At 38.2% G+C, this 136,238-nt stretch overlaps 1 protein-coding gene across 13 annotated transcripts; it reads left to right on the forward strand.

The window, feature by feature from the left end:
• The first annotated feature begins 4,025 nt into the window (after nt 1-4,025).
• On the forward strand, nt 4,026-98,747 carry ADD3 (adducin 3). Of its 13 annotated transcripts, none has more exons than XM_087872872.1 (16): nt 4,062-4,199; nt 9,841-9,915; nt 76,672-76,880; nt 80,622-80,760; nt 81,484-81,635; nt 81,771-81,851; nt 82,091-82,240; nt 83,503-83,646; nt 83,737-83,835; nt 84,282-84,455; nt 86,234-86,491; nt 87,700-87,819; nt 89,726-89,812; nt 92,761-92,884; nt 95,336-95,431; nt 96,158-98,747. In XM_087872872.1, the coding sequence occupies exons 3-16, from the start codon at nt 76,686-76,688 to the stop codon at nt 96,451-96,453; spliced, it is 2,115 nt and encodes a 704-aa protein (XP_087728998.1). In that variant the 5' UTR covers nt 4,062-4,199; nt 9,841-9,915; nt 76,672-76,685; the 3' UTR covers nt 96,454-98,747. The 13 variants fall into 13 exon arrangements, with proteins under 13 accessions (XP_034295955.1, XP_087729001.1, XP_087728998.1 ...); XM_087872870.1 differs by lacking the exon at nt 9,841-9,915 and adding an exon at nt 5,719-6,519 and having other exon boundaries at nt 4,142-4,199; XM_034440064.3 differs by lacking the exon at nt 9,841-9,915 and having other exon boundaries at nt 4,026-4,199.
• Nucleotides 98,748-136,238: the final 37,491 nt, after the last annotated feature.

A 136,238-nucleotide genomic window follows, 5' to 3' on the forward strand; every position in this document is an offset into this window, starting at 1 on the left:
ACTCTACTGGTTGGCTGCTGTGTGGAATGGCCTCTCTTTTTTATTTAGGAATGGTTTCCTCCTTGTTTTCTCCATGATATTTCTTAGCTTTCCCACACATTTCAACATACAGTATATGTCCCTTCAAATTCCCTTCTCACATATTCTCCTTTGACACTGAACCTCGTCTTCCCTTTTCTCCTTACTGTAGCATTACTAGGCTGCTACCTAGAATCAATTCAACAATGGAACAAGCTGTTCTTTTAGTTCTAACCTTCCTCTCTTGGTCCATGGAAACTTTATAAAAAAAACTTTATAAAAAAGAACTGGTAGTTCAACTTTATAGGGAGAAATTAACAACCCCCCTATATGAAAGAAAGAGAAGACTTGGATTATTATAAAGTGTGGAATAGGTTTTATACATGGTTATAATGGTTGGAAAACAGAAGTGGAGAGGGAAGTTGTATAATAAAATTTTCACAAAATTCTTCAGATTCAAATGGAAGAATATCAGATTTATTCCAGTAACTGAATAATCTAATTTGGATCTTAACATGATTTAAGGAAGTTTATAGGAAAAAAGATTTTGCTTTCCTTCTTGCAAATACTGTACCTCAGATACCAAAGCTACCTCTTAAAGTCATTCCACTAGAAGGCCTTTCTAAGGAACATAACACAGGGTATAGGGAAGATTAGATAAAACATTTTCTAGAATCAACTTGAGTTAATTTAGGATGGTTGGGTTGTATGTTGCACTAGTCTATCATTTATTTAAATATAATGTTGATGAAATTAATCAGAACTGGTTGAGTTTTCTATAATATGCAATACCACAAGCCACGTCTCACAAATCACAATAGTTGGGACAAGCAACAAGCTAAGTTAAAATCAACTAAACCACATTATAGTTTACTGTGTTGAATAAGCCATCCCATTAGCTAAATTTATAGATTATGCTAGACTTTGGGTGCATGGACCTCTTGGTTCTGGAACTTTTAACATATTTAGTTCTGGATGGAGTTGCACTATCCTAAATGGACCTGGTACGTAATCTGGATGTTCTCTTGGACTCACAACTCCTGCTCAGTAAGCGTGGCAGTTGTGGCTAGGAATGCCATCTTGCGCACCAGTTATGTCCATTCCTGGATCAACAGTTCCTGCACTCAGATACTCAAGCCCTTGTCATCTCACTAGTGCAACATATTCTTGAAGAGTATCCAGAAGTTTCAGCTGGTGCAGAACTGCATGGGAAGTTCTTGGGGCCTCTAGAATGGCCATTGTTACACTGCTGTTCCGAGCTCTGCACTGGTTTCATTTGCTTCCAGGTCCAATTCAAGCTGTTGGTTATCATCTTTAAGGCCTTATGGGTCCAGGATATGAGAGAAACGAACTCATCCTCATAGGATTAGCCTTCCACCCATGCCAGCAGAAGAGGCATGGTGCAGACCCTGTCAGTCAAGGAATTTTGGCTGCTGAAGGCTAGAAGAGCCTTTTCTGCCATGGTACCAAACCCCTGGAACATCCTCCCCCACTCCAAGGTGAGATCCACATACACTTCTGGCCTTCCAACAGGGCTTGAAGGCCTGGCTCCATCTGCAAGCCTAATAAGGGAGTAGAATCTTGGTTAATGGATTAGACAAACCCCACTCCCCTTTACTCCCTTTCTCTCATCTTGGTTAATTAAATTTTAACTGAATTTTAAATGTATGGTTTTTATTTCTTGTTTTAAGGTTTTATGTCATATTTTAAATATACGATTGAAAGCCACCCAGAATCCCGTGTGCTGTGGGCGGATTAGTAATAAATAAATAAACAAATAATAAAACTACCAAACATACTATTTTACCACACCTGAGAAAATTTAATCATTTATTAATTGAAAGCATAACTTCAATAATATAAAGCTAATTTGTATATAGTATTATAAAAGGTAGTTTAGCAGCATTAGACAAACTCTACAAATTTAGCAATTTGTCTGTGCTGCTGAAGTCTATTCAAGTGGGAATATAAATATTTTAAATAGCATAACTTTTAGGAACATACCTTTTGTTTTAGCATTAAAATTAATTTGCAGACGTACTGTATATACTGTAGAGAATTATTATTTTTTTCTACATATACTTACACAAGGAATGGGCAGTATTGGTTGTTCTTGTGAATGAACTTGGATGGAGATATTATGCCCCTCATCCTTTTAGATCTTTCAGTGGCCTTTGAAATGATGTGACTGGTATTCTTTTGAACTGGGTTTGACAATTAAGGACACTGTTTTGTGGGTTATTCCAAGCAATGAAGGCACAAATGAGAGATCAGCAAGGCAGTGATTCCATTAAGCTATGCCACAGAATTTGGTGCATTTCTGCTGCTCTTTAACCTATTCTTGAAACTGCTGGGAAAGATCATCTGTTGGTTGCTGATGATACCCAGTTGCACACTTCCAGCTTCAATCAGATGGAAGATGCTGTCAATATCTAATGTCAGTGTCTGGAGCTGTCAGGATCTGGAAACAAATTGAGGTTGAATCCCTACAAGACAGAGTTTCTGTTTGTTTACTGGGGTTGTTTTAAGTGATCTGGTTTCATCTTTGATGGGGCAGCATCATGGACATCCTGGACTCATAGCTATTTCTGAGATGGAATGATGGATGCCTTTGCCAAATTCTAGTTCAGTGATGGTGAACCTTTTTGGCACCAAGTGCCCAAACCAGAACGTGCACACCAGAGCCCCAGAAACCTGAAGACCAGCTAGCTGGTGTGCATGCGTGCGTCATAAACCAGAAGAGCAGCTGGCAATGGTGCAATAGGGCTCTCCGTACCACCTCTGGCACACGTGCCATAGGTTTGCCATCATGGCTCTAGTTGGTCACCAGTTATCATCCTAATAGAACGAGAGGTTCTTGCAACAGTAACTCATGCCCCAATCATACTTACTTGGACCACTTAGAACAGGGATTTTTTTTTTTTTGCCATCATAATTCCATTTAGGGTAATTCTAATGTACATACCTCCACTAAAAATCCAAACATTAAAACAAACACATCACTTAGAACTGTATTTTGGGAAGATGGATTTATTGTAACAATGCACAACTAAAAGGCTCTTCACACAGCCCCTGGACTCTGCGTCTCTACAAGAGAAGTACATTTTACAGTTTGGGAAATTCTGACTTTGAAGTTTCAGATAATCAAGAACACAAAAGCCCGGACAATCTGGAGTTTGTCAACATGGGCAAATGGCATCTGTGCTCTGGCCTGTGCATTGGCTTCCTATTAGCTTCCGGGTTCAATTTAAAATGCTTTTAACCTTTAGGGCCCCACATAGTTTGACACCAAGGTACTTGAAGGTCCTCAATTAGGTAAAATTGACTCATCTCACCATATCCCAGGAGAAACCTGCTTTTGAGTCCCTGTCTCTACAAGATTAGGAGTTCAGTGATAGATTGTTATTAAGTAATGGAAATCTTGCAATGAGTGGGATGAAATAACTTCTGTTTATTATTATTCTTTCTTTCTATATACAGTAACTGATTTAGATCCCACTAGTCTTACACTATGTCCTATTCATGAATTATGTATTTGTATTATTATATAAAAATGTGTGAAAACTACTTATATGTATTGGATATGTTGTGTCTTGAATAACTTCTAAAATAATAAAGGTGAAATACAAATAAATAAATAAATATGCATTTGATATTACAGTATTCCCTATGTACTGGCACATTTGTTTAGATTAATGCACATTTAATTAGGATAACAATGACTCATGCAGACTTGAACGGTTTTTGAGGTACAGTTCTGGTAGAGTTCTAAACTATTAGAAAATAATTTTCCCTGAATGAAGTGAAACTTCAAGTATGAGTAGTCATGCATCAAATACAATATCCTTGATTCACAATCTAGTTAATCTTTCTTTTTTTAATTTTAATTTTATTATACCATTCTGCCCATATAGTATGTCTCATAAGCCTTCTTGGACTCTAGATGAAAGGAAACAGTGGGAATGACTCAATCAGTTTTAGCAAAAATGCCTTTTGCTTCTTCCAGCACATAGGGGCAATATAGAGCCTCTCTAGGAAGCAACATACTTTCCTGTCCTTTGGCTTTAGAACTGCTGCAGTCTCTCCCTCCCTCCTTCTCTCTCTCCACTCTCTGCAGCATTGTGAGATTTAACACTCCTACAAAAAGGAAAAGGCACCGTTCAGGAAATCTGGGAAAGCTGGTAAGGAATTTTTATCAGTTTCTAAAATGAGAATGGAAAAAAAAAGCAGGATTACTTCGACAGGAATCATTATTTGCTGTATGCTTTTATATAAAGGTTGCAGACTTGGATAATTACCTGATGGTAAGAGACACCTCCCCTTTCCCTGCCCTCAAGAGTACTTTTGTACAGTTAATTAATGCAAACTTTCAGGCAAGAAGGAAGTAATTATAACTGTGTATTCCCTTTTAATGATAGAGAAGTATGCAACCTCTTCCTTTCCAGGGAAATTCAATCACGGCAAATAACAGATGACTTACTGCCATAATGAAATTGGCAAAATCCCCACATTCTAAAACAGTAACACTAGTTCTGAATGTAAAAGCATATGAAGATGATAAATTAATGTGACAAGAGTTGAGGGAATGAGACTGCAACTGTAGAGATATTTTTCTAAAGGTTCACCTTAGTCATCAGGGAAAAAAACTTAGAATTATAAAAAAATATTTACATATTAGAGAAGGAAAATACATGTATAAGTAGACTGTACTTGAACGTGATGTGGGTGTGCCTGACTAGGTGAGTGGCAGCTTGAAAGAAATGGAAAGCATCTTAAGTGTATATGTACATGATGAAAAACCTGGGAAATAGAAACTGTGTTTCTTTAAAAAATAAGAGAAAAAAACTTACGATATATTGAGAAATGTGAAACTTTAAACACAAATTTACAATTATGTCACAAAACTATATTTACTTGTAAGTAATTCCCAATCAGGTTAAGCATAATTTACTATTAATGTTGTATATACTGGTTGCCAAAGTTGTATTGAAATAAGTGGAAATTACTGCTAAATAACATTATAATTAGGTTCTACAGCATAGATGTAGTTTTTAAAGGTTGCAGTTCTTTGCCCTGAATGCATAGGAGTAACCTTTATCACAGTAGGATTTACTTCTGAGTAAACACCTTTGGCGTGGCTTGAATAGATGAAGCAGGTGATTGCTGATATGAGGACTGGCTAATATGAAGGGAGCTTGATTTTGAAAGTAGGGACAAAAGTTAATATGAACTCAAACTGATTGATTTTTCAAGCCACATACTGAAGTTGTTCTTTTGAAGCCTATTTGTTTAAATTATTTAACGGATATTGAGATGGGTAGGATTATGTATAGTACTTCATAGAAAAATGATTTTAATCCACATTTGGATAGTTTACTATCAAAGGAACGCAAGTTATTGAACTAAATGGCACTGAGGCATGACTGCGGAAAGAAAAAGGGAATCGAACAGATGCGGAGAGCTGCGTTGTGAATATTAAAGAGTTCTTAAGATACTTACCGGGAGTAAACAGAAAAATCCCCATTTTATGGGTTCCTTTGCTTTGGAACGGGATTGTTTGCAGGCACGATGCTCGCCTGCTAGACTGGGGCAAGATGCAGGCTGGCAAATTTCGGAGTGCACGTTAGGCAGTGCAATGCCAAAAAAGAAAAAGACCCATGTATGTGTGAACCCGCCATTACTCTAGCCATTTTGTTATAGTCGTTATCGGAGCGGCGGAGCGAGAACATGGACCACGAGGGCCACGTGAGCTTGAACGATCGAAGGTATAACGGCTGTTTTTTTTTAACGCGCGTTCCACCTCTGGAGGGTTAACGTTCGGCGCAGAGATGCCCGACCTGCGACAACCACCCCGCCTTAAAGATGTGCGAACATATTTTCCCCGCCCCTGGTCGATGTAGCTGAAGCCCAGAGAGTATCTGGCGAAAGAGGGCGTGGAACTGGGCTCCACATCCTGGCGAAATGAGCGAATGAGGGACGCGGCGGGGAAAAGCAAGACGTTCTGCTGGCCGGCGCGCCCCAAGAGGACCACCCTCCGGTTCGCTGGTCTCGGAGTCTCCGCCTTCAGGCGTCGTCCGTGGCTGCGGGGAGATAAGAAGCCGCTTGGGGCCAGTTCCCTCCTCCGGCTGCGGAGCGGGAGAATGTATTGAAGCCCCAAACCTTTAATCTCTGTGGAGGGCCGCCTCCCTCCTCAGTTCGCCCCGCCTCGCCCCGCCCGCCGTCCCCTTGGAGAATAGAGCCGAGTTTGCAACGAGGACCCCAGGCCAGGAACCGGTGTGGGCGGAAGGGGCGCTGCCATTCAGTCCGGACCGCGAGCCCCTTCCTGCCAGCCATTGAGCGGGCCACTCCGCCCCCTCGTGGCTTTGACCAGGCCCGGCCCTCCCCTCTCTCCCTCCCTCCGTAGGAGGTGTTCCTCCCCGGCGAACCAGCCAGAGCGGCAAAGGCAGCAAGAGGGAAACACGAAGCAGCCTCTGCACCCCTTTCGGCCGAGGGAAGAGATAGGTGAGGCCTTCGGAGCAGGGGAGGGCGGCGGGGAGAGGCTGGGTTTGGGTTGGGTTCTGCTGCCGTGGTTCTCGCCAGTAACCCCGACTGAGTGTTTGAACGTGACGGTACTGTTGCTGCTTGTTTTTATTTTTGCACTGCGTTTTGTTTGTGGTTTTTGGAGGGAAAGGTATCTTAAAGGGTGGGACAGATTCTCGGAAGGCATCGGAAGGGCTTTGAACAAAAAAATAAGAGACAAGGAAGGATAACAGATAATGCAAAAGGCAGAGAGAGTCGGGAATGTGGGTATACGAAAACGAATGCTGGAGTTTCCATGGCAAAGAGTAGGAGCTGCTGGGAGGCTTATTTGCAAAGAGAAGGAGCCGAATATACGCGGGACTGGCCGAATATTCCTTCCTGAGATAAATTCGTGTTTTTAAAGGATGGGAGACGAAGGGGCCAGTTCATAAACCATTGGCAGAGTTAGAGCCAGTTGCTTAACTAACTATGAAGTCAGCTTCGCTTAGGTTTTGCTACGAAGTTTGTCACAGTTTTTAAGATGGTGTGACTAGTAGAGACTCTTCTGATTTATGATCATTCTTAATACTGTTTTGCAGAGCTTGGGAGAGTTCAATTTTAGGTCGTTTCTATTCAGTAATTATGTGAAAGACTATGCAGGGCTTTTAAGACTGGGGTTGCTATTTAGATTTGGGGATATTGCTACTGCTGCCTTGATCACTGTAATTTAGGCTTTATATGCTAATTACACTTGGAGTCACCTTCATAAAGTCTTTATTTTGTAACTGGGCTACAATGTTTCATTTAGTTGCTGCCAATGTAGCCAAAATAAATTAGTGTTGTGTCTTATAAATAAGTAGCATTGGATTATTCACTGTGGTCCATATGTCTTAAAGAACCCAGTGCCTTTATATTTACCTGTGAGGTGGATTTTTTTGCTTCCTTTCCTGTTGATATTCTTTTGTCCTGCTGCAGGAAACTGGAATACAGTGGTAATTGATGCTTTACTTCTTATTTGTACATAATGCACTGTTTACGTCCTTTTAGGTTCTGTCCTGCACTTTTGTTTCTGAAATGTACTGTTAAATAATGGAAGAGAGGATGCTAGATAATGTTCATACTTCATTTCTATGGAATATATAATTGGCCAACATACCTCTGCACATATATGGCTGAGGTGCTGAAGTCCTTTTTAGAAAAGCAAAGATAGATGCACTAATTGCCAAGTGAAAGCTAGCACATTTTTGTACCAATCATTTGTAGTGTTGTCCCCATCCTCTTTCCTTGAAAGTAGGCCCCGTTATATCTAATGGAGCATTCACATAAACATAGCATTCTGTACAACAGATCTATCAGTGCAACTTCATAGATTTTATGGTATGTATGATTACAAATTGTATTTGCACATCTACATTTTTTGTAGGTAATATAAGTTAAATGTTCTGTATTGGAACACAATAGTGTGAAAATGCTATATAAATATTTTCTCAGATTATTTTTTCTAGATCTCAGTGTTTGAATAATATACATTTCCCATTTAACATGTTGTACAGTACTGTACATTTGCTAACATATTACATTGGGTGAAATTTCATAAGAGACTGCCTTTTGTGACTTTTTCAAAAATATTCATCTTTTTATATATGCCAGAGCTTGTAAGGATTGTATTTAATGAAGTGTTTGTTTTTTGCAACAAAAGTGTTTTTTGCCTGATTTTCATTTATTTCCTTCTTGCCCCCTAAAATGGTATTTCTCAGTATTGGGGAAATAAGAGATAAGATAAAATAGATAAAATAATCTTTGTTTTTTTATTGTAAGCACACTGGCACACATTAAAAATGAAATTCTGTGGCCTGCTCTCAAAAGAAAGTTCTGGAATACAGTGTAATATTTCATATAGAGTTGAAAATAAATATAGGGACTTAATTTACATGATAAAAGAGCATTTTATTCTGCAAAACTAACACCAAATAAAGCTGATTTCTATGTTTTGTTGAAGATCGTAATTAAAAATCACTGTTTCAAAGTGATTTCAAAGAACCAAAACTCCTTAGTTTCTTTTCTGTATGTTATTTAATAGAGTTATCCAAGTTAAAGCTAAAGCCTTATGTAATACTTTTCATATACTTCATCTTGTGAAGTATTTGAAATATTACTTTTCTGCAATCTTAGGCAAAACCAAAAAGTTTAATCATTAAATTGATAATGATAAAGTATCAAATGGCCATATCATATTTCAAAGTTATAAAAACATTGTCAAGTAATGTAGCTTAGTTTACCAAATTAACATGAAAATATACAGAATGTTCATCCTGTACTTGGCTAATGCTTGTTTTAGGCCTCTATGGTTGTTTTAGGTCATAAGTTATTAAAGCCTGCAGTAGACTGATGTGCTGTACTTACAATATATATCTTAACTGTGCTTTATTCTGATAAACAATTTTCTGTTTGCAAATGCTGTCTTTTGGACCATGATATACATTATTGCTATTGTCTTTTAACAAGCAAGATATATTTAAACAGTAATTCAGAAATTACAATTGTCTTAGGCTAGGTCAAATATGTCTGTAGGTTGAAAGAAAGATTCTCTCTCTCTCTCTCCCTGCCCCCCTCCCTCTGGCTGTGGAAAATAAAGTTTTCTCCAGAAAAAGTGTTGTATGAACTACATTTTTTTGTTTTCTCTATTGTAGAGAAATGAATTAAGTATAAGACACATGGTTTTACAGCCTGAACTTTGCTTTTAAAAAATCAAACTTTTTCAGAAGCTAAGGCCTATAAATCACATTCTTTTATTGTCTTTATGTTCTACATTTTGATAACATTCTTTTAATTAAAAAAAATAAACACTACCTAGCTGAAAACATTTATTTAAATAAAAATTTAGGATGTTAAATATGATATGTTTAGCTTATATTTAATTCCATTGCATGCCCTACTTTTTGGATTCCTTCATAACAGTGTCTTCCCTATGTTTTAGCGGTTGGAAATATTAATAGAAATCTCCATCACATAAGGATAGTTTTGGGAATCCTTGGAATAAAAGTGAGAGTATCCTAAAAATACTCTATGTGTACTGGGTTACAATACATTTATTATCATGGTATGAAGAACTTGTTTCTAAAGAAAACATTCATATCTATCGTGCATTTGGGTTTTCCATCATGACATGGAATCTTGCCAGCAATAGCACATCTTCAAATAAGTATTTTTTACAGCTTAAACTGCTGTTTTAAACTGCTTTTAAAAAGAATCTGTGATTGTCATAGTTTCAAGCTGCCAATTTTTGTACTGTGGTGAATCCAGATTCTTTTATTTACGTTGCAGATGCAATCCTGCAGATGTTCAAACCCCATGACATTGGCTGCTGGCCAAAATATGGCATTCATCTTTTCTCTGCAGGTGTCCACTATTGTTTGATGGAAACTGGGAAGGAATGGCAAAGGATGAATCGTTCTGTGATTGTTCTGTTCCTGACAGGTTTCTCACTAGTATTTGTTACTTCACTAGCATAAGAAAAAAATAACAGTTAAGCAGCTGAGCAGGCATAAGTGGCAGGTTCTGTAATGTATATCTTTGAACTTTCGAAGATAGCTAAAGTTATATTTCATGGATTATGTATTTTTCATTATGCTGAGAATCTTATTTGTAATGTAATGTTTTTCAGCTTTACGGGTTGGGTAGTCTTTAGAAAATGCTATATTTTCAAATATAAAATGTAAAACTGAAACATCTTTAGACTTAAAGGTATACTACATGTTAGCATGGTACCAAATTCAAATGTCAAGGTCTTGATTTTTTTTATATATAGGCAAAACTGTGTCAGTTTTACTTGTTATTGTTGTTTGCAAGTGGATAGTCCCCTTAGCTTCTACTATGCTGCTGCACATGACTTCTTACAATTTGTATAAAAAATGTGTAATGGAGAAGTAATACATTGGCATACACCTTCTCACTGTATCTTGCCCTGCCATAGGCCAAACCATATTCCATACTCTCCCATCTTTTCCTAAGCATATCTCATAACACCAATGAACAGTTAATCAAACCAACAAAAAAAGCAGTGGTTCTTCTGGTAGAGTGCATGTTTTTTCCAGAGTTCATTCGTAAAGACAAATAAGACAAAAGAATTACATTGTACTAATATAACATGAAGTTTATCAGGGCCTAGATTACTTCAGTCAGGCTATATTTATCCAAGAAAGATGGAAAATGATGAACAATACTTCAAACTCAGCAGGTCATGATGTGCACTTTTTTTAATCTAAAAGGAGAAAGTGCTTTAGCTTCTGCGTGGGTGAGTGAATTTCTAATCAGTGGCTCTTAGACAACTGCATTTTTCCTGTGCTAACCCAGTAGCTACATGGTCCCTGGAAAATACGTTCCTCAGTTAAAGAAGTGTTGACAGCACTGCTAAGCTGTACACTTGCTTTGATTCAGTTATAGCCATATGCAGAACAGGTTATGTATCTGCTTCTCAGACTTCTAAACTGGACAGCCACAATGTCTCAATCTCACTAGATGGTATGCAATTGGTTTTGGTGTAGACAGCCAGTCTTTATCAAGAGTCCTTAAATAATGTATAGCATAGTGATGAAGGACTTCAAAGCAAGATCTCAAGGAGAGAAAGAAAACCTTTCACTGCTTCTTCACTAATAATTCACTCATAACTATCTTAAATAGTTTATTTATTGTTACAAAGGAGGAGAAAGATACATGAAAAGTACTATTTTTATATAATGTGCATGTTTAAGATTTGACACATTTTTACATTTTGAATTTGCTTTAAAAGTTATTTATGCCGTTTAAAACATAAAATAAATTGAAATGATATTTTTATCAGAACTCTCCATATCTGTTTAATTGGAGACAGAAAGTATAATTCTGTGATAACAGTGCCTATTTGTGAAGGAATCTCATTAAGTAAAATAAAATTCTGACTTTTTCCATCCTGCTTATGTATTTGCAGACAGAAACAAATGAATGGGAGATGTATCATCTCTATATATGTTCTCTGGGTGCCAGAACAAGAAAACAGAGCTAAACTTAGACATTGTACTTAATATAGTTTAACTTTGTTGAATAAGACATAATGGTTTATTTCACACAGTGCTAAGTTATAAATCATGGTTAATGAACCACATTGTCTGAGTTTACATTTCTTACTAAACTAAAAAATCTTAAGGTGATTTATTAATTCATTCTAGATCTTTAAGGAAAGTTATGGTCATAAAAGATTGTAGCAGACATTCATATTTTCAGCAATATAATATGCTAAAAAGGTGCCAAAGATACTTGCGGATTAAGATTGTGATATTCAGATTATACATCAATTATAAGTCCACCGTAATACCCTAAATCCATGATGGCAAACCTATGGCACGCGTACCGGAAGTGGTACACAGAGCCATCTCTCTGAGCCCGGCAGCCGTCGCCCATTGCTCTTTTGGGTTCTGGCGCACATGTGCACGCCAGCCAGCTGGTCTTCACACACACACGAGCGCTGGAAACCGGAAGAGCAGCTGCCTGGCGCGCGTGCCAGTTCTTCCGGTTTCCAGCGCTCTGTCACACACACGTGCACTCCTGTTTCGGCATTCAGTGCCGAAAAGGTTTGCCAACACTGCCCTAAGTGATAGTCATCTTTGAGATTTTAAATATAATTTGTGTATGTGTGAAGAAGAAAAATTATAAAACTTTTTATTGTTGTTTGCTATCTTGAATAAACATTTTTATTGTTGTTAGCTACCCTGAATAAACATTTAGATTATTAACATGTATGCACCAGTATTAGAATAAAGAATGATTGACTTCTGTAAAGTTAATATGCTAAACGCTTTTTTAAGCCCACATAGAGATAAAGGCAAAATAGTTCATTGAAGTAAAACTTTGCGTAGAATTCTAGCATTAAACATACAAGAACAGATAATCTTATTTTATACCCTTGTAATATAAATTATATGCTGCTTCCAGTGACTAGTATGCTGAAATATACCAGTACTGAATAAAATTATATATTGAATCCATGCTACTTGAGCTGAGATTTTACTAGAGAAAATAAATCCCTCTCTTATACAAGGCAACCTCTGAATATATTTTAGCTTCAGGTTTCACAAGAACCTGTTGTACAAAATATTGATTAACAATGTCACCTGCCTATAATAAAATAGTGGTTAATTGTAAGGGTATGTTTGAAGTACAAAATCAAATATGCTTCCCTTAGATATTAAAGTTGTATATGGAAATAATCTATCCTTTCAATGTTTTATACTTGTGCATTCTATTCATTCATAGTGTAGGTATCTGATATATACCTTTTACAAATACACATCAAGGGTGATACTGTAAGTGCACAATAAAAATAAATCCAGATATAATTTTCTTATTGTTTAATTTGAAGGAACGTATATCTTGCAGATAATTCTAAAATGAAAATTGTTGATGGTGGTAGAGAAAAACTAAATTGAAGCCAGAGGTCTAGTCAACTTTCCAAATAAATTCTAGGGAAAGTGTGAGTTCCTTGATAGCTGTCTGACAATTTCATGGTTAGCCGTGATCTTGAGGGAATATTTGGAAATCGTGACACTTGTTAGTATAGACAAACTTCTAAGATATACATATTCATATAAAGATACTTGCCTGTGAATAATTAAATATTGAATGATCTTAAAACAGATTTCTAATATAAAGATATTTTTCAAACTGAGTTCCAGTGTTTTCATGTTTCAGTTGATAGAGGAAAGTGTAGGCTTAAAAACAGGCACTCTTCTGTTTCTGGGATATTTGTAACTTCCATCATATCATAAGCTAAAATCAGAAGTGGGGAAAGGGTGGTATTTAATGTATATCAAACTGACTTATTCTCTTGAGCCACCTCATTCTCTTGAGCCAACTCACTCCCTCCCCAAGAAGAGAGAAAAGAGGCACATTTTGTACTTTACTTTAATTTTGACGTTAATATTAAAAGCAGAGAGGTAACAAGCCCATGATAACAGTATGTTAATAATCAGCCGAACAAATATTGAAGAAGAAACAATTTGTAAACTATGTTGTCTTTATAAAATTTATGTTCATTGATGTTTAATTTTTGCAAAATTAATAGTTTAATTTTTATAGTTTTTTTTTCCAAAATCAACTCTCTATAACAAATTTTTCTCTAGGAATCTCAATCTCTCTCTCTCTCTGAATAATTCTTAATTATTTGTGTGAATAATGGTTATTTTCTCAACTCAGTTTATTTCACTAGATGGAAATTATTCAACAAATATTTCCATTTGCAAATAAAATGTACTTATTATAGTATTTATCATGTTTGTACATTTCTTGAACAAATAAATTATTGGGGTTTTTTGTATTACTATAGGTTTGTATTTCCATTGTTATGTTAGAATCACACAATTAGAGTCATTTAGGCATTTGACTGCAATGACTTGGGTAAATTAATTATTACAATCATAATTAGGTTTTGGGGTAGTTCTTTGTCTTGTAGGGAATAGGAATTTCAATTGCAAAAAAATAAAACTTTCAGGAAGAAAAAATACTTTTTTGTGTGTGAATTTGTGCACATAGTCACAATAAGAAATTTTGCATTTTTCTGTTTGGGGCAACAAAAAATAAGTTTTATTGATGCCAGAATTTATGGCACTTCTACTAATGGAAAGTACTACTGTCCATTATTGTCTTGACTAACTGAAACTCTTGTGCAGAAAATACATCAAACTTTCAATTTATGTGGGATATGGCTGAGTCAGGGGTGGGTTCTACTTACCTTTACTACCGGTTCGCAATGGGAGCATGCATGTGCTTCTGTGCATGTGCAGAAGCTTCTGCGCATGCGCAGACCATCAATTATGACATCCGGGTGGGTGGGCAGAGCCTCCTGCCACTGTTACTACTGGTTCTAAAGAACCGGACAGAACCGGGAGCAACCCACCACTGGGCTGAGTCTGCTGAGTTTGGAAAATGTATTCAAGAAAATGGCCACCATCAATGAAAGAGCGAATGGAGGGATGATACTGGGAACAGTGGAGATGTGAAGCAGTAGGTAGGATATGCCTTGCTGGAATATTGATAGAAATGGCTGAAAAAAGAGAAAGAAGAAACGGTATAGGAAGTCAGGTAGTTCAAAAGTATGTTTACTATTAATAATTGACTTACATTTTGAATCTTCGGGGAAAAGATTACTAACCGTAATACTTTTACATGTCATAATGTTTATTTTTAACATTAACTTCCTTGTGTTTAAAATACTACTATGTATTTTTTTATATAGCCTCAACAGGTGGCAGCACCTTTTTGATTGGTGCTGTTGGAAGATAAGCAGGGTCGGACTTGATTGTAATTGTGTTGACCACTTAACAATTGCAGAACAGTGGGTTAGACTGAGAATTGTAAATAAACATCCTGGAAGCAAGCAGCAACAAATCCTGTATGTCTGTAGCACATCCAAGAAAACTGAACAATGTGGTTGCTAGGAATTGACTAGGAACTAATACCTTCTTTAACTTGGTAATCTTTTTATTATAGTAGTTACTGAACCTATTCACTGCTGCCTCTGGAGAGAAATTGCATCTCATTGTTTTATATATTTAATTCAAGTGTAGTGCAAATCAGAGTCAAAAAAACAGGTGAAGTTGTTTGAAACTGTTTATGTTTCAGTCTGGGACTTAGTGATTTTAAAAATGCTGCATTCTGTGCTTGCTCAGAAGATAATTGTCTTTAAACAAAAAACTTTGTTCATTGCCATACCAAAACATGAAAAGTAAAAATGTGATAATCAAACCTGCAGATACTGTAGGTGTATTGGAATGAATGTCCTTTGACATATTTAATGTGTAACTTACTATATGGTAACATGATACTGTATTATTGCTTGTTATAAAAGTAAAATAATGTCAAGCATGACTTGTGACTACATACATCAATATCTTTTTTTTTTTTTTTTGCAATAGAGAAGGAATGATTTGCTTTTAACTTAAAAACTACAAAGTCATTTTTTCTACTTGTCTGTCTTTTGGGATTTTGGAGAACCATTGCAGAAAGTCTTTTGGCATCATGGTGCTTAATGGTTCACGTAGTGCTCCAGAATACAACTTGAGTAAATTTTGAGTAGATAATTTTGATATGCTCTAAAAACTTTTCCAAACATCCAGACTTTTTCAACAGCTGAATGACCAACAGCTAAAAGGACATTAATTCATAATTATGTTCCTTAATAATAGAAAATTGGTAAGGTTAGAATTGAAATAGATTTTTTTCTGGAATTAATACAAATGCAAAGCAGAGTTAATTTGATTGTTTATGATGGAAAGTTAAAATAATTTTTGAAGAATAAGAAAAGGAGACAGGTTGAAAAAAATTAGACTGAAAGTAAAATTACTACAGAAAGAAAGGGATGGATCCTATATGAAAAAAGTATTAGGAGTTAAATGATTTTATGAAACAAACATGTAAACGGTAAAAAGGATTTTTGAAGCTCCTTGGAACAAAATGAGAAGACTTATGTTACTAGCTGCCCCAGCAGTACATGCAGTTATAATATAGGAATGTGATAGAGAATGCTTAATAGATAAAGATACATAGAAATTTCTATGTAAATTGAGGGACTCAAAATGAAGCAAATAAAAATATACTAAATACAAAGAATGTGTATACAGTAGTGGCCAAAATTGTGGAAACCTTTCGAGAAAAGTGTATTTTGGAGGTTTGATGGCTAATAACATCACTTTTTTTTACTTTTTTTTTCTTTTTTTTTTTGAGTTTTACTGCTGGAATGGCCTGGAATTAACCCAATTGAAAATGTATGGAGCCAACTAAAGAAACTTGTTAGTCAGAAGCAACCCAGCAATAAAACCCAGTTAATAGAAGCAATCATTCAATCTTGGTTTCACATTATAAGAGCTGCAGAACTAAAAGACTTGGTTCACTCCATGGGAAGATATTGTAAGGCTGTAATTTATGCTAAAGGTTACCCAACTAAGTATTAACTGACATGGTGATAATTTTTGTATATCTCATTTTTTCAATGGTAATAATTTTTGTAAATCGTTTTTTCTACATGTTTCACTTTTCTTCTTTATACTGTAACTGCTATTCCCTGTATGTTAGCTGATTAGCTTTTATAATTGATGATAAAATAATCTTCTGTTTTTCAAAATACACTGGAACTGAAAAAAATGGAATTTGTTGGCATTATTCTCATGATGAATGAAATGACATTTGATTACCCACCTTCTGTCAGCCTTACATATTTGTAAACAAGCTGTGGCTGTTTGAAGAATCTTTGAATTAATAAAATTTGGTTTTGTATTCAATAGACAAATATGAAAGCAATTGCTCATAAGTTCTTGGCATAATGAACAAGTAGTATGATGAACAACACATGTGCCCCTCCTAGGCTATATTTACTTGCACCAGGAATCCATTTTAAACACCAGGTTTCCTTTCTTTCTCCCTGTAATTTATTTGGAACTAAATTAGAATTAATTCTGTCTAGATCACGTGATATATATTGTGATATTAGTAGTTTTCTGATAACAAACAAGTATTTTTTGATTGAGAATGATCGGAGAATTGTTTAATAATTGCTACATTTCAATCAGAGGCCAATAGCATAGTGCAGTGGTTCTCAACTGTAGTCCGTGGACCCGGGGGAGGGGGAAGATGTCACGGGGTCCATTAATGATTTAAATCTTGAGTTACGTCTTGGGGATCCATTGTCATGGTCCGTTGCCACAAAAAGTATTTAAAAGGGGCCCATGGTGTAGAAAAGATTGAGAACCACTGGCATAGTGGAAACGTTCCTGCCATTGAAATCAGTAGGTTTTGTATGTTATTTTATGGCCATTGTATGAGTTGCTTCATGCATGTATGGATTATACTGCTGCAACTCATTCTAAATGTTAAGAATTTGATGTAATTGAAATTTTATATTAATATAGATAATAACATTGGTATAATTTCAAATTCAATTTGACAAAACGTGAAATGCATAAATGAAAACATGGACAATTGTATAGCAATTGTAGGAAAATAAATGGGGCGAAGTAATAAATAGAAAACTATTATTGCTTTATGTTTTCAATGTTACTTAAAATTTATCATCTGATTTTGCCTAATGCAAAAGAATGGAAAGGACTCCTTCCTCTTGTAAAGCTTTATCAAAACACAATAAGTGAAAGTTTTTAAAAAAAGATTAGAGGGAGAGACAAAGGAGGGCAAAAGCATGGCATTGATTACAGTGTTGCTTGACTTTGGTTATTTTGGTCCATGTAATTTCTATCCATCCATCCCCACTCCTTTCTCAAGGCTAAATAGAGTTTTTTTTAAAACTTCCATATGTAAAAGAAAGAAAAAGGGCAAGAAAACTGCTTCTCTCTACAAATAAAAGAGCAACTTCATTTCAGTTTCTAAGAGACCTTTTACCTTTTCAAGGACAATTTGATTTCAGTGAAGTGGAGCTATTGTTCTATAATATCTGATCTTCTACATCAGTAGTTTGTGACCTAGAGGTTGAAGGATTTTCCATTAAAGACTTGTTTATTAAGATACCTTGTACTATTCAAATTCTGGAGAAATTTCCTCCTATTTAAGAGAAAAAACCTATAGAAAAATCTGTGATCATCACTGTCTTATATATAAAATCAAACACAGGTAGTCTTCGACTTAAAACAGACTTACAATTTTTTTAGTAACTATTTGAAGTTGCAACAGCACTGACTTATGACCATTTTTCACACTTATCGTTGCAGCATCCTGATGGACAGTTGCAGTGTTCCAGGGTCAAGTGATCCCCTTTGACAAGCAAAGTCAATGGGAAGCTAAATTCAATTAACAGCTGTGTTACTAATTTAACAAGCAGTTCACTTGACAGTTGTGACATGGAAGATTGTAAAATGAGGCAAAACTCACTTAACAACTGTTGCTTAGCAATGGACTATCTGTACTAAAAGAATCCTCATCAATAGTTGCTCATCAAACAGAAGTGAGTAAAGCAAGGCTTTCTAACAATTAGATCAATTTAACAGTAAAACTCAAAGATGCTTTTTCAAGAGGCAACTGGACTTTCTGGTTTTTTTCTTTGAAGACGTTTCACTTCTCACCAAGAAGCTTCTTCAGCTTTAACTGGATGGTGGGGAATGGTAGGGTTTATACTTCTTGCAGGCAGCTGACCATTTGCATTCTTTTAGTCATTAAGGCCACCTGAAAGTTTATTTGTGTTGTCAGGGTCACCTGAGTAGTTCAAATGAATGTGGAGCCTTCTTGGAACTGTTGAAAAGACTGTGTTGTAGACTGGAGATAGATGATGTTGAGAGAGGGTTGTTCAATTTTAACATAGATGGCCTCTTTGATCCTCTTTCAAACCAGTGGTCATCTCTGTCCAATATGTGGATTTTGCTCTTCAAAAGAGTGGACTTTGTCTTTTAAATGCAGATGGACTACTATTCCTGAGGGGTTCGTTCTCCTATGTTGTGCCATGCGTTTATGTTTTGTTTTCCCAATGTACAAATCTGCACATGGCTCACTGCATTGTACTGCATATACCAGAGTTCCCCAATCTTTCTGGGTTGGTGGCCTGGGAGGGAGGGGCAGGTGCCTTTGCACATGCACAAACGGGGCAGCAAGCTGTGAGTTGGTGTGCTCTCACAGCAACGCTAGTGCCTGAGCGACATTCACAGCAATGCTGGCACCCATGCGATGTTAGCTCGAGTGGGGGAGTGTGCACTCGCGGTGACACTAACTGCTACATGATACTCGCAGCATTGCTAGCAACCTTGTGATGCCATGATGCTAGTGCGAGTTGGGAGGTATGTATGCGCGTGCACAGGACAACCATTCATATAACCCGGTTGCCAACAGGCCACAGCCCAGTACTGGGCCGCAGGCCACAGGTTGGGGACCCCGGCCACATACCATGTTGTTCAGCTTGTGTCTGGGTGTTTTATCCTTGGGGTAGAACCTGTGTTGTGATATGTAATTAAATGAAAATAATAATGAATCAGCAATTGATTGTTGACCAATGAGTGTAGCAAAATTTCACAAACTAATTATAAACAGTATCATAACTGAGTTGCTAGAATTATTTATTGGAAACTTCGCCAGAAGTTTAGTTCCAAACAGACAGGTACCTTGTTCATAACATCTGATATAATAACAATTATTGAAAAGAAGAAAATTCATTGATGTTGCTATTCCAGGTGATGCTAGGATTGAAGAAAAACAGTTGGAAAAAATGATGAAATATCAAGACTTGCAGATCAAAGTTGAAAACTTATGGAAAAAGAAATCTGTTACTACACTAATCATGATTGGAGCCCTTGTAGCAATAACCAAAGGACCATAAATCAACGTTAATCTGAAATACACACACACACACACACAAACACAGACAGAGACAATTTTGTATTGTTAATAAAGTGCTTGGTTTTAACTAATATAGTTATCTCATGTGATACTTTATTGATTTTTATGAAGGAGGTGCTTCTAAAAGCTATTACTAATGGGCTTGAAATGTAGATTAATCAAGTGTCTACCAATTGAGGATCTAATGCTGGCTTCCCCAGCCTGTGCCCTATGTGCAAATCTATATAGCTGCATCCAGCAAACCATTTGTTTCTAATCTGATACTGATGGGAATTATAATCACAACTAGGGAATCTGGGAGTTGAGAAATATGATACACTACTTCCTTCTACCAGTTAAAGAAGTTAAGTAAACATATATTCTGTATATATTTTCCCCTCCATTGCAAATTTTGTAAAGCTTCCTTAAATTATATGCAGTTGCAAAATAGAGTGGTTTTTATGCTAGTGTTTTAAAAAGAACTTTAGCTCTTAGTCCCATTGTGTTTTTACTTAAAACTGGACACTTTTTTGAAAGTCTGGATACTTTACTAAGATAGCAAGCCTTTGCTATGGTTACTCGATTGAAACCAGCCATGGGAATGTTTAGTAAGCCAAATTCTAGGGCGGATGTTGTATTTGCTCTGGAAAATAATTTAAAAAAACTTTATTGATGGGAGTGTGAAGTTGGCACACCTTTATATAATACCAAACTGTCTTGACAGAATATTTATGAGCAGTCAAGGAATAATTGATATTTGTAATAAAGTGTTTTAAGCTAGAAGCTGTTAAAATTGGCAGTTGATAAGATCAAGCCAAATAATGGACATTTATTCATATTTCTAAGGAATAGTAATCTTGAAATTCTGAATCCAGTTAAAATGGCTTCAGAAATTAGCAAGTGTTTTTAATTTTATTTTTTTAAACAGTCGCTTTAATTTATTTTCTAACTGAAGACCGAGTCCTTGTTTATACACAACTTACCTACCTCAGTCTTCATTAGACTTGGAATAGAGAGAAGAGCAAAGAATGATCCATGTAGTTGTTTTGCATTTATGTGATGAGTTAATTACTTAAGAACATTTTTGCTTGTATCAAGCTTAGTAGAGGACTAAACTTTTCTATGTCACACTGTGGATCATAGAATTTTAGAAGTGTAACAGGTGGACTTGGAAAGTTTTTTTGCAGTGTGGCAAAAGAAAACATTCTGGGCCAGGTGTTAAGCTTTATATTACTGAAGGTTCAGTTCTTTGCTGTATATGTATGTGTTTCCACTCCATATTTTTCTTTTCTTGTTTGTAGATTAATAGAGTTTGTAAACTTTCCTTTATTACCTTTCTTCTATTACCTTTCTTTATTACCTTTTTTACGTTTCTTTATTAGCTTTCTTATCTTCTTTTCTTACCTTTTTTACAGATTGAATGCTTACTAACCTTCATTCAGCTGAAATTTCCTTCCTAAAATCACAAAATCATTATACCTACAGTATTTAAGGGACTTGTCTTGAATGTTTGGTTCTTTGGAAACAGCAGCAAAATTAGAGGGGCATTTACTAACTGGATTGTGCATAACTGAAGTAGACAGTGGCACATTTGGCAATATAGGATTGTTTCAACAATTTATTTGTATGGGCCTTGTGATGAAATGTCATTTTAAATGTGATGCCCAAAGTTGAGGGCCAAGGGAGCTTTTGCATTTTCTTCCAGCTCTGTCTTGAAGTGTTGATAAGTGAGTCCGGAGAAGGAAACGTCGTGGGGGAAGAGCAGGGTGGCAAGTAGAAGTTGCACTTGACAGTTAACAGTGACAGTTGGGCAGGGAGTCTGGCTGGAAACAGTCATACAAAGAAGCTTTATATAACCCATGATAATTTAAAAAAAACAACAAAACAGACTGGTGTTTAGACTAGGAGATAGAAGGAAGATACCTATTTGAGCTTTACTAAGTAGATATAGCCATTGGGACTTAAGATGAAATCAAGCGTTTAGTGTCCTTTTTTTTTTTAAAAAAATATAAAATTATTAAAACAACTGTATACTATATACAGTACTACTATTACATAAGAAATACCAGAATCTTTAGAGCTACCTAAGATTGACCTAAGCTTGCAGAGCTGACCCAGGGGCTTTTCAGAGCAGGATCAACGCTCTGGCATATTCCGACTTGGTGAGAGCTTCGCGCTTGCAATTAGCCGAAGGACGACCAGGCTGTCAGGTAAGCCTTGGACTGTCATTCAGACAGCTGCCACCGCAGATCACAGCCTCAACTGGCTGAGCCTCTGCCAGATTGCTATATACTGTACTATATACAGTACTACTATTATATAAGAAATATCAGAATCTTTAGAGCTACCTAAGCCTGGGGTGCATGAATAATCTACTTGTTTACAAATAAATATTTGTTAAGTTTTGCCAAAATTATTGGCAAAAGTTAGTCTTTTGTGATTACAGAATCTCTATTACCTGCACTAACTATGGTGATAATTATGAGTTTTGACATTTTTGCCAGATACCTAAACAGATATTTCACAAACATAATTACAAAGTTTCCACTGTCATAACATTTCATTTTGTTATTGTTTCAATGCAATTTTCATTTTGAATTGAATTCATTTGAGAATGGAATGTTCTCCATTGTAGTGGGAACAGCATCCAGGAATGGGTAGTCCTCGTCTGCTAGCCAATAGGACTGAGTCTGTCAAAGCTGTGATGACACGCCTCCACCAACAGTCCCCAGCTTTTGATTCAGTTCTAGCTAAAGACAGACATGTTTTTGCTTAGGTCTACTATTCCTGGATATTGCTCCACAATCTGACAGCTTTGCTACCAACTTGACAGCTGTATCACCAACAATTCCAGCAAGAAGAACTTTCAGCTTGAGCCTGCTGAGGGCAGCACAGCGCCGTGTCAGATCACTGGGGGATGATTCTGACAGAGCAGATCAAGCTTGGCTTGCAGAGCTGACCCAGGAGCTTTTCGGAGCAGGATCGACGCTCTGGCATATTCCGACTTGGTGAGAGCTTTGTGTTCCGCAATTAGCCGAAGGACGGCCAGGCTGTCAGGTAAGCCTTGGACTATCATTCAGACAGCCGCTGCCACAGATCACAGCCTCAACTGTCTGAGCCTCTGCCAGATTGCGGGCATGCTCAGGAATCGCCGACAGCCGCTGCTTTCCGCAGCAGAGCCCTTTGAGGCGAGTCTGCTTGGCGGCAAATTCAAAATAGCGGACACAGCTGCCACCTTCAGTGGGGAAGCTGCTTCAGCGAGGGAAGCATCAGGTCGTGAAAAGAGAAGCAGCAACGCTGCAGCCTCAGGATCGAAGTCCACAAGTAGGAGGGCCACGGCTAAGATCTCCAAGAGAGCAAAGGCCTTTGCAAAAGCTTCAAAAACAGGAGAGCGGGATGCAGTGAGATGCCAGAAAGCAATTGACCAGGAGGTAGCCAAGGTGCTGAAGGGGAATCACAGAGGAGAGCTTCGGCCATTGGGGGAGGATTTGGAGGATTGTTCCTGCCATAGTGCAGAGTGGCAGTTGGCACTGCCTGAAGCCTCTGACAGCTGGCCTCCCCAATTCCTATCACAAGATGGCACTGCAGAGCAGCATTTAACAGATATCAATCTCCCCAGCAACAGACACAGTTTGGCTCCCTCCCAGATCCATTTTCTGCCCTAGATGCATGGCGACAGCTTGTCAGGCAAAGAGCCTTACTTGCAGAGTCAACCTTTACCACTTCTAGGGATCCGCTCTGGAAAGACAGGTCACCCATATCCCTGCTGGCATGGAAGCCTTGATCTCAGAGGCCATTAAGCAAGGCATAGCAGCTGGCTTGCAACAAAGCCAGAGAGCTGCTTCTATTAGATCAGACCATTCCTTGCCTCTGGATCTGTCTCCTATGGCCCAGGCTTCAGGGAACCTTTTGACCACACAGGGCCCTTATTCCCCTGTTTCCTCTAATCAATCTGCTTCAGAGGAAGAGATGCCCAGGGATTTAGATCTGTCAGAAGACGAGGGGTTGGCACCTGATCAGTCAGCCTTCGCTGGCCTTTTCTCCCCAGAATTGTTCAAATCCTTGTTATACAAGGCTAGGAATACTGCATGCCTAGCAGGCCATTTGCCAGCTCCAGACCCACCGCCAGGCACATTGGAACCCATGAGTTCGCTGTTTTCTGAACCAACGGCAGAGGCTGGTTCCTTCACTAGGATTATTTTTGGATGTTGTGCAGATATGGGCCCAGACTTGTCCAAGGCACTTCAAGTGCTTGTGGTGGATGACCCAGAGGCAGCATTGGCTGCCCCCTCTGTAATGGCGGATTCACCTGAGGATGCCCTCCGACCTGAAGATAGTTCGGCAGAGCAATCCCTAAAGAAGGCCCATCAGGCAACGCTTTGAGCTGTGAAGGCATCCACAGCAGCCTCATTTTTTAATAGGGCCTCATTGATGTGGCTATGACAATTGCAGGACAGGATCCCTGCGACAGATGTTTGGTCTCATCAAGATCTTAACAAACTGTCTGCCACTATGGAATTCTCCACAGACGCCACACTCAATACAGCACGGTTCACTTCTAAGGCCATCGCCTCTACAGTGGCTTCCAGATGACTCCTGTGGCTCCGCCAGTGGCAGGTGGATGCCAAACATAAGCGGCGACTGGCCTCCCAGTTCTCAGGGCAGCGGTTGTTTGGAGATTCCTTGGCTCCGATCCTGGTGGAATCACGTGACAAATGTAAGATCCTCCCATCTCTTTTTTGGCGGCTTGATTCCCACCTTCCGCCTTCTGCCATCAGTCCTTCAGGGGGTTAGATGGTGGATTTGGGCCGCAGCGCCCACAGCGCCCCTTTCAGCTGAGACAGGACCTGCAGCAGGATAGGGTGGGGAGGTATAAGCAATTTCCCCCTAAGCGGCCCTTTCAAGGGGGAGGAAGCCGTTCTTTCAGGCGCCAGAAGTAATTGCGACTCTCCCATTGGGGGACGCCTGGCCAAGTTTGCCAGGCAATGGGAGAGCATTACTACGGATGCATAGGTTCTGAAGACGGTCCAATCAGGCTTCTCCTTAGAGTTCTTCTCCACACCCCTGACATTTTTCATTCGCTGTCCTGTTTCTGGGAACAGGCTAAAACGAGGTCTCATAAACAACATCTGTTGGATAGCCAAGTGATCCAAACAGTTCCAGAGGACCAGCAGGGGATGGGATTCTATTCCATCCTCTTTGTGATTTCTAAACCCTAGGAGGTGGGGTACAGAGCAATTCTAGACCTGAAACATCTGAATCGCCTTATCATCTACAAGCAGTTCAAGATGCATTCCCTTCAGTCCATTTTGGATGGCGTCAGAGGGCAACTTCCTCACTTCTATCAATCTCACAGAGGCTTATCTCCATGTCCTAATTTTATTGGGACATAGGCAATATCTAGGGTTTTCATATGCAGGCCGGCATTATGAGTATGCAACATTGCCCTTCAGCCTATCATCAGCGCCCAGGGCATTTACTAAATTGTTGGCGGCCTTGGCTGCATATCTACGGGCTCTCCCCATGCAGGTCCAATGCTACCTGAACGATATTCTGATTCGTCTACCTCTGAACCCCAGGCGTGTGAGGCTCTCAGAATCACCATCCAGGTGCTTCAGGACCACGGGTTTTCAATAAACATCAAGAGCCATTTGACACTAACTAATAGGTTGCTGCACTTGGCGGAAATAGACACCATCGCATGCAAGGTACACGTCTCCCAGGAGCGCCAGATGAGTATAAAGAAATTGGTGGGCCAGATCAAGGGGGACAGTACGATATCTCTGGCCACACTCGCAATTCCTGGGCAAGATGGTGTCCTGCATTTCAATTGTGCCTTGGGCACATCTGCATTCCAGGTCTCTCCAGTGGTTCCGCCTCCCTACCAGAGAGCAGGCAGGAGCAATTCCCTGTCCAAAATTAGGGTGCCACCGGAGGTGATAGGTTCCCTGATATGGTGGGCTTCCCTGGCTATTACTAAGGGATATTTCTTCAAGGAGCCTGAGCACCTGACGATAACAACAGATCCCAGTCTCTCTGGCTGGGAAGCACAGCTACAAAATAGAATGGCCCAAGATCAGTGGTCTCAGGCAGACCTGGGACACAATATAAACTGGTTGGAACTCAGGGCAGTCCATCTGGCCTTTCGACAGTTCCAGGACATTGTGTTGGGCAGATTTGTCTTAATTGTGACCAACAATGTAGTCACTACCCAATCCAGGCTCCTTATGAGAGAGGCTGAAAGGCCATGTCTCTGGGCAGAGAGGCTGCATTTATCATTGAGAGCGGAGCACATTTCAGGAGTCAACAATATTCAGGCGGACTGGCTTAGCGAGGCCATAGTTGATCATGCAGAGTGGCGCCTGCATCCGATTTTATTTCAGGAGCTGATGGTGTGCTTCGGATGGCCAGCCATGGACCTCTTCGCAACCCCGGACAACGCCCAAGTGACAAGGTTTTTTGCAAGGTTTGCGGTTCCAGGTGCAGAAGGGGTCAATGCGCTTTGCAGCCCTTGGCCGACCAGACTCCTATATGCCTTCCCGTCATCCCGAGGGTGGTAAGGAAGATTTTGGTGGAACGGGTGGAGGTGGTCCTTCTGGCTCCCCACTGGCCCTGGCCCCCATGGTTTGCCAACCTAGTCACCCTGTTGGAGGCCAGCCCTTGGAAGATACCTCCGGACAGAGTCTCCCTCAGCCAGGGGGCCTTGGTGCACCTAGACCCACAGTGGCTCCAATTGACCGCCTGGCATTTGAGCGGAGGTCTCTGAGCAGGAAAATTACTTCTCCAAGGTGATAGACATCATTCAAGCCCCAAGGAGAGCTTCAACAAACAGAATCTATGACGCGACCTTGAAGGCCTTTTTCTCTTGGTACTCAAGGTCGTGCTTGGACCCAATTTCTGTATCCGTTCCGCAGATAATTTCATCAGGTGGGGCTTGACAAGGGTCTATCACCCAACACAATCAGTCGCCAGGTGGCTGCTCTGTCATCAGTCCTTTCTTGCGGGGGGGCTGGACTCCCTGGCTCAGCACCCGACGAACTTTCGGCTTCCAGTGGTTCACAGATACCCTACTTGGGACTTCACTAAGGTACTGCAGGCACTGACCAAGGCCCCATTCGGACCACTGAGATTGGCCACATTGCACTTTCTAACCTGCAAGGTGGCCTTCCTGGTAGCCATTACATCGGCTACACAGATATTGGAGTTGGCAGCACTCTCTATCAGGAGTGATCTTTATGTCTTCCACCCTAACAGGGTGGTATTGCGTCTGGACCCTTCCTTCATACCGAAGGTGAACTCATAGTTCCACAGGGCCCAGAAACTTATCTTGCCCAACTTCTGCCCCAATCCAGTGCATTCCCTGGAAAAGAAGTGACACACGCTAGACTTGAGGAGGGCACTCCGAATCTATGTCAGGAGAACTTCCTCCTTCAGGAGGATGGAGTAGCTCTTTGTGTCGTTCCAGCCAGCCTCCTTAGGAGCCAAGGTCACTCTATCGACCCTGGGCCACTGGATTCCTGTAAGTTGTGCTGCTTGTTGACTTGCCCCCTTTTCGGGAATATTCTTCCTTCTTCCTGGGAAACTGCTGATTCACTGTCTTCCATACCACCTCCTCCTCCTTGGGCACTGTCATTCATATCACCCTCTCCCCCTTCAGATTCTCAGGAGAACTGGGCAATAGAAGTAAAGATGAAAGTGCACCTGTGCTGTTCTCCTCCATATTTGACAACTCCTCTATATCAGGCAGCTCATCCTACAAGACAACTATAGGATTTTAAAAAACTACCTCCCTTTCCCTTAGAAACTGAATACCCAAAGTCAAGGGCCAAGAATCTCCAAGCCTTGTAGCTTCCCTGGCCCTGGGTCCACTCTGAGAAATTCACCCCCTTGCCCTCCATGGACGCCAACTCTCACACTAGGGAATGATCAGCTATAAAGGGTAGGAGCCTGCAGGTCAGTAATGGGAAAAGAAAGAAAGTTAGAAACAAGTTATCGGGCAGTAAAAAGAGCCAGTGGGAGATTTTGTACTTTCAGACTTATTAGATTTTGTTAATGTAGCCTTATATTAGTTCATCTTACGATGTTTCCTGCACGGTTTACTTGGGAGGCTGACACAAACTTAGTGCCTGAATTTACTGGATATGCAAAAAAAAAAAATTGGACAAAAATTTTGTAATGAAAGCTTAAACATGGTTATAGTATTTTAAGCAAGACAGAGACCAGTTGGAAAGTACATCATATTCATTCCTACATTCAAGGTGCCGGAATCACACTTGTTTATTTCTAGGGATCTTTAGAATAGAAATGGAAGCTTCATTATATCTATATAAATTTTAGGCTGTGCAAAGAATATGAAAGAGGTGTTTTGCCATACACTTGGCCTTGAATAAAATATCTCTTCATAATGTTAAAGAAACAGCATTCTTTACAAGGCTCCGAGTTGTTCAAAACCTTTCTCCAGTTGTAATTTGTATTTGGTTCAGTTGTGGCTGATTTCAAACATATTCCCACAGATATAGCAAGCTAAACATATTTAAACGTTAAAACTGGCACATTTTGAATTTTTTACTGTTTGTAAAATGGTGGAAAATTTGATCCTGAATTTCCATAAAATAATGGCGACTGAAACCTTTACCTGCATTCTAGTGCAGGGTGTAAGACACATCGACCATGGAGATCTTTATTTCCCTGGTGCTGGAAACAGATTTGTTGTATTCTGTTGCTTCTCCTGTTGTTTGCTTAGCAACAAACAAAAGTAACTATACAATAGGTATTTATAGTGTGAATGATTTCATTTATTCAGATTAAGAATTCTTAGCAATTATTTGCAAATTTACTATTTTATTTTTCTTAAGAGTTTTAAAAGTTTTTTTTATATGAATATATGATTGTTTAAACAATCCTTCAACTATACTGCTTATATTTATAAAGGTTTATTCTAGAATTAAAAATAATAGCAATCAATTTATTCAAAAGCCTTTTTTTTACTTCTAATGTTTGCAAGAAAATGCTTTCAGATACATTGGAGAGGGGAAGGTTGTCCTGTTATAAAGTTTATTTCAAAAATCAAAGGCTAAAACTATTTTGCTGTAGGAATATTACATTGATACATATTTCAATTTTAAACTAGCAATTTTTGAATCGGTATATATCAAGGCGTGTTATCTTCTGATGATGACTTCTGCTTTGGGCAAAGTTGAAGATTTACTCTGTGGGATTTGATTTGATAATTTTAGGTGTTAGCAGAGAAACACCTGGAGCCAACAGTAATATTCTCTTCCTTTGAAGACTAAGCCAGATTTTTACAGTTAAGGATGGGTAAAGCTATCTTTATTTGCTCTTCAGTCCAGAAACCCATCCAATTTCAATTCTTACTTCAGAAATCCTTTTCAATAATTTGAATTAAATTTAATAATAAATTTATTAATTTAATAATAAATTAAATAAATTATTTAATAATAATTTATTTTATTAATAAATGAGCCAGAGACCAAATTCTTTCCTATTAGTTTCTTTCTCCAATTATTTTCTTCATGGCATTTTTCTTAAAATACTAAAATGTTCATTTAAACATTTTTAGGAACATATCATTGAAATTCAAAAAGCATAAAAATAAAAGCAGTTTCCTTTTTTGTCATTTTCAATTGCATTTCCCAAAATGTTCCTTTGGTAAAAATGAAGAGAGAGCAACAGTGTGCTAATATGCATTTGCATAAATTTGTACTTGTCTTTTCGATATAACCTATTAGAATTCTAGGTCAGCCACAAATAAGGTAAAGAAGAAAAAAACTTTGAAAAATAAAGTAATCGGAGTAGAAATAAATAATAGTTGCAAATACCAAAACATAATATACAAGTATTTTTATCGCAGCAATTAGGATTGGGTTTGAGGATTGGAAAAAAGAAAAAGGGGGAGAATTTTAGAATGCTTTTTCATATTTTTCAGTAAATTGATATTGAGCCAATAGTTTATCCTTTTCCATCTAATCTATTTAATAGACATAATTCATCATAAACTATTTGGCCAATTAAGTACTTTTGTGTAGGAGTCATAACTCTTTTAAATATAATTGCAACTTGATCCAGCTGCAAAATCTGTACTACAGAACAGAGATATGGCTGGCCCTGGGAGAACTTTTTTTATATAGTTAGTATTACTAATGATTTAATGTATAACATATGAGTTTATAATTGAAAAATTAATTTAAATATTTGCTGCATGCTGAGACTTTTTGCAATATGCAGATAGGTTTTAAGTGTTACTGTTACCTTTGACTGCTTTTGGAATATCTTTTAGCATCGTGTTTGATTTTTGAACTTGTGCAAGGACATGAAGGTTTCCAATATCAAAAAAAAATTCTTAAATCAGTGTATATACAAATGGTGACCAACATTTTTTCATCCCTTGGGTTAAAAATCTGGCTTATGTAAACCAATCCTTACATTGTGCAAGAGCTGTCTATATTGACTTTTCAGTAAACTGGGGGAAAAAGCACTTTGGATCAGTCTCTGCAAGTCAAAGTAGTTTTAACATATTGCATGATTTAAATATGAAATTTTGATCTTTATTATCAGCACTGAGTAATTTAGTTTGTTATTCCACATGTCATACAACTATACTGAGAATCACAGTGTTCTAATGTTATGAAAGCATAACTTGATTCTGAATTGGCTCCTTTGGTGAATCAGGGCCAATTGAAAATATGATTTAAAATAATTGCCTTATTGTATATTCTGTTCAACACCAGGCCCCAAAACCAATTTATCGTTGTAATTTGGCAAATCATTAAGAAATATAGCTGTAGATTTTCTGGAAAATGTACTATATCATTGCCCTGTCTTTAGCTGCACAGTTAATAACAATATATTATTGTTTCTTCTAGACATGTATAAACAGGGTTTTTTAAAAATTTTGCCAATTATAAAAAGTGTTTTCTTAGAATGGATGTTATAAGAATGCCTTATATAGTTGATCTATCAGTTATGTCATAGCCTGTTTAGAACGTCAGGAAGTGTATCATTTTAGATAACCATTGAGATAACAACAGAACTTGCTACTGAAAACGTATTTTGACTTCTTGGTCAAAATGTTCAGGATGATTTTGAGAAACAAAATGAAATAAGCAAAATAAGATATTAATAGAGGAATTAGCAAGGAAACTTGTGAGGGCTGGGGGGAAGGAAAGGGTCCATATAATACAAGTATCCATAAACTTTCGTAGGTTATTATAACTGAATGTATTAAAATAATAGAAACCAATGTACATAGGCAGTATTGCCCTTGACTAGGTTTGAGCATTTGCAGATTCTTTTTAAGCAGTCTGAAATTGGATTAGAGACTCTTCGCCTTGCCTTGAATTGAGGAAGAGTGTAATCTTTATCCTGACCATTATCAGTTGAGCCTTTCTTATCCTGGAACAAACATACTTACTTATCAGAGAAAGCAGATGAAACATGGCATAGCAACACTGAAAGCAACAGTTACTGCTCTGCTGTTTAGCAGAATGGTTTATGTTCATGGTGATGGTGGTGAAAATAAATGTAAATGACTTCAGCTGTTATAGCTGAGAGGAAGTAAATTTAAGTATACTTTTTCTTTATTTTATTATTTTTAATATATATATTTAATATAATACACATTTTGTGGACAATGTATTGACTGGGTCAAATCTTTTTTAAACAATGCTAACAGTAATAATACAAACAATCCTGATTGTTCAACATTCTCTCTTTATGATTCTTTATCATTTTTTCATTAGTTCATTTAAACATAAATAATATTTCTTTGTGCCATGTATTTGTTATCCCCTACTAAATTACTAATGTTTAATATTTTGAAAATTACTTATTATTCCACCATAATTTCAATATCCCAAATGTCTAGGACGGGTGTCAGCAACTTGCAGCTCCAGAGCTGCATGTGGCTCTTGGGACCTCAGCTGTGGCTCCCTGTCAGGTGATCCCACCACTGGCTGGGACTGTCCTCACACTCCCCTCCCAGTCACTCCTCTCCTGGCCTGAGAAGGTAAGGGCGACAGTGGGGGATGGAGAAGCGGCAGAGACAGAGAGGCACAGAAAGAGGGAGAGAGACAGAGAGAGATACAGAGAAAGAGCGGGAGGGGAAGAGGGAGGGGGGGAGGGAGAGATGTCAAAAGGGTTTTGTGGGTCCCGATGTTTTTTAACAACTGGTTCTCTGCCCTAATGACCGGCTGGGTAGGCGTGGCTAGGGGGTCATGTGACTGGTGGAAGTGAGTGACCTCGAGTTGGCCATGCCCACCCAGGTTTTGTGGCTCCCGGTGTTTTCTTTTCTGTGAGAAATGGGTCCAAATGGCTCTTTGAGTGTTTAATTGCAGACCCCTGGTCTAGGGCTACTAATAATTTCAATATCCCAAATGTCTAGGACTACTAATATTAACAAAATTTAATCAATCCCGGGAATATACTTCAAAATCCCTACAATTTCTAATGCTTAAAAGTTTAAGTTCACTTATGAATGAATGTTAAATTCTAGCCATAGTGGAGTTAAGGTTTCAGGGGGGGATTTGGTAGTTTAAGAACAAGTTAGGTTAATTTAGCTTATGATTGTTAATTGAAATACCCTGTATTTTGCTCTGGGAAGTCTGGCGGGGAGGGAGGGAGGGATGGGAAGGGGTGTGGGGGTGGTGGGGAGGGAAAGAGGGTGGGGGGAATATTGGGGGGGGATTTTCTTTGTAAAACTTTTCAATAAAAAAAAGTTTACATTCATAGTATACTTTAACACACTATTAATATTAATAATACAATTATATTAACTCATCCTAAACTTCCACCTACTAAGCTTAGCTTATTTTTAATTCTAATAGATTCTATTATCTGTTAATAAGTATGCTACTATTTTCCTATTTGTATTTTCTATTTTTTCATTTTATTAATATATTTTATTATTATCCATCCTTAACCTTTTGGAGTTCCATCATTTATTGACTTTTTAATCCTTTTATTTCTCTCTCTTGGAGTCTTATAACTCTTTTTGATATTTTTATACCTACTGAACATTCCCTTTGGGTTGCCCTTTGTCTCTTTCTGCTGTATTATTTGAACACCCATCAGTAAGATTTCCTTTTAAAGAGATTTTTCTTTTTTTTCTCTAAACCTTTCTCTCTTTTTTTTGAAGAGATTTTTTTCCTCTGTTCTATTATAAGGTTTTAAGGAATTATCTGATTCCTACTTATTAATCCTTTCTCTTCATTATCTTTATCTTCTTGCATCTTGTTTTAATTTTTTCCTTCTACTGCTACTTCTACTTTCTCATCTATTTCCTGAATATCATGTTCATCTTTTTCCAATTGTTGAGTGGCTTCTACACTCATTTCTTTATCTTTAGACAATCCCCTTGTCTCCTTATTGTTCTTTATAGTTTCATGCATATTTTTAAGCATCAAAATTATTTCTTCATTTGGCTCTATTATCCCCTGTAAATTCATTTTGTAACAATTTAATAAAGATTACTCAGTATACCTCTTTTGTTCCAACATCTCAATTTTTAAAAATTCCAACTTAATAAAATTCAATCAATCCCATAATTATAACTCCAAATCCCCTAAATTTATAATCTTGAAAATTTTTTAGTAGTTTGCAGCCTTGTGATTTTCTAATTACATATCTTCCCAATTGTCCAAATTTTAACCTTATTTAGCTTCTCCGTAGTGGTGGAGATAGCATCCAGGAATGGGTTGTCCTCGTCTGTTCAGTTGATTGGACTCAATCTGTCAAAGTTGTAATGCCACGCCTTTGTTGCTAGGGCTTCCCAGCTTTTGACTCAGCCTGGACAGATGTGTCAACAGTTTCTCTTCTGACTAGGATTATTCCTGGATGCTTCTTCGCTACTGAATAGGATTTTTTCGTGAGCTTCTTCCAGTTCACATATCATCATGAGTTTAAACAGCAGACTCCCAATTGCTGGAAATTTCCCAGTGGCGAGGGCTTCAGTTCCAGCCATTGGAAGGGCTTCTCTGCTGTCAAGTTGGTGACAGTCTCCTGTCATTTAGGTAGCCTGCTATCAATTGAGCTTCAAGCGCTCTGGATGGGCCGTGGAGTCTAGCGTTCCCATTTACATCAGGGATAGCCGGACGGAGGAGCTCCGCACTCCCAGTTGTCAGCGGGGAAGCGAGTTTGGTGGAGTTGCGCTCCCAGATCAGGCAAATCAGGCGGCAATTTCTAAAATTGGAACATTGCCACGCTGCCCGACTCTTTAAATACTGGTGGAGTTCGACGCTCCCAATTTGCCAGCCTTTATCTCTGGCAGTCGCCCTCCACTCCCCCCACATTAGGCAACAGTGGCTGTCTTTGGGGTGGATTAAATGAGTAGTACACAGTTGTTAGTCTCAGTAGTTCCGTGCAAGATGCAATCAAAACTCAGCAAACACAGTTCAGCTCTTTGCAAATGCTGGTTTATTATTTTATGTCAATCAAAAATGTAGAAACTGGCTTTCACATTAATAGATTATTTTGTGATACTCTATTCTGAGCACTGTTTTAATAATGAAAATAATCCTGTATTCTTGAGTTTGTTTTCTTTATCTCTTGGAGCCTAGCATGGTCATATTCCTTGACCTGAGCCTTGGTGGCGGAATGGACTAAACTACTGCTGTTAAAGTAGTACTTAGCTGCCAGTTGCCTGCAATTACTGCAAGTTCAATTCTCACCAGGCTCAAGGTTGACTCAGCCTTCCATCCTTTTGAGGTAGGTAAAATGAGGACCCGGTTTGTGGGGGCAATAAGCTGACTTCGTATAAAATAGAACACCGCTTGTGGGGGCCAAAAAGCCCTACTATGCAGGTATATACAAAAGTATGAAGGCTATTGCTTAATGCATTGTAAGCCGCCCTTAGTCTCCGGAGAAAGGCGGCATATATAAATCGAACTAATAAATAAATAAATATTCTATTTCTCAACTCTAAAACTGGTCCATTTTTATAGCTTTTAAGATGTTGTTTCTTGTCATTTTTTCTTGCTATCTGATTCACATTTCTAAGGCCAGAGTGTGCTGGTTTTGTTTTAAATCACCTTGTTGCTATATTTATATATAGTGACACATTTTCCTTAGAACACTCAAAAGGAAATATTTTCTTAGCAAAATGTATCTATCATGTCTAAAGCTTGATTCACAATTCAAAATGATTCTGGAGCCCCTACCGTCATTGCTGGTGTTTTGCAAGAGAATGTACTTTACACATTGATCAGTTTTAGGCTTAATTTAATTTTTTTAGTAATTATGCTTCAAAGTTATCAAGCTAAAAGCAATCACTGAAACACTTATTTTTGTACCATTTTTTTTAGTCATTAGTTTATAAAGCTTCATTCAGTTTCTCCATTATTGTCAAAAGTTACTGTTGCGTTAAAATTGCCATTTACTTTGTTCTCAAAAGGCATAATACTCAAAATTGCACAAACACATTTTGGTCCCTTTTTGAATTAATAAGAACAAGTGACTAGTCCAGTCTTTTCAAACCTCATACCATTAATTAGACTGCTTCTCTCATTATTCTCAACCAATGGCCATTGTATTTAAATAAGATACTATTTATAGCTTAACGCATCTGGAAAGTACTGACTTAAAGAAGGCTAAAGGGTAGTTTGTGCCTATAATTACTTTTAACATTGTGTGACCAAGTTGGAAATGAGGACATGTTTAATATTTTATCTCTCTGGTGACTCACAGTCCTTCAGTTTTTCTGATGCACAACATCCATTGCTTTATTTCTATATAGTTGCTTTCTAGTTGTTTTTTAAAAATTTGTCATTGTAGTTCTGAGTCTAATATCTAACAAAGACATTGACTCAAACCCTGAGAAGCAGCTGCATCATCCAAGCTGCATTTGTATTTTGTGACATTTATCACAGAATAATAGAATGATAGTGTTGAAAGGGACCACAAGGATCTTCTAATCCAACCCTCTGCAGGATACAGGAAACCATTTAACCATCTATGAGAGGTTGCTATCCAGCTTCTTAGAAACTTCCAGAGGTGAAAAACCCGCAAACTTCATAGGTAGTACTATACAGCTTAGAACTATTCTTTCTGATCCTAGTTTCTGGGGCCACAAAAAATAGTTCTGATCATCTTCCTGTAACTTTCCTTATGTACTTGAACATGGTTATAAAATGTCCGATAAGTCATCTTCAGATGAACATACTAAGGTTTCATCAACTAATCCTCAAATTCTTGTATTATCTTCGTTTTCTCCTCTGAACTTTCTCCATCCATTCAATAATCTTTTGGAAATGGGGTCCCCAGAATTGTACACAATTTTACCTCAAAGAGGAGAGGAATAATAACTGCCTACGTCTTTGATAGTCTGTCATCTGATGCACACCTCAGCTATATTAACCATTCTAATAATTGCTTAACACTGCTGATGCATATTTTGATTGCATACCCAAATTTTCTCCAGTGCTTCAAAGTCTATTTTGTATGTATGCCCTGTATTTTTTATCCCTAAATATCTTTTGAACAGCCTCCCTCCTCAAATCTGAGGGATTCCCTATCCTTTTAGCCTTCTGGAGTCCTGGCTCTTCCCCCAAACACTGGGCTAGAATGGGGATTGAACTGCAAGGATAATTGCTCTACTACTCTTACTTTTGAAGGTTTTTTTAATTAATTGTTGTGAGCTGCCTAGAGTCTCATATGAGATAGGCAGTGATAATCCTGTAAATAAAAAAATAATTTTTACTTTTTGTGTCACCTGCAATTTTGAAAATCAAATCATCAATTCATCAGCCAGCTCATTATTAAAATAGTTTAAAATAGTGACCTAAAGACTGATCCATGCACATCACAGCTAATTATTGTCTAACTTCATTAGTTCTGATCCCCAAATGTGGTTAGCCAGCCAATTGTAATCACCTTACTATAGTGCTAGCCAAACCAAACTTTACCTTGTTAACGAGAATGTCATGTTAAATCTTATCAAATGTTTTACTGAAATCAAGTTATATTATTTGTACAAAACACTTGTATTAAAAAATAAAATATATCGTCGTTTATATTTTCTTTTTCATAAGTCTACAAAAACTATGTCCATCAACTCTTCAGTTTAAGAGCAATCATGACTAAATAAAGATGCTCAGACCTTTCTTTTTACTTGCTTACTTTAATATTCTTGCTCTCTATCCCTATAGAGACTAATCTATAAAATAAAGATATTTTTTTTTATGTTTAAGAGAGTGTTCGGACTCCCACTTAACATCAAAGAGTCTAGTTTGTAAGAGGTGGTCAATTATTAGCAATAACATATGAAAGAGAAAGTGTAATCCAGACAATGAGATGTGTGCTATAATGAATCAATTGTGCCTTTAACAGTGGTTTGATCTGTCCTTTAATTAGATAGTTAATGGATACATTCAATTTATATTTTTGTGCATTCCTAAAGAATGCTTTTAAGTTTTATTTCTGTGAAAATGCTGTATGGATACTACTGAGGCAGCTTGTAACAGTAATACATACACACACAGTAGGGAAGTTGGAATTCCATATCCTCCCATTGAAGTGTAACATTCAGATAACAAGATCTTCCTTTTTCTATCTTTTTAAGCTTCCAAAATATAAAATGGTATGAAAGAAATATGATATAGATCTGTCTATATTGATAGTATCTTGAATATTATATCAAAGTCACCCTTTATGAATTGTGCCAAGCTCTGCCAGTCTCTGGAATGATACAGGGGGCATTGAGAGCATGTTTTCAGATATTTTAAAGAAAGTGGAAGGATTACTGTATGTTCATATTCACAATGCCAAAAGTCCATAGTCCTGGATCCTAAATCAGTTCTGTATAGCTGTTTTTATTGTCTTAGCTATTCCTGCTTCACTGTAAAATTATGCAGTAGAGGCAGAATTTAACAAAATGGGTGTATTATTAAGAAATTAAAATAAGGTTGAACTGTGAACTGAGAATATCCCATTTTAAAAGCTTTATGATAAATCCACCAAATGCCCTTCAACAAGCCATTTTCTCAGCTCCAATTCTTCCTTAATTTTATTGTTGTATTGTAGAATCGTTACGCTTACTAGTGTTGCTGTAAGGAATATTATAAATATCCATAAAGCTACTTCCAAAGTGAAACAATACTAGTTTGTAGATATTAAAAACTATGAAGCTAAACCGTTACTCTTAAATGTGACAGAGCTTTTGCTATTTCTTGAACACCATGAATGTCTGAAAACAATAATAATAAAAGTTTGGATATGACAAATATTACAGTATATAACTATTAATTGTTTGCTGTCAACTCTCAGCGACTCTGGGCCGAACAAATAGCATTGATCCTACCATAGTCTGTAGTTGTATACAAATTTAGAATTGGGTTTAAAATGTAAGTAATATGAAGAGGGACGTGATAGCTCAGTGGCTAAGATGCTGAGCTTGTTGATCGAAAGTTCAGCAGTTCGAGTCCCTAGTGCCACGTAATGGGGTGAGCTCCCGTTACTTTTTTTTTTTTTAATTTGATTTATATGCCACCCTTCTCCGGAGACTCAGGGCGGCTTACAATGCGTTAAGCAATAGCCTTCATACTTTTGTATATTTATACAAAGTCAGCTTATTGCCCCCACAAACTGGGTCCTCATACTTGTCCCAGCTTCTGCCAACCCAGCAGTTCGAAAGCACGTAAAAAACGCAAGTAGAAAAAAAGGGACCACCTTTGGTGGGAAGGTAACAGAGTTCCTTGTGCCTTTGGTGTTTAGTCATGCCGGCCACATGACCACAGTGACATCTTTGGACTGGCTCTTCAGCTTTGAAACAGAGATGAGCACCGCCTCCTAGAGTTGGGAACGACTAGCATATATTTGCGAAGGGAACCGTTACCTTTAATATGAAGAAGAAATAATTATGTACATTATTTTCTTTAAAAACCCCTTCATATTTATATTAACATTTTTCTTTCAAGGTCAATCACAGATAATGTAGTTTTTCCATTGCGCTGCTAGGTCAATTCATTTACATATGGGATTTCCTCATCTTCCTGTAATGGACTGAGTGTGGTGTTTCTTTAAATCCTTAACCAGGCCCTCTCTGCTCTCTAGACCCTCAGTTATTTCGCTCAGTCTTACTGTAGGGACCTGTTTTCTTGCTCTGCTCGAGTGGTTAGCTTAGGTTTTAGTGAGATTATAGGTTTTGTTATTTTTGTCTTGCTTCCTTGCATACAATTAGTGGAGCCGAAGTTTCAAATCGGAACAGCCTGTGGCTGCGGCTGTTCATATTCACAAGCGCTGGGTGAGTGACTCTGGGGCTCCAGACCACCACCCCCGCCGCTTTAAAAATTATACTGATTGGAGCCTGACCCGGCTGGGCAGCTCCAACATCGGTTTAAAACGTTGTTTTGGCCGCCGGCGAACGCGTTGGTTACCGGGTGAGCCTGGTTAACCGCGGCCGCCATTTTAGGGCTCCATTTAGTGTAGGGCGGCTCCGGAGTCCCTGTTCGGCTCGATTCAAACTCCAATGTTTGTTGCCTCACTGTCATCGCTAAGGAGAAAGTTCCCTTTTGAGTGACCAGGAGGAGTGACTTCGCTGAACATCGTGAGGTAGCAGAGGGGCGCCAGGACCCCATTAAGGTTTTCACAGCCTTTTCCTTGACAGTTTGAGGCGTTAGCGGCGTGAGGGGATTATTTAATCTCGGCCGCCTGTTCTTTTCCTGCTGCAGAGGGAGACTGGGAGCAAAGCTTGCTTGACAGACCTCCTTTTGTCTGAGGTACCTTTTGGGTGACGGTTGGTGCTGGCGGCCATTTTGAAACGTTAGTTTTGGCGCCAAAATATGTTTCCCTTTATCTAGGGCCTACTGCTGTTCTAATGTCAATTGCCATGGATGACCAGGAGTTTTCATCTGACACTGAGCATTCACAGACCCCTCCTCGGTCAAAGAAGTCTAAGAATAAGTCCTCTGCAGCCTCAGCTGGGCAGGATACCGAGGCTGTCTCTACCAAGCCTCCCCCTCCTGCAACAATGGACAGGGATGCCATTAGAAGGCACAATGCCTTAGAAAAACAATGTGAGAGGGCACAAAAGGAAGCTCAAGCCTCTTTAGCTCAACCTTCTCCTCAGTCAGAAGAAGAAGGTGACCTGACTCAAATAGACCCCGTTAGACCTTCCTCTTCCTCACAGGGAGCTCAGCACAGGGGCCTAGGGGCTGTTCAGAATCCTGTCATGGGAGTACAGGCTATGGATTTGTCACAACCTGTGAATTTTCAAACGATCCTTACTAACGCCTTGGCCCAGGCATTAGCTTCAGGTTTTAGTCAACAGATGCAGCTCTCCGCTGTTTCTGCTAGCTGCCAGATGCATGCCAGCCAGTCTTCGGCTAGACCTGTAATGGTGGATCATCAAGACCCACTGGACAGTGAGGATTCAGGACAGATGGAAGGGGAGACTGAGGAACCTGAATTCTCAGCGGACGAGGGTGTAGAACCTGATAGGCCTGCATATACTACCCTTTTTAGACCAGCCGTCTTTAAAACGTTATTATGTAAGGCCAAACTAGCTACTAACATGGGTTCTCTTTCCAGTCCTCGGGGCCAGGAGGCAGATGCTCAATCACACCACAATGAGTTATTCCCTGTTCCTTCTCCGGAGCAGGACTTCATTCCCTGCCCGGAGTTATTTTCGGGAGTCATTAAAAAGCAATGGGAACACCCAGGGGCACTCTCTGCTCCCTCGGGGCTTGATAAAGAGATTTATTGTGTAGACCCTTCCTTGGAGAATTTGTGGTCTCTCCCGGCAATGGACCCCCCAGTGGTTAATTTGTCTTCTTCTACTATTTTCTCCTCAGATGTTATTGAGGTTCTGCGATCTGAGGATAGGAAGGCAGAGGTCGCCTTTAGAAAAACCCATCAGGCGGCCGCCTGGGTGGTGAAGGCTGCCACGTTGGCGTCCTTCTTTAATCGGGCCAATCTGGTCTGGCTCAAACAGCTCAGGGACTGCCTTCCCGCTGATGACTTGCGTCTTCAACAAGACATTAATAAGATGGTGGCGGCAGCCGAATATTCGGCTGACTCTTCTCTAGACGCCGCAAAATTTGCAGCTAGAGCAATGGCCTCGTCAGCAACGTCACGGCGGCTCCTCTGGTTACGCCCCAGGCACGCAGATTTGAAAGCAAAGTGGAAATTAGCATCAACGCCCTATCAGGGTACTGACTTGTTTGGAGCAGCATTAGACCCCATTCTCATTGAGGGGAAGGATAAAAAGAAAGTGTTGCCTGTCTCATATAGAAGGTCAGAGCGCCGCTTTACTCCATACCCTCAAAGGCAGCCCTTTCGCCAGGACCCAGTGGGTCCTATACTGGTAGATCATACTCTCAGGGATTCAACAGGGCTTCTGACAAGCATTAATTTAGAGACAGAGGCAGGTTTCAGTTCTCCTCCAGGAGACCATATAGAGGTACAGGGTCGAGGCCCACGAATTGAGGTAAGTGACTCGCTTCCTCTGCCTCCCAGAGGCGGACGACTCAGCCACTTTGTTCGTCAATGGGAGGCTTCCACGTCCGAGGATTGGATCCTTCGGACAGTGAGATTGGGACTCTCCTTAGAATTCAGTATGAAGCCCCCCAATTGTTTCATCTCCTGTCCCATTCCTTGACAGCTAGAAAAGGGTCAGCAGTTGGAGAAGGAGATTCAGCACTTGTTAGCTATAGGGGCAATAGAACCTGTACTTGTGGGGCAGGAAAGGTTGGGGGGGTGTTCCATACTGTTTCTAGTTCCAAAGGCATCAGGAGGCTGGAGAGGCATCCTAAATCTCAAATTTGTCAACAAGTTTCTTCAGTTCAGAAAATTCAAAATGCAGTCCCTCAGGACGATTTTAGACTGTGTGCGAAGGGGCGATGTTATGACGTCGCTAGATCTTCAAGAGGCTTACCTGCATGTGCCCATTCACCCGGCCCATCGCAGATTTCTGAGATTTGCTAATGCCGGAGAACATTTCTAGTACCGGGCTATGCCCTTCAGCCTCTTCTCAGCCCCACGCACTTTCACCAAACTGTTGGCGGTAGTGGCAGCCACAATTCGGCTCGTGCCGATAAGGATACTTTGTTATCTGGACGATATATTACTCCTTTCTCAGTCTTCTCAACAGGCTCTCCAGGATCTAGAGACGGTGACCAACATCACCAGTCACGGGTTCTCCATAAATCATTGAAAGAGCCATCTTCAACTGATGATCTGCATAGCTCACCTGGGAGTTCTCATCGATTCCGATAAGGGGATGTTTTTTCTATCACCCAAGAGGCAGGAGGATATCAGGACTCTAGTATGCCGGGTTTTATCACAACAGCAGGTAACATTCTTAACATTATCACAGCTGCTCGGCAAATTTATTTCTTGTATCTCGATAGTTCCCTGGGCTCGCAGACATGCTCGCCAGCTCCAGTGGTATCTCCTACCGGCACAGAAATCGGGCCGCAGCACGTCGAACTCTGCGGTGAGGCTTCCTCCCAAGGTACGGGCCTCTCTAGGATGGTGGAACTGTGGGGCCACAAGCAAGGGTTGTGTTTTTCAGGATCCCAGCAGGATTGTCGTAACCTCAGATGCGAATCTGGTGGGCTGGGAAGCCCATCTGGGGGCACAAGTGGTTCAGGGTCTGTGGTCCCCTGTAGAAGCCAAGAACAGTATCAATTGGCTAGAGCTCCGGGCCGTCCGCCTCGCTCTAAGACATTTCCAGGACATGGTTCTTCATCAACATGTCCTGGTTCTGACGGACAATACGGCCACAAAGGCCCATATAAATCGTGAAGGGGGCACTCACTCCCTTCCGTTGATGGCAGAAACCGACAAGCTGATGAGTTGGGCAGAGTCTCATGTTCTGTCCCTGAAGGCACAACATATCTCGGGGGCCTCCAATGTTCGAGCCGACTGGCTAAGTCGGACTCAATTAGACCCCTCCGAGTGGAAACTCCACCCAAACCTGTTTCAGTCCATCGTAGACAAGTTCGGACTTCCAGTAGTGGATCTGTTCGCCACCAAGGAAAATGCCCAGCTCCCTCAGTTCATTTCCAGATTCCAGAGTCAGGGGGCAATCGATCACAAAACTCTGCGTTGTCCTTGGCCTCAGGGACTGCTATATGCCTTTCCCCCTCTGCCACTCATCCCGAGGGTGATAAGGAAGATGACGGTGGAACGAGTGGAGGTCCTGTTGGTGGCTCCTCATTGGCCGAGACGCTCGTGGTTTGCCGACCTGGTGGCCCTGTCGGTGTTACCTCCCTGGGAAATACCTCGGGATCGGATCTCTCTCAGCCAGGGGGCAGTGCAACATCCAGAGCCCGGTTGGCTACACTTAACCGTGTGGCACTTGAGAGGGTCCTCCTGAGGAAGTCCAATGCTCCAGGGAAGGTGATTCGCACCATTCAGGCGGCCAGGCGGCCTTCTACGAGGATCTATGAGGTGTCTTGGAGGACATTTTGTAGTTGGTGCCATCTACACCATGTGGACCCTACTTCTGCCGGTATTTCAGATATCTTGGTCTTTCTGCAGAATGGGTTTGATAAGGGGTTGGCACCTTCCACCTTGAAAAGACAGTTTGCAGCATTGTCGACTGTTCTGTCTAGAGAGACGTCTCACCCACTAACTCAAGACCACAGGATTAGGGGGTTTTTACGGGAAGCTTCGAATATTAAACCATCTGTTGTGCATAGGTACCCCACTTGGGACTTGTCGTTGTTCTACAGGCCCTCACCCATTCGAACCTATAGCGTCCACCAGTCTCAAATTTCTGTCCTTTAAAGTGGCCTTCGTCCTGGCCATTACCTCTGCCAGGAGGGTGTCTGAACTGGCCGCTCTTTCGATTAGGCAGGATTTGTGCATATTTAAATCTAACACGGTGGTCCTTAGGCTAGACCCGGCCTTCTTGCCGAAGGTTAACTCCAGTTTCCATAGATCCCAGGAAATTATTTTGCTGGACTTTTGCTCTTCTCCCAAGCATAGGCTAGAACTTCAATGGCATACACTTGACGTAAGACGAGCTCTGCGGAGATACATTACCAGAACAGCATCTTTTCGTAAGTCGGAGGCGCTTCTGGTTTCTTTCCATCCTTCTTCCTTGGGCAAGAAGATTTCCTCCAGGATGATGGCCTGTTGGATAAAGGCATGTATCTCCCTCGCTTATTCCTCAAAGGGCAAGTCGGTTCCAGGTAAAGCGTGGGCAAACTCCACGAGAAGCGCTGCGACATCAGCTGCATGGTCCACCCAGGCTTCGGTGTTAGACATTTGCAGGGTGGCCACCTGGACCTCCCTAACGCCATTTGTTAGACATTATAGACTTGACAGTTTTGCTTCTGCGGAGGCGTCATTTGGACATCGAGTGCTGCAAAGGGTACATTCGGACTCCAGTGGAGGGACCAGTCAGCCTCCCTCCCTCTAAATTCTGGGGCTTGGGTATATCCCATATGTAAATGAATTGACCTAGCAGCACAATGGAAAATGGACGTTGCTTACCTGAACGTCCCTTTTCGTTGCGCTGCAGGTCAATTCATCCCTCGCTGTGGGCTTCCTGGTATAGGGCAGGAGAAGTTGTCTGTGCTTTCTTCTCAGGTGACCTTGATAGCCGACGACTTCGCAAAACAGCTGAGGGTCTAGAGAGCAGAGAGGGCGTGGTTAAGGATTTAAAGATACACCACGCTCAGTCCATTACAGGAAGATGGGAAATCCCATATGTAAATGAATTGACCTGCAGCGCAACGAAAAAGGACGTTCAGGTAAGCAATGTCCATTTTCAATGTACGAAAGGATGTATTTGGAATTTGTATTATAAAAAATAATTATTGGACAGCACACAAACTCTTATGTTGATATGAAAATTATTCTGAGATAGAGAAAAAATAGCCTAGAGTACAGATCTGATTTTATTAAAGAAGCATATTTTAACATGGTATTAAGGGCATTGTTTTTCTTTTTTTTAATATGTGTAATTTTTATTAAATTTTTAAACAATATAAAAACTAACACAAATTAAGAAAAATAAGGAAGAAAAAAGAAATCAAGAAAGTAAAAACAAAATGTGTAAGAAAAGAAAAAAGTTGAAGAAAAATAGAAAACAAAGGAAAAATATAGTGTTGTTGTCCTATATGGGAAGTGTGTTGATTAGCTAATTCGTGGCTTTCAAATTAACCTTTGATCAATGCATTATGCAGAAAAGTGTTCTAATCAAGTACATGGAACTCTTGACACTACCTTCATTGATTTAAAAATGGTCAACTCAATATCTAGAGAGGTGATGGTCAGGAACTTTCAGAAGTAAATATAGATAAATTATGAAAGCAATTATATGTGTGTAAGATGTACCATATTTAGAGGTCTTTCTGCTTCTTTAAAAACAGTTTTAAAAATGTGTATCTTTTCTTAACATCTAATTCTGTGTTTTGGGGGCTTGTGTGAAATTTATGTTCCAACAAATAAATTCTTATCCATCCTCTTTGTTGAATCACTTTACTTGGACAGATAAAAGTAAAGCTTTACTTATTTACTGCATTTGGATAGTGCTGTTATCCACACTATTCTTTTGTTTTTGTTGTGCTTATTTTGTATTTCCTTTTTATTGATAATGCTACATTCATATTTTGGGACCTTGTATGGTCATGATGGTAAACCTATGGCACGTGCCAGAGGTGGCACACAGAACCCTCTGTGGGCACGCGTGCCGTTGCTAACTGCTTTTCTGGGTTCCATCACACGCCAGCCAGCTGGTCCGGCACACATTCGCGCCAGAAGCTGCTCTCTTCTGGGTTCCGGCACTGTGGTGCATGCGCATGCTCCAGTTCGTCATTCAGTGCCAAAAAAGTTAACCATCACTGTTATATGGCATTCCCATTACTTCTTCCATTGAAATAAACTTTTGATGTAGCAAAAGACTCCAGTATTCAGACTTAGTTCCCTGCAATCTCAGATATCTAGGAAAGTCATCAAAGGGGGTCAAGATGACACTTTTCCACTGTGCTGGGGAGAGAGAATCTAGGAATGGTGTTACTCTTCTTTTCTGCCTGGAGACTGAGCCTGTCATCTTTTTTGGTGACTCTTCTTTTCTGCCTGGAGACTGAGCCTGTCATCTTTTTTGGTGTCTGGCTGCCTCCCAGTTCGACTCAGTCTTCAGCAGAAGAGATGTTCAAAACAAAATGGCTTCAACAGCTACATTGATTCCTGGATTCTCTTCAAAACCGTGAAACAAAAGGGAAAATAAATTCTTCGCGATTGCTGGACAGTAATCAGGTCAGCTAAGCAGTCCACTGGTTAGCCACCTTTCCAGCTATTTAAGAGCCGAGGTCCCTGCCATTTCCGCAACACAGCAGAGGGACTTAATTCAGAGCCGGCTCCAATCTAACGAGCCGAGGCCCCTGGCATTACCCGCACAGACAGCGGAGGGGACTCAGTCCCTGCCCAGCTTCCTCTGGGCACACTGATAATGGCTGGCGCGATTGGCACGAATCCAAGCCACAGCAGCAGTCCATTGCAGACCAGTTCTGCCTCACGATGCGGTGGAAAATGGCGATTCCACAGTCTTCCACCAGCCACCAACCTCAGGAAGGGAACAATAGGGCTTTCCCTATAGCCTCCCCAAGCTTTAGACAGGGCTCCTCCAACCAAAGAACAGCTGTCAAAGGAGCAACGGATCAGAGTCATAAGACAGCCTCTGCAAGCAGCAGAGGCTCCAAGGCAGCCGAAAAGGACCCCAAATGGCACCAAAAGGCCATTGAAAAAGAACTGACCAAAGCCAAAAAGGCTGAAAAAAGTCAGGGCCTGGGAAGCCCTCCCAGGGGAGGAGCTGTCATTTCCCGCTCTCCAGAGGAACAACCGTTGGAAACTTGTAACGAACCAAGCCTCTTGCAGCCAATATACTATCGTACCTGTCACCAGATGGCGCTAGGGAGCTGCTTTCTCTAATTTAAATGGAGACACTTGACAGAACTGAGGCAGCTTCCAGCCTGTCTGCAGCAGGAACAGAGGGCCAAATTCCTCTTTCAAGGCCAATACTTGGTCAACCACCCCAAAGCTTTCCTCAATTGCCATCCATGGCACAGGGCACCTGGATGGAACCTGAAAGCCTTCCCTCTCAAGCCCCTTCCATTCGGAGCAAACACTCCTCTGGAGAGGAGGGTGAGCTTATGGCTCTTTCGGAGGATGAGGGGACAACCCCTGAACCATCGCCCTTCACAGGCCTCTTTCGACCTGACTTATTCAAGTCCTTGTTGCACAAGGCCAAAAACATAACCAATCTGGGACCTGCCCCTGTCTCTGAGACAGTTCTAAGTACAATGGATTCCGGTCATATGCTCTTTTCAGAGCTGACCATTGAGAACAAGGTAATTCCATTGCCCAAGCTCTTCCTGGATGTAGTCCAGAGGCAATGGGCCAATCCAGGGGCGGGACCTTCCCCGACTGAAACTGAAAAGAAACTCTATAATGTAGCCACAGACCTTTCTGAGGCCCTGCAAACACCAACTGTAGATAGCCCGGTGGCAGCCTTGACTTCAGCTGCACTCCTGCCCACTGATGCCATTGATTGCCTCAAAGCAGACAATGAGAAGCCAGAATTGGCTCTCTGCAGAACTAACCAGGCAGTGGCCTGGGCGATAAAGGCCGCTACTTCTGCCTCATTTTTTAATTGGGCCTCCTTGCTCTGGCTTCACCAGATGCAAGCGAGGGTTCCTCCTGAGGATGTCAGGTTTCACCAAGACATCAATAAATTGGTGGCTGCCGCTGAGTTCTCAGCTGATGCCATCTTGAATGTGGCAAAATTTGCATCAAGATCTATAGCTTCCTCTGTAACAGTCGGTTGCCTGCTATGGCTTCGGCATTGGCAAGCTGACAACAAGAATAAGTGGACGCTGGCATCTGCTTCCTTTATGGGCAGCAAGCTGTTTAGGGAGGCCCTGGACCTCATCCTTGTCGACACCAAGGACAGGGGCAAGGCTGTACCTTCCCTGTACCGGCAGGGCAACCGATGTCCATTGCCCTGTTTTCGGAGGCAACCCTTTCGGGTTCCAGACACGGGACTTGATTACAATCAGTCCCAGAGGCTGTACCCTGGCAGACAAGACAGCCAGACAAGTCTGGCCCATTCCACCAGAAGCGTAGTCACGACAGCAGCATGGGCGACATAGGCCAATATAGAGGAGGTTTGTTGAGCAGTCACATGGTCCTCTCCATCTGCCTTCAGACACTACAAGTTGGCCGCCTTAGCTTCGTCTGAAGCGGCCTTTGGCAAGCAAGTCTTCCAGAGGTTCCACACTGATGAGGGGACTGGGGACCAGACTGCTTCCCACCTGAAGAACAGACCGGCTTTGGTAAGTCCCATTCCTCGATTCTCTCTCCCCAGCGCAGTGGGAAGGAGCGTTGGTTCCACCTGACACGCTCCTTTTCATGGCGCTGGGAGAGAGAATCCAGCCCCACTCTGACAATTGTCTGATCCATAGTCCAGGAGGGGCTAATGTTTTCACAGGTCACAAGCCTCATCATCGCTATGCCTTCGCCGAACTAGGAGGCAATCAGACAAGGGAGGTGTCACCAAAAAATATGAAAGCTCAGTCTCAGGCAGAAGAGAAGAGCAACACCATTCCTGGATTCTCTCTCAGCGCCATGAGAAGAAGCATGTCAGGTAGGACCAACACCCCCTTCTATTTACATTGTATGAAATGTACTATTGCAACATTAATTGTAACATTTTGAAGACTCTTTCTCTAAAGCTAAAAGTCTGTAGAGATTCTCAGTCATCCAGGTCATTGTTGTCCCAAAGGTGCTTTTTCAGGAGGCAACTGGACTTTCTTGTTTTTTCTTTTGAAGACATTTCACTTCTCATCCAAGAAGCTTCTTCAGCTCTGACAGGATTCATCCATTCCACACTAGCTGTATTATTTACAAAATTTGTATTAGCACTGCAGTTATCTTTTGCTATGCTATTCGTTCTGCTTAATGTTTCATTTTTACCGTTGGATATAAAACATGGAACGCTTGTTTAAAGAAAAGGTTTGGTGAACCGAATATTAACTGATGTCATTTCAGTCTCTAATCTAAAGCCTGTGCTATCCATCAAATTTGTACAATATATTTTGTGGCCAAGAGTGTAGCTAGTTCTTAAAACACAAATACTTAGTATAATTATTTTTTTTTCTAAAGAATCTTTGAGACATACATATTCAGCCCTGAACTTCATCCAGTCTTAGCTGTAGCTAAACTGTCAATTGGGCCTTTTGTTCAGCTACACTTTTTTTTGCTATAGCATATACTGAATTATTGTGTGTGTGGTCTTCAGTGGCACAAGATTTCCTTGTTTGATTGCAGATGTCTCTCTGGAGGTTTTGCCTTCTCATTCACATATATTTTGAAAAGAGTTTTCTTAATAAAATGTTTCCTTAAGAAGAACATTAGAATAATAAAACTATTTTAATCAAATTTTCATTGTGTGGACACCTATTAAATAAGTTTTATTTATTTCTGATCTTAATGCTATTGTATGCATTAATTTTTATTATATCTGAATAGAGAACATTTCCTATGTGTTTTATAAAATAATCTTTTAAGATAAATCTTAAACATTTAAAACCTGTCAAAATAGCTGTTATTTTTACAATCATTTGTTTGTATAGTATAAAAATACATAAGTACATTATGATAATGCACTTATCTTAAAACTGTCTTTTTTCTCCCAGCACTTGCATCAGACAATTTTCTGACAATAGATAAATTTTTATATCACTTTTTGTCAGATTCCTGGGCCATGAGCTTAAAACAATTTAATACAGTACAAAAAAAGAGATGGATAAGGTTAATGTAAACTTTCAGATTATACTCTTGGGTAAGAAAAACATAGCTATTACTTAAAAAAATATGTAGAAGTGAGTACTGGTGTAATTTAAACGTGGAAGGGGTGAAAAGGTTATTGGTTTCTGAAACACGTTTTCAGTTGAATTCTTTTTCATTTTTCTTCAAGGAAACAAGCTCAGATTGTGTTTTCTTTGCTTATTTATTTACAGAAATGCTGTGTTTTTTTAAAAAAAATTAAAAGTAATTCCCAGTAACAACGACATTGAGGTTTTGAGATGTAAGTTTTTTGAACGTCTTCAAAAGACAGTGATATTTGCAATGCAAAAGCTGGCTTGGGGAAAATAAATTATTTGTTTTCTACTAATATTAACACTGTTCAAAATTAGGAAACTTTATGTGTAATTTGAGGGGGGAAATATGAGACGTATTACGTTTTGTTTGTATTTCTTCTTGAGTTTAAAATAATCAACAAAATCTTCTTAAAATTTGTTATGGCTTATGCTCAATGTATATATGTTACAGGTAGTCCTAACTGAAAGTTACTTAAGACCATTTTCACACTTATGAGATTGTAGCATCACCATGGTCATGTGATTTACATTAGCATGCTTGACAAACTGGTTTATATTTATGACAGTTGCAGTGTCTCAGGATAATATGATCCCCTTTTGCAACCTGACAAGCAAAGTCAATATGGAAGCCAGATTCACTTAACAACCATGTTGCTAATTTAACAACTGCAGTGATTCACTTAATAAATATGGCAAGAAAATTGTAAAATGGAACAAAACTCACTTAACAAATTTCTCACTTAGCAACATAAATTTTGGGCTCAATTGTGGTCGTACAGGTAGTCATCTTTTTACCTGCCTTTAAAAAGAACATAGTGTTCGTTAGGGAAGAGTTTCATAAAAACTTGATGAATTATTATATAAGTAGGTAACTGTGGCAAACAAGTAGTACAGAGACAAATATAGTTTCTTATTCTTTGCCTCATTAAACTGTGGAAGCTGCTGTCAAAATCTGTCATTGATTTAGCAATCTCATTACACCCTTTTTGTTAACATTAAGATGTTTTAGGTGCAAAAGCATTTTAAAAACAATAAAAGTAAAAGAAATAATTTATTAACACATTTCTTAGCATTAATTTGTATTACTTAGCATATTATGTCACCAGAACTGTTGTAATTTTTGTAATTATTGTTTAATAGCTTAACTTCTGGCTATCTTTTACAGTTCCTAAATCCCCTCTCCCCCCTCCCGGAAATTACCATTCTTGGTTACCTGTTAGCTTTTTATTATAATACATTCTTGTACATTCTTTATTTTATTTGCCAAAATTTATAGTTTATTTCATTGTCAAAAGTCTGGGTGGCTTACATAAAGAAAAAGTCAGAAAATGACATAAATCCTATAAACAACATGAAAAACAGACACAGAAGACTATTAAACATTATATCATTAGGGAAAAACATACTGAAATGATAAGAAAGGTATGTCATCAGTTTAACTTAAAAATAAAATTTATGGAAATCAGATCACTCACATATGGGGAAAATTAGTTAATTTGCCTCACGGTTACATATAAGTATGATTCACTGAGCAGAAATCCTTAGCTGATTAGTATTTTAGGATTTATTTGTACTAAGAGAATAAAAAGTCCTCTTATGTTTACGGTAGACATAGGCAATTTGATATTTTCACTGATTGAAGAGAAAAATTTACATGCAGTAGAAGAGTGCAGATAGTTTTTTGGTAATTGCAGCCCACAATTTTTTAAATACTTTTTTTAATTTGTCCACTTTATTTAAATGTTTATTATTTGGCAAATTTATTTAAATGTTTACTGTTTTTAAATTACCCACTAAAAGGACATTTTTGTAGAAGTGTTGAGTTCGTAACATAATCATGCATCCTGAAGACAAATCCAATAATAAAAGTAAAACAAATTATTTAAGATATTAATTTTTTAAAAATACTTCTCTATATGTAGATTACTTGAAAAAGTAAGCCTTTCTAGAGGCCAGTGTAAATGGCAGTCCCTGTATACTTCTGGGAAATGAGTTTCACATTTGTGCAATGTAACTGAAAAGCCCTATCCCAAACTACAGAAGGGTACATAGACTACCACTAAGAATGGATGGATGTTTATAATAATAATAATAATAAATAAATAAATAATAATAAATAATAATAATATTATATGAGATGATAGACTGGAAAGTTTGGCTTCCTTTTTGTGAATCTATAGATGGTTGGGATTAATAAAAGAGACTGTTAAACCTACCAAAGCCTACCACTCCTATTTTACTATCATGTTGATGCACACAAAAATATACTCCTGTGATTCAGTGGTATGATATTGGCAGGTGGATAAAAGATTTAAGGAATTAAAAAACTACACATAACTTATGAATTACAAGTTTATGAGCCACAGGTTCCCTATTCTCCATATATAAATATAATACTATACTTGGGTGTTGTATTTTGGGTTTTCATGATATTGCAATTTTAAACTAAGATTGGGCTTTAGTCATATTTTTAAAATTCCACAGCATGACTACATTATGACTTTACATAATATAGCTGCTCAATCTATCAATCCAAAGTAATTCACTCCAGAACTGTCTTTCACTTTCAGATCTCTAGTGTAGACAGATCCACTGTTCCACTTAATGGAACTTCCAATCACAGTTTGCATGTATTTTGAAGGCAGATTAAAGTAGTCTTGTTTCATCATGCCTTCGGGTTGAACTGATTTGGGGGTGTCATCATTAGAAATTAAAGGAAATTAGTTGCAATTAATATTGTTGCTTATAGTTTGTTGTGAGATTTTTTTTTTTTAGCTTTTTCTCCATCTAGATCTGTTAAGATTGGGTTGGGATACAAATGTTAAATAAACGAATAAAATAAGTTTAACAGTTTTATCATGTTGTGTTTCCTAACTGGGAGTTACACCAAATATTTGGATGAACATTATTTCATATTTTTTATATCTTGAAACATACTGGTTTATTATTTTATTAAGCCATCTGCTTATGAGTCCAAGTTCTCTTTAGTCCACTCTTGGTTCATTGTTAGTTTGCATGGGATTATTGAATCAACAGAATGTAATGCATGTCTCACATGCATTATTTTTTTATTTTTTAAAAAACCTTTTTACATATCTGAGTCATAGTTTTCACATTATTAAAATTAACCTCAAAATTTGAACAACATTTATTTCAGTTAGGTGCATTTTCCATAGGAAATGCTTATCTGTTCAATTTTTGTCTTAATTCAAAGTCAGATTAGTGCAGCAGAGCATGTTTGTTCATTTATCTGTCCCATTTATATATAAAACAGGAGGTTGGGATTGAATTTAATTTTTATAGCACAATTATGTTTATTTGGTATGTTTATGTAGTGCCAAATCTAAATGACTCACAGCAGTTTGCAATGTAATACTCATAAAGTACAAAATCACAAGTAAAAACAGTCCCAATTAAAAATCTTAAATCAAAATCAGTAAGACATTATTGGTGCCAACCCCATCTAACCCAGTAACAATAACAGCCAGAGGCTCCATGAAAAAAATCTGTTTTGGCAGCCTTGCAGAACAAACTTGTGACGGTTATTATGGAAGAAAATCTAAGAGCTTCTTCCCCACTCACATTTTGTATATGAAAACCAGAAAATATCCTTATCTGGGACAACAGAAGGCAGAACAGTTCTACCTTGAAGAAACATTCCTTAAGATACCAAAGTGTTTTAAATCAGTACTTTGAATCATCCAAGGAAATTTTTTGGCAACCAATGCAGCACACAGAATATAGGTGTTACATAGGTAAAGCAAATCTTAACAGCATCTGAAGTACTGCATTTTGTGCCAACTGTAATCCCATAAAATGAGATGGGTACACGCAAATCTAATAAATAAATAATAAAGTTCATTGAAGTTTCATCAAGTAGCAATGGGAGAGCCAGTGTTTTCTTTTATTCAACTGTAGGTGCTTTTTTAAAAGGCAACTGGACTTTCTTTGTTCTTCTTGAAGATGTTTTGCTTCTCATCCAAGAAATTTCTTCAGTTCTTCAGAACCTAAGAAGCTTCTTGGATGAGAAGCAAAATGTCCTCAAGCAAAAACAAAGCCCAACCACCTTTTGAAAAAGCAACATCTTTGGGACAACCATCTCTTAGATGTCTGAGAAACTCCATAGACATTCAGCTGTAGGGTTTTTTTTTTTTTTTAATTCAGTTCAGTTGTATTATCAGAATCAGGATTTGAAAAAAGAAAAGAAACAGACCACAGAAAGAGAGAATGGACATAGCTTCCCAACTTTGGAGAATATCAGCCACCTATATTTAAAAGCATACCTTTCAGTGCATTTGGGGGAAGGGGGTTTTTAGAGGAAGGGGAGTGTCTGTTTGAGAGAGTGAATCATGTGACTGCAGGAAGGAAAGTTCTCCAGCTCTCCTCATGAATGAGTCTGCTTGTTTCTAGGGAGAGGGGAGAGTGGCTTTCTGAATAAGTGTAAGTGGGAAGTCTTGTTAGCTGTGTGAGTGGGAAAAACCGGTTAGATGGTGTCTGCTAGCCTTGGAACGCAACTTATGTAGGAGAAGGAAAACTCTGATCTCAAATCTCCTCTGCCTTGTGGCTATACCCATCTATGGGAAAGTCTTCAGGAGTCAACCTCGAGGCAAAACCTGGAGCAGGAGTCCTGGAGTGAGGAGGAGTGCTAGAGGAGTAATACCTCTCTAAAAAAAAAAAAAAACCTTGGTCCAGCTGGCCCCTATCCAGGGTTACAGGATCAACTGTTTTGAAGGCAAAAGAGGTCTTTATGCCCCAACGGCAGATAAAACAGCAGAACCATCTCTAGGAGAAGGGAAACACTGATTACAAACCTCCACTGCCTAATCTCTCTAGATTGAGAGCAAAGTCTAAAGTCCAGCTGAAATGCTTACAGGATTTCCTCTTCACTGATGATGCTGCCATCACTGCTCACTCTGCTGAAGACCGTCAACAACTTATGGACAGTTTTAGCAAGGCCTGCCAATACTTTGGACTAACAATCAGTCTGAAAAAAACACAAGTCATGGTCAGGATGTGGATTCACCTCCCTGTATTTCAATCTCTGCACAAGAACTGGTGGTTGTCCATGACTTTGTGTACCTCGGCTCAACTATCTCTGACACTTTCTCTTTAGATACTGAGCTGAATAAACGTATTGGTAAAGTGGCCACCACATTTTCCAGACTTACAAAGAGAGTATGGCTTAATAAGAAGCTGACAGAACATACAAGGATCCAGGTCTATAGAGCCTGCATCCTGAGCACACTTTTGTACTGCAGTGAGTCTTGGACCCTCTACGCACGGCAGGAGAGAAAGTTGAACACCTTTCATATGTGCTGTCTCCGATGAATTCTTGGCATCACCTGCAGGACAAAGTTCCAAATAGCACAGTCTTGGAAAGTGCTGGAATTTCTAGCATGTATACACTATTGAAACAGCAACATCTATGCTGGCTGGGACATGTCGTGAGAATGGCTGATGGTCGGATTCCGAAAGATCTCCTTGGAGAATTACAGCAGGGAAAAAAGCGCCTTAGTGGGAGACCACAACTGTGATATAAGAATATCTGCAAGAGGGACCTAAAGGCCCTGGGCTCCGACCGTTCATCTTGGAGGCTAAAGATGCAGCATGGCCTTCTCCAATTCGAAGAGACACTTGTTCGGCAGGCTGAGGCAAAGATGCAGTCCCGGAACCAGTGAAATCTGGGGGCTGGGCAGGGGACAGAATGTATCTGCCCTCAGTGTGCAAGGGATTGCCACTCTCGAATTGCCTTTTTAATCACACTAGATGCTGTTTTAGGACCTCTTTCCAGAGCACGATACCATAGTCTCTTGAGACTGAAGGATGCCAATGACAGAGCATTAAATCCACAGATAATAAAAGTGAACAACATTATGATATTCTGTTGCTTTATAAGTCCATATTTTTAGGAGCAGCTAATGTATACAAGCAATAGTTGAAAGAAAATAACTTGAATTTTGGCAAATTTTCAGTAATTGTAATTTAGACATCTCAAATTGGGAATTATTGTGTCCTAGGTTTCCTTCATACTTTATGAGGCAGATATTTTTCTAGGTATGTATATTTTGGCTGCTTTGAAAATCCAAATGCTTAAATGATAGGCTCAAGCTGAGATGAACAACCACGATTTATCTGTAGAATAAAATAGTATTCATATTTTTACTGAAGTCTAGTTCTTTAAATTTTTAATTCCAATTATCAATTGGTTTGTATTCCAAAATAGGTTTGTTTTTTAATATTTCAGCTGCTAATCACTTTTCTCATGAATACATCAAAACAAGAAGCTGCATTCCATAACTTTTATTAAATGTCAACCTTCTAGTAATTTATAAGAGAACTGACTATTTTGATTGGGTAACTGGGATGGAGAGATTGTTTATTTTATTTTAAGGTGACCAGATTTTAACATTGGTAAAGAGGGACACCATTGTGGGCATGGCTTATTTTGTGGGCGTGGCTTGGAGGTCATGTGACTGGGTGGGTGTGGCTAGCTGGTCATGTGACCGGGTGGCCATGGCTATATGTATAGGGACTATTCAGAGGGCTGAAAAAAGTCATTTCTGACAGGTCCTCGCACTTTTGACTGGTCCTCACACTTACGTCCATCTTCACATTTATGCCCGTGCAGCATTCTTAACAACCATGTCACTCATTTCACAACTGCTTCTCTTCACCATGGTGACAAGATAGGGCAAAAAAGTAAAATGTGAGGACAGTTGTAAGTTCGAGGACTGGTCAAAAGTGCAAGGGCCAGTCAAAAATAACTTTTTCAGCCCTCCGAGTAGTCCATATGCACAAAAGGACTAACCAGAGGGCTGAAAAGAGTCATTTCTGACAGGTCCTCGCACTTTTGACTGGTCCTCACACTTATGACCATCCTCACATTTATGCCCGTGCAGCATTCTTAACAACCATGTCACTCATTTCACAACTGCTTCTCTTCACCATGGTCCATATGCATAAAAGGATACAGCAATAGAGAGGGATGAAGGAAGGGAAGGGAAATTAGAGTAGGAGTGAGGGGAAGAGAGGGAGGAAGAGAGGAGGAGAAGGAGAAAGGAAGAGGAAATAGGGAGGAGAAGAAGAGGGTGGGGGGAAGAGAAAGTAAGAAGGAAAGAAAAGAGAGAGGTGGTAGGTTTGAGGAGAAAGATTGCTGTACAATAAAAAAGATGAAAAGAAAGAAAGCCAATCCCAAACAAATATAAAGATATTAAGATAAAGAATGAATTGTTAAACTTTAAAGAACAAAAGAGAACAAATATGAATAAATAGCAATAATTAGAAACACACATACAAACATGCAATGTATTTTCTTTGAACAGAATATTTGGCTGGTTCACAAATTTAAACAGTGTTTAGTCATTTCAATTAAATTTACAATTTCTATATTTCCTTTTTGCCATATTTATTCCTCATCTATTTTTTTAAAAAAACAATATTACCCTTCATCCTCATCTCTAATCTTAATCAAATTCATTTTTTCCCTTCTATTCTATATTATACCCCTTCGCATTGTCATCTATTTTTATATCCATCCTCACATTGGTTAATTATGTAATTATGTAATACAGTTGTTTAATACAAATTCAGCATTTTAATATAAATCAATTAGTTATATAACTATCTTTTTTGTATATTAATCAATATGAACATGAATATTCCAATTATTTCCATGCAATCCAATTTCTTACAAATCAATTAATTATATTTACCAATAATAATAAACCAAATAATTTCCCCCATATATTCCTCCAAACCACAACTTAACCATTTCTGCTTTCAACACAGTATACAATAGTATCTCAATTATTACAATTCCCTAGTTAAAAAGAGCTTTTTTTTCTTTTGTGTTTTAAAATCTTGAACTCTCCTCTTTTGCCCTAAATTTCCCATTGTCTGTACCTACCTTTTTTGGTGAGGAAAAAGAAAAGAATTCTGCTGCCTAATTTTCCAACGTTGCACCGAACAAGCCAACAGCCTGTTTCACTTTCAGTTTCCTTTTGAGCTTGGTTTGCACAAGGAGAAAAAAAAATCTGCTGGAGCAATTTAGCAAGCAGCAAGAGCCCTCCGCAAAACAGCTGAGAGGGGGAAGCCGAGCTAATCAACGTAGGGCGGCCCTTTGAAGCCCCGCGGCAAGAGTTTAAACAGTTTTTTTCCCTCTAGCCATCAGCTGGGACTCAGGAGGCAGAATGAAAAATCGGGACTTTTTTAAAACGCCGCGGGACGCGGGACAAATTGCTCAAAAGCGGTTCTGTCCCGCCAAAAGCGGGACGTCTGGTCACCTTATTTTATTTGCATGTTTATTTGAAACAACTATTAAAATTAAAAGGGGGTGGGATTAAAACAAACAAAACATAGAATATGGGTAAAAAATTTTAAAGTTCAGGAATATTTATCAGAGTAAGATGAGGAACCTGACAATCAATTCCACTCATAGCTTGACTATGTAATTAAGTTAGCATGGTCTGACAAATATGTTCCTATCCCATTGGGATGATTGAAAAATTGATTTATCAGTATTAAAAAATAGAAGAGGGAAATCAGCTGAATGAAATAATTCAGCTTTTCTTTGAAATCGTCTATATCAGAAACCCCAATACCAGGCCACAGCCCACTACCAGGTCTTGGCCTATTGAGAACTGGGCTGTGCAAGAGGCGGGCCAGCACGCATATGCATGCAGCTTTGCTTGCACAAGCGGTGGGCTGGTGCACACACACATTTGCCGCCCAGTTCCCCTCTCCTCTGCACAAGCGGCGGGCTGGTGCACACACACATTTGCCACCCAGTTCCCCTCTCCTCTCCTCTCCTCTCCTCTCCTCTCCTCTCCTTTGCGGCCACCAGGCTGCAAAGGTTGGAGAGCACTGGTCTATATGCTTTTGTTCAAATTATATATAACAAAAGTATATAGCCAATTTATTGTCCATAATATATGACCATTTCAGGTTTTAATATCTAGAAATAAAGGTTTTTCTTCATATTGCAGTTATAGATATTGCAGACTTGTTACTGACAGCATCTTTTTTAGGGAGTATGGGGCTGTCCAAATAGAAAACACACTGTGGAAAATAATTTACACTCTCAAAAAATATAGACTCTACTGACATATAACTACAGAAAGCTGGTGATAGATAATTGTAAATCTCTTTAATTGTATTAATAATAGCATTATTGGCATAATGTGCTGTTTTCCTGTTAGCTACTCCAGGCTGCCAACCTTAAACTAGAGGAAAGCTTTGTTTCACCTGCACCAAATTAAGCTAAGGGGCTGTCCTATTTCAAACAAATGTTCATCTTAAATTTCTTAGTATACATTCTCTGTCACAAGTCAAGTCACATCATATTTGATGTTTGAATTAAATATTTAATAATATAAATAATTAAATTTAGCTTAAGATATGCTTTTTAAAAAGGGTAAATCAAAGGAAATAATTGTATGTATGTTTGCTGATTATGTAATAGTTTAGATTCTGCATCTATAAACTTGTCAAAAAGAACAAATATTTTAGAAGTTGTAAATACAATAACTGGTGTTTGTTATTTTTTCTCAGCCTAGATGTTTTGCCTTTGAACCATTTTTTAAAATTTTGTCACATTGCTTGATGTTAAAAGATGCTTAATGTGTTAAATATCACACATACTAATATAATGTAACATAAACTCAGAAATCTTAGCTGAAACAATTTCTGTGAACTTTGGCAGTTTGAAATATAAACTCAAGGAAGATGTTCTGGCCAAACTCTATTACGAATCATCATTAATAGGTAAGTGCAGTGCTATCCTCCAATGTTGGCTCCCTTTACATCTACTGTTTCCAGAAACAAAGTTAGCAATATATAAATAGATTATCATATATAGTGATCTCAGTGAGGTAATTGAAATTCTTTTTTTTTAAATAGCCAGCATTATTCTACATCTGATTCTTCATTGGAAAGTTCTGACATTTTTTATGTGACCAAATTGTTACTGTTTTACATGTAGTTTCCATTTATTCCTAAGTAAATGTTTATACAGCTAAGGACATGCTAATATTTGCTAATGAAAAATAATTAAATCTTGTTAATTAATTCCGTGATTTTGAAGTGACAGTACCGTACTGTATCATCAGAATACTAATGTTCTACTAAACCTGTCAGTTAAGTGTTAGGTATATTCTTAAATATTGTATAATTATACTGAAACATTGATAGTAGTTTTTCAAATGTAAATATACCTAACATGTATCTTAGCTCAGTTACTCACTGATAAAATAATAACCCTGAATAGTTCTTGATTCTGAAAATGATTTTTATCGCAAACTGGCATAAACTATACATGGGAACTACATGTTCTAAAAGCATTTCTTTAAGTTATATAGATTTTATTCATATTATTCGGTGGCAATTTATGCTAATCTTAGCTGATCTTGAAAGAATTGAGCAGGGCCAAGTTAGAACTTGAATATCAAACACATCAGAAGATCCCAGGCTGTGCACTAGACAGGAAATAAGGAAAGTATCACAGAAGAAGACAGAATAAATATATCATGGACATGTTCATGTGGAAGCTGTACACTGGGCCTATACTTTTACCTTTTAAAAATACAGGTCTGAATTAGTCATTTTTTATTCAAAATAGACCCTCTTCAGTTAAGGACTGAAAGGCCACTCAACACTCAAGTAGCAACTGCTGCAATGTATTCGACTTCTGCCATACACATTTCTGTGAACTATTTGTTTATACCTGCTGGTTCTGTTAAATTTTCACATGAATACTTAAATATATCACCAATAGTCCAGAGGACAAGAATAGATGTAGGTAATAAATATATAAGATGGAAAAAAAGCATTTTATGTTGTGAACTACTTTTATACTATGCAAACTATATTTGCATCAATAAATTGTAATATAATTTGATTAGATTTAGGATCTATTTCTCTAAATAGATACTAAAATTGCCTCTTTTAACATAAATTATTTATGTCAATATTACTAAGTGTTGTATTTAAGAAAAATTGCTAACAATTTTAAATATATAACAGTTCTATTCAAAAGAAATATTGACGCTTCTCAAATGTATTGATGTCATACTTTTTGTAATGCATTAAATATGTCTGGCTCATGATGTTAGGAAAATCTTTCCAGTATCTAATTCAATACTATAGACGATTCTTTTCGTAAAGTTTGTGGAAGGTAAGAAAATCAACTGTGGTTCTGTAATAGGGAGGTAAAAAAGTAAAGGAGTCCCTGTGGATTTTACTCCACTAGTTGTTGCCAGCTCTAAGGTGCAGTGCTCATCTCTGTTTCAAAGCCATTGAGCTAGTGCTGTCCAAAGACATTTCCACAATCATGTGGCCAGCATGATGTCATAGAGCGCTGTTATCTTCCCACCAAAGTTATACCTATTTATCTACTCATATTTGCATGCTTTTGAATTGGTAGGTTGGCAGGAGCTGGGGCAAGGATGGGAGCTCATCCCATCATGTGGCCTTTGGGTCTTGAACCTGGGCTGCTGGCTTTCCCACGAACAAGTCCAGTGTCTTAACCATTGAACCTCCCTTCTGTAACAGGAAAAGGTCTGTGGAAAGTGTTTGGCATGCCAATTCTGTATTAGCAGCCATGTTAGGTTGAAAATATTCCTAAATTAAAATTTACCTGGTTTTATTACATTTATGAATGCTGTAATGCTCAAAGTTCCTTCAAGAAACCAGGATTTTGTGCTACATTAATACCTTATTTTAGAATGTCATATCTTTCATTGGTCAGTAAAACACCTTTCTACTTTCTAGATTCACAGTCTGATTTTTTTTTTTTTAATTTGATTTATATGCCGCCCTTCTCCGAAGACTTAGGGCGGCTTACAATGTGCTCAGCAATAGCCTTCATCCTTTTGTATATTTATACAAAGTCAGCTTATTGCCCCCACAACTGGGTCCTCAATTTACCTACCTTAGAAAGGATGGAAGGCTGAGTCAACCTTGAGCCTTGGCGAGATTCGAACCCTGCAGTAATTGCAGGCAGCTGGTCTTAATAACCAGCTTAATAACAGGGTGCCTTAAACCCCTGTACTACCAAGGCTCTTTTGACCTGGGAGTTGACCTGGGAGTTACTCATTTTTATCAAGGGAATGGTGAACAGGGAATAAACTTAATCTCTTAATTAAGATATGTAGCCCAAAAATTACAAAGACAGATCTGGATTTGATTTCTTCATCTGCATGTGACCAGTTCACATTCCTAACATGTTACAAGCAGCTTTTGCCTCTGAAAACACAAGATCAGTTTTCAGTTGCAACTGCTGCTAAAGGAATTAAACTGATTCTTCTATGTGCAATCATTTGGTCCATTATAAATGGAATTAATTGCTGATCTGTGCTAGCCTATGTTGTTCTCTTGCTATTTCCTTTGCAGCTGTGGAAGGCAAGCTTTAAAATTTAAAACAGGATGAATATATCCAGCTGTAGTAATTCAAATATTGATTCACTCATATTTAAATGTAAATGACTCGTGAGTAATCTACAACATACAGCAGACAGAAGACTTTAAAAGAACATCTATGTACACCAATCAGCAGTCAGAAGACACAATAAAAATCCTTTAATCTCATAACATATAGATAAAACGAACCATAGTTTCAACTGAGAAATTGTGAGCATCCTAAACTAAGCCAAATCCAAAAATGCCAGAGAATTCCAGGAAGCTGGGCATTCGGAGAAATCAGCCATCAATAGACACATAGAAATAAACCATATTTACATACCACTCAAAAGAGATAGAATAAGAAACAGGATAAGCAGGAATTAAGACCACGCAAATAAACAGAAAACAATACCCTAATCAAGGAACTACTAAAGAGAAAACCACACCCCCACCAGCATTGGCAGGACAAGCTATTGTAATAACTCACATTCACTCACACTATTAATGTTACCTAGTTGTGTAATAAAACATCCCCAAGCAAACAATCAAGAACTCTACAGTTTAACTGTGTGCTACATATGTTCTTTCTGTTAACTCTTACTTAGTGGTAAAGTTTATAAAAAGCAAATATCGGAGAAAAATAAATGTGGAACAAGAAACAAGTGACTGTCTCAAAAATGAAACTCATATTTCAGAAATTATGCAGAAATAAAAAAACTTATTGTTTTCCTTGATGAAAATTTTATAGCTTTAAGCAGTATAAATAATTAGTATATTTGTTCCTTGACCAATCCTATTTTCCAGCGCGCTGCTCCTACAATCCATAGCTGGGTTGTTTCCTCATTGCTTGACTTTGACTGGGTGATTTTTTTTTTTATAAAATCTCTTCGTGCTGTGGCCACGCCCCTCCTTCCCATAATGCAGCAGTCTTTTCACTCAGTCGCTGACAAGACTGGTGTGGATTTCTCTTCGTTGCGATTTCTGTTCTGTTTAGGTTTAATGCGCTTAGGCTTTTCTTTATTTTTTATTAGACATTTTTACTTTCGGTGAGAGCCTTCTATTCTGCTTGCTGCGGGGCGTGCGAGACATGTCTGGGGCTCCAGACAGTCCCTCACCCATTCTTCTGACAGCTGTCAGACCGCAGCTTGGGGATTCTGACCCTCCGGGGTGGCGCCCTGCCTGATTTACTAGCCGCTGGTATGAGCGTGGGGTCTACGGTTCGCCATAACACCCTCCCACACCCCTGCCTCATTTTATCGCCTTTGTTACTACTTGCTTTGTTACTAATGAAATGATGTTATTGTCAGTGGTAGGAGCAAGAAAATGGCAAAGGTCAGTAGGAAGTGATGGAATGCAGGGCAGACAGTGCAGGGTCACATGGCTGGCACAAAGGCAGTAGAGCTCAGGACGGCCAAAAGGGCAGAAATGAGGGATACATCTAAAAAAATACATTTTGAGGGGGGGAACTAATTCATGTATCATCATAGCATAATAATAGTACATATTACATAGCTTGATTAAGTTAGGTAGTATTTAATAATTAATAAATCATTGAATAGAATTATTTCTATTTAACAACAGAACAGAATAAATTATTGATTACAGACTAGATATTGCCTGGCAATTAAATATTCAGACTGTCTGCCAGGTCCTTGTAGTTAGGAAAAAAGGATAATTTGATTTTAAAAAATGAAGCGACTGTTGTGCTAGCATTGATCATACTTTGCTTAATAAATTTAATTAAATGTAAATGTTCTTTTAGTAATATAGTGCCATAGCATCTCTTGGAAAAAACTTGCTTGAATTTGTTCCCAAATAGATGTAAGCCTTGGTGCAGTTCTTGTGGAGATGCCTGGGACACAGTCTTGTTATGTTATCTCAGAATGTTTGAACCTGGACTTAGGTCCTTAGGACTATGAGTTTGCCCCCCTACTTTTTAGACCCCTGTTTTTCTTGATTGGCCAAGGCTGCCCATGTAGTGATTATAGAGGTAGTAAATTCATCCTTGAGGTTAACCGTTTGTCTCTTAAGGAGGCCTCTCTTCAAAAAAACATCATTGGGTCCCACCATACTCGACAACTTTTCTGCAGTGTCCAATCTCCTTTGTTTAGGAAGGTTGTGAAGAGGTAGTCACGTAGCAGCTTGTGAGCTGCATTGGTCAACTAGTTTTTTTCTGGGCACAATTCAAAAGGTCATTTTGACCTTTTTAAGCCCTACATGTCAAGGGACCAGATTATCTGAGAGACTACCCATCTAATCAGGTCCAGAAGGAGAAGAGTATGGCTGTTCATCATATTTTCATATGCATCAGGCCTTAGGATAACCAGGCAGCAGAAAACACGCACATTGATTATATACATATAACATCTTAATTAACCCTTCTTGAAATCTTGTTTTTACTCATGTTAATTATTTGCTTTTACTGTTTCTTTATATTCTGTTTTAATTGTTGATTTTATTGTACTCCACACAGTGACTTTGTGTGAGATACAAATTTGATTGATTGATTAATAAATACATATAATTTATGCTGAAATAAAAATAAAGTTTACTAATATGTGGTAGTCTCAAATATAGATAAGTCTGTGCCTGAATTTCTTTTAATCCAAAATATATATTATAGCTTTATTTTATATATATATATATATATATATATATATATATATATATATATATATATACTATAATAATAAATATTCTCACCATAGAATTACACTCAAGAGTACTTTCTGCTCTTTGTTTCCCCTCCTATTTCGCAGCATCAAATGGCCAAATACTGTGGGACAGTCTCAGTCTCTCTCCCTCCCTCCCTCCCTCCCCTCTCTCTCTCTCTCTCTCTCTCTCGTTCACACACACACACAGAGAGAGAGAGTATTTGGCCATTCTGTACAAAGAAATCCTGATGAAACCAGCTCATATCATGAGATAATGAGAAAAAACACTTCTAAATAGGAGGTATTTATAGCAATAACTTTAATCTTCTTTTTTGGGTGCCAGACTTTGCACTGAAGTGCAATTCCTTCTCTGGAAAAATGCTTTTTGAAGAAAGCCTGTGATAAACTGGAATTTACTTCCTATCAGGAAATGCTTTTTTCAGTGTTTTATCTAGTTGAGGCAACTGTGGCTGAACAATAAGATATTTAAATAAGCATTCTAACTAAATCAACATTTAGTTAGAATACTGTCCTAAAGTGTTCAATGTCTTTGTTAATGTGATTAGTAATTTGCAATTGAATTTTTATTTAGGAAGTTTAAATATCTAACTCCTATTTAGCTAAAAATAGCACTGCATTTTTCCTGTCCCATTTCCTGTAATATAAGAGACAAAAATAAATTTAATACTTTCCAAAATAGTTTCATAGTAAAGATCCTAAAATAATTTGAATTGAAAACTTGTATATGAGTAGCAAGCATGATTCTGGATAAATTCTAGTTCCAGGAAAAATAATACTATTTTTGTAGTAAGCTCCCTTATTCTCCAGCGTGCTGCTTGGAGAATCCAAAGCGTGGGTAATGTTCACGGTGAGTTTGTCAGAGACTGAGTGTGTATCACTTTAAATTTCTTGCCTCGGTTCCGCCTCCTCTGTTCGACTGATGTCAGTTTAGTTCACTCAGTCGAGTGGAAGAGACTGAACTTCGGCTTGCTCTGGCAATTCTCATCGATCCGTTTCACCCACGCTTTGGATTTTTTCTCTCCTTTCTTCATTTTCAATACCCCTTTACTTCTGGACTGTTTGCCTGGCTTGAAATTGGACTGCTTAACGTTTACGAGGGGTGGTGAGTCCTGGGGTTTGACTCCCAGTCAGCAAACCATCTGACGATCACCAATTACTTACAGCTCTGTCTAATTGGATTGGCAGCCTCTGAGTCCCTGCTACCGGCTGGAGCAAACTCAGCAGCTGAAATTTCTGACCGCTTAGCTTGAAGCTCTGATGCCTTGCTAGCGCGTCCTGGGGCTTATCTCTTCCGATTCGAGCCTCCTGAGCAGAATCGCTTGCACAACCGCTGGCTTGCGCCCCTGTTACAGGGTCTCGGCGGCTGATCGACCCGCAGCGGCATCGCCCCAATAGACTTCCCTGACCGCTCACCCCGTTATTGCCACCACGAAGCTGAGGTGGGCTTTTGCCTTTTCCCGCCCGCTGCCATTTTGGACTTTTGCTTCCAGTGAGCGGCGGTTGATCATCACCCTTTCTTCCTCACCGCGCCGCTTTTAAATGGCAGATTGATTCCCTGCTAATTTGTCCGTCGCTGGAACTGCGCCTGCTGAGGATCTCCTCAAACAACGGACGCGACGGCTTCGCGGTTCACTGCTTCCCCATTGCTGTTCCTGTCTCATTGTCAGCGCAGGCGCCTCTCGATCTGCCTCACACCATTTTAAGTTCCCTGGATTGTTAGTTTTGGGCCTGCGAACTGTCAGCCCTGGACAGCTAAGCTTTGTCAGGATTCTTTGAGAGCGGAGTGGTTGCCTTTCTTTTGGCTGTGGAGAGCTTCCGTTGGTGTCTCCCTTTGATTTAGCGGCTCTAGCTATTAACTGTTTTTTGCTTTTAAAAAAAAGCCACTTAGTGACCGCTATACCCTTACCATGTCGGACCCAGAGCTGTCATCCGACCTCGACCTTTCTGACGGGCAGTCGGTCATTGATCCAGTCCCAGCCGCAAAATCTGCTAAGTCACAGTCCTGTGCCTTGCGGATGGCCTCCACACACCCCCCCGGCTTCCTCCGCTCAGACCACCTCCAGCAGTCCTTCTAAGAGTAAAGATGAGCAACGGAAGTATTGCGCCTTGGAGCGCCAATTTCATCTGGCCCAGCAAAAGGCTTTGGCTGCTGAACCCAAACTGTTGCCCGCAGTCTTCGGTCCTGCGCCTGTCGCTCAGCCTCTATTGGAATCGGGTCCTCAACCCACTTCGGAAAGGACCGTTTCTCCTTCTGAGTCGGCCGGGATTGCCCCTGTGACCGCTCAACCTGTAGCGGGGCCCGCACCTCAACAGTCCTCTGGACGCGTCACTTCTTCGGCAAACTATACCCCCACAGCTGCTAGTCTCTGACAAGGGGAGGCTTCCCGTCCTGATCTACCTTTGGACATCCAATCCATTGTGGCGGCCACCATCTCTAATCTCATGGCTTCAGGCGCCTGGTCTCCAGCTACCGCTCCGAGTTCTCAACCACCTCCTCAGCTTCCAGCTGCGAACACTTCTGGCTGCTACCGTGACTACGAGTGCTACCAGGATTCTGTTCATAGTGAGGACTCTAACTGGGAGGATGAGGACCATAGGGAGTCAGATTTTTCAGAGGATGAAGGCCTTCTGCCAGACAGACCTCCGCTCACCCGGCTTTTCCGTCCGGCCTTGTTTAAATCTCTGCTCCTCAAGGCCAAAGTTTCCACTAATTTGGCGGATCCCTCCGACCAACAAGCCGTGCCCGTGTCCTCCCTCCCTTCCGACGGCCTCTTCAATGTTCAGGCTGCGGCTCAGGACTTTATTCCCTGCCCCCAGCTTTTCTCGGAGGTCATTCAAAGGCCTTGGGGCCTACCAGCTTCCTTGCCAGCACCTAACGGCCTGGATAGGAAGTTGTACTGTTATCGCCTAACCTCCCGGAGATGCTGCAGCTACCATCTGTAGAAGCTTCCGTGGCTCAGTTGACGGCGTTCTCGGTTCTGACTAGTGACGTCGCAGACGAGTTGCGAACTGAGGACAAGAGGGTGGAAGTTCTTATGCGCAAGAACCATCAAGCGGCTGCCTGGGCAATTAGGGCAGCAACATCGGCGTCCTTTATTCAACCGCGCCTCCCTTATCTGGCTTCGCCAGTTACAGGACCACCTTCCTCCGGACAACAAGCGATTACACCAAGACATCAACAAATTGGTGCTGAATATTCCACCGACGCGTCTCTTGACATGGCTAAGTTCGTCTCCCACTCCGTCTCCACTACCGCCGCTTCCCGCCGTCTCCTGTGGCTTCAACAATGGCGAGCGGACAATAAGTCTAAATGGCAGCTGCCTCCATCCCATTCAAGGGGGCAAATCTGTTTGGTGAAGCGCTTGATCCCATCCTGGTCGAGGATAAAGACAAGCGGAAAGTAATGCCGATGTCTTATAGACGGGAACATCATTATTCGTCATACCCGCAGCGGCCGCCCTTTCAAGCAGATCCCGGACCCTATCAGTACCGTCCACAAAATCAAGGTTTTTACAGACCACCCGACAGATCCAGCTTTCTGGACGGGGCCGTCGCCAGTCATCCTTCAAGAGACCTTCCCGGGGCTCGGGCAACCGACCCTTCCGGAGGGGGAAATGACTCCCTCCAATCGGCTCCCATTGGTGGACAGTTACATCTTTTCAGGACCCAATGGGAGCAAACCACTATGGACGCGTGGGTCCAGCAGACTATATCTCTCGGACTCACGCTGGAATTCAGTTCCCTCCCTCCTCCCAGATTCATCCTATGTCCCGTTCCATCCAACCCAGAGAAGCGGACCTTAATGGAGATGGAGATACAACATCTCCTGGACATCCAGGCCATAGAACCGGTCCCCCTACAACACCAAGGGACCGGCTTCTACTCCGTCTTTTTCCTGGTGCCCAAAAGTTCTGGGGGATGGAGAGGAATTTTGGATTTGAAGGCACTCAACAAATTCATAAAGTACCATCAATTCAAAATGCAAACGCTGCATATTGGACTGTATTCATCCGGGAGACCTAATGACTTCCATCGACCTGAAGGAAGCCTACCTGCACATCCCCATCTGTGCAGCGCATCGCCGCTTCCTCCGGTTCACCTATGACAATCGGCATTTCCAGTACCGGACCATGCCGTTTGGTCTCTCGTCGCCCCCCCCGGGTCTTTACAAAGATGTTGGCCGCCATGGCCGCTTCGCTCCGGCTGCTGCGCCGTACGACTTTACTGCTACCTGGACGACATTCTAATCCTGTCGTCGTCGCCCGCCCAGGCGATAATGGATCTTGAGGCGGTGACATCTTCTCTTCGGTCGCACGGCTTTACGCTGAACACCAAGAAGAGTCATCTCCATCCGACCACCCGGATTCTTCACCTAGGGGTGATCCTGGACTCTCAGCTGGGCATGGTGTTTCTGTCGGAAGACCGTCGTCTCAGTATTCGCCCCTTGGTATCCCAGATCTTGTCGCTTCCACAGGTTCCATTGCTGCTTCTATCGACTCTATTGGGGAAGATGATACTTTGCATATCCATCGTTCCTTCGGCCAGGTTTCATTCCAGGCCTTTGTAAAGGTACCTCTTGCCGTTTCAGAAGACACGACGCAGCAACTCCAGATCCCGAGTCCAGTTGCCTCCGGGAGTAGGTGATTCCCTACTCTAGTGGACCTCACCGTCCGTGCTCTCCAGGTGTTTGTTTCAAGTCCCGCCCCGAGTGACGGTCACTACGGACGCGAGCCTGCTGGGCTGGGGCACCCACCTCCGGACCCACGTCATGCAAGGCTGCTGGTCTCCGGTAGAAGCGGTCAACGACATCAATTGGTTGGAGCTTCGTGCGATCAGACTCTCCCTGCTGCACTTCCAACCTCTCGTGGAGGGCCAACACGTCCGGATCCTCACGGACAATGTGACTGCGAAGGCACACGTAAATCGCGAGGGGGGGACTCGCTCTGCGCCATTGATGACAGAGGCGAGCAGACTTCTGGCTTGGGCAGAGCTGCACACTCGGTCCTTGACGGCGGACCATATCTCCGGGACCAACAACCGTCAAGTGGATTGGCTCAGCTGGCAGCAGATTGACCACACGGAGTGGCGCCTCCATCCGTCCCTCTTCCGTGAGCTGTCCGCCAGGTTCAGCCATCCTATTCTCGATCTGTTCGCGCATCTGACCAACGCTCAACTGCCAAGGTTCTTTTCAAGGTTCCAGGGTCCCACGGCAGAAGGTGTCGAGGCCCTCCTCTGTACCTGGCCCCGGGGCCTGCTCTATGCCTTCCCCCCCCCACTCCTGCCGAGGGTGATCCAGAAGATTCTCCTGGAACAAGCGGACGTCCTCCTAGTCGCCCCTCACTGGCCGCGCAGATCGTGGTTCGCCGACCTGAGGAGCCTCTTGGTTGCACCTCCATGGCGGATCCTGGACCACAAGATCTCTCTCAGCCAGGGGGTCATACTGCATCCAGTATGTCTCCCCTAGTCCTTCTTTTCGTTAAACTAGACATACCCAGTTCCTGCAACTGTTCTTCATATATTTTTGCCTCCAGTCCCCTAATCATCTTTGTTGTTCTTCTCTGCACTCTTTCTAGAGTGTTGCATATTAACTGGTCTGTTTTAAGGCTCAATCCATCTATTGGATCTATTAAATGATAAAATTTTTGACTTGTTCAATTTCTGATTCATATTCAGTAGTAATGAATATTCAGTAGTAAATACTTCTGAATTTTATGCTGTAAGTTTATGCTATCAGTTTTTTCAAATTCTGTCAGTCCTATTGTTTCATCAGAGTACTTCGACCTTGATAATTCATAAAATCCATCTGGTTATAGGCAAACAAGGCAAAAGGAAAGAACATCATTCAGTGGCTTTTCAGGATGTTTGTGTTTTATTCTTGTCATTTTACACTATGTGTGAGATGGACAATCTTTTCTTTGGGTTTACTTTCAGGAGAAATGAATTAGGTCAGCTGTTACAAGGAACTGGAGGTATGACAAATGGGCAGTGGATTCTCAGGCATGCCCACTTTCCCAGATGTATTGCATCATTTTTAAAAGTAAATAAATAGAGTCGTTCTAGTTAGCAACCACATTTTTATTATTTAGTTGTTGGTGGACTCTGTCTTACTGCATGTTATCTCATACAATCACATATGGTATATGACTGAATGAAACTTACGATTTCTAGGTTTTAGAAAACAGACTTAATAACTTTTGACCGCCTTACTCATAAAATATATTTGTGATATACTTTGGTTTGTTTGATAATAAATACCTCTATAATCAGTTACATATAAAACCAAAGACATTGATTTATTTAGCACCCACCTCTCCATTCAGAAACTCAGAGAAATGTAGATAATGCCACCTCTCCTGTGATTTAGGGTGGGTTAGTGAACTTTTCTAGCTAAGGTTGGATTAGAACAAGATCTTTTTGGTGTCAATCTAATATCCAGATTTGTAATTTTTGTAAATAGAGGAAGAGAACCTGTCCAAAAAGGTGCTGGTAGGCCTATTTACATGTTGACGCATTTTAACAGGTTTCAAGAAATGAGTACTTGTGCTGGGTTAGATTATGTATTTATGCCGTACTACTAGTGTTCCAATCTTATTACAGTGTACTATTGTAATAGAGAATGGACTCATTTCTTTTTACAGTGCATTGTACAATTAATGTAATGGGCAAACTTCTGCTGTAAATTTGGGGTCCAGTCTTTACAGACCTTGAATAAATCACATATTTATGAAGCACCAGACTCTGAGTGAATCACTTTAATAGAACTACCCATATTTAGTGAAATTGTTTATACTAAAAATATTTGGTATAGTTGTTTGAACACTTTTAATTTAAGGAGAAAAAAAGGAGCCAAGACGGAGGGAAAACCCAGACTGGCGCAAAGAAATAATATTCTCAGTATCCTTATTACAACATTTTGACCTTGAATATGGAAGGTCTTTCCTAAAAGAATTGAAAATTTGCCTTGTGTTCACAGCAGTCCTGTCTGAAGCTTTGGATAGTCTTTTTTCTGCTACTAGTAATTCCAGCTGTGTTGACAGTTGGTTCTACTGGTCTTCAACATGAGATGCTGTCAAATGAACTCTAGGTGGCAGTATTTTGGTGGAACTTTTGTTTTGATAATACTGTTAACATAGATGACCTGAGTTAAACATGTGAAGTGGATAAAGACAAAGAACTCCAAGGGCTTGCACTATAAAAAGAATTGTGTAAATAGTATAGCAATGTCATTTGAGATCATTGTTCGTGTAAACGTTTGTAAAACCTGCCAGTTGTGTCTGTCACTTCAGTTATTTATCTTAAATATTGAACTTAGGCTCTGAATAGTTGTTTATGCTCTTACATTTTTAAGGAAGAATAAACTTACCATAAAATCAGTGAAGTTTTCAAAAATTATATTAATTCAGTATGTAATTTTACATTTTTGGAAATAATGGGAAAAGTTGGAGAATTTTTTTAATATTATATAAGGTGGCAGAAAAAAAATATATAATTCTTAATGAATCCCATATACTCAAACAGTAAATTTACACCTAATGCATCGTTTGTGTTTCTTAACTCCAAATGAAAACTTTTCCTTTTGCTCCAAAAGGAAGCTTTGTAGAGAATGAAGCAATCTAATCTTGATTGTGTAAAAGAGGCTAGGAACTAAAAGGAAATATTTATACATTGCCAAACTCTTGGCCTCCAAAACTGTCTAACTAAGACCAAATGTATTGTGCATTTTTGAAAATATTGTGTCATAGTTATCTCAGTGGAACCATAGAAACAGGCTATTGCTCACAAGAAAAGATTTTTAAAGAGTTCCATGAATACAAATTTATATAAAAATGAACACAAGCAATTACAATAGCCAGCTAAAAGCAAATACAGAGAATAACTGCACATTTTCCTCCCTCGCTGCTCAGATATTCCACCGATTGGGATAATATCCACTGCCACTGGACTGACTGGGTGCCATTCAAACTTCCTCTACAGCCTGGTCACGCCCCTTTCTTCTGCGCATGTCTAGTCTTTTCACTCAGTCACAGGTGATTAGACTGGTGTGCCTTTCGTTCTAGGATACAATTTGTCAATTTGTTGCAAACGTTAGGGTTTTTTAGCTAAATTTCTGTTCGGAGAGTTGTGGATTTAAAGAGAAACAATGAATCAGCGCTGAGCAGCTTCGGCGTTTCCCGGCTGGTAATCAGATATTTCAGAATACTACCAAGTTAAAACAAAACATAAATGTTTTTAAATGCTCAATAAAGCAGTGCAGCATATAATGCAATAGGAGATTAAATTAGTTTATTGGATTTAAATTAAATTAATGGATTTAATGCGGAATGTTAAGATCAAAGCCCCAGCTGGTTCCTTCCGACTTCAGACATCTTTTCTCTATCCATCTGCTGATGTTTACTTATAAACAAGCCAAGTTAGGAACAGTGAGCATAAACTAGGTCATCAAAACCAAAACACTGCAACCAGCAGTTTCAGTGCAGCAGCACAGGGCAGTTTACGCTGCCAGCATTGCAGCAGAATCTTCCTATCCAAGGAGAGGAAAATGCCATCTCTGAAAGTTTTTCAGTTCTTTAATTTATAAGTATTTTAAAGTACAATCTGAATCTTCAGACATCTTGTATATCTGCCACATCATATAATTGATAGCTATGTTGTATGCATAAATTTAAGTATTCATATAAAATACCTACAATAGTAGATAGTTGGAGGACATGTTTCATGTAAAGAGCTGCACAAAAATGATCTCAATGCAAGGCATTTTGTTGTCTAAAATAAAACTAAATTGATGTGTCCCATTGACTTTCTTCAAGTAATAGATGAAGAAGAATTATTGTAGAATGCTACTTCAGCATTGAATCTTAAATTCTGACTGTGATCTCTCATATAACATTCGTTTCTGAAACAGGGAAGCTACTTTACTAAAATGAAACTTTATTAAATCTCATGTAACTTTTAATAGAACTTAAACAATTCAGTTTTCTTGCTGCACTCTCCAGTCCAATTTAGATAATATAAAGTCCAGATTTAATGGCTATTATCCAATCCCAGGTATTCTCTTCCTGAAATTTCTTGTAAAGATACAGGACATGTTCCTTAAGTACCAGATGTTTGAGTATCTCTCCTGCAAATTTTTAAAAAAAACATAGAACAACTATATTGCTATACTGAGCTTCTATTTTATTTATTTATTTATTTATTTATTTATTTATTTATTTATTTATTTATTTATTTATTTATTTAATCAGATTTCTATACCGCCCTTCTCCTTTCGGACTCAGGGCGGTGAACAGCCAAAGTAAAACATTTGTACACAAAAGTTAAAATAGTTTTAAAATAATTAAATAAGTTTGGCCCATAATTTAAAACATTTCAATTTAAAACCAATTCCAAATTTTAAAAACCCACCATAAAATCAGGACAGCCTGGCTAACTGAAAGAAATAGGTTTTAAGGGCCCGACGAAAAGTCCGGAGGTCTGGGATCACTCATATCTCTGGGGGTAGATTGTTCCAGAGGGTAGGTGCCACCACAGAGACTCCCCCTGGGAGTCGCCAGCGGATGTGTGTAAAAAATGACTTGACCAGTCCTCACACTTATGTCCTTTGTGGTATAGCCATGTATATCTAGTCAAAATTTGGACACTTTGCAACCGGTATGTATTTATGATAGTTGCAGTGTCCTGGAATTATGTGATTGTCATTTGCTACGTTACCAACTACCTTCTGACAAGCCCAGTCAAGGGGTGAAGCCAGATTCACTTAACAACCATGTAATTTACTTAAAAATTGCAGTGTTTCGCTTAACAACTATGGCAAAAAAGGCAAAGTCGGGCAAAGTTCACTTAACAACTGAAATTCAGGTTCCAATTGTGGTCCTAAGTCAAAGACTATTGGTAAGTCTATTGGTTTAGCTGAGATTAGTTGAAATTGACATAATTAGCAAGACAAGTTCTATTATGTAGGAAATCAAAAATTTTTTTACTGTTGTACCAAGTGTAGGTAGGGAAAATAGATGTTACCAAAGAATGCAACAGTCTGCTGGCAAATGCTTTTTTGCTTAACTTTTTTAAGTGAGTGGTTTCATGAAGTAGTTGGGAACAGAAAGTACTTCTATGATTGATGTTGAAACAGACTTTTTGAAAGACGTGTTGCCTGATTAATGAATTTTTGTAACAGGTGCTAGAGTCACAGTTCTAAGATTTGTGCCCTTCCCTTTGTTTGTTTAGCATACACTAAAATATAAAGGAAAGTGATTTAGAAGCAAACTTGATAAAGTAAGAAATCTGTACAGGAGTAGAGAGAAGTACAGAGAGGACTTTTACATTTCAGTGTAAATGTTTTTATTAAAGTGCTCTTATTAGTTATGGTCTATTTTTACTTTATATTTATTTTGTACAGTAATTACAAGTTCTCGATTAAGAATATTTACCCCATATTTTATTTTATTTTAAAAACAATGAAAACAATTTCTTCCTTTGGGCAGAATTTGGAATCACAAGTATGGGCAAGCTTTCTTGCCTATTAACCCAGCTGAAAATCACTGTTAAAAAAAAACCCAGCAAAGGTTTAGTAGGAGGGAATCTTCACAGTGATTCTCGGGCTTCTAAGTTCCAGATAGAAGGAGTGAATTGGAGTTGCTGAAGAAGAACAAGATCCCTTTGTTCCTGTCAATATTACTTCAAACATTTGAACCAGTATAATAATCTTGGTTAAAATTCCTGCAAGAGGGAGGCTTTATCTTTTTCTTTCTCATTGATCCCAAGTGAAGAAAGTATGGAATGGATTACATGATTTTGTGATCATATAACATATTTCATATTATGCACATGCTCAGAACTGTTCTGATCTGCTATTAGATAACCTGCATAAACTCAAAAAATAGTTAGCATTGGGTGTTTGTATAAATGGTCAGCAAATTAGGAAAATATAAAATGTTTCCTACTTAAAAGTGATAGATTTTGAATGCATTTGAGCAATTTGCATTTATAGAGTATTACTACTTCTGAGATATAACATAGAACTATAAAAACATGTGAATCTGTTTTGATTTGGCATACAGATCATTTTAGAAAAGAAATGGAAATTGTATTATTGAATGAAAGAAATTATACAAAGTAGATATTAAATTATACATTTAATAGATAATGTGTTTCCTTAGTAATGGGAAATTTATTCAAACCCAAATTCTACCAGTAAAAATATAAACAAGTTCACGGAATTTTGAGACCAATATTGTAAGTGATCTCATCAAGCCGCCTATGGGCCTAGCCGGACATAAAAAAACCCTTTTAATTTTGGGACTGCTCCTTTCTACTCTACACTACACTACACTACTGTACTGTACTGTACTGTACTGTACTGTACTTTCCATAAATCCCCAGCCAGGGTGTCACCCTAAGGGTAACTATAATATTTGACCTACCATAAATGTTTGTTGAAATAGCAGAAAACAAGAGAAAGAAACAAGTAAATTAGACAGGACTGAAATTACAACATCATTTTATAGGCCCTCTTCCTTATAGTGTCCTGGGGAGTAGCTTTTGAGTGTCAGCTGACAAGGACCCTATCTGGTTTTATAATAGGATAGAGTTTCTGGCTTTGCTTGGTCCGTTAGAGCTAATCTGATCCACCTTTTCTCCATACATAGGAATGATGATGTCATTACTATTGCTAATATCTAGTCCCTTTCTTTGGGAGTTTGAACTGTTTCTACCTGTTGTGAGTAATTTCAAACATAAATTGCTGTTGATGTTGCTAAATTTAGGCAATGTTAGCAATTCTATTTTTAAAGAATATTCTAATGTTACTTTCTGCTCCAGGGATTACGGTATATTTATTCATGCATGTAAAATCAATTAGATTACTTGTTCTTATGTACTATAAAATTTCTCATGGCTTTTTAATATTCTAGGTGAAGATTAAAGCATGAGTACTGAGATCAGCCAGGGAGTAATCACAACCCCTCCGCCCTCCAGCATGCCTCACAAAGAGAGATATTTTGACCGCATCAATGAAAATGACCCTGACTACATCCGTGAAAGAAATATGTCTCCTGACCTCAGGCAAGACTTCAACATGATGGAACAAAGAAAGAGAGTCACCCAAATACTGCAGAGCCCTGTGAGTAGCATTCACAGTAGAGGAAAGTCCCCCCCCCCCCAAACCTGCATGTTTAAGTGTTCATGAAAAAAATATATAAAAAGCAAAAGTGGACTGAACAAAGGAGGGAAGACCTCATTGACTATAGGAGAATCTATGTCACGATTGTAACTTTTCACAAGTGGATTGTTTGTTCAGTATTTGCATAGTTTTCATCTGCAAACAAACAGTCCTTTATCCAGGGTTTGCTCCCTCCCTCCTCTTAAGCAATGCTTCATTAACACTGCACAAAAGTAGCTTTCCAGCTACGTTTCGATTGATTGCTGCTTAGTCACAAGGAAGAGAAGGAAATCTTTAGACAAATACAAACTGTTGGGACATTTTCTTGCAGAATGGCATTCCACTCATTTGACTTCTATATTCAAAAACTGCCTAAAATGCTGTTACATACTTTTGCTGGTTGGAAGAAAGTAAAATAACAATTAGATAAATAATCCATTTTAATGTGAAGTCTAGATTACACAGATTTTATAAGGGAATATAATTAGCAAACAAATAAATTTTACTGCTTACTTTTAATGTTGGTACCCTGAAATTTAACAAAAATTCTAACTGTAAATTGTTTAGAGTAATTAGCAGCTTAGTGTCAACTCAAGAAGCTTTCCTGACCTGCTCCCAAGTTGCCATAGGCAGGGGGATGGGAATCTTGACACTTAGCACTCTTATTATAATATATAAATATTTTTCATTTGGATTTTGCATAAAGCAGTTTTTAATAGTTAGCTGATTGTATATTGCTAGTGAGATCTCATTTAGTAACTAATAATAATTTAAATAATTAAGGGTTTCAGGTATAATTCTGCTGCCATATAATAGTATATGGAGATTCTCAGGCATCCAGGTCATGGTTGCCCCAAAAGTGCTTTTTCAAGAGGCAACTGGACTTTCTGGTTTTTCTTTGAAGACGTTTTGTTTCTCATCCAAGAAGCGAAACGTCTTGGATGAGAAGTGAAACATCTTCAAAGAAAAACCAGGAAGTCCAGTTGCCTCTTGAAAAAGCACCTTTGGGACATATAATAATAGTTTTGCAGAGTATTCACTGGAAATTTCTCCAAAAGTTCTTATCCTCTCCTTTTTTCCAAATTTTGAATAAAGTAACGTTTTAGTAAACTGTGTATTGATAACTATTATCTTAAACTATTTTGTTCAGCATTTCCATTCATTACTCCATTATTTGGGTCTTTTCAGTAAATATAGTTAACAATGCAATATTTATAACCTGTCTCTTTAGAATAGTTCTATTTCTTATAGAAAGATTATAATATAGGGTGCTTTTTTAATTCTAACTAATGCCAGTGGAATACATTTTCTGAAATATTCTTTAGATAGAAAAATATGACCAACTGAACCATAGTGTCATTCATGTAAAGGTGCACTTTACGGGAACCTGAAAATCCAGAAAAACCCAGCATAAGGGGTAGCTACCTTTCTATGAAGGGAAGAAAAAGTATAATTGTCTTCAAAAAATAATCTGTTTCACTATAAATTTAGACATCTATTTCTGTATGTGTGTGTCAGTCCATAGCAGTTTATGCTTTCATATTGTTGTCCAGAAAAAGTAAAACTTGCTAACATTAAACAGAAGAGCAAAAGAAGCAGCATTCTGCATAGTGAAATAATGTGTTGTTCTCTCAGGCCTATGTTGGGAAAAACTTAAATATGTTTGTCCTGTTAGATTAAATCACTTAGTTTGATCAAGTGAAAAAATTGTGCCCTGTCAGACCTAACATTCTCAGAATTCCTGATAGCATATGCAGGGAAAAGACAGCAGATGACAAGGAGGGAAAAAAAACCATCAGAATAATCAAAGACTCTGATCTCAGGACTTGGGAAGTAATGCTGTTATAGTATGCTTAGACTCAACATATATATGTCAGCAGATACATGGCTCATGTAGCTATACATATTGCATTATCTCATTTTAAAGGACGATTAGTTACTATTTTAAACAATTCAGTTTTATTCATGCCACATGAATACATATGTCATTGAAACAGGATCATGATGGGTGGGATGTTGGCTTCTTTATTACTAACTTTTAGAAAAGAAGTAAATAATAGTAAAGTGTGTGAAATAGAAAATACGTTTTGTTTCAAAATCAGAGTACAAGCCCACCAAAATACTCTTAGCAGTAGGTTCTGAGCTGATCACATTTCAGTGGATGAAAACTCAAAGCAACTATGCTTTTAGCATAGGAAACTATGCAAGAAATAAACTTTAACAGTGTTCACATTGAGATCCTTGTTTAATGTGTTCTGGTGATTTTTACAGGAGGAAGAAACAAAACTTTGATGTGAATTCCTGTCATTGAAAACACATTTGTTCACTGCAGTTTGCACTTGGAGATATACAAAGAGCAAAATTATTCCTGCCTTCCTTTCCCCCAGATTACAAATTAGTGCTACAAAACTACTGCATTTACCGTCATTGCTAGGTTAAATAAAAGCCATAAACAAAGCCTGCATTTAAATTAATAAAACTGATATTGCAACAGCAAAAAATATACCCTACTACACTATATTTGTATTGTGTTATAAGGGGAATTGAACCCCCCCACACCTAAATCAGAGCTGTCAAACTCACGGCCCATGGGCCAGATGCATCACGCACTGGCCACGCCCACACCTGGTTTAGTGAAGGAAAAAGTCCCAATACGTCACGTGATGACACGAGTTTGACACCCCTGATCTAAATGTACTCTAAAGCTCAATATCAACACATAGGCTACACATAAAGCTCAAGCAATCAACCCAGGAAACAATATTTGCATTTTAAATACATTCTGAAAGTTTAATATTAACATAACACAAGAACCAGTGCTAAACTAACTGATATTCCCTAAGCAAGTGAAGGATTTACTGTTTCATTGAATTTACTATGTTTAGTGATTGCAGGTGTGTGTGTGCATGCGCATGCTGTCTTTTTAATTTAATGTTCGGTACTAGGATTACTTTTGTATGCCATCACAGTTCTCTAGATTGGAGTAATAAATAAACACACAGGGTAGAAAATATAAACTTTATATTACCGGTAATTAGTTAAGCTTTGGGGGTGTATTCACCTGCCTCCTGCCATGCTGTTGTAGTCTCTTGTTGAGATTTAGGATACCTTAAAAACATTTCATTGGTCAATTATAACAAAAGGAAACCAGCACACACAGAACTCATATACATATTAAAGTTATAGAAACTGATGTCCTTCAAAGTAGCAGTATCGTATGCATACATCAGTGCAATACATCTACATAGATGTAGAAACCCGCAGCCAATTTGCTGCGGCCAATTGCTATGGCCAACTTGCCATGAACAATTCACTGCAGAACAATTTAACAATTCAATTTAATTATTTAAAGTAAATAAATTATTTTAATTTTTGTCATTCACATTTAATTTTGTCCTTCCTTTTTCATCCTTTCTTTAATGATTCTATTCCACTATTTCTTTGATATTAATGTAACTCTTGTCCCGTGGCAAGTTGGCCATAGCAAATTGTTATACACCTGTTCTACAACTATATTCTAGGTCTTCCTTAATATAATTCCACACTGTAGCATAAGTATTCTGAAACAACATACAATTCATATTAGTGTAATCCCTATGTACTTAAGTTTAAAACCAATCTTTTTCATCAAAATTTCTTGGTCTTGTATATTGTATGTAGCCATTGTGTGCTATAATAGATAATATTTTAAATGTCTCACAGGCTTTTCGGGAGGATCTGGAATCTCTTATTCAAGAGCAGATGAAGAAAGGAAATAACCCAACCGGACTGCTTGCCCTACAGCAGATTGCAGACTACATAATGGCAAGTTCTTTTGCAGGATTTTCTTCATCACCTCTATGTAAGTAAAAGTGTTACAGTAAAATAAATGGCTAAAAGACTGGCTTTCTTATTTTAGAGATCTTCTATCAAGTTATTCCTTGTCCCTGAAGTAATTTATGGGCACTATACAGCCCATATGATCTTGGTAAAGTCACTACAAATTTCCTTTGGCCCTTTGCAATTTTGTTGCAAATATATATAGAGAAAAATGATATGAAAAGAGTTGATATTCTATATATAATAAATATCCCTAACACTGCTGTTTTATTACTTAACGGTATTAGTTTAAAAATTGAAATAACTTTTTGTTCCATGTTGATAACTTTTTTATTGTAATGAATCACTGTTAGCTTTTTTTTTTTTTTTTTTTTTTTTAGTGTATGGCATATATAGCTAGGGACTTGAGATTCAAATGATATTTGAAAGCAATTTCTGACTTCAGAGTTTCTTTTTTCTGCCAAAGTTAGAAAACTAGCATCCCCTGATAATAAACCCAAGACATCCCCTGATAATAAACCCAATCGGGCTTTTGAGCACATGGCAATAAGGCCAAGCGCTTCTTTCAGGGTTCGAAAAAATGTAAGACAGGGTCTTATTTTTGGGGAAGCATGGTATTGAGCAGTCAAAACTTCAGTTGGAAAGAAATTGAAAGTTCAACCATTGTAGTTTTTGCGTAGTCATATGATGCTATATGTTTTTAGGGAGAACATTTTCTCAGTCATTTTTATCAATATCATTTTAGGCTCTGGACTGATAACACCTATTAATGATCTACCTGGGATAGATACCACTACATTTGGTAAAGGAGAAAAACTTATTCGTTGTAAATTAGCCAGTTTGTACAGGCTTACAGACTTATTTGGATGGGCACACTTGGCCAATTCATATATCACAGTGAGTATCCTGAAGTGAACATATTCATTCATTTCTGCTACATTGAAATGTGTTCCAAAGTTCTCACCTTCATGAACAGTATTTTTTATATTAAATATACAAACTAACTATAATTTTCTTTTTCTTCATTTCTAGGTAAGAGTAAGCAAAGAACAAGATCATATTCTTATCATTCCAGAAGGCCTTTCATTTTCTGAAGCATCTGCTTCCAATTTGGTATGTACTTGACCAAATGGATATTTTTGTAATGATTTTAATTCTATTCAGGTTTTTCTTATTTTTAAAAATCTACCATCTATATTCATGTAAAACCTTGATAAAAGCTGTTCCAAATTGTTCTTCTTTCTCACTTTCCTACCTGATATATTCTAAAGCCTATGCTTAGCAACTGGCAATGACAATTGAAATGTATTAGAAAGAATTTTACTCTATTGTGTCCCTCAACTTTTGTTCAGGTAAAAGTAAATATCATAGGAGACGTAGTTGACCAAGGAAGTACCAATCTGCGAATTGACACTGCAGGATTCAGTCCTCATGCAGCCATTTATTCAATGCGCCCGGATGTCCGATGTGTGATCCATATACACACTCCAGCAACAGCAGCAGTAAGTCTCTTGCCACTTAGTAGGAACATGATGATGACTCACTATTCATCAAAAGTCTTTTATTATGTTCAGGCTTGGATTGTCTTGCATTGTGAAGTTGTGTAAAAGTTGGATTCAAGTCTCAATACCTTTGCTTTTAAAAGATTAGTTAAAATATACCTCTTTAACTGAGCTTTTAATTGCTAACTATTGTTGTATTTGCAGTTTATATCGTATATTTTTTTATGCTTTTGTTATTACTGTTATTGCTAGTATAGTACCAGAGAGCCAGTTTAAACTAATGGTGAAGGCACCAGACTAGAAACCAGGAAACCATGAGTTCTAGTCCCACTGTACTCATGAAAATGGGCTGGGAGACTTGAACCCATCACGCTTACTCAGCCCAACTCACCTCACAGGGTTGTTGTTATAGGGAAGTGGGCCTAGAAAAGACGATTAGATATGCTTGCTGCTTTGAATTATTTATAAAGCAATAAAGGTGAGACTTTGAAAACTCTCAATTAAGAGAATGCATTGTGGTGGAATATAAATTGAATATAAATTGATTGAATAGGTGGATAGTATGGTATGTGGGGTATAATGGGATGGGATGGACAGGACTGGACATATAGACAAACAGACATCACTGGACTGTTATTCAAAATCTTTACTAGACCATCTGCTTTATATTGTTACTCATTTATAGTCTTGAAATTATCTAATAAAAGAGAATATTTGTAGCTCAGAGTTGACATGAGGGGTCCTTGGTGCTTTCTGAGGTTGCTTGTTTTCTTTCAGACATTTCATTACTCAAACTAGTAACATCATAAGTGACTAGCACTGATGATGATGTGCCCATTGAAATTCTCTTTTTACGATATCATCATATATTATTTAACTATATTGGAATTGAATTATATGGTTTTAAACTATAATTATGCTATTTGTTTTTAGTTTTTCATATTTCTCAGTTTGATTCATATGTCTAAGAATTTATATAACACTATAGAGACAAAAACTACTATGAAACATAACCCTAGACCCTCGTATATTTTAGAAATTGAAGATTGGAGTTATTTTTGTATGGTAGTCAATAGAAAATCCCCTATAGATGCTCTGTACTACAGGTACCATAATCTAATTTATTGTTTGCTTGTTGGGATTTAAAGGAGGTAGAATACTTGAAAAATATCATTGTACACCTCATATTAGCAAATATACATATTCGTATGTCTATATTTTCAAATTTCCCCCACCATAGAAATCTCAAATGTTTCAAACAGGTTTCTTCCATGAAGTGTGGAATACTTCCCATTTCTCAGGAGGCTCTGATTTTAGGGGATGTTGCATATTATGATTATCATGGATCTCTGGATGACCAGGAAGAAAGAATTGATCTTCAGAAAGTTCTTGGACCAAGCTGCAAGGTATTTCATTCTAATGGTGTGTTTGTTTGTTTTTTAAAATTTCTACTACTTATGCGGTTTCTATCAGTTACAAGTATCTCTGTTTCATAGGTATTGGTCTTGAGAAATCATGGAGTAGTAGCACTGGGAGAGACATTAGAAGAGGCCTTTCACTACATCTACAATGTGCAATTAGCCTGTGAAATACAGGTAAGAAGTGAACCTGTATTTTAAATAGTTTAAGAAGTTTAAACTTCTTAAAGTTTAATACTTTAAGAAGTATTTTAAATAGTTTAAAATACTATATTTAAAAAGTATAATCAGATAATGTATGTTTTTAATGGATTCCTTGATATTAGGACCAATCATTCCTAAAAAAATTTGTGGCAGTGAAGGAAAAAGCTATTTGTACTATCATTATATTTGTAATTTATAATATAAACAGTATATTTAAAAAATGGAATATTATTATATTATTACTAAGAGACAGGTAGAACATAGGCCTTAATCAAGTATTTAGTTGATACCTTTTATATAAATTGGATAGCATATCTTTTCCATGCTAATATACCTAGGAGAATGCTAATACATGTTTTGATTATGGAAAATTCATGAAAATTCAAGTGTCTATATTTACTATATCATTTATATCACAGGTACATTCCTTAGCTGCTGGTGGCGTAGACAATCTTCTTATCCTAGACTTACAGAAATATAAACCTTTCACACATCAGGTAGCTGCAGCAGCCGGATTAAGTATGGGCTCTCAGTTCAAGTGGAAAGTTGGCGAGCTAGAGTTTGAAGCACTGATGAGGATGTTAGATAACCTGGTATGTGTAAAAAAACTGATTTCTGGATTCTCAGAACTTGGAATAAGTGCATCCAGCCAAACCACACATCAAACATTCAACCCCAAGGCCTAGGAGAATAGCCAAGTTTTCCTTTAAAAAAAAACAACACTTCGGGAACATCGTCAGAACAGAAACTACATAAATCCTAAGATGGGGTGGGTAGTTGGCAGCTATCATTCCAGAGTGCAGGTGGTGTATCAAAAAATACCTGTTTCAGGAAACTCAAAGTGCAACAATTCTGCCCCATGTTTCTAAATGGATGGAAACTATGGAAGATAGATGATTTCTCAAATAATTAGACCCCAATACTGTGACACAAATTATAGATGATAACCATGCCTTCCTTTTAAGTGCTAACGTCACTGGATTATGATCTAAAAAGCTCTTTTACAATATCTCCACCATGTAAACCACTGGTGGCTAAATTCTTAGAAATCAAGAACTTATCAATTCTTGAAAAATATCTTTTTTATAAAAGTAGCTAATTTCTTTCCAATTATTATTTTTCTATCTCCATGAAAATCAAACCTGTAAATTATCCATTATATTTTTAAAAATTTGACAGTTTACATTGTGTTTTCTTGATTCTGATATTTTTTGTGTGCAAATCATTCCATTCTAATGTCTTGTTAGGCACCGATTTTTATATAGTATATCCAAGACTCCTTTATAAAATTCTGTTTTATCTTCATTTCAGGCATAAATTCCTAGCCTCATGTAAATTAACTTCCACCTCAACATACCTACCATAGTCATTAGTCAATATCAGTTCTGTTTGTAATTGAGGCTTTATATACGAAACAGGTCCATTTGTCTTTCATTCTCAATGAAAGAAAAACTTTTCTAGATTGATATAAAACAAACATTTTTATCTTTTCTCCTAATATGTATTTCTTGTAAACAAATTATAAACAAATTGTTTTAGTTTTTCAGATAATGAAATAATTTACTTTTTTCAGGAGCATTTGCTCCATGAAAATTTCACCCTTTCAAGAGCTGATCCACATAAAAAGTAGTTTCTAAAATTTATCTTCCAATTATTTTTTCTTTCTTAGTTACTTTCCACTTGTCCTAGCTAGCTTTCCCAGTTTGTTGCTGTTACTTTTCCCTGCTCAACTCCTATTTCAGGTCATTTCATCAATCCTCTCTTGTTTCCAAGTTCACCATTGTGTTCTTACAGTCTACTTAAAAATGGCTTTCATTTTTTTTCATTATCCCCACCACCCAAATATGAGAGGGAAAATTGGTTGGCTAGGAAAGAATGGAGCTCAAACTACTCTTTGTCTTTTCCATTTATTTTTGAATAATGTTGAGGGCTTATATGAACTCCAATGGCATTCCTGGAGGGGGAAAAAGAGGACGATTGAGCGATTGAAAGCAGTATCATTTCTGTATGTAAACATGAGATAAACTTTATTTAAATGTTTGTGTTTAGTTTATTCACTTTATTTAGGTTATTTTTTATGCACAGCTTCAGATTGTTTAATGACATGTGGGAATGACCTTGGGAAATAGAAAGAAGAACTACAGCCTAAACATTGGGCAATAAACAATAAATGAATTGTGTCCTAGGAGGCATGAGTGGGGATTCTTTTTAGTTGGGAGAGGGAAAGTAACAGACAAGAGAAGTGCAGAATCTTGCAAGATTCTGTTACTATAATAAAGGTAATGTTAGTACTTGTGTTGGTGCTTGGACTACCTCAAAGGGCTAACGAGTGTATTTTCTACAATTTTACGAGAGTGTTTTCTTTTCACAGGGTTACAGAACAGGCTATGCTTATCGTCAGCCCTTAGTGAGGGAGAAACCCCGGCACAAGAGTGATGTTGAAATCCCAGCCACAGTGACAGCGTTTTCCTTTGATGATGATTCAATTCCAATTTCCCCCCTGAAATTCCTAGCACAAAAACAGCAGCGGGAGAAGACAAGGTGGCTAAACTCACCAAATACGTATTTGAAAGTGGATGTTCCTGAAGAATCTCGGAATGGAGAAACAAGCCCCAGGACCAAAACAACAGTAGGCAGCGCTTATCCAGAGAATTAAAATAGTTTTCCTACCTAGATGTGTCTAGGTAGATTCCTAACTGAAGGCCAGAGTACCTCTGAGCAATAAAGATTATTTTAAGCTGAAAGATATAGGGCAGGTCTTGATTCCTGGTGACTTAATGGACATTTCCCTATCATTTTCCCCACAACAATATAGAAGTGGTTAGCCATTGCCTTCTAGGTAACAGCCCTTTTATGTCCTGAAGGTCTCCCATCTGAATACTAACTACATCTGGCCCTGCTTAAAATTGTGAGTTCATCCAACATCAATTAGGTACGGCCAGCTAGCTGGAGAGTTTTGAATTATGAGGAACCAGGGATCTGTCTTGATATAAGGCAGTTTCTTGTATTTGTTATCTTGTCTTCATAGACAACTATTGGCATGTAATGCAACTATAAATCCCCTCAGGACTGAGCTCCTATAATTGGGGAATATGGGCAAGAAAGAAAGAATTTCGTGGAAACCACTGTACCTCTAATACCACTGAATTAGGTGATTGCCCTTTGGTCAGGGATAAAAAACAGTATTTGATAGTTTCTGCATAATTTTTTATTCAAAGTGTTGTAATACAAAGGATATTTTTATCCCCACTGTCTTGGTTCTGTACTTTCTCAATATTGTACAAAGAACATAAATAAAAATATGCTTTATACAGATCAGTTGTAATACAATGGAAGTGTATGATTAGCTCCACCTAGTGATGTTTGAACAATTCACCCATTTTCATTTTTGTATTTTTTAATTAAGTATCTTAATAAAGTATTCCTTTAAGGAAACAACAAAATTAAGAAGACAGCTATCTAAGGAATGAATTAATAAGTGTACATTTTAATCTCTCATAAAGAACTGTTCCTGCTTACATATTACACAAAGCAACCATATTATTTTAATATCCTAAATTAAATACTTTACAGATGATTAGAACTACACAAAATTATTCAAATTAGGGACCATAACTCTTAAGAAACTTAAGAAAATGCTTATTGATAATAATACTATATGTGCCATCATCCTAACCATTTAAGTGTTGGGGTGTATTTTACTTCTTCTTTTTTTCTTTTTTTCATATTTAAATAAGTTCATTGCTCAAAAACCTCCATGCCTTCTCCAGACATTAAACTGCACTCATTTCCTTTTCCTATTTTCTTAAAATATTCTCTATTTTCCCCTTTTCCCAGTGGATAAAAGCTGAAGATTCCTCTAAGATTACTGGAGGAACTCCAATAAAAATTGAAGATCCAAATCAGTTTGTTCCTCTGAATACAAATCCAAGTGATGTGTTGGAAAAGAGGAATAAGGTGTGTTTTGCTTCATGACCACATTTACTTCTTAATAAGTTGCTACAAAGACTTGATAAATTACCCTGTTTGCCTAGTACCCTGTTTCCCTGAAAATAAGACCTATCCCAAAAATAAGACCTAGCATGTTTTACATGTGTGGCTAATATAAGCCCTGCCACCCCAAAAATAAGCCCTACTTAAGAGCCTGCATAGCTAGCTGCCCACCCTTTCCAGCTGGTTGTTCGCAGTGCCACAGCCATGAGGCGAGGTGGTGTGGTGGGGCTGCCCCACACGCCCCGCACTGGCTTATCTCATGGCCCCCGCAGCCAGTCCATCCACACACTGTCACTTGCAACCATGTGCAGCAGGAGCCTTCCTGGCCGTCGTCCCACTTCTTCTTGGTCACAACCACAACGGAACAAGAGGCTGAGTGGCATGCTGGTGCCCTAGCTGCGAGGCAGGTGTCAGGCGTTGATAGCCTGGCTGCAGGGGCCCTGAGGCAAGCCGTTGCAGGGTGTGTGTTGTAGCTCCACCCACCCACTCACCCCTCACCTTGCCTCTTGGCCATGACACTGGCGCATCACTCAGCCTCCTGCTCTGTTGTGGCCACAAGCAAGCAGAAATAGGCCGGTAGCCACACAAGGTCCTGCTGGATAGGTATGCTGGAGCCGCGAGGCGAGGCAACTGTCAGGTCGTGGTTTACCTGGCTGCAGAGGCCCTGAGGTAAGCCAGTGTTGGGGGGGGTGCAGCTCCACCCCCCGCCTTATGGCGGTATGGCATAACCTCCTGCCTCACCACGAGCAAGCAAAAGAAGTGGGCCTCCTGTACATGGAAAAAAATAAGACCCCCCCCCCCAATTAAGCCCTAGTGCTTATTTTGGGGCCCAAAAGACAATAAGACCCATTCTTATTTTCAGGGAAACCTGGGTGTTAAGTTTTATTAGTGCTTCAAAAGTAGCTTGGAGGGCAGCAGAATACTCCATATTACTGTTCTGCGAACCCTTTTTGCTTTGAATTTCTATGTTTCAAGAAAATATAGAAGTCTTATAACGTTTCTCCCTTTTGCTCTAATTTAACAGTATGATGTTTTGAAGCTTCCTTTGGTTTTCAAAGGACAAGCCAAGTAGTTTGCACAAGAGAAAGTCTATCATGGTAGCACATTTCTGTTTCTTTGCTTCAGTATAGTTAATATAGTTTAGAGTAGTAGTGAGAAATAACTTTAAAGAAATCTTTATAAGCACAAATTGCTGGCTGCTTTTTTTAATGCTTTATTTGATTTCATCAAATTCAAGATCCACCCTTGATTGTTCTGCCAGAAACATGATGTTTCACGCAGAGGGTCTGAGAGTGTTTTGTTCAACATCTGGTAGTAATAAAAGAGTTATACCACTATTCCAAAATTGTTGAGTAGGTTCAAAAGAGGTTGCTGTCATACTTGGAAAGGATATCACCCAGATATTAACTTAGAATTTTATCAAGTTTAGATATACAGGTTTCTCTGGCAAATAAGCCGTGTCTGAATTACTTTTTGTGGTCAGAGAAGTTATAACAGAGTACTTATATGCCTAAAATATTTTGTCCAGATTCGCAAATGCTCTGTTACCAACAGAATACAGTTCTGCAGTTCTCAAAGGAGAACAGTTAATGACAACTTGCAGCTGTGCAAGCACTTGTGGCTAAACTTGGTCAAACTGAAAATATCTACTTAATGACGGTAGAAACTCTGGAGCAGAAGAAATGCAGGAATGATCATTCATCAGCATGTTTAGATGGAAGTCCTAAACATTACCCCAGAAGTATTGGGAATTTAAATAGATGAAAAGAAAGCTTCCTCATGATATCTAATTAATAAAGTAATTTCTTAGGAATACAGAAAGCCTTCTATTGGGACTGGGTACTTTAAAAACTTTTTTTTTAATCTCCAGATTCGAGAACAAAATCGATATGACTTAAAGACTGCAGGTCCACAATCTCAATTGCTTGCTGGAATTGTAGTGGATAAAAAGCCAACTGTAAGTGTGTCCATTGTTGGGACTTAAAAATACATTAATTGTGTTCGGTAGTTAGAATACCAAACATCTATATAAGTTTCTCTTTTATTTTGCAATAAAAAACAGAGCCAGAGTGCAAATTCTTGAAATAAACATACATACCAATCATCCAATTCCTCTGCAGAATAAGTAATTCTGTATATACAAACATTTAAAGTTGTTTGGAGAACCAGTCATTTGTCCCAGGATGGGGGCAATCGTTTTTCACCCTTCATCTTCTTTTATTTTTTATAGCAGACAGCAGATTGATATTGGCATGGATATTGACGTTTTATACATTTTATTTGAAGAACACTCTATATTTTATTTATTTTTGCTCTTTAATATGTGTAAATATATCAAGATATCTTATTTCTTTGATATCTTAGGAAAAATTAAAAACAAAGCAAAACAGAAAGTGGATCAATTAATACCCAGAAGTTTTGAGGGGCACAAATAAGGATCTCAGAGATACATGTTTCTAATTTAGGCCAATGTGTTCTAATCAAAAATAGGATTGTGCACTTATGTTTTTACCAGTTGTTAAAAGTAGATTTCATACTTTAAAAAAAAATCATAACAATGCATATCATTTTCTTTACAGGTGATATCATGCAGAGATATGCCTCTGCATACTTCCTGTTGGATTTATATCAGATAAATTTAATCCTGGTTTTTAGACAAATAAAAGAATATTCAATAAAAATTGTAAATAAGGAAAATTACATTTTACTTGATAGAATCCTAAATATTAATTCCTTCATATAAGGAATTAATATAATCTCTTCAACTCAATATAATCAATATAATCAATTATCAATAATTGATAATCAATCAATATAATCTCTTCAACTAGCCCCAAGTACCTTTTTCCATTCTATTTTGGATTCTCCTAAAAGTTTGGAAGAAGAAGTGCTTAGAATCTGGATTTAACTTTTGACTAGTTTGACTTGGTGTCACACTGTATGGTTCTGGCTCAAACCAAAACAAACCTTGCAGTCCCTTTATGTATTTAACTAACTTATTCATTTACCTTTTCATAGAAAAAGGCTTTATTTCACAAAACCCAGTCTTTGGGTCACTCTATTGCATTTTCAGTCACCAATGGTTCCTATTTGGATTTTTTTCTAAATTCAGAAAAGGGCTCTTTTCTGAGTTTCTGGACTATGACAATGATAGAATAAAGTTTAATAAGATTTAATGCTGTGTTTTCTGTGGTACAGAAAGGGAACTTATAAAGCTATCTACCAGTCCATGATAAAACCATTACATATAATTTTATGCAATAATATATAGACATAAGAAATATTATATTTATTTCACTTGCCTAGGAACACAAGTTTTTTTTCTCTCAAAACCTGTGGATTGAAAGAGTACATTTCTGTAGGCAATATGGCTAGAGAATGTTTACCTTTATTCCAATACTTAACTAGGTCTTCCTTCCTTCCTTCCTTCCTTCCTTCCTTCCTTCCTTCCTTCCTTCCCTACCTACCTACCTACCTACCTACCTACCTACCTACCTGGGGCGGGTTTCAAAACCTGTCGCTACCATTTCACTTGTGGGCGCCCAGGTGGGTGGGGCCTCCTGCCACCACCGCTACCGGTTCGGCCGATCCGGGGTGAACCGGTAGCAACTTATCACTGCTACCTACCCAATTTTCTTAATATCTCATGCCAACAACTTCCTTTCTCGGTCTCCAATCCTGCTTTTCCTTTTCTTCATCTTTTTTTTTTTTTTTTGCTGGAAGGAGGGAAGGGAAAGTCTGTTTCCATTGTATGGTTCTGTGTGAGTTAGATCACCAATATAATCAAATGGGGGATCCCAACATTTATAATTGGGGTATCTTGTTTGAGCAAGTTACTTTAATTTGTAGTTATTCATTAACTTTCCCTGGCCATTTTTTGAAATGTAGCTTAGTTTATACCTGTGATCACTGTGATACATGGATATTTACAGGGAATGGTAAATCTCTAGGAGTGGTGTCAGCTGGAATTGGCAATCATAAATTAACATAGTGTGGGAGCTATCTAACAGTTATATCTGACTGTTTTTTACAGTCAATTGATTAATATAGTCAGTGCAGTTAATACATTTACCATATTTTTCAGACTATAAGACGCTCCAAAGTATAAGACACACCTACCTTTTGGGGAGGAAAACAAGAGGGGAAAATCTGCCTCCCAGCAATTTACCTCCTTGCAGCAAACAGCAAACAGCCTGGTCAGCTTCAGTACAGCCTGGTTTAGCACAAGCAGCTGATTGGTGGTTGGATCGGCCTCCGGAATACCACCTGTCAGCTGTTCCAGGCTGCGGGGATCGCTGCCGCCCATCACTGCTGCTGCCTATCACCGCCTCCATGCACCCTATTTTCGGTCTCCGTGAGTCCCATTTTTGGCCCATTCCAGCCAGTGGAATGTGGGCAGGGCTTCGGCAACATTCACTGTATAAAATGCACAGGCATTTCCACCCACTTTTGGGGGGGAGGGGAGAAGTGCGGCTTATACACCGAAAAATATGGTAATTCATTTATTGTCCCCTTATGGTGTTATAAGAAAGGTGTAGGCTTCTTTTAAAAAAAGTTGGGCAAGCTTTCAGTTTGGTGTTATAAATAAGTTTTGCCTTAAATGTAGCCTGCTATGTTGATTAAAATATTTTCCTTGTGTTCTAACCTGCCTGTTAACTGATAAAATTCTTTATCGTCATTCTGTCTCATTCTTTATTCTTATTTTGTGGGATGTTATCCCCACAGCATGAACAGTTTAGAATAGTGTGTGTGTGTGTCTTCGTGTGTGTATGTGTGTGTGTCTTCGTGTGTGTATGTTATGTGTATGGTTTATATCTAAATATTGTATCAGGTATTACAGTAGCATATAAATGCAATAAGTAAATAATTATGTAAATAAATTTTATTTCTCCAATTTTTCCCCAGCCCATGCAGTTTGAAGAAGATGAGCATACCCCACCAGCACCTCCTAACCCATTCAGTCATCTCACCGAAAAGGAACTGGAAGAGTATAAACAGACAATCGAACGCAAACAGCAGGGCACTGAGGGTGGGTGTTGGCTCAAAGTTTCTATCTCCAGGTTAAACTTTAAAGGGATTACCGTATTTTTCGGAGTATAAGACGCACCGGAGTATAAGACGCACTTACTTTTTTTGGTGAGAAAAAGAAGAAAAAGAAATCTCCCTTTGCCTCTGAGCAATTTTGCCTCGTTGCAGCAAACAGCCTACTTTACTTTCATTTTCGTTTTCAGCATAGCTTGATTAGCACAAGGAAAAAAAAAAATCTGCTCCAGCAATTTACCTCTTTGCAGCAAGCAGCAGAGCTCTGCACAAAACAGCTGAGAGCAAATCAGCTGAGAGTCGGGAGACCGATCCAATCAATTTGTGCTAATTAGACTGTGCTGAAGCTGAAAGGAGCTGTTTTTTCTTGCTGTTTGCTTGCAAGGAGGTAACTGCTGCGAGGCAGAGGCCAAAGGGTGGGGGCCAGTGGGTGGGCAGGGCTACATTTGGTGTATAAGACGCACTTAAATTTTCACCCCCTTTTAGGGGGGGGAAAGGTGCGTCTTATACTCCAAAAAATACGGTAGTTTAAATTCAAAAATCAGTATTCAGAATTACTAATTTAATTTAAAGATTTAAAATTAAATAATATGCATTGACAACTTCAATTTTACCTTTCCTATATATATTTTTTGTGTTTAAAATGAATTCTCATTTTTGGATGAGTCTTATGTGAAATGGGCATATAGGCATATGTTATCTTGGGGTAGAAGTGGTGAACGAGTTAGAATAATAGACTAATATCCACATGATTTATAGTATAAAGCAAGAAGTTGGAAATTCCTGGTTTCCAGGATAATCTAATGTGTGTTAAATTACCATATCCTCTTGACAATGAATTGATAGAAGATACATTTGCAACCGAACCTATAAGTCACAAAATGTGTTTTGGCAAGAGCTTATTTCCTAACACATGGCATTAAATAGGACTAGATATGTTTGAATGAATAGAAGATTTGTGGGCTTTACAATTTAGCTCTTCCTACTATCACATTTCTTAACAAATATTCATTTGATTTCTCTATGTATATAAAAGATAAATGTCCCTCTTTGTTGGGACCGGGTTTCTCCTCCTATGTGGAAGTACTTTGCTCATTTGTTACTCCAGGCAAGTATCAAATGGACCTTTTTTCAGGAGACTTCCCTTCCAGGATTTGGAAGAAGGGGTTATCCCTTTTATGTTGTCATCAGTGCAGTCTTGTTTATAGAGATTTAAATTCAGTTTTGATCAATGCAGTTAAAAATCATAATAATAACTTTAACTGAAACCTCAGTAACTTACAAATCCTTTTATATAGATAATGAAGTCAAATATATTAGCCTATAAATCTCCCATACTTAATATCAGGTCATTGCTTATATCAATTATATATTAAAGCAACTGATTCCATGTTTTTTTAAACTTTTACCTTGTTCCTACTGTAAAATATTTCTAGGTGAGATGGCTACCCTACAGTTTATTTTCTCTCAACTCTTGGCAGCTAACTTCCCCTTCATTTCATTTCTATCTTCATTAAATTATGATGATGCTTGCATTTAGTTGTTTTCCAACTAAGGAAGCCTACTACTATTTCCTCTATTTAGCTTGATTAAATCAACATTACCTTTAATCCAGCCTTCCCTTTTTAATTGTCTATTTTTCATTCCCACATTTTTGGAATACCTTTCTAGTAATCTTAGGATAAATTTAAAACTATTTTCTCTTTCTGAAAACTCTGGAATAAACATAATGTATTAATTTACACAGGATAATACATGTATAAGTATGTATAAGACTGGATAAATAAAGTACTCATACACTTGTATTGCTTTTTATATTACTAATATAAAAGCACATAAGTACAATTAAGTACAAAAAAGCAAAATAATAATTAGATATTTTTGAACCAGTATGTTAGTCTTTAAAAGACATCATTCCTGAGCAAAATGGTCTAATAGCTGTATGTTCTGTTGCCTGCAGTTATAGCAAGCAATCTTCTAACCTACCAATTTCTTATTTTTGAAAGCGTAAAGATTCAAAGGTAAAAACCCCTGTATTTTAGCATTTTGTTCACCCATTTTCATTCAAAGCATCTGATAAGGCTCTTTAATAATATGGGCATTACTAATTTACTGTTGTCTCTCACTAGCATTTTCAATACTAACACTGCATATATTGTTTTGACTACTTTAATCACAGTATTGTTACTTAAGACGCTATGTTCTCATAGAATACTTTCTTCTAACTATTTGGATTCATCTTTGATATACTCTATATTTAATAACCATAGCTTGGTAATAATATGAGTTTATAATCTAATTTAGCGTTATAACATTTGCATGATCAGGTCAATATGGCTAAACTGTTTGCCTTTTTGTATGTACTAATATGTACTGACCTTTTTTGTGTGTTGTGCTTATTTTGGCATGGCTTTTACTAACTCAGGCTCTTGTCCTACAGATGCTGATCAGGAATTATTCTCAGATGATGGGTCCTCTGTTTCCCAAATTAACTCTCAAACTCAGTCCCCACAAAATGTCCCTGACAAATTAGAAGGTATATAATGTAATGTCATGTGCAATATTACAACTCCGGAAGGTGTAAATGCTATTTGCCATTGCACAATATTGTGTAAATCCTTCCTTACAGTCTATTTTTTTAATCCAAAGATTGATCATAGAAAATATAGTCAAACTCTTAATATGTGAAGCCTGATACAATATCTATATAAATTATTATGTCATTTTGGCCTAATCTCATTCATCTTTCAGAATAGGCCACCTAAAAAGACAAATTTCAGCCATTGTGTTAATTTATGTCGTACCCTTAATTACAGTTTCTGTGTTTGTTTGTTTTTTAAATGCTTTGTTCCCTGCATTATGTAGTACAATTTAGTCTACTAATGCCAGTCTAACATAACAAACAGGTAATGATGATGCTTAGCAGGGTGTACCTTCCAATTAGAGGTATATTCTGTATGTCCAATTGTGTCTGGAACTTGGTTAAAAACCTGATTCCAGATACCCAAGGAATATTAATATTACTTAAATGTCACTTTAAAGTGAAGCTTTAAGGGGGGGAAAGTAACACAACACAACACAAAAAGTAACATGGGATAAAAAAGGAACTGAAGCCCAGATTATCAAATTTTACAAAGTCCTAATTTTCTAAAATTCCCAATCCAAATTGTATTTAACCCTGTTTAGAATGTTACACAACCATCTATTCTATATAACCATCAATACAAGAAAGAATAAAATAACACTTTTTTCCCCCTTCCAGAAAATAATGACAATTACCTACAGGATTCTAACTTCACCTCTTTGGAGCTGCCAGTTGTTGTCATGAATGGCAAAGAAGATGTACACGATGTGGAAGAAGATCTTGCCCAGAGAGTCAGCCAGTTAACCACTAGTACTGTAGAGAATATAGAGATTACAATTAAGACTTCTGAGAAGATTGAAGAGACCCTTTCTCCTGAAGGTTCTCCTTCCAAATCACCATCAAAGAAAAAGAAGAAATTCCGTACTCCATCCTTCCTGAAAAAAAACAAAAAGAAGGAAAAGGTGGAGGCCTGAGGTTTCACTGACACTTTAGTCATACATCTAATCAGTTGTTAAAATGGTCAAGTAGGGTTATGCAAGAAACTGGGCCTTAACCTAAGTACAGAACTGGAAACAATTACATAGAAACTGGGTTTTAATTAATTAAATGAAGAATTCATCTCTTAATTAGTACAAATAAAATTATTATGAGAATTTTAAGTATTTAGTAGTTCCACCACAAACTAACACTAGCAGTTGGTCCATAATAATACCACAGTAATTTCGGATATCCTTATCTAGCAAGTTACACATGAAAATTTTTGTTGATTAAAATGTCTTCAGCAATTTCACTATTGAATGATCAGATAGTGTTTGTTTTTAACCTACTGCCACATTATGTAATTGGGTGATGTTTTTTTGGATGATCTTGATTTTGTCCCTGCCTCAAAGGGTGATGTCACTCTAACCACACCCTCACAAACCTTGGTCATTTAATTATATAGTGGCACATAATTTTAGAAGGGGAAACTGTAAAAGGAATTGCATTTGGAATTTTACAGACTCTGTGAAGGTTGCATTCATCAATAATAACTTTTGCCAAATATTCATTTTAGTAAGATAGAATTTTTGAAAACTTTTTTTATTCTATCAGTTGGGGGCAGGGAGAAAGCCCTTATTTTTCAATAAAGGGGATTTTATACACTTAACATTGATAACTTCGTTTAAATATGGCAAAACAGAAAAAGAATTTTATATGTTGAAAATTTTGTATACCATTCAATATAAAGTATTATAGGCATGTAAACCAAGCATTTAACAGTAGAATGTATTCAAGGATGCTTGGTGTAGAGTATACTTAAATATAATTCATGAATCCAGAACTTCTGACATCAGATATAAAGAGCGTAAAAATTTACTGGATTCAATTCTAAATCTTATTATATTTTTTTCTCATAATATTATTGAATGAAGAAAAATAATCTTGATAACCTATGATCTTCCAGAAGATCAGTTCAAAGTGTGTCCTAGTTTCATTTAGCCTTTCTGAATTATTTCTGCAGAAATTTCTGTTGAAATCTCAAGGTATGAGATAGAATACAGGTGGCAAGGCTACAGAATGACAAAACCAGGGGATGAAAAGTTATCTCACTAGCCAGCAAAATGTCACTATTAGTATACTGTAGTACTTCTGACACTCCTGTAGTCACGTTTTGGATAGCCTTCTGAAAAGCTTAAGTAAGCCCAGTAACTGGGAGGAGTTTATGTTACTGGAATGAGGCTGTATTGCCATTTGAATGCAAGGATATGTGGATCCCATGAAATGACTTGGATGCAGCTGCATTTATGTTGCACTATAAACTGATCATCTGGAAAAGACCATAACCAAATAAAAGACAAAACTGGAAAAGGGAAAGTGAGATGGAAAGAATAAGGGCATGGAGAAAAAATGAGGAGTAGTTTGTGGATTATTTTTCATAAAATATATGTCATGGAATTGGGGTATTTTTATTAAATTGATGGAACATCTGTTTTATATTTTAAAATTACAATAGAGGTTAATAGGATCATTTTAATCTACATTTTGCCTTCTCAATGAATCTTAAGAGCAAATTAGTGCTGATTTATAAGTGCTGATCCTGCCATTTGTTCTTCTTGCTGGTAGTTTTATTTTGTTTTGAGTTAAACAGAAAAAGAAAACAAATCTGTAAATACACACTAAACATGAAAACGAACTATGGCCTTTTTACAACCATAGGCACAAGAGGAAGTACATCTTAAATGTGAATGTTACTTCCAGATTGCTGGTTGAAATATAATATCATATATAGATGGTTGAATATGGCCGGGATGTGATTTGGCATGCAAAAACTGAGTATAGCATGTTACAGGGCTGGTGAGCTTTGACTGTGTAAGTGTGGCAATGCAGCGCAGAAGTGAATCTGGAAATGATACTTTAAATATCTCAAAATACTGGAATCGGTGTGTTCTCTTAAAAAATAGTGGGACTATCTAAGTTGCTTAATTTTTTATGTTCTACATTTTTTGTGTTGTGTTACAACATATGTAGAAACAGTAATCTGTGAACTATGCTTTTCATAACTTTAAAATCTATATCTAAATGAATGCAATGTGCATAAATATTTTTTAAAAATGCAACCGTGAACTATTTGCACCTTTTTTCGCTAATGCCTCTATTTACTTGCTTTGGCATATGAATGAGCCAGCCAACTGTGTCCTGTGGAAAAAGATATATAAATGTTGTTGGAAATTGCTTATAGATGTAATGCTAATTAATGTTAAATCACAAATAAACAGTATTTTAAGTAGATGAGTGTGAATTATATCTTTTTCATGGCATTCTTCAATAGAGGAGTATATAACGTGCACCTCTTAAAATATATAATTGTAATCAGCTTATTTTTAAGTGGAAATTTAGAAAATTATTCAGAAGAATTGCTTCAGATATTGCAGTAGTTTTCCAAATTTCATTAAAACAACCTATTTTTTCAGGTTTCTATGTGAGCCTGAAAAAAATCTGCTATTAATGTTAATGAGTGCATTCTTTAAAGTTTCTTTATGGAAACCCAAAAAGATTAGGCTGCTTTAATGAATAATAGAGAAATGCTACACTTATAAGTAGTTAGAAACATTCCAAATAATTTACTATGTCTATAAATATTTATTAATAAATTATAACTTCTTTAGAATAAAATTATATAATCTATCAGATTACACATTTTGAATTTTAGTTATAACAGGATTTTTGTGTTTGTTAAAGCCAGAAAAAAGGAAAAATACTTTGTGTGCTTTTAGTGCAATCCCTGCCACATCTGCTTTCATGTACATTACAGAGTATCCTATCAGTGTAGTAATTGTTGTGATGTTATTATCACACAGATGCCGTTGTACAGTTCAGTGCTATGCAGACCATGACCATAGGGTGGCAGTGGTTCCTGTTTGTAATTTTGATTTATATGGAATTAATCCCTTGAAAGACAATTAGCAAGCTGCTTTCAAAGAAAGTATGTTGAGGGAAGTTCTGTGGGCATCATTCCAACTGCACTACAAATAGATGAAAGAGAACAGCTGGCTTTTTTTGGATGTCTCTGTTTGTCGGCTCAGTTAGGAACCCAGAAATGGAATGTTCTTCTCAGAGGAGTTCTCTCTCTTCCTACACACATAGAGATATTTTGCTTGATTTTTAAAAAGATTATTAAGCTGGTTTTACTAACTTTACTAACTAGGTACCTGAATAGAATATTAGCCTCTTATAAGATGATAGAACTGATATAGTTAACATGCTAAACAAGCCTCCATTTTGGGAGGTATAGTTCATGAACATTTGGAGTGTGACAAAGCATTATCTGTTGTTTTACTATAATGTGCAGAGCATAGGACAGTGATGGCTAACCTTTTTGCCGTCGCGTGCCAAAAGCAGGGGGAGCAGGGGGGGTCACATGCGCATGTGCCCACACCCATAATTCAATGCGCCCCGCCCCACCGCGCTCTCCTCGCTTTTGGTAGGCAATGGCACAATGGGCCCTGTAGGCCCATTTTTCACCCTTCCCAGACTCCAGAGGCTTTCTTGGAGCCTGGAGAAGGTGAAAACGGCCTTCCCCCCCCCCCCCCCCAGAGGCCCTCCGGAGGCAGGAAACAGCCCATTTGCCGACTTCCGGTGGGCCCAGAAGGCCCGAAAATCAGGTGGCATGCGCGCTGCAGTTGAGCTAGGGCAACATTCGTGTGCCCATCAATATGGCTCCACATGCCACCTGTGGCACACTTGCCATAGGTTCGCCATCACGGGCATAGGATCTTTTTAGATTATGATACTTGGAATAGGATTCAAGCTAAAAAGCTTGTTTAGCATTATCCTGAGCAAGAACCTCAAAGGGAACTTTTAACTTTTATTAAACATTTTAAAAAGCTAACACAAAGGTACAAGCAGACATTTCATCATCCAACAAGATAACACTATCTGTGAGTGAGTGTGAGGTTTGTTGCTTGTTTATATACAGTAGCTTGCCCTGCCAGTGTTGGTGGCAGTGTGATTTTCTCCTTGGTAGTTTCTTGATTAGGATATTTTTACTGTTTGATCGATGTTAATCTCTGTTTATTGGGGTGTTGATTGCTGGAAAGGATGTGTTCTGGTCTTTTTGTTTCCTTCTTTTCTTAGGTTTTTATTGTTTCTTTTGAATGGTGTACAAATATGGTTTATTTCTATGTGTTTATTGATGATTGAATAAGCTTGTCTGAATATCAAGCTTCTAGGAATTCCCTGGCATTTCGGGTTTGGTTTGGTCTAGAATGCACACAGTTTCCCAAATGAAACTGTTGAGTCTGTCCAAGTGTTGTGAGATTATTCATCGTGTCTTCTAATTGCTGGTTGGTATTCAAGGATGCACTCTGATAGTTTCCTGTCTATCCTACACTGTGATTGTTACAGACCTTACCCTGTATGTTGAAGAGGACTCTACATTTTTAACTCGTGATTTTTTCCTCCGCCGCACAAATTTAAATATATCCTTTTTCCACTGTTTAAATGGTGCATCAGTTATCAAAATAGGTATTGTCTGAAACAAAAACATCATTCTAGGCAAGATATTCTTATTACACAAATTTTTCCCTAGCAATAACAATTGTAACTTCTTAACATATGTTTTTTTAACTTCATTTCATGTCTCAATGTAATTATTTTGAGATAACTTACAATTTCTGTTTGTCATTGTGATACCCAGATTTTTTTTTACTTCTCTATCTTAAAATTTGTTTTATTTATCAATTCTCTGTTCTTGTATTTTTGGTTAGCGTTTTCATCTTCTATTGTTCAGCCTAAAAAAACCAATAAAATTCTTTTTAATTTTCCCATTAATGCTCAAATTCCCTTTAAATTATCTTCCAAAACAAACACCAAACCAAAAGCCCTTACCTTTTAATTTTCTTTTTTAATCTTTACCCCTACAATCCTTCTCATCTGATAACTCTGTTTAGTACTTCAGAAACCAACATAAACAAGGAAGGGAACAGTGGAAATCCTTGTTGTTTCTTTTCATATTTCATAAGATTTTGTTAGATCTCCATTGACAATTAATTGTGCTTTCTGTAAAGTATAAATCATTCTTACCATTTAATAAAATTGACTCCAAAGTTCATATTTTTCAAAACTTTGAACAGGAAAGCCCAGTTCAAATTGTCAAATACCTTCTCTCCATGTAAGAAAACCAATGTGATTTATATTTCATTATGTTTCTCCAAATTATGTTTCAAAATGTCCAACTAAGATTGTCCTTTAACTGTATTTTATGTGAAAACCCACATTGATCTTCATGAATAAATTCTTGCAAAATTATTTTCAGTCTATCAGTCAGAATCATTGTAAACAACATGTAGTCAATATTCAATAATGATGTCAGCTTATAAATTATTGTAAAAGTCAAATCTTGTCCCTCTTTAGATACTGGTGCTAAATTGGCCTTTTCTCAATTCTATGACATCTTTCTTCCATATAAGAAATAATTCATTGTATTTTGTAAATATTGTAACAGTTCATCCTCAAAACATTTATAATAAGGGTTATTTATTTATAATAAGGACCTGATAATCCATCTGGTCCAGGTATCTTTCCTGGTTTAATCTTTTTCTTATAGCTTCAGAAACTTCCCTTATTGTTCATAGGTTCTTTCATAATCTCTTTCTGTTTCTCTGTAACCCTCAATAAATTTTGTTTCTTTAGGTATTTCCCTGGTTTGTTTGTAAATTACAAAAGGTTGGGTTTTTTACACATTTTATTTTGTATTTCCATTCTTCTTACTGTTAACATAGATAATTGTCATTGTAAAAACTTAATTTAAGAAATTATATTTATTTGTTAATTTGTTTTGATTGTATGCCTCCCAGAATACTCTCTGAGTGAGATGGCAGTTTCTAAATTTGATATAAATAAATACTTATCTTTCTTGGAAGTTTCTTTAATTCTTCTTCCTTTCTCTTTATCTCATCCAAAACAGCTTGTGTTTTCTCTTGCCTCTTTTTTGAATTTACTCTTATGCATATAACCTCTGATAAATACTTTACTTGAGTTCTAAAAATCATTCTTAAATCTGTACTTTTATCTAATTATTTTTTAAAAAACTTTTAGTTTCTGTTTAAAACACTTTACTATTATTTCTTTTTGTAACATTTCATTTAGTGTTCATCTAAAAAAACTGGAACTCAAACTCACAGTATTATGATCTAAAAAGTTATTTGATAATACTTCTTTAGAAACCTTAGTAGCCAAATTCTTAGAAATCCAGATCATATTTATTGTTGAAAAGGATCTGTCTTTCAGGAAGGAAGTGTATTGTCTTGAATTTTTCTGTCGTGGTCTGTCCACAAGCACCAATATCCATCAAACAATAATTTACTTTGAATGATTTTAATATTTTTCTCAGAATTTCTATCCAGTTGTGGGGGAATCCCAACTGAAGGATTTCTCCAATTTATGAATTGAGAAGAGTTAACTTCTCTGTGTTGAATTACAGCTAGTATTTAAAACTTTTTCACATTGTGAAAAGTATCTAGTAGGATTGTGAATAGGATCTTGAGCAAAACAAGATCAAATTTCAACCTGCTGTTAACTTACATTTACATTTACAAAGCTATTTATTGACTGTTTGCCATTTAAGAAAAGTGTTGAATGAAAGTGTTCCTTATTCTTGACTAAGAAAATAAATATGGAAAACAGCAAGGAAATTTTTTAGAACATTACATTTTGTTTTGAAATGAAATGCATGTCTGAAAAAGGAAGCATGCTCCCTTGAACAGTTTAAAGAAAAAAGACAAGAAAAAGAAAGTAAAACTATTATTGTCTGAAGTGTCAAGGATATTAAAACAGGCCTAGGAGATGATAGTTATGTATGGGGAGCAGGTCTTATTTATTAGTTATATTTATGAACTGGTTAGTAAAGAAAATAGTTAATGTGAAATGGAGAAGTTCCCTGCTTTGTAGAACATCAGAATGGTCAACATTCTTTGTAATGTATTGAAAGAATCGCTGGGTATTTCCATAGAAATTGAGGGAAAGAAAATTTGCTCTCAACAGCTTGCTGAAGGATCACGACAGAACTAAATTGGGGATTAAGGGAGATGAAGGCTAACACATCTATAAAGTAGATTGTTGGGGAAAACTCTGCTAGAAAATACATTTTTCTGAGGTTACAGGAAATGTGATTTTATAACAAACCTAAGGGAGCAAAGTCTATTGTCAGGAACAGCAATGCAATTTATCAGCCATCTTCCTATTTTACTATCTGTGGTTTACAAACTTCAAGCACTAGATCTTGAGACCCATTAAGTAGGACATACTAGAAGGCTTGATTCAATTCAAATAGGAGATTTAAGTGTCAAAAACAACATGATTTGATTTGATTTGAGATTTGAAGGCAGTTCAATTTAATTCAAGCCACTTTGAATCTCATTTTTTAAAAAAGACTATAGGGCAGTGTTGGCAAACCTTTTCAGCACCAAGTGCTGAAATGGGAGCGCACACGAACCTTTTCAACACCGAGTACAAAACGGAAACGCGCGTGAACCTTTTTGGCACCAAGTGCCAAAATGGGAGCACGTGCTGGAGACCGGAAAAGCAGATGATTGCCACCTGGTCTTCTGGTTTCTGGCACATATGCATGCATGAAGATCAGCTGTCCAGTGCACATGCACCGGCTGCACCTTGCCTTTTGGGCAAGGCGGAATATCATCTTCCCAGTGCATGCATGCGCACCAGGCAGCTGCTCTTTTGGTTTCTGGCATTCCCGCATGCATGAAGACAGCTGGCCGGTGTGCCAGAACCCGGAAAGGCAACAGGCGACAGCTTGCATGCCTGGAGACATGGCTCTCTGTGCCACTTCCGGCATGCATGCCATAGGTTCGCCATCACGGCTATAGAGAGAAACTTCAAAATATTTGAAGCTACTTCATTTTTTGGCAGAATTAAATGAAAACAGAGATGGTAAGCTTTTTACCAAACTTGAACTCTGTCAGGTTTCAGCCAGGTACTAAAATCTGGAACATGCCCCCACCCTGCCTCCTTCTGCCTACTTTAAATACACTTGGTCCTTTTCCTTCTTGCTTTCCACAAGGAGCCTTACACCAGGCCTTTGGTTTTGTTTGATTCTAAGCAACCTTTATATTAATTCTTTGTGAATGATCTAGATGGGAGTATAGAAGGTGAATTCGTCAAATTTGCAGATGACACCAAGCTGGGGGAAATTGCTAATACTTTGGAAAATAGTTTCAAGTTTCATAAGGATCTTGACAGATTTGAGCATTGGGCCCTAGCCATTAAGATGCAGTTCAGTAGTGAGAAAAATAAGGTGTTGCCTTAGGCAGGAAAAGCCAAATCCATAGATATGGAATAAGAGGTACCTGGCTCAGCAATACTGTGAGAGGGAACTGGATATCCTAGTAGACCACCACTTAAATATCAGCCAGCAGTGTGCTGTAGCTTCCAAAATATCCAATACAGTCCTAGGCTTCATCAACAGAGGTATAGCAACAAAAAGTGATAGGACTGCTCACCATACTAATGAGACCACACTTTGAATACTGTGCCTGGTTCTGGTCACAATACAAAAAAATAAAATAAAAAAAATGTTGAGACCCTGGAAGGTATGCAGAAAAGAGAAAGTATGGAAAGTATGCAGAAAAAAGCAACAAAAATGATGGTCTGGTCTAGGCTATTGAAGAAAACGATGGGGGAAGACACATGATAATTTGTCTTCCAGTATTAAGGGGCTGTCACAAAGAAGAGACAATTGGCTTATTCTCTGAGGTACCAGAGAGCAGGACAAGAAGTTATGGGTGGAAACATGTTAAAGAGAAATCCAACCTAGAAATAAGAAAAAAAAATTGACAGTGAGAAAAATTAATCAATAGAATAGCCCTATGATTCTATTAGATTTATTTATTCTGCATCTCTTATTAGCTTGGTTTTTATTGCTCTTTGGCTTTATAGATTGGGACAGTAGTCAAATATAATTTTAAAAATAAAACTCAGGTGGCCTAGCCTGTTTGTGTTTTGCTGTCTCTGTTCACTTGGCTTCCTGGTGTATCAGGAGAGTTGGTAAGGGTAGTTAAACAAGCTTTCTTCGTAGGAAGGAGCCACTCATTATAGGCCTTGGTGCCATGGAAGGTTGTATAGGATATGGTATTAAAGTTTGTCCCCTTTTGTACAGTACTTGGAAGAATGCACATTGATTTCGCCTTGTAAGATTGTGCAATTACTGCCTTTGATCAGTAGCAAGCTTAATCCATTTTGGAAATCAGCCCTGAAAGAGTAAGGCAAGGATGCCCCCAAAGGCAATAAAAAAAGATAAGGTGGTCCTACTTCTCATACAAATTGAGTACATATAAGCCTTTGCTCACACCTCCTTGCCTTTTTTATGCCATTTCCCCTCCGCCGATAGATGTTCCTGGGTTTTGCCTTGCTGATAATATTATGAGTTAAGAGAGGGGTGTCAAACTCAAGGCCTGGGGGCCAGATGCGGCCTGTGGAGTGATTATATCTGGCCCACAGGGCTGCCCTGGAAACAGGAAAGGACTGGCCCGCAGTGCCTCTGCCAGCGAAAACAGGTTCCCAAGTTCCATTTTTGGCTGCGATGGCCTCCTGCAATCCTCTGCCAGAGAAAACAGAGCTCGCGAGGGCTGCCACCACAGGCATCCCCGACACAAGTGACATCAAGCTGGCCATGCCCACCCTGGCCCCCAGAGGTCAAACACAATGCTGATGCAGCCCTCAATGAAATTGAGTTTGACAACCCTGAGTTAAGAGAACCAGCAGAAATACATGACACAAGGAGATGCGATGCCACACAGAAAGATACTGCCACAAAGAAATTCTCATTCCCTTAAACTAACATTCATTCACTTTTTATTAAAAGATTTAAACCTGGCCCCAAAAGCATGTAGACTTTAAAAAGTAATGTTGGCCTTGATCCCATATTAAGAATGCTGATTGCTAATGCAAGATTTCAATTGTGATGACAGGACCATCAACAATCTGAAATTCCCATTAGTACAAGAAAGAAGTCAAGGCTGATGTTGGCTACATTAAAGAAGCAGAAAGTTTAAAAAAGTGAATGAAGCCCAAAATAATGCCAGCCATGCCAACTCAAAAGAGCTATGACAGGAGACTTTAGTGAGGCCATAAATTGCATTGGCTGGGTGCTCATGTCACTGTCAGAGAATCTGTCACATAATTCAGCATTATTCCCCAAATGAAGAAGTAGTAGTTGCTATTCTCACCCTCATTGCTTGCTGTCACTGAAACAGCTGGAATAAAGACAAGATGATCACCAAGAAGACCAAGGAGCCTTTGGCAGTGTACAGTAAGTCCTCAATTAGAGGTTCTAAATGGGTTGTAAAAATCTGGAGAAGTACTAGATGATAACAGCATTTTCAATATTTATTTGAGGCCAAGTCCTAATCATCTGGATTTATGTAATCTAGATTTGTGCTGAATGTTAACTTGTTAAAAGATCCAGAACTTCTTTCCCAAAAATATGAAGTCTACTATCATAGAAATGTAAGTACTTTGCTAGATCAGAACATAATCCACATAATTTAGCCTTTTACTTGCAAGATGGCTTGTCCAGTCCTTTACTTCCAGTATGGAATATTCAGATATATTTCTATATACAGGGAGACATAAGATATCCCTAGATGGAAAGCAACAACTTCTCCTGTTTCCACTTAGTCTTACTATGAGGGAACTAAGTTCTGGGTAAGAAAAGAATACAATGTAAGTAGATGTATCTGTCAGTGTATCCACGTTTTTCTCTCCCTAGAACTTTATGCTTACCTATGAAAAAGTAGATTGCCTCTATGTTATATGCAAACACTTTAAATTAAATCCTCTTGAGGCCAACACAAACTTTGGCTTTACACTCTTCTCTTCTAGTGCATGATGTTGGCAGAAGCCCCAGTTTCATTTAACTCAGAACTCTCCAAGTGTAATATGGTTAGGTAAAAGAGGTCACAATAACAGCTGGCATACATGCATCTTATTCAGGGTTAGTGAATGATTGCTGAAATCAGCAGAGACAGGCACCAGACAGATAAGGTGCTTGTTTACCTTGATACTCAACTATCTGACTTACTGTAATTGCAATGTGTCTGCCCTGGTAAGATAATGCCACAGAAAAATATATTCCATTTTAGTTGCCATTTCAAATATGCACGTCTCTCTCCACCAATACACAAATCCACACACCAATCCCTATTACCAGGCTGATCCTATCTATCCCAGCCTCAAAGCAATGGTTCTTTTTTCCAAATTTTCCTAAATTTGTAGCTTGGTAGTGTGAAGGCAAAGATCAGAGAAAGCTGATCACTGCTGAAGCTACCAAATCTCCACGCAATATATTTGTTTTCTTACCCCAAAGGGTCCTTAGGCATTCTTCATTCTCTATGGAGTGCCAGAAGTACACCAGATATTTTTCTCCATCTTCTAAAAGTCCAGCACTTGCTTCATCTGCTGATATCTGTTATTTAAAATTCGACAATGTTTTGTTAAATACCAAAGATTGACTTTAAAAAATCTTTCCTGAATAGACTTATAGACCAAAAAAAAAAAAAAGTAGAACTAATACATTTCAAAATTAATTTTAAAAATAAATAACAAAATAAATACCTTATTCCAAAATACTAAAACCCAGAAACCACAGCTGTTTTATAAAACCGTGGCTTAACAGAATATTACAGAAAGTAATTGGATCTGTAAGATGTTCCTAAAAACCTATGCTTTGGGAGATAAAGAGGACCGATGCAGGAAAAAAAACCTGCCTCCATGACCACTTAGAGTCAAATCTGAAAATTAATTAAAAGGCAACAGAAGTTATATACTAAACACATGGAGAATGTTAAGCATGCCAAGTGCACATTTTAAAAGGAAGCCAAATGGCTGTAGGTGAACAGGAAGCAGTAACATAACATTTTTTTAAAAAAACACAATTATTTACCTTGAAGCTTTATTTAGGAATTTCAGCTCAACCAAGCTGATCTTTCTTGTATGTTCTCTGCTGAATATTGTAAAACTCCAGGTTTTAGTCTGCAAATGGTAAAACTCTGCCTATACTTCATTTCAGCTTCATGTGGGATTAAAGTTTAATAATTCCTTCTCTCAACTCTACTCAGCATGATCTTTGCCAGAAGAATGTGTCAGAGACTCAGAATAAATGAGGTAGAAATGAGTTTAATAGCCATGAAGTCCAACTCTTTGGTCAATATACTAACTATCTCTGATAAGTGCTGTTCAGTCCCCATTTGAAAATAACCAGATAATGGAAGTCTACCGCTGTCCTTGGCAGATTGTTGGACTACTTAACAGTTCTTACAGTCCTTTAGGTATTTGAAAGCTCTTACTGTATTTTCTCTTATTCTTCTCTTTTGCCAATTTCTCCAGCATAAATATATGTGGAATTCAGCAAATTTACCCAGCATAAATTAATCAATGCATTCTCATGTTCCACTACTGTTACACTTAGGTCTTTCTTGCGTGCACTCTTGCTAGTCTTGGTCTTGCTAATCTTGTTTGTCTGGTCATTTGTTTTTCTAGCCAGAGGAAGGATCTTACCTTTATAACAAATGAATATTATTCTATTGAATTTGGCCTGTCATTCAAGCTTCTTGATATCAATTTCTGAATTTGCCATCTAAGGTATCAGCTGATCATCCTAGTTTGGTGTCATCTGCAAACCTGATCAATCTTCTATAATTTGTAGATATATTAAATGTGATTGAACTAAGGATAAAACCTTGGAAACCTCTCTTGAAACAACCTCATGACAATTCTTTTGGCTGTTCAACCATTTGAAAAATCTGTCAGTACACAGTTTTATCCACACCATATTTATCTGTCTTGTCCACAGAACATTTTGAGATATTTTATCATGCATTCTCTAAGACCATGTTCCACTACATCTACAGCATTTCTATGATCTACCAAACTGGTCACTTTGTCATTAAAAAATGATATTCATTTGTAGGCCTCACCATTAGTGAAAATTAATGATAAATGACAAGGTTTTACATAAATTCTCATTGACAAATTGTTGGCTTGGGTATTGCATTAAGGGGATCTGCAGTCAGCTTGCTAATTGCATTAAGTTAATCAGCATTAATAGCTCTTAGCTTCTAGGACAGCAGTAACCATTGAGGTGCCATTGGGGACTGTTGGGGCCAATATTATTTAACATTTCTATTACTGTAATAACTGAGATAATAGGGTTGATGGGCTGCTTGTCAAACCTGTAGATGACAAAAAATTGGAAAGTCTGGCTGATGACTGGGAATCATGCAGAATGTAGCTGCAATCTAATATAGACTAGACGGTGTCCTTCAACCGAGATTAGGGTAAAGTATTACATTTAGGACATACATACAATATGCACTGGTGAGATCACAATGGAATATTATGTACAATTCTGGACATACATTTCCAAAATAATATTAATAGGTAAGAACAGAGAAGGGTAACAAAGAAGCTATAAGAATTTGAGAACAGCTGGAAGAAACTTCAGAATTTCAGCATAGTGTCAGTGTTCAGTACATAAAAAGATGCCATAGGGAAGAAGTTTGAGATTTGTTTTCAGTTACTACAAAGAGGGCCAGAATTAAGAGGCATAATGAACAGCTATTTAGATTAATTTAAATATAAAGAAAATTTTCAAACAGTAAGTCTATCAAGATCATATGGAGGCTATGGGTTACTTAACTCTGAAGAATTTAAGAAGAGAGAGGATAGCTATCTTTCAGGAATGGTTTAGTTTTCCTACACTTGTAGAAAGTTGGAGGAGGTGATTCTTGTGGTTCCTTCCAACTGTACAATTCTATAATTTGACATTTGTTTATAATGAATCAATAGATCTAAGTCTTGGTGATCAAAGTAGTGCCACACAATTGACAAACTAGCTTTTTATTTTTTTGTCATTATATAACAAATCATTCCAAACAATATTTTGTGCATAGCATGCTTATTATATATGGACAATGCCTGATGGAAAATGCAGCTGTATAATTTATTGTGGCCTTGGGACCCAAGGTATCAAGTCTTAATGGGGTATTTTTTATAGCTTTCATATAAATTCAAACAGAGTATCTGTCCTTTCACTGTCCCGCTGATATAAAACTTTGTTCCCAAGTAACCTACATTTAGAAAATAACAAAACCTGGGGTGATTCTAGACTGCTTTCAAAGACCACTCAGTCTGAATACTCAAGAGAGAATACTTGAAAGTAACATAACTCTCCTGAGTGTTCTGCAGCATCCCGTCAAGACAACTATGTTTACATGCTTCTTTGCTTCCTGGATCATGTGCCAGTTCTGAAGACATGGCTTTCATTTAAAGCACTGAAAATATGTGCCAAATATATGCATGCCTATGCAAAGTTTCTTGTACAAAAAGCCTTCTTTCCAGAAAAGATCTTATGTTTTATTGTTTGTTTTGTTTTATTAGATTTATATACCGCCCTACTCCCGAAGGACTCAGGGCAGTGAACAGGCACAGAATAAAATACATAGATACAAAAGTTAACAGACATAATTAAAACCAGATTAAATAATTTAGTCCGAGACAATTAAAAAATCCCAATAATTTAAAACAGATTAAATTTTCGATTTAAAAGAATTTTAAAACAGGGGAGAAAATTAGGCCAGGCCGGCTTGCTGGAATAGGAGAATCTTAAGAGCACGGCAGAAAGTGCGTAGATCTGGGATCCTCCGTATCTCTGGGGGGAGCTCATTCCAGATAGTGGGTGCCCCCACAGAGAAGGCCTTCCCCCTGGGGGCCGCCAGTCGACATTGTTTAGCTGGTAGCATCCGGAGGAGTCCCTCTCTATGAGAGCGTACCGGCTGGTGGGAGGCTGCTTGTGGTAGTAGGCGGTCCCGTAAATAACCAGGTCCTAAGCCATGGAGCGCTCTAAAGGTGGTAACCAAAACCTTGAAGCGCACCCGGAAGACCACCGGGAGCCAATGCAGCTCACGCAGGAGAGGTGTCACACGGGAGCGCCATGTTGCTCCCATAACCATCCGTGCGGCCATACTCTGCACCAGTTGGAGCCTCCGGGTGCTCCTCAAGGGGAGCCCCATGTAGAGAGCATTGCAGTAGTCCAGGCGGGAAGTGACGAGGGCATGAGTGACTGTGTGTAGGGAGTCCCAATCCAGAAAGGGATGCAACTGGTGAATCAGGCGAACCTGATGAAAAATCCTCCCAGTCACGGCCATCAAGTGCTCTTCTAAAGACAGCTGTGAATCCAGGAGGACATCCAAGTTGCGAGCCCTCTCCATGGGGGCCAGCGATTCGCCCCCAATAGTCAGCGATGGCGTCAACTGACTATATCGGGATGTCGGAAACCACAGCCACTCGGTCTTGGATGGGTTGAGCCTGAGCCTGTTCCTCCCCATCCAGATCCGCACAGCCTCCAGACACCGGGACATCACTTCAAGGGCATCGTTGGGGTCGTCCGGGGTGGAGATGTACAGTTGGGTGTCATCAGCGTACTGGTGATACTTCACCCCAAAACCACGGATGATCTCGCCCAGCGGCTTTACATAAATGTTGAACAAAAGGGGCGAGAGGACTGACCCTTGTGGCACCCCACATATGAGGGGCCTCGGGATCAACCTCTGCCCCCCTGCCAACACAGACTGCAACCAGTTGGAGAAAAAGGAGGAGAACCACCGTAATACAGTGCCCCCCACCCCTAACTCTTCCAACCAGTGCAGCATGATACCATGGTCGATGGTATCAAAAGCCGCTGAGAGGTCTAATAGGACCAGGACAGAGAAGCAACCCCTGTCCCGAGCCCTCCAGAGATCCTCAACCAACGCGACCAATACCATTTCCGTGCTGTACCCAGGCCTGAAACCCGACTGGAATGGATCCAGATGCGTCGTTTCATCCAGGTGCTGGGGGAGCTGTCGCGCAACCACACTCTCAACAACCTTCGCAACAAAACGAAGGTTGGAGACCGGACGATAATTAGCCAACACTGCCGGGTCCAGGGAAGGCTTCTTGAGGAGAGGCCTCACCACCGCCTCTTTCAAGGCGGCGGGAAAGTCACCCTCACCCAACGAAGCATTTATAATCCCCTGGAGCCAGCCTTGCGTCACCTCCCGGAAGCCAGCACTAACCAGGAGGGGCACAGGTCCAATAAACATGTGGTCGCATTCAGTCCACCCAGAATCCTGTCCATGTCGTCAGGGGTCACAGGATCAAACTCATCCCAGATAACATTCTCAAGACCTGCCTCAGTCAACCCCCCTGGAACTACCTAGTCGGAGTCCAGATCTTCCCGAATCTGAGTGATTTTGTCATACAGATATTGAACAAAATCCTCGGCTCTACCCTCCAAGGGGTCCTCCTGCGCTTCCTGGTGGAGCAGAGAGCGGGTCACCCTAAACAGAGCGGCCAGGTGATTATCTGATGACGCAATAAGAACAGCAAAATATGTACATTTTGCTGCTTTTATTGCCACTAGGTAATTCTTAATATGAGATCTTACCAGTGTCCGGTCGGATTCAGAAAGACTGGCCCTCCAACTACTCTCTAGGCATCTTTTCCGGCGCTTCATCTCCCTCAGCTCCTCAGTGAACCAAGGAGCTAGTTGAGATCGGCGCCGGGTCAGAGGCCGCAAAGGCATGACCCGATCCAGAGCTCCAGCAGCCACCCTATCCCAGGTGGCCACTAGGTCCCTAGTCGAGGCATGTGCCAGAGCTTCAGGAAATGGCCCAAGCTCCATCTGGAATCTATGAGGTTCCATCAGGCGCCTGTGTGGGTAGGGCCATGAAATAACTGGGTCAGGTCCATAGCTGTCATGGAAGCCATGAACTCCTGAGCCACCTCCAACGTCTCACCCACAGATGGCAGGTTGAAATCCTCCATGACCATAAGTTTGGAGGTATCAACCGCCACCACGGCGATAACGTCAAGGAGCTCAGGCAGGGCTGCTGCCACATGGCAGGGAGCCAGGTACGTGATCAGCAAGCCCATCTGAACCCCATGACCCCACTTCAAAAGGAGGGACTCACAGTCGGCCGTCTGAGGGACAGTGGCCTCCCTCGGTCTCAGACCTTCTTTAATAATAATCGCTACTCCCCCACCCCTCCCCTGTGACCTCGGCTGATGGAATGCAAGGAAACCTGGCGGGCACATTATGTGCTATTATTTTTTTTATTGTGGTCCTTCTTTTTTAGATGAGAGAAAGAGGAGGGGAGAGAGAGGGAGAGAAAGAGAGATCTTTTCCTTTAAAATGTGTGGATATAACTCTCAACAATGGAAAAATTATCAAGGCAGTTAGAAGAATTGTTCCTTGGCTAGCAGTTCCTCTGAGTAGCATCTATTTCTTGGGAATGCCTCATCTTTATCCCTTCCCCTTATACTTTTTTAAATGGGTGGGGATGATGTTAGTATCTTCCATGGCTTAAGCAGTTTCAGGCAGAAGGGGGTGATATCAGTTGATTCTGGTCCTCCATTTCATTAATTAGTTGCTGTAAGAAAATGGGGGGGGTTGGCGGCTTCTACAATTCTCCTTGTTTTACCACATTTTCCATGATATCTTCTCACTTTGGAAACATGTTTTGAAGCCTGAATCTCTGACCTACATCTTGGATTCCTGTGGCAGTGTATGTTTTGGCACATAAATACATTTGGATTCTAATGAGCAAAGAGCTTTACTCAACTCCAGCTGGATTTTTAAAACATTTCTTTATTCAGTAGAATTGCCTCTTGTAATAACACCCAGGTCTAAAACAAAGGATAATCAATGGTACAAGAATAAAATCTCAATGTTTAAATTTTGCTTGTGAAGAGACTATCCACATTTGTATAACTTAATCTGACAGCAAAATCATCTTTTGTCAAAATAAATTTATTTTTTATTTATAGTGATTTTATCAAAAATTACAATTACAGAATAAAGAATGCAAAATTTTTACAATAATACACACTTTTAAAGAATGGAAAGAAAAAATAGAAAATGCAGAAAAGAAAAAGAAATAGAAAAAATAAGCAAAGAAAGAAAAAATAAAAAAATAGTAAAGAAAAGAAATTATTTAAATGAATTACGTCCTCCATCACAAGTAGAAGCAATTCTAATAATTTATCTTCTTTTAATATGCAACAAATGATCTCTTCTTCCCATGTCTCATGTCTTATCTATTCAAAAAAATCCCCTTGTTACTTCAGTCCTGATCAGCAAAAGTCCACTAAGATTACCAGATACAACAATATATCCATTTTAACCTTGATCAAATAAACTAACTTTATATTCCTTCATTTTACTTTTTTAACAATCTTGATCTTTATCCCTTTCAAATAATGTCTTAAAATCTTGATTTCTTTTCATTTTTTCTTTTTTTTTTCCTCACAAAATTCTTCGAAACTTTAATGATTCTCTTTTGTCAATCCAATATAAGAAAATTTTCCAGGTCACTCTTTTGGTTTGTGGTTTGTATATCCTTTTAAATTTCCTAAAGTGGTTAGAAAAGAAAGTATTCAAACATAGTGTTCTTTTAAAAGCACCGACGGAGGTTTGATTGACATGGCTATTCCGTCATCTTCCAGAGCTTTAAAGAGACACTGGGGACCCCTATCTTGAGGTCTCTTTATGAGAAGCAACTGTCTGGAGCAATTGTGGTTGAGAGAGAATCCTAGAGAAAAAATTATATGGACTCTTTTCAGTTGGATTTCAGACTTGGGTATGGGACTGAAATGACAACGGTCATACTTCCTCCATCTCTGGCAGAGGGAGATGGGGTGCCCTGAATTGGAATATGTCATCTAACAAGATCTTGGAAATGAGTATGCCATTTGGAACTCAATACCTACCTGCCCCTTTCTGAGTGGCCTTAACTCTCTCTCTGCAGTCCTTTGGAAAGCTCTGAAGATCTGAATGTGCTACATCACACATGGGTGAAGAGGTTAGATGGCCTGTGAGATGTTATTGTTACTGCAGACTGTTTATTTGGTTTATTCTCTGCAACTATTGTAGATCTGTAGATTGTTTTATGCTTGTGCTATCACTGGTAGCTTTTAAAATTGCTTTTTAATATATTTTGAGCCACTCAGAGTTGCGTTCACAAGATAGTTGGCCATATGAATTGATTAAATAAATAAATAAAAAGACATCAGCCACAGTATTCTTTTTATTCAATCAGATGCTCCCTATAGTACAGCATTGCCAAATTTATTTACCTGGGTTTTTGACAGAAGTGGATATTTTCTAATGCACAGTGCAACTGCTTATCCACCATTTAATGCCCAATTCAAGACAGGCTCTCCTGCTTTACAGCACATCACCAATGATCAGCTGCCAACTTGCCCAATAATTGATCGATGGACCAGCCTGGTACACTGAGAGAGATTCTTTGCTTCACTGAGCAACCTTCCCACTCGCCAATCAACTTCTGAGGGGCTGCTTTTGACAACAATATTTAAGGAGGCCATTCATTTTGCTCCCCCAACAAATCGTTTCCTGAGGCTGCAATTGTTTAGTTTTTCATGTCTATTTTTATTTATTGGTTTTATTATTTCTTTGTATATGGCCACCTACCTCAATTTGTGATTCTGGGAAGCTGTGGGCAGGTAAGAACAATTAAAAACTATACAAAAATACAGAGCAGTATAAAAACAAATACAATCAATGCAATGCAATGCAATTTTATGTTTTAGCTAATTAAAAAGAATCAGCACGACTGCCAAATTAACACAACCACTGAACAGCTTCTTCCACACATCTGGATTTCAAAAACTCAGTCAAAACCACATTTTTAAGGCTTTGAGAAAAGCCAGTAAGGCCAGAATCAATCTAGTTTCCAAGGAAATGATGTTCCAAAGGGTGGATGCCATAACTGAAAAGGTTCTCTTCCTTCATAATTCCGTTATAGGTGAGTCCCAAGGAATGCCTCTTTTGATGTATCTAATGGGATGAGATAATGTAATCAGAGAGGGGCAACCTCATATACAATACATGGCAATGGGAGTTGGGGAATATGAGGAAGATATGCAATAATAGAGTCAATATTTTCTTAAAAAACAGGAAATTAATTTGTACTACGTAACTTTAGAGTGCCAATTTGCTGTAATGGTTAGAAACCTTGCCAGGAAAACTTCAGAGACTTGTTCAAGAAGTCTCCCAAAATTGGACAAAATTGAACAGTAGAAAAAAAAATAATTTTAAAATGGTGTGAACAGGATCCCTTAAAATTACCATCTAGGTTGATTTCTTTAGAATACTTTCTCAGCTATCAAAGCAAGGTAACTTATATAATGTAAGTTTTTTAAAACTTACATTATACAAAAACTCAGTATTTATTTATTGATTGATTGATTTGTCACATTTCTATGCCGCTCCCAACTCCCAAGGAACTCCCAGTAGACATGCCTTGCCTTGCCTTGCCTTTCATGAAAATAACTGCTGCCATTTGCCATTTGACTATTTCTTTGGGCTAGCACTCAAATATCTTTCAAATAGACCCATGCTTTAACCATACTCCCAACATCTCTCTCTTTTTCTTCATCACTGTCTTGCAGAGTTTAAACATATTCTCTGGATATGTTTAAATACATAATATATATGTATCCAATACATCCAATACATAATCATCACAGTTTTTCAGGAAATATTGTGATAGCATAAGGTTTTTTTCTCCCTCTTATTTCCCCTTTTGATCTTTTCATGTGTCACTCCATTTCAAATGCTTACATTTACCATGTAAAATGGTGTCCAGAATGTTAAATGAAGTACAGTGTCCAACAGGGAAGTATGTATGCACTACTTCTTTCCCCCACCTCCTCCTCCTCCTCCTCCTCTTCAGCATATACTAAATTTTCCTGAAAATAAACTGCAAATAATTCCTTAGAGGAGTAATTTGAAACTGGAACATATTTTCACATGAGAAAATACATTGCTGTTTGTTTTAATTCTATGCATTTTTAGGCTTCTAACTAGTGTAAAGTTCATTTCCTAAATTTATGGAGATATATGCTTGTTTCCAGTGGTGGGTTGCCCCTGGTTCGCACTGGTTCTATAGAACCGGTAGTAAAACCGGCGGGAGGCTCCGCCCACTGACCCTGACGTCATGAAAATGCTTCTGCGCTTGCACAGAAGAGCACGCACGTCGGGGTGAACGTTGCGAACTGGTAAGTAGAACCCACCCCTGCTTCTTTCTCTCTCTCATTCAAAATATCAGTGATTACTTGCTTCTTTCCCAGTTCAAACTCTTATGCAGAAGAGTAATTGTCATCCCCTGATGACAGAAGCTTTAGAAGACTACTGTAAAGTGTGAAAATACAGTCAACTAAAAGTGTCTTAAAAATAATACATTTTTTATGGAAGTAGCTGACATTTTCTGAATTATAAATTGTGAGAGCTCTGTAACATACCTGTATGTGTGAATCCACTTCAGTTCCTCAAAGACTGCTAATGCTGCCATGTGACCAGACCTCTTATGCTCGCTCCTCTTGGGTTCCACTGCATCACAACAAAATAATTATCAGTTTCAATGTTGCCTTCTCTCCCAATTATTTAGCTGCATATCACTTACTTTTCATTGATAAGTATATAATCATATATCCAACCCTTTCATTATATTCAGTTGACATCCACTTCCCCTTGGATTTGGCTTCAATACTAGTTTTAAAAGGAAAGTGAAAAAGAGCCATATTCTTAAAAAAAAAAAACCACCAGAAGTCTGCTTTTTAAAAAAAACCAGATTCATAATATAGCAGGTTGTTATATAGGTTATGTTCACAATGGATCAGGGTTACTGTAATGCTTGGAGATTTTGATGGCATAGGCGCTTACCATTCATGTGAGATGTGTATATATAGAAGGAATTTATAAGTACCTACAAAGATCAAAATTACTGTGGGTTCACTTTCTAAAACTTACAGTGGTTATACAGTATATTCCTAAGAAATGGAATGGTGTGATAAATGTCAAGTTTTCTATTCAAGAGAATGTTGGAGTAAAACAGAGGCAAAAGAACATGCACTCCCTAAATGCTTCTCTGTGACCATTGCATTATTTGGACATTCACATGGCATAAAAATACATGAAGGTTTTAAATTCTAAACTTTTTATCAAATAATCTGTTACCGGTAGGAAAAGAGGAAATGGCACCTCCACTCTATCCACAAAGAGGACAAATTTCCATTGGTTTACTTTTTTGTTTGTTTGTTTCCTTGTTCAGCAATTTTGATAACTGAAGAACAATATGGCTAAATAAGAATAGAAACCAGCAATATTTTAGTTATAATTACTTAGAGATGTATACTTAGGTTATAGTATCTTATCATTTTCCAATCTGGACTACAAAATATTGGACTACAAAGTCCATCGTTCCTGATCAGTATGCTGGAAAAGTGTGTTGTAGAGAGGAATTGTATCTCTTCTAACATGTCTGAAAGAAAGGTTGAATTGGAATGCAGTTGCTGTTTCAAAAGATCATAGAGAAAAAATCAATTTTTTTTCTATCAATATTTATGGGGAGAAGCCATAAATACAGCAAGATTTCATACATACATACATACATACATACATACATACATACATACATACACACATACCATAGTTCAGACTGGGAGACTTTCTCTAATAGCAATAGAAATAGCACTTCTATACCGCTTCACAGTGCTTTACAGCCCTTCTTAAGCGGTTTAGAGTCAGCATATTGCTGGGTCCTCATTTTACCCACCTAGGAAAGATAGAAGGTTGAGTCAACCTTGGGCCGCTCAGAATCGAACTCCTGGAGTGAACAGTGAGTTAGCCCTGTAATACTGCATTCCAACCACTGCGTGACCACGGCTCTTACTAATGATCTGCAATATGACACAGGGAGTGGCTGTGGCAAAGAAGTGAGCCAGCACTTAGGGGTCTCTTCCTTTACTACACTTTTCTTTGTTTTAAAGTGTGCCCCACAACAGTCTAACAGAATTTTTACAATGCATCCATTTTTAATGTATCATTTTGTCTATATGTTATCATTTCTCTGGAAGCTAAAGATGGCATTTATATTTATATTTTTCTTTATCTCTCTTTAATTATTTTTATAAATAACTCAAGGCATCAAACATATCTAATACTCCTCCCACCTCCTATTTTTCCCTTAACAGCAACCCTGTGAAGGGATTTGGGCTGACAGTGAATGACTGGCCCAAAGTCACCCAACCTGCTTTCATGCCTAAAGTAAGATTACAACTCACAGTTTCCATCCATAACAATACTGAGTCAAGGTGTACTGAGGGTGATTGGTCTAGAGTCCTCCAGTGAATTCTGGAGTTGAGCCTGGGATTGTCCAGCTCCAATCAGATACTGTAACCATTCACTAGACTGGTTTTCATATGCATGCATACATAATTGTGAATGCACTCTACAAGTCTATACTTTTTAAAGCCTCCTCTTATTATCCCATTGTTATATAGATGTCTTTCAGATAGAAGTCTTAAATATTTCTATGTGGTGCAATAAACCATGAATTTTCTTTATTTAATGGTGTGCAGGTTAGTAAGAGAAGTAAAAGATTAACATGAATACACATATGTATAAAAATGTATATATGTATAAAAATACATAAGTTCCAATTTTGTATTGGATGATCACATACAGGTAGTCCTTGACTTACAACAGTTCATTTAGTGACTGTTCACGGCACTGAAAAAAGTGTCTTACAACTGTTTTTCACCTTTGCGACCATCGCAACATCCCCATGGTCCTAGGATCAAAATACGGATGCTTAATAACTGACTCATATTTATGACAGTTGCAGTGTCCCAGGGTCATGTGATCACTTTTTGCAACCTTCTGACAAGCAAAGTCAATGGGAAAGCCAGATTCACTTAACAATTACCATATGTTACTAATTTAACAAGATTCAGATTAATAAATGTGGCAAGAAATGTTGTAAAATGGGACAAAACTCAGTTAACAACTGTCTCACTTAGCAACATAACATGTTCAATTGTGGTCCTAAGTCAAGGACTACCTGTAAAATTATTAGAAGTCCTTTGTGCTTCATATTCAGTGTCAGAAATATGCATTGGAGCCTACAGGGTGTAAACATAGCATCTGCCTGAAATTCTTTAAAGCACTCACGTAATGTTGCTGCTTTAAGAATTGCAGAGAGGTGGAATATATGTGCTTCTACATACTCTAAAGTACTTTCTGTAATTCCCATTATCTATCACTCTCTAGAACAGTATTTCTCAACCTTGGGAATTTTAAGACATGTGGACTTCAACTCCCAGAATTCCCCAGTCAGCATGGGGAAGTTCCCCAGCACGTCTGGGGAATTCTGAGAGTCAAAGTCCACATATCTTAAAGTTCCCATGGTTGAGAAACGGTGCTCTAGAACAAGGTCAAGCTAGAGAGGTCAGGAATGAGCAATTGGACTTGGCACTGCCAAAGACCCTTTTTGTGGCCTAAGATTATCTCTGTACACTATGGGTGCTAAAAACTGATAGCACATTTAACTGCTGTTCTGAGATGGAAAATACACTAGGAGACTGTGAGTTCTAGCCCTGTTTTAGGCATAAAAAATGGCTGGGTGACTAGGCCAATCACATTCCCTCAGCCAAACCCACCTTACAGTGTTGTTGTTTTGGAAAAAAAATTGAAGGAAGAAGGACTGCCATTTATGTTCATCACCTTGAATTATTTATAAAAATAATAAAGTGAGATAAAAATAAAATCAATAAATACAATAAATACAATAATATGATCCCTGAAAGGCATATCACAAGTAAAAAAATAAAAATCAAGATTCTGTTCCAAACATCTCTAGAGTCAGCCCCATCCATTTTGTGGCCTGAAAGACAATAAAGTATGGACTGCCATCACAGGGATGGAGGAAAGTGGGCATTCCCCAACAAATTAATTCCGCCACTTTTAGTTGTGTGGTTTTTACCGCTTAGCCACAGTAACCAAGTCCATTGAATTTAAGGGCTTTAGTTCCAAGTAAATGGGGTACTAAAAACCCCACCCACCCATAGTGAATGATAACTTATATTTTGTCAAAAAGGAAAATATTAAATATAGTACATGGGGAGTAATCAATTACATTTAGTCAATTGAGTTTTAATTAAATGTAACTTAAGTCATAGTTGCTTTGTTCTAGCTTTGTTCTAGCCAACTATTTTTTACCCTACTATAGTTTGACTGTTTCCTCAGCATGCTATTCTAAGCATGCCCAACCTTGGAATAATCAGTTAAAGCCTAAAATTGTCATGTCTATTCCACACATGCATCAAAAATAAAAGAAAACAGAACTCCACAACTTCCTTTTCTTTTAGGCTTCCTCATCTAATGTCTTGCAGGTCATATTTAGCATTGTTTTGACCAGGTTAGAAATCGCTTTCCAGCTAAAAGTAGCCTTTGGCTGAACGTACTGGTGCCACATTCCATGGTCTGTAATTGAGCAAAGGTTTCATTTCCTCCCTGGAGACTGAAACTTGTGGCTTTCTGACAAGGATCTGCCCAGCTGAGGCATGTACACTGACAGCACTTTTTACCCTTTGCCCCTTGGACTGACAGTGAGAAGAAGTAGATGATAAGGTGTTTCCACAACACCCAAGCCCCATCTAGGCTCTCTCTTCTGCAGCTGCAAATCACTTGCACAAACTGACCAGCTGCCTGGGGAAAATCCTCTAAAATTGAAAGTAAAGTTTAGAAGAGCTTTGGGTTTTATATCTGTCTTTCTTGGTAAGCCTCTGTAATACAGGAAATACTGGATTAAAATGCTGACAGCAAAAGTACTACCTCTCTTTTGTCACAGTTTATTTGATGGGTTTTCCTCCTCCTTTTAACTGAGACTTTGTTCACCAGCTACAACTCATTCAGCATTCACGTCTGTTCAAGGTAATCAGCTGAAAAAGTAAAGCAACTCAGGAAACTATATAAACTAATGGCCCTCTAGATATTGCAAAATTGCAACTCCCAATCACTCTCCTCATTGACAATATTGGCTGACATTGCTGAGAATTGTAGTCCAATATCTACGTAGAAGATCCAGATTGCTTAAAAAGCTCAAATTGTCCATATGTAATTGGGACAATCATAATCAAGCATGGATGAAGGGACAAAACCAGTGCAGAAACAACTATATTTGAAATGACTAGGATCTATATTCCCTTTGATCTGTACAAATATTCAATTTTTATAAATATTCTCTGATAAGTAATGGGTTATCAAGCAATTCCCCATGCTTTAAAAAATTCTTCTGAATTTCTCTAAGCTGATTTTTTAATAAACTAGCTAACACAATGTAAACAAGGTAGAACCCATAGAGAGCCAATATGACTTTTATCATCTTCCTTGTTGCATATTGTTCTTTGTACCATACTTGGCTTTTTAAGAACCTTTTTATAATAATTGTAACTAAAAGAAATAGGAAGACACCATGTTATAAAGCAAAGTATTAGCCTATATTATCATAGTTATTTTCAGTGTTGCCTTTGAGTCCCTTGAAAAACCCTGAGGAACTAATTTGTTTCCCATAAATTAATATTTTGGGTGATGTCCATCATGGCAGCTACTTTACTAACTCCACTAAAGCCAACTTTGGAATATACCTTTCACAGAATACAAATTCCAAAAAAAGTCCCAGCTCAAAAAAGATTGCTTATCTGGAATGTCATGAAATAATAAATTTGCTCTGTCACACACTAACAAACACTGCTTTCCACTTACAGAGTGATCACTAAATCTCTAGCAAAGCACTTTAGGGGTTGAAAGCAGGAAGGAAATTCACCCACAGCTTGATTCCTTGATGCTTCATTGCTACCTTCACAGAGTCCACAATTGAGACAGCTGTCTGACCTTGTCCAATCAAAAGGCCACCAAGCTAACCTCAATAATGTTCAAAGAAATTTGAGTCCTACCCATATCATATCATATCAAAAGGTAGAGATACAATTGAAGCTTTTTTTCTTCTTCCTTCCCTATTCTGCAATTACTTCCAACAGCCAGAAGAAGATAATAACAGTTTTCCATACCCGATCCTGAAGTTAAAAACTCATATTCTATACTTCTTTGCAGATCCAGTGGCCTATATCTCTTGGTTCCTATATTCAGTCTCATGTCAGTTCCTTTCTCCACCAACCTAGTATGGCAGCCTGCCTAGCGAATATTAGATTCCATGGAAAACAGAATAAATACCAGTAAGTGGAATTACTCATTTAAAGAATGTATTCATTATATTGCACAGCTCTGATTTACAGTATATTTGAGGACTGCAGGCCTGGAGATCTCTGGGTAATAGAGAGCCCGTGGGTTAGTTAACTATGTGTGAGACTGTGACACATTTTCCCACAATCTTGTTTTTATTTTAATGTTTAATTTGTTTTTAATAGTTATTTAATTGTTTGTTTTATTTTCTGTAATCCAAGTCACATGGATTGATAAATAAAATAAAATAAAATAATCCAGTGTGATTCATCTGCCAAGTAATCCCATGGTTTCCTTCAATTATTAAAGTTGAGTTATGTGTCATACAAAGCTAGAGGGTATCTAGAATTGGGATTGTGGCTGGGGTTTCTCTCTAAAAAAAAAATTGAAAATAACAAAGCACATTAGCAAGTCCAAAATATTTATGCTCTCTTCTTTTTGTTGAGCAGACATGGAGGTGTTCCAAGAAATGGATATATTAAGCCTATCAGTGGAAAAAGTGTATGTTAAGCAAAACAGTGTATAGCAATCAAATGTTGTCATAGGTTGCCCATTCCTTCAAAAACATATCACACTGTCCTCTCTATGCCTCTTGAATTTTGTTTGCACAAAGAAACTATCCTTTATGTAAGTTTCTGAGAGGCATCTGGCTTGCTTAGATCAGAAACAGAAGCTGGATAGGATTTGTAACTTCTATGTCATTTCTGTGTTGATTTTTTTTCCCCAAACACAAATACAGTTTGTGGCTCATGATAATGAACGTTGTACCTTTTCCATCATGTTTAAAACTTCATATAGTGCCATATATACCATGAAATAGGGGTGATGCAAGTAAAATCTGAATACTTTGGCATTTATCACTTTTGTTTATAGTGTAAGGTCACTGTGCCACAACTGCAGGAACAGTTGCAATTGTGGGTAAAGTGGAAAGTCATATTGCTATTTCAAATGAAAGACAAACTATTTTTTCTGTCTAATTGGTCATCATGGACTCAAGGTAACCTGTTGGTCACCAAGAAGGAGTTATTTCTATTTTACCTGTATGCCCAAGCATTTTCTATTGTTTAATTAGCCCCAAAGGCAAGAATTACATGCACATAATACCGGCACTCTGATTCCAAGAATCCTGTCTCTATTCCCAAATTATCAAACTGAAAGAATTCAGTTAGTCCAACAAAAGGTGGAGAATATATTAAGGTTTTCTGCAGGCTTTCTGTGCCATCCCCTCCTCCCTTCCCAATACTGGTTCCTGGATACATCTGGACCTTTATCTTTATTCTGAGAAAACCCTCTCTCCCAAATACAATACACTCTCTGACAGCCAGACTCTCTAAAGGCAAGTTTGCTTCTGAAAAGTAAGGCACAAGAATAACAAATCAGATTACCAATAAGGCCAAGGGTTTCTTAGTAAATCCCATTTAGAAACTGGAAGCCAATTTCACCAGTTCTTTCCATGGGATTGAACTTCTCTGAATTCCAAGTGCCTTTGTCAGAGATAAGTTAAGAACCAGCAGTTCTTAGGACAGTAATATTAGCTGTATCGATAACCAATGACCACTTGGTTTCAAGACAGATCAAAAACTCTGCTGAAGCACTGGAAAGGCAAGCAGCAGCAGCAGCAACAGCAGCAATGGGATTCACTTCCCATGGATAAGAGATGAATTACACCAGCATGCTAGACAATCAATTGTTCAATGCAGCTTCATTCTAGTCACAATAAAAATTCTTATGTAGCCACATCATGACATGCATTCAAGCCTAACAATTGAGTTAACCTGTGTGAAATTGGAAGACTGAAATTTACTATTAAATCCTAATTTGGGGAGCCTAACCAGGAGAAAATTGACCAAATACGTAAGGTAAAATGGGTGACAGCAAATGTTTCATTCAACTCGAGATTTTCATCTTTCTAGATAATTGTTTCTGTGCCAATGTATAGGAAGCCCACAACCTCTGACCACAATTGAGCCAGGGGTGAAATGTAAAATTTGTTGCTACCGGTTCTGTGGGCATGGCTTGGTGGTGGTGGGGGGTTTAATGTGACTGGGTGGGCATGGCCAACTTTTTTTTTTAAACTTTTCAAAGCATTTTTTCTAATGCTTTGAAAAGCCTCTGCCAATCAGGCAACTCAGCTGGGATCGTCAGAGAGACATTTTAAAAAATACCTCTCTGCCGATCAGGCAACTCAGCTGGGAGTTGCCAGAGGCTTTTCAAAGCATTTTTTTAGCACCTCTTCGCCCAAGAGGTTGCAGAAAAAAATGCTTTGAAAAGCCTCTGATGATCCCAGCTGAGCCGCGCGATCATCAGAGGCTTTTTTTTTTACTTTTAAAAGCATTTTTTCTTCAGAAGAGGTTGTAGAAAAAATGCTTTTAAAAGTAAAAAAAAAAAAAGCCTCTGATGATCATGCAGCTCAACTGGGCATGGTGGGGGGGGGAGGCGCAGGGATTTTTGTTACCAGTTCTCCAAACCATCTGCCGCCATAGCTACCGGATCAGGCGATCCGGTCCGAACCAGGAGCATTTCACCCCTGAATTGAGGCCAACAGAGCCTCACTCTGTTTCTAAGTGAGACATTTGTTAAGTGAGTTTTATGACCTTTTTTACCACAGTTGTTAAGTAAATCACTCCAGTTGTTAAGTTAGTGATACATTTGTTTCCCCATTGACTTTGCTTGTCACAAAAGCAAAAGATTCCTAGATACTGTAACTCGGGCCTTGGGATATTGTAACTACGAGCCTTGGTGGCGCAGTGGTTAGAGTGCTGTACTGCAGGCCACTTCTGCTGACAATTAGCTGCCTGCAATTTGGCAATACAAATCCCACCAGGCTCAAGGTTGACTCAGCTTTCCATCCAAGGTGGGTAAAATGAGGACCCAGATTGTTGGGGGCAATATGCTGACTCTGTAAACCGCTAGGAGAGGACTGTAAAGCACTATAAAGTGGTATATAAGTCTAAGTGCTATTGCTAACTGTCATAAATATGAGTCAGTTGCCAAGTGTTTGAATTTTGATCACATGACCATGGGATGCTGTAATGGTCATAAGTGTGAAAAATGGTCATAAATCATTTTCAGCCCTGTAACTTTGAATGGTCACTAAATGAACTGTAAGTCAAAGGCTATCTGTACATTTTGACTTAACAACAGGAAAAGCAGGATCTCAAAGTTAATAAGAATCTAGAAGTTAATTGGAGGAAATTGTCCACAGGAATGAAAAAAGTAAAGCGTACTATAAAGTTTTTATAGTTTTTAATTTATCCAACACACAACTCAAATATCAAATGCCTTATTCCAAAATTTGGTTTTACACCTCATATTCCCAAGGCACAATTGATCCATGAAATCTGTATTTCTAACTGACATGATTACATCTGTATTTTATTTCTATGCAGAAAAAGTATTTCAGCTCAAGAGAAATAATATATGTCTTTTAATATATGTCTTTACTGAGCCTTTCACCTCCATTCAGTGGCCATTTCAGTGCAGAAATATCTCAGAGTAACTCATAATGCATTTAAAAGTCATAATGTATCATCTTCTTAAATTAAAGCTGCCATTTACACTAACCCCACACTGAATCAAATGAATGCAATTAGAATTCATTTAATTAGCATTTAGTTAATGTTAACTAAATATTAATATGACTAGACAGTCAAATAAACAAAAAAAGGTTTACATAGAATTGATGGTTAAAAGCCATGGCACTATATTAAACAAGTGACACAATCATGTAAATATCTATATTGGCAGAATTTCTAAATTCAAGGTAAAGAATAGTTGTGCACTTTATGGAATACAATATATTGTAAAACTGCATTTGTCCAGGTAATCCAATTCAACAGACCAAGTAGTAAGAAATTAAGAGAAATGAAAAAGTTTCTGAATATCTGAAATATGGGGTTGTGTTCTTCTTCAAATATGCTGGGGACATATCCTTTGGGATAAGCATCTATATAAGCTTCTCATTAAGATTTTTTTAAAAAAGGAATTATATCCTCTCCATGCATTGAATGATGTTAAATGACCTTCTTTCTATCCTCCACAATAAGCATTTTTTCTCAAAGAGCCGATCAATCTTTGTATTCCTAAGAGGGGTGTACAATTCACCTTTTAGCACATAGACTGAGGCTGGTTTCATTCACTAGGGACCCACGTCATGGACATTCAAAACACCATTACATCAGTCTAAAAGGAGGAGTTGATACTATCCACACTATGAAAGAATATCCAATGATTTACTTCTCTTTTATCTTTAAAAAAATCTGTAACTCATGAGATGCTTTTTCAAATCTATAAAAAAAATTATAGATTCATCCCATTTGATAATTGTCCCATTATACAGGTTTTATCTGTCATTCAATACCATGTGCTGGGAAGCCACACTCTAAAGTCCCAAAGAGTGATAACAATAGGGAAGCCTGCCTCTAGATATGGTCATAAGTCATGCTAAGCTATGAGGTACTGTACGTTTGATCCTAGGTTATCATAATGTGTGAAAACAGCCATAGTGGTTTGTAAACCATGTGTTTATGGTTTGGTGCAATATAGGAATCCAACTAATTGTCTTATTCAGTAAATACTTAGACAAGTTCATACTCCATTATTTCCAGTCTCAAATTCTTCACGAATGTGAAGTAGTCATAATTGACTTTATATCTGCATACCTCAAAACACAGAAATGGAATATCATTAGTCAATCAGTATAAATTCTCCAAATAATATCTAAGCAGTTTCTTAGTGACCATAGGAGAACACAAATAATACCCAAGCAGCTTCTTAGACCACCCCCCCCCAAACTACCACACAACCTGGAAACATTCAAGTCCTCTCAACTATCAGGCGCAAGAAATCAGGAACAGGAGTAGAGTTCAAAGCACTAAAAGTTTATTTCATGCTACCTATACATAGGACTCTGATCTACAAATGGAATTCATTGGTGGCTGAACTTCGGTTTTTGTGGGAACATAGTGACTCCAAACTGATAGCGCATTTGGCCCCACCATTGGGCTCTGCCTGATCATCAACTCCCAATCCCTATTAAAAGGAAATCAAATAAATCACTAACAACCTATCAATATATTTGTCTGAGTAGCTGCAATGAATATAAATTTTCCTGACAGCAGAGACCCCATTCTTCTGTCACATGTAAAAGTCTTGAAAATCATGAACATGATCTCATAGCATGATAGTGTTTTTGCAACCAGATGCTTTTCCCAATAGCTACTGTATAACTATAGCTGCATTTTTCAGCAGTAGTTGGAGATGTGGGATGGTGAGAAGATATATTTTGAACTCTCTGCAGACTGGCATTAGGAGCAGGATGCTGAAGCTCTGTTGAGGATTGAAATAGGTTCCTTGAGCCTAGGAGAATAGAGGATATAGAAAGTCAAACTTCCCACCTTGGAAAATACCCTCCCCCCACAACTACTTAGGCTGGCACTGTTGCAAAGTGAAAGTCCAGTTCCATTCCAATTTCAAGTAAACCAATTCAGAGCCAAAAAAATTGACTCAGATCCTCAAACCAACCAACATCCTTAGATTAGGCCTGTCTGCAGCTGTTCCTGAGCAGCTGCAAAACCCTTGCGTATATGTGTCTTCAGTTAAAATCACTATATGTAAAAGCAATGTATGTACCCAATGTGTATCTCTGCTCTCCAAACTAATTATCCAGTTAACTCCCAACCCAAAAATGTTAATGACATTACCCAGCTTAATATAATTGCTGGAAGGCTAGCTCAATCTTACATACCTCAATTTTCTTTAGATGTAATAAAGATGTTCATTTCAGAATATAAGATAGAAATCTCTTGCCCAGGGAAACTTGCCTAGCACTCTCCTTAATATCTTTCCTGTCCCAAGCAAACATCAGTGCTCTTCAGCTGCAATCTCTAAACCCATTCATAAAGCAGAAAGCTCATATTGAATTCAATAGGAATTTCAAAATAAACTGTGTGCTCAACCTGATTTGAATGTTATTATCATTTGTGGTGGCTATTTTTTTACACTTGCACTGTTGTTGATTTCAGTATTGTTAAATTCGGTGCTTTGTTGATATTATTATCAACCTACTGGTACTTTTTTATGTGTTAGAAATGATTGACTGCTGTGGTAACACCAATCTAGCAGCAAAGGTATGGTGTATAAGTCACAGCTATAAACATAGTAAAGGGTGCCATAACATTAAAATCCCAGTGAGGACTGCTGCCCCCACCTATTATTGCAAGATTGGGTCACTCAGAAAATTGCTACAGCTCTGTTGCAACAAATAAGTAGGTCTTTATGTCAGTATTTGCTCAAACAAAATAATAAACTACCACTGTTAAATACTAATTATTCTGATACAATTTTATAATGCATATACCCACATCTCCCGAAAATGTCAGTTTCCAATTTCCAGAAACCCCCAAAATCATATGGGTTAATATTACTTATATTAATATTTCCATTTATTTTTGGCATGTACAACTGTGTTATTACAAAGGAAAGATTTGTTTCCTACAGTACATAGTTAAAGCATGAAATTCATTTTCCTAATGTAGAGTGACAGTCACCAGTTTAAAAGCCATAAAAAAGGACTAGGCAAATTTATGAAAGGGAAAGCTTCCATTGAGAATATGCTACTCATAAGATCAGCTGTAAACTTCGCAAGCCTAGTCACCAGACAACAACAGCAGGAGACAATGGCTTCTTGTCCTGTTGTAGGCTTTCCAAAAGTAATTGGTTGAACACAATGGAAATTGGAATAGTGGATTAGATAGAATTTTATACTGAGACAACAGGATTCTTCTTGTGTGACTTTAAACACATCCTCTTGTATACAGAACAGAGCATAATGACTGCTCCCCCTGTGCACTAGATTATATGAAACCAGTACAAATTTGCCTATTTAATTTCAACTGAGCGGAATTTAAATCCAAGCTCACTGATCAAAGAGCATCATCCTATTTAAGAGGGTTGTGCAGACTTTAAAATTAATGTGAAAAAAAGGTTCTCTGAACCTTGTTCTCCTATTCCTTAGAGTAGGCTCATTGCAGAAATCTGAGAAAAGATGGCACTGATCTAAAAACTGCAAAAACAGAGTACTGTATTTTTCAGAGTATGAGACGCACTTCCCCCCCCCCAAGAAAGGATGAAACTGTGGGTGCGTCTTATACACCGAATGTAGCCCCTCCCACCCACCAGCCCCCACCCTTTGGCCTCTGCCTCCCAGCAATTTGCCTCCTTGCAGCAAGCAGCAAACAATCCATTTCAGTTTCAGCTTCAGCACAGTCTGATTAGCACAAGCAGCTGATTGTCAGTTGGATCGGCCTCCTGACCATCAGCTGTTTCAGACTGCAGGGTTGCCATTGCCTACTGCCCATTCCAATCCCCACTGCCTGGAACGGATGGAAAATGGGGCACTTGGAGGCTAAAAATGGAGGTGGCAATAGGCTATGGCAATCCCTGCAGCCTGAAACAAATGATCCTTGGGAGGCCGATCCAACCGACAATCAGCTGCTTGTGCTAATCAGGTTGTCCTGAAGCTGAAACTGAAATGGGCTGTTTGCTGTTTGCTGCAAGGAGGCAAATTGCTGGGAGGCAGAGGCAGATTTTTTGTTTTTTTGTGCTAATCAGGCTGTGCTGAAAATGAAAATGAAACTGAAATAGGCTGTTTGCTGTTTGCTGCAAGGAGGCATATTGCTGGGAGGCAGAGGCAGATTTTTTTTCTTGTTTTCCTTCCCAAAAAAGGTAGGTGCGTCTTATAGTCCAGAGTGTCTTATACTCTGAAAAATACGGTATATTCCTTCTACTAGAAGCACTTTTTCAGAACCTGTATAACATTTCTGGGTTAAAATATAAAAGTTGGATTACATGGCCTATTTCTGCAACATTGTCTTGGCTTTCCAGTCTAATCTGATCCCTCCATCTAAGTTCTGTTTGGGACTTTCCTGGTTAACTTCCGGCCCTACCAAGATTACCAAGTGCCTCTGTCTACAGAATGTGTAAATAAATATATTTTACAGATGAGTAAAAGAAAAGATAGAGGAAATGAAACACTTCAAATATGTAGTGTTTTGGAATTCCAATGTAAAAATAAGATTTTAAAACTGAGTATTCCAATGTACAATATAGGTAGTCCTCAACTTACAAACATTTGTTTAGTGTCTGTTCAAAAGTTACAACAGCATTGAAAAAAATTGACTTATGATCATTTTTCACACTTACGATCATTGCAGCATCCCCATGGTCACATGATCAAACTTTGGACATTTGGCAAATGGCATGTCTTTATGATGGCTGCAGTGTCTCAGGGTCGTGTGATCGCCTTTTGTGACCTTCTGATAAGCAAAGTCAATGGGGAAGCCAGATTCACTTAACAACTATGTTACTAACTTAACAACTGCAGTGATTCACTTATGTGCTATGGCAAGAAAGGTTGTAAAAAACAGGGTGAAACTCACTTAACAACGGTTTTGCTTAGCAATGGAAACTTGACTGCAAGATACTATAAACAGCCATAAATGTAGCCTGGTTACTAAGCACTCGAAGTCCCCAGATAGGTCTGTCATAACTTTGACAGTTGCTAAATGACTGGTTGTAAGTCAAGGACTACCATTTACTTATGTGTACATCTGACTAGATTTATTGGAGCCTCTTGTTGAATAAGTATGTATAACCTTGGCCTAGTTACTCTCTAGACTACAAGAGTATTACATCACCATGTTTTCTTTGGAATTCATGGTGGGAAAGCATATGTTTACAATAAATTGTTCATTTTGCTTTTTCAGAAATTGACTTTCTTTAGAAGAAGGCAAAGACAGACCACTTTCATATTGTGACCATGAAGTCTATATGGACACACCCAGGTAGTCAACGGAGCTGATCTTATCGAGAGGGTGTCTTTATCTTGCCCACACACAGTGGAGAGTTGCCATGGTGGCATATACAGTACATTTCTTCATGGTGTTTGAGAACATATATCACTGCAGGGCATGAACTTTCCAAACTATCCATCAGTCTCTGAAAAACACTTTCTTCCCACAAAGGATTCAGTTCAGCCTTTGGTGAAAAGAGAAGCCAATAGATTGTAGTTGGGCCAAAAAGTAAACTTTGGTTTCCACAGCTGCCTTCTGGCAGGCTGATTCAGTAAAGGCACTTTAAGGAGCAAACAGTGACGACTAAGGCAATCTCCTATGCTACGCAAAGAGAGAAAAGGCCCTTGCAAATTGCCTGGGGAAAAAAAAAGAAATCCACAAAGAAACTACAGTGGAAAAAAGAGAAGCAATTACACAGCTGATCATAGCTTTCTGAATTACATATTTTGGTTGTTAGGTGATGTCATATTATAGACTGTTAAGTAAAATAAAATGAAATAATGAGAATGGCTCACCAGGATCAAATGACTCCATTCTAATGTGAGAAAATGCTCTTCTGTGAAGAAGGCAACGAATAGAAATGACATAAACTAAAATTATAAAAAGGAAAAAAAAATAGAAAAAAAGGGAAATTGACAAAATGGTAAGCACTAGCAATATTCTTTCGTGTTGCTATATGGCAAAATCCCCATGACTCATTTGTGACCCGTCATTTACTTTTTGTTTATAATTGTACTTTTCCTTAGTGTTTTGTAGCACTGAAGTAATCCACACCCCATCATCGCCCCAAGTGAAAGAAAGTTGCTTTGTGAGATACCAATAAGCATTGTGAACCAACATCATTTTCCAGATCCTAGCTAGAACTGTGAGATCCAGGTGTCTTCTAATTAAGACTCACACTATGAGTTGGCCAGCAATATAAATTGAAAGAATGATTGAATTTACAATAAATACATTTACAAATACTTTGCATGCTACATCTTCAGCTTATAAATGTGCTACTTTGCTCCTCTTCTCCATGCATGTCTATCATATTCACACATGACGATTGCCTTTGCTTTAAAGGAAGTCACTACACTCCTTAATATTTTGTCAGAACTGTGCAGTATAGATTGCAAACCTTTGGAGAGGATTCTGAAGTGCACAATGTCATGCCTATTGACAGCCCTCCAAGTACAAAGAGCAGAAGCGACTTGCATGGATTGTTTCCAAAGTAATGTCAAAAACTATACAGCATAGATTTATAATCATATAAACCAAAAACTACACAGCATGTTTAACTTATAAAGAAAAATGGGAGAGCCAGTTGGTAGAGTGGTTAAAGCATCCAGTTAAAAACTGGGAGCCATTAGTTCCAATTCCACTTTAGGTATAAAGTTAGGTAGGTGACCTTGGATTAGTCACTCTTTTTCAGGCCTAGGAAGAAAACAGTAGCAAGCCACTTCCGAAATTACAAAGCCTTGTTCAGGTAGTCATCAGGAGTCAACATTGACATGCAGGTAAATAAAAAAAGATACATAGACAGACAGAGACAGACAGAGATACACAGAGAGACAGACAGAGAGAAAAACAGAAAGTAACTGAAAAGCTATTGAAAAGGAAATAGGGCCACCCTTTTAGTTTCTCTACATAGCCCAGAATTAAGAGAATGTCTTTCACAAAATAATTTGGAGTAGGCAAAATGCTTTATGAGGCAGATCAAATTTGTGAGACAGTTTTTGAAAAAAGATAAACTTCAAAGGAAAAAATAAGTCATTTAGTATATCATTTTTGGTTTAACAATAATATTGGGCAGAAAATATTTCACATATGCCCTTCATACAGTGATTTGACAAATCTAAACCTTTGTTTTTGTAGAGATTATGCTCAAATATAGAACTGTTAAATTTTAGACATTTTATTTTGCTATTGTTCTTTACATTATGCACATTATTTTGTCAGTGTGATTTGCTTTGAAAATACATTATGTTTCATTTATTATGCATAAGATGTTTTATTGTACAGACACATTTGAATACACCTTGAGAAACAAACATAGATTTTACATATGTTTCTTTTTCAAAACCAGTCAGTGAGTTTTAATTGGGAAAGTGAGGATGGGTGGATAAATTTTGAGGTGTACCTATCTGAACCTTAACGTATTATTTAAAATAATTAGGCAGTTCAATATTTTTCATTCAAAGCATAAAAATTCAAATAGAACTGCAAGAACTATTTTGGGTTCCCTGCATACTTCCAGTTAATGGACTTTTGTCTTCAATGGATTAAGACAAAAAAAGAAAAAAAAAATTCTGCTATGGTACACCGAAGGTGCTTAAAGGAATATTTTGTCCCCTGGGCCTCTTAAGGTATTAAAAAGGCTTATATCTTGTGACTGTTCCATGTTTATAAACAGTAACAGTTTTTATATCTTAGGTGTAATTTTTCCTCATTGTACATGTGTATGGATCTACACATAGACACTTACAATTTGCTGTTATAACTGAGGGAAGCAATAAAAACGCATGGCAATATTTGAAAATGTAAATTTCCCAATATTAATTATTTTCTCTTTTCCAAAACATATTGCTCTGTACTATGAATTAATCAAGATTATCTAAATTTAGAATAAAGATGTAATTTTATTTAATAAAGTATTTCCCTAGAAATACATCTCTGGTGAGAGTCATGTCAAATCTACAAGTTACAGTATGATAAATATCTAGTTGAGCAAAAATTAGATGCAAATAGATAATATTTACATAGGCAAGATAGTCCTTAAATTTGTTCAAATGTAACTTTACTTTACTTTCTATCTTTGCATTTTGTCGGTGGATATACCTGGTAGTTGATGGGATGTAGACCAATGATGGCTGCCTGGTAATCCTTAGAGAACCTAGCATATCTTGGAGTAAGCTTGGGCTTTATTGTACTCATAGTGCACTGGCCAAAACATTCCAAAGCTGATTGTTAACATCCTTCCCATTAGCAGGAAATTCTGTGTGTGGCATTGATATGACTGAGGTTGGTGACTTTGTCTAATGTGAAAGACTGGACTGATTAACTCATTATAGGTTAGTATAAATGGACCTTCCAGTTTGCTTTATGGAAGATTATGGAATTAGAAACGGTAAAAAGTAAGGACCATGAATTGTCAAGCAAAGGCAAGCAAAAAATATATACGAAACATTTTAAACACTCTAAGAGAAAGAAGAATGATGTAATAAATTGGAGTGAATGTCAGCTGAGCGTGTGAAATGGAATTGATGAATATGTGTAAGGAAGTAAAGATACAGATTTAATTATCAATGAAAACATTAAGACATATTTCATAAAGTATGACTTGGTGTCAGTTATATTGTTATGGGTGCATATGAAAATAAGAATCCATAGATCAGCGATAATTATGTGTTATGCTCTAATGAATGGTGAATGGTTTAAAGGAAAATTGTGCAACCTTCTGAAAGAATGAGATTTGAGTGAAATTACCCTCTAGGTGACAATAGTGAATGGTGGGAATGAAAAAGAAGACAGAAGAAATGATTGGACCCATTAAGAGGTCTAAGAATGAATAACAGTGGTGAGTGGTGAGTAGCCATTTAGAAAAAAGTTCTGTTTGTTTTGAATCCATGATTTAAACATAAATCTACTCATACATACAAATGGTAAAGGAATTAATATACATTGAAACATAATTGATTTGTTTAGAATCATACAGGGAGAAAATTAGTGAAGTATACAAAAGCTAAATAGGGGCTCACATATGTGGGAAGAACAAGAATGGCTCCTG

Source organism: Pantherophis guttatus, chromosome 6, assembly GCF_059756535.1.
Source record: "Pantherophis guttatus breed Tessera chromosome 6, ASM5975653v1, whole genome shotgun sequence".
NCBI classification, from domain to species: domain Eukaryota; kingdom Metazoa; phylum Chordata; class Lepidosauria; order Squamata; family Colubridae; genus Pantherophis; species Pantherophis guttatus.

Excerpts from the sequence above, each read along its gene's own strand:
- ADD3 (XM_034440064.3), top strand. The coding sequence starts at position 76,686 with ATGAGTACTGAGATCAGCCAGGGAGTAATCACAACCCCTCCGCCCTCC. Across the intron at positions 83,647-83,736 it reads TTCTTGGACCAAGCTGCAAG|GTATTGGTCTTGAGAAATCA; the intron begins GTATTTCATTCT and ends TCTGTTTCATAG. Across the intron at positions 89,813-92,760 it reads TAGTGGATAAAAAGCCAACT|CCCATGCAGTTTGAAGAAGA; the intron begins GTAAGTGTGTCC and ends ATTTTTCCCCAG.